We start from the raw sequence: 144,179 nt of genomic DNA, 5'->3' as shown, positions 1-144,179 counted from the left end.
CATAGCTTCATTTTGAACTCTTTCTAATTTTAAGAGGTTGCTTTGAGACGGTGTTGTTAGTCCAAGTCCGTAGTCGATCACACTGAGGACGAGTGATTGGTATAGCAGGAAGAGGTGGCGTTGTTCAATACCTTTGGTTGCCATTGCCTTTAAGGCTGAAAGGCCCTTTTTGCATTTGAGAACAGTATTTTCCGTATGTTTTCTGAAGGTCAGCATCCTGTCGAAGTGTATTCCTAGGTAGCGTAGACATTCAGTTTTCTCGATCTGAATCCCATCGAGTGACACAGAAGGTGGTGATTTGCTCGCGGTTCTGTTGTTGAGGGTGCACAGCAACGTTTGGGCTTTCGCTGGATTGATGGAAGATCCTGTGTCTTTGCACCATTGAGCAATATTGTTTAGTTGTTTCTGGACGGCTTTAGTTCTTTCCTGAGCATCTTTCGAAGTTTTGAAGACCAGGCCATCATCCGCAAGAGTAAGCACCCGAGCTATTCCATTGTTGTTTAAGTCTGCAAGGCCCTTCGTGTAGACATTGTAGAGGACAGGAGAGAGCGGAGACCCTTGTGGCAGTCCCATGGATAGTTTAGAAGGTGCAGACATCCAATCTCCAAGGCGTAGGACGACGGTTCTTTCCTGAAGCGCTGCTGCTATCCATCTTGTCAGTGTCAAACTTACTCCATACCTTAGTAGCAGCTCCATGAGGTGTGCAAACTGGACTTTATTGTAGGCATCTTCAAGATCGATTGCTACTGCTAGTGTTTCTTCTTTCCTTTGAAATCCTTCATACACCTCATATGCAAAAGCAGCTGCATTTTCCCATGTGGACTTGCCTGTTCTGTAACCACCTTGATTTGAAGGGAGAATGTGCCTGTGTTCAAGATCCCTTGCAAGTTTCCTGGCTATCATGCGTTCCATGAGCTTTCCAGCAATGTTTTGCATGGTTAGGATCCGGTAGCCGCTTACCTGATGATGGTCCTTTCCTGGTTTTTGTATGGGTTTTAAGAAGCTGTGTGTCCAGTCCTCCGGCACATGTCCATTGTGGAAACTGTTTTAATATAGATTGAAAAGTTTGCTTCTGTCTTCTTCCGATAATTCCTTGATGTCCGAGTAGCGAACTTTGTCTGGGCCAGGGGCTGATTCTTTCTTGCATTTAGCTATTGCTTCATTTAGATCATCTATTGTCAAGTCATCATCAGGTCCAGTCTGCATAAGTGTTTGGTTTAACTCCTCAACATATTTCTTTTTCTCATCTAAGTTTCTTTGATAGCTCTGTTGTATGAAACGTTTGAGCAGGGCGGATCCTTTTTCTTCGTTTGTCTTAAGCTTGGTTCCGTCAGTGTCTACCATGTCTGGGGTTGTTGTTGTGCACGTTTTCCCTTCCATGCGACGATAAAATTGCCAGAACTCTGTCAATGTTGAGTCATAACTGAGTGCCTCGCAAAACTGTTTCCACTTATCATTTGTGGCCTCTTGAGCAATGGTTTCAAACTGTTTAGTTTTTTCTTTCATTTTTGTTTCAATATCTTTGTCCAGAGATGGTTTTGTTCTTTCTTTTTGCCAAAGTTTGACAGCCGCATGTTTTTCTATCCAGGCTCTCTCTGTGTCGGTATTCCACCATGGGGGCTGAATAGTTTGCATCCTGTTCAGTGCCGTTCTTTTGTTTCTTCTGCATCTTAATTTTTCGATGACGGTTGTCTCTTTGGTTTCATACTGAAATGGATCACGCGGTTTCATACAGCGTTTATCTGACAGTTTCTGTAGACTGAAAACTACCGGGAGGTGGTCACTGCCTTGGTGTGGAAGCGTCTCTGCATTCATTTCTGCTCTGAATTTTGGAGATGTTAGAGCGATGTCAATCACACTGTCACTGTCCCCTTGTCTTGTTCCAAGGCGAGTTGGGGATGTGGTTGTTAATGGGCTAAGAAGAATTTCCCCTATCATTCCTTCAAGTGCGAGTCCTTGTGGGTTGGTGTTCCACTGGTCCCATAGCTTCGATCTTGCATTGAGGTCTCCACAGATAATGACAGAGTCTCCAAGTTCGTTCTCTATTTCCTCTAAAAAGGCCCAATCCTCTTTTGTTGTGCAGGTTCCTGGGTGAACATAGGCATAGATGAGCACGATGCTTTTGTGAATTCTGTCAGGTTTTTCGAGACGCACCCCCACTAGTTCACATGAGTTGCTACACCATTTCTCTAGATTTATGGTGGAAACTTTGTTTTTTAGGTTTCTGTTCAGTATGATTGCTACTCTCTTCCTTCATTCCTTTGAAAGACTGTGAAATTCTCAAAATGTATTGGTCTGTCTGCACTTGTCCTGGTCTTTTGGAGACATAAAATGTCAAAATCATATGTCAATTTCTCAATTGTTGAGATTCTCATTCCCGCGCTGGAACAATTCCAACTGCCGATTCTAAAGAATTTCTTTGACAGCCGCTCTGCTTTTGTCATTCTGCTACCTAAGCACAATCTTTTCCCACCTCTTTTGCCACGCCTGTTTTGGGGTTTTGGGGATCTGAATTTATGTCTCGTGCTATGCAGCTGATCCCCGAGGTGCACGCGAGACAGGGGTTTTTTTGTATCCATAGAAGGGTGTTCTATGTGGTGAGGGAAAAAATTTGGTCGCCCTGACAGAGCCTCTTATCAGGGAAGGGCAATGGATGTCCATGTGTGTGGAGTCCGTCAGCCTGGTGTCACCCTAAGGCCAGACTGCATACAGTCAGTGACTGTTTAACACAACAGCCATTCATCCCATTGGTACTGTATGAAATCCGTGGGATTGGGGATTTTGTCAGGTTGTCTCCTCTTAGCCATTGGAAGGATGCATCTGGGTATTGTTGCATAGCAGATTTTATTTTGCAGAAAAATACAGGTCCTTCTGTAATATTTTGAGTTTTGAGCCCTCTCAATAATTTACTAATAATTCAAACATTAAACAATAACGCGATGACAAATTATTAATCAACTTCACAGAAAAATCACTTATCTTTGTTCTGAAGCTTGTAGGCTGCCTGTAAGAGAACTGACCAGCGTGATCTTAACACCTGGCGGTTTCAGCCACATACACAATTTCAAATACTGCCCACACACACCTCTCTCATGATGGGTCCGCTAAGCATTGCATAACTACAACGGTCAACTCGCGCGCGATTTCGGCCGGTGCTGTACTGTTTCTGGGCCCTCTCTGTCATTCACTAATAATTCAATAATTAAACAATAACGCGATGACAAATTATCAGTCAATCACACAGAAAAATCACTCTGTCCACAACAAAGATAAGCGATTTTTCCATGCATTCGACGGACAATCCATCTTTGAGCCCTCTCAATAATTTACTAATAATTCAGTTTCAGTTTCAGTAGCTCAAGGAGGCGTCACTGCGTTCGGACAAATCCATATACGCTACACCACATCTGCCAAGCAGATGCCTGACCAGCAGCGTAACCCAACGCGCTTAGTCAGGCCTTGAGAAAAATAAATAAATAAATAAATAAATAAATAAATAAAATAAAATAAAATAAAAGGTGAATAAATAATAGATAAGCTTACATAAATAAATAAATAAATAAATAATAATTATAATATAAAAAGGTAGTAGTAATGATAATAATAATTTAAAAAAAAAAATAAATGAATAAATAAGACAACAATGATGATAAATAAGCAAATAAATGTAAAACATGAAGACACACATTCACACATACACCCATACATGCATAACAGATATGCACCAAACATGCAGTTTCACAGATATGAAAGCACAGTCAAATACATATAAACGTACATGAACTCCAACACACACACACACACACACACACACACACACACCACATTACCCTGCACCTCCTCTACCCCCATCCTCCACACACTCATTTCTAGTCTACGTATCGCTTTTTATAGACACTCGATACTTAATCTTTAAGACTCACGCACGGGGAAAAAAGTGTTGGAATAATAAACGTTCATGCTATTCTTTATAAATAGCATTAAAACCCCTTGAGTGCCATAGAACGTATCACGTACGTGCATATTTCCGTCACTTATGACGTCATCAGAAAAACGGAAATAACCGTGGAAAGTTGAAAATTCGCACAGTTTATCTAGAGTTGTACATCTCCACATCATTTTCTCAGTTTTAGGCTTATTGTTTCAGATATTGTTCATGAGTTGAAACACCACTTTGTACTGTTTTCCCCTTGCACTAAGGGCTTTCAGATTAAGGATCCCCTCAAAGACAGATACAAGCTCAAAGTAGGACTTTTATCATAATGGCAGGTTTTGAATGTTTTCTTTTTCAAGAACAAAAGAAAGCGTCCCGGCTCTAACCTGGAAAATGCGCACCAACACTATTCTAGCTAGTTTATATCACCCGCTGCCAGGTACTACATATGACACACACCTATCTTTTTTCAGTGTCATGACTAGATAATAGGCAATGCAAAGTTATGAATTGTGATTACAACAGCTGCTACCGCTTTTATAACTGCTGATGTTGCAAACTGCAATATAGAGAGAGATAGACACACACACACACACACACACACACACACACACACACATATATATATATATATATATATATATATATATAGAGAGAGAGAGAGAGAGAGAGAGAGAGAGAGAGAGAGAATTGTCAGATATTAAGGAAGACTGCAGTGGGAATAATTTAACTGCTTAACACAAAACCTTTTTCGTTAACAGTCTGTGCAGAGACAAAACATTACCCTACCCTGACAGTCTGAAATAATACCTGTTGAGAATTGCTTTGTGGAGAACTCCGGGAATAGAATTAATGCAGAACATGAAAGGTCACACAGATAATCATATCAAACTATGCAACAATGCGCAACGATGGTAGCTTATATATATATATATATATATATATATATATATATATATATATTATATATATATATATATATATATATATATATATATATATATATATGTATGTATGTATGTATGTATGTATATATGAAAAATTCATTGTGATACGAAATCAGGATACCGTCAGAAAACAATAAAACAAATGCAAATTCAAAATAGACTAAAAGTAAAATGGAACAAAATCAAACGTTGTTAAGTCTCAAAGCAGAAATACGGTAAAACATACCTGTGACCTTTTTTTTCAGACTTCAGCGATGCAACGAGTAATACACATCTTAATCCAAAAAATAGAGAGAGAACAAAACACAGGAAGTAGCTAAAAGAACGTAGGTAGATGGAAAGGGAGAAAGCTTTCAGTATTACTCTCCAACATTGTGTCGTTGGTTTTGTTGTGGTGGTCGTTGTTGTTGTTGTTTTGTCTTTCTCCAAACAAACTAGCAGGGCTGTGATGGTCAAACTCAAGTCAACTAATTTTTCTATGTGGGGTTGTTATCATTTCAAACTTCCTAGACTACCTAGACTTTAAAAAAATAGTTCAAACAACAACAACAACAACAACAACAAAAGTAAGAAAGAAATAAAAAGAAAGGACAAGTTCCATCTCACCTTGTCTTCGTCATCATTTAGCGACGCAATCTTGTCGGCTCGCCTAGGGAGATCGAAAGAAAGAAAAGCGAAATGATGTGACTGACGGGTAGCCAACGGATGTGCTGTGACGAGTTGCGAAATAATGTTGCGAACAGCAGCTAAGTGGAGCTGTCTGTTCCTACCTGCAACCTGTCCGCCTGCTTGATAAACGGGCACCTGGGACACCTGCCAGGCCAATAGCTTTTCTGTTTTTCGTTGTTGTTTTTTTGGGGGGGGTGGATGGGGGTGGCCTCCCACTCTGGACCCCATCCATGAAAATCGACACCATGAGCTGGTCGACAGCTGTCCTGTGAGCTGTGGTGGTGGTGGTGGTGGTGGTGGAGAGTGTCATCTGAGTCAACGTGGACTCCCCAACAAAAAGTCGAGGTTTCAAACTGTTGGAAAGCTGGGGAGGGGGAGGGGTGTAGGTGGGAATGCTGTCTTTTAAATTGGTTTAGTGGTTTAGGTTGACGTATTAGGGAGGGGGTGGAAGTGTGTGTGTGGGGGGGGGGGGGAGAGGGGGGGAGGAAGGCGGGGGGTGGGGGGGGGGTAATAACAAACAGGATGAACTCAAATGTGTCCTTGTGGAGGGAAGGGGTAGGAGGTGAACAGAGGAAGAGGGGGGGGGGGGGCGTGGAGACAGAGACAGAGACAGAGAGACAGAGAGAGAAACTCAGAACTCAAAACGTTTTTAATTCAAGGATTAAGATTTTAGGCATGGCCCATTCTTCAAACCTGTCCTTGCTAATCTACATCAGTTACAGTAACACATATATATTTAATTGAAAGGGGAGAAAGTGAGAAGAAAAAACAAAACAGAAAGAAGTCCTGCAGAAGGAATATTATAAAGAATACACACACACACATTGACAGATGGATAAGATAGAGAGAGGGGGGGGGGAGGGGGGGATAAATATGTCATCAGTATCCGGATGACTAATAGAGACAGAGAGACAGAGACAGACAGACAGACAGTTTCAGTTTCAGTAGCTCAAGGAGGCGTCACTGCGTTCGGACAGATCCATATACGCTACACCACATCTGCCAAGCAGATGCCTGACCAGCAGCGTAACCCAACGCGCTTAGTCAGGCCTTGAGAAAAAAAAAGGTGAATAAATAATAGATAAGCTTACAAATAATAAATAAATAAGTAAATAATAATTATAAACAAAAAACAACAACAAAAAAACAACAACAATAATAAATAAATAAATAACAATAATGATAAATAAGCAAATAGATGTAAAACATGAAGACACACATTCACATATACACCCACACATGCATAACAGATATGCACCAAACATGCAGTTTCACAGATATGAAAGCACAGTCAAATACATATAAACGTACATGAGCTCCAACACACACACACACACACCACACATTACCCTGCACCTCCTCTACCCCCCTCCTCCACACACTCATTTCTAGTCTACGTATCGCAGCTTCCATGGCACACACACAAATACACACACACACACAAACACACACACAGTTACTTGTACAAGCACACACACATATGCCCATATCTCCACACACATATATACAAAGATATATATATATATATATACGTTCCAATATCCTGTTGCTCCCACAGTGTAGGCATGCATACACTCACATACCTCATCCTCTACCCCAGCTCCCCCCCGCACCCCCACCTCCCCCTCTCGCACACACACGCACGTGCACAGAACTCTACTGACACTTGTGTACACTTACACTCTCGCGCATGCACAGACGCACTCAAAATATACAGACCCACACATACACACAAACACACACATACACACAGAGGCTGCCACTGATTGGCCGCGAGAGGGATGGGAAAAGATCTCTGATGCCAAGAACATGGCGTCTAGTGTGTTGCTCAGTGTATTGTATTTGGAAAAGCCCACAGAGACTCTGTTCCGTTTTGAAGAAATTTGCGCAATGTTGGTTTGGAACTGATGCCGATATTTGTTTGACTTGCAAAGCATCGTGCTCTACCTTTCATGTTAGACTTACGGCCACTCCCTCTCTCTGCTTTTATTTCTTTGAGGCGATCGATGGTGTGATGGCCTTGTACCTGTTCTTTTTGATATTCTTTGACTTTTCTGAGGATTTCCGATTTTCCTAGGTGTAGGCCGCTCGTTGGTGTTGCGTTACCAGCAAGTCTGTCAGCTCGCTCATTTCCCTTAACGCCTGCATGTCCCGGGCAGTATGACCATGTGAGTTTTTTTAATCTGAAAGTTGCGCATTGCCTTATGCCACTCTGGGATAAGTTTGACAGCCGCATGTTTTTCTATCCAGGCTCTCTCTGTGTCGGTATTCCACCATGGGGGCTGAATAGTTTGCATCCTGTTCGGTGCCGTTCTTGTTTCTTCTGCGTCTTAATTTTTCGATGACGGTTGTCTCTTTGGTTTCATACTGAAATGGATCACGCGGTTTCATACAGGGTTTATCTGACAGTTTCTGTAGACTGAACACTACCGGGAGGTGGTCACTGCCTTGGTGTGGAAGCGTCTCTGCATTCATTTCTGCTCTGAATTTTGGAGATGTTAGAGCGATGTTGATCACACTGTCCAAGGCGAGTTGGGGATGTGGTTGTTAATGGGCTGAGAAGAATTTCCCCTATCATTCCTTCAAGTGCGAGTCCTTGTGGGTTGGTGTTCCGCTGGTCCCATAGCTTCGATCTTGCATTGAGGTCTCCACAGATAATGACAGAGTCTCCAAGTTCGTGCTCTATTTCCTCTAAAAAGGCCCAATCCTCTTTTCTTGTGCAGGTTCCTGGGTGAACATAGGCATTGATGAGCACGATGCTTTTGTGAATTCTGTCAGGTTTTTCGAGACGCACCCCCACTAGTTCACATGAGTTGCTACACCATTTCTCTAGATTTATGGTGGAAACTTTGTATTTTAGGTTTTTGTTCAGTATGATTGCTACTCCTCTTCCTTCATTCCTTTGAAAGACTGTGAAATTCTCAAAATGTATTGGTCTGTCTGCACTTGTCCTGGTCTCTTGGAGACATAAAATGTCAAAATCATATGCCAATTTCTCAGTTGTTGAGATTCTCATTCTCTGCTTTTGTCATTCTGCTACTTAAGCACAATCTTTTCCCACCTCTTTTGCCACGCCTGTTTTGGGGTTTTGGGGATCTGAATTTATGTCTTGTGCTATGCAGCTGATCCCCGAGGTGCACGCGAGACAGGGTTTTGTTGGTATCCATAGAAGGGTGTTCTATGTGGTGAGGGAAAAAATTCGGTCGCCCTGACAGAGCCTCTTATCAGGGAAGGGCAATGGATGTCCATCTGTGTGGAGTCCGTCAGCCTGGTGTCGCCCTAAGGCCAGACTGCATACAGTTAGTGACTGTTTAACCCAACAGCCATTCATCCCATTGGTACTGTATGAAAGCCGTGGGATTGGGGATTTTTGTCAGGTTGTCTCCTCTTAGCCAGTGGAAGGGTGCATCTGGGTATTGTTGCATAGCAGATTTTATTTTGCAGAAAAATACAGGTCCTTCTCTAATTAAACAATAACGCGATGACACATTATCAGTCAATCACACAGAAAAATCACTCTGTCCAAAACAGAGATAAGCGATTTTTCCATGCATTCAACGGACAATCTATCTTTGAGCCCTCTCAATAATTTACTAATAATTCAAACACTAAACAATAACGCGATGACAAATTATTAATCAACTTCACAGAAAAATCACTTATCTTTGTTCTAAAGCTTGTAGCCTGTCTGTCACACACTGCTCAGAGTAATAACAATCACACTGCTAATAATTCAAACATTAAACAATAACACACACAGTTACATTGAAAACAACACTCACAATCTATCTCTCAGCTTACACAAAGTATCTTATACCATTCCAGGATCTTCAAAAAACCTGCTAGTGGTTTCTTTTATTTTGTGTATCTGTATGCTTTATATGTTTGCTTAATCAAGCAATTCAGCGATTCACCTTTTAAATAAGCAAGGAACGTGAGTTACAGAATGCACTCAGTGCAGTGCATGTAAAAAGTACCAACAGCAGCAATGTTGTCCCTGGCACAATTCTGTAGCCAAAAAAACAAACAAAAAAGCCCAATGTGTAGTGTTGTCTGCTTCATACAAAGCTAGGTAATGCTGTGTGGTCTACAATGGAGAGGAGTTGTGTGTTCAGTGAAACACTGAATACCAGTCATCATCACAGAGAGAGGGGAAAAAAAAGATGCGAAAACACGCGAAACTCAGATCAAAATAACTTGGCACTTTATTGCTCAGTTACGAACCCAACATTGGCATTCACACACACACACACTGTCGTCACACATCATGTAAGTGCCCATCAAACCAAACTCAAAACACAATACACATCTTCACCTCCCCACCCCCCTCTCTCTCTCCACACCTTTATACGCTTTCTTCCCAACCTACACGTTCACAGTACTCTTTCTGACACACACACACACCACACACACACATAGCAGATGAGGTTTACAGTCCTAGCAACAAAACAGTCAGTATACCCTGTCAACCCCAAACACTCTTCAGACGACAGCACTGGAACAGAATCAATCCACTCTTTACAGGGCCAGACCACTGACGATTCAGCCTTGACCAACACTTCCTGGGGGGGTTTGTGCAGCACATGGAACATTTGTTTTCCCCAGTCAGCCATCTAACTCCTTACTGTGGTGCAGCACATATGGATCAGTCCAAACACTTTTACATTTCTTTGAAACTGAAACAAACTGTTCAAAATTTAGTAGAAAGTAATTTACTATTTTCCTCATTATTTAGTAGTAATGGTCAATGATGTCAACATCAAAGTACTTGTAGTCACAGTAGTTCCTAAACAATCGAAAACCAAAAAACAAAACATTGCAGCAGTACTATCATTCTGTTAAAATAAGTTGGTGCTTTATATCACAACTGATATACAACATTTAGTTTTTCAGTTTTTTTCAAACAATAAAATTCAAGCAGCTGAGCTTGCACCCTAACAGACTGACCGCCACCCATCAAGGAACCAACCCTGTTCAGTCTGAACAAATCCAAATCCATCACATCAGTCTGAAAAAAAAATTAATAAAACCCATTCAAATGCAACAGAGGTGGGGGGGGGAAATGCTTACTTCTTCCAGAAAGCAACAGAAACTGGAGTAAAAAAACAAACCAAAAAAAAAAAAAAAAAAAAAAAAAAAAAAAAAGATTCCAAAAAAGGCAAAACACCACAAGAATCAAAAACGAAAAGCTTAGTATTTTTCTTCTCAAGTTGAAAAGAAGGTAATGAGAATTCTGAAAAGACTGAAAAAAAAAAAAAAAAAAAAAAAAAAAAAACCTGGAAAGGCAGAAAACAACAAAAACTTTTTTTCAAAAACCCAAAACATGAAATTATCAGAAAGAAAGAAAGAGTTGTGGAAAAAAGCAAGCAAGCAAGCAAGCAAGCAAAAGACCAGACAAAGCGGACAGTCCAACCTGAGGAACATCATCACTCCCTCACTCCCTGCACACACAACACCACAGCCACTCTATCTTCCAAGCCGTCCCAAAGGTCAACCCTTTTCTCCACAACACACCTTGTGGTTCCTTAACAAAACAAAACAATGCTTTTTCCATGGATGGGGGAACAAGCATCCTCCTAAAAGCTACACAAATATCATGGCGCAAAAAAAAAAAGGAAAAAAAATAAGCATGGAAAACCCAAGGCAAAATCGATGAACTCTAGATTATCAAACCATCATCATCAACCCCACAAACAAAAAAGTCGATTCACTTTCACAGAATTGGAACAGGGGGTTGTGTAACAGGCATAGAACGTTCTGTACACTGAACATACTGATACAGCAAACATCCTGACACAGGCATGCAAGATAAAACAATCAATCAATCCATCAAACATCAAAACGTGAAGGTGCCCTTCATGGAAAACACGTCAACAGAAGAGATATAAGGGAGGGTATGGGGGGGATAAAGGGAGGGAATGCACAGAAACTAAGAAAAAACCCAGGAGCCCAGCCAAGTTAACACTAACCTTTTTCCTTCTCTCTCTCTCTTTCCTTCCTTCAGTCCTTCCTTCAAGCTGCCTTTCCACTTATCTTGTGGATGGTCAAACTCACCACTGCAGACCAAGTAAACTAACCAAAGTCGTACATCAGTTTTCCAAAGAACTTTTTCACCCAACACACTGAAATATACCATGTCATGACCAAAAAAAGAGAGAGAAAAAAAAAGCAAAAAGAAAAAAGATTCTGACATTTATGGAAAAAAAAAGAATTTTTTTTTAAAAGCCAAAATTATGCAAAATATGCAAGAGGGTTTCCAACTGTGATTTCAATCAATGGTTATCTACAATACAACAATCACAAGTAATCTAAACAAGTCTCACAAATCAAAAATTACAAATTTTCTGAATGAAAAATGGTAGTAGCTGCCGGAGACCAATAAAATAAAATACAAAAATCTTAAGGGGAAAAAAAAAAAAAAAAAGGAAAGAAAACAAAAGAATTTACAACTGACTGCAAGAGAGAGAAAAAAAACAAACAAAAAAACCCACACACAAAAAACACACACACACACACAAAAAACCCACCATGCCCTGCTCTCATGGTGACCTCAGTTTCTATACCTCTTCACTTCCCTGATTGGGGCAAGTCTTGTCAAGATCTTTAGTGTCGGCAGATGCATGGGGGGCTGTTGTTGGAGTGTTATGGCGGCAGTCTCCACTCTAGGGGGAGGGACGCTCACTCGGTCTGGCTCCACAACTAAGCAATTACTGTCATCAGTAACAGGCTGAGAATAGCAGACTGCGTCCAAAGTATTCTAAATCACAAGCACTACTGCTGAACACCACCAAAGTGACTCAGCAATGCAGGGTCTCCTCTGGTGGGTGGCCTCCTGGCGACCTGACATTGATAGTTCCCTGTGGACTGCCAACACTGAGACAGAGATGGATGAACCAGTGTAGGGGTGTGTACGTGGGACATGGAATGAATAGTGTTTGAGTACTGTCAATAAAATGGTACAGATAATAATAGGGCAGCGAAGAAAAAGGAAAAGGCGAGCACTTGTGGTACACACTGCCTAGCACTTGTGGTACACACTACCTAGCACTTGTGGTACACACTGCCCAGCACTTGTGGTACACACTGCCCAGCACTCGTGGTACACACTCACTGCCCAGCACTCGTGGTACACACTCACTGCCTAGCACTCGTGGTACACACTCACTGCCTAGCACTCGTGGTACACACTCACTGCCCAGCACTCGTGGTACACACTCACTGCCTAGCACTCGTGGTACACACTCACTGCCTAGCACTCGTGGTACACACTCACTGCCCAGCACTCGTGGTACACACTCACTGCCTAGCACTCGTGGTACACACTCACTGCCTAGCACTTGTCATACACACTCACTGCCTAGCACTCGTGGTACACACTCACTGCCTAGCACTCGTGGTACACACTCACTGCCTAGCACTCGTGGTACACACTCACTGCCTCATTCTTATTGCTTGTAGTCCAGCTGACTGCACAGGGCCATATCAGGACTGTCAAACCACTGCATCAACACAAAACTCACATTTGCAAAAAAAAACACTAAGGCAAACCCACAAAACATAGTTAATGACAACAGTATCCCAACCATTTAGCTCCTTATGGCAAGTAAGACTAGGCCATGCTGAGGACACCAGCCCTTCCGCTTAATTCACCATCCCCAGATTACAAAAAATCGTAAAAAAGGAAAAAAACAATACTTCACAGCCAAACAAAAAATACACAGAAAAAGGCCATATAGGCAATAACACAGCAGAATGGGCAACTAGTGCCCATCCCAGTGTTTACATCTCACTACCTAATCGCCAGAGCAAAACAGCACAGATAGTACTCCTAGACATCACAGAAAAACGTGGCAAGGCATGCTTGAAAAAGGGAAAGGGGTGCAGGCAGGGAAGGCAGAAAAAGGAGAAACAGTGAAGAAGGAAAAAAGTCAGAAACAAAGAGATTGACAGAAAAGAGGAAGGCGGGGATGCTATTTTTACTGAAAGACCCCCGCATCCCCATGGGGGAACTCACTGCCCAGCAATCGTGGTACACACTGCCCAGCAATCGTGGTACATACTGCCGAGCAATCGTAGTACATACTGCCCAGCAATCGTGGTACATACTGCCGAGCAATCGTGGTACATACTGCCCAGCAATCGTGGTACATACTGCCCAGCAATCGTGGTACATACTGCCCAGCAATCATGGTAGCAATCACAGTACACACTGCCCAGCAATCACGGTACACACTGCCCAGCAATCACGGTACACACTGCCCAGCAATCACGGTACACACTGCCCAGCAATCACGGTACACACTGCCCAGCAATCACGGTACACACTGCCCAGCAATCACGGTACACACTGCCCAGCAATCATGGTACACACTGCCTAGCAATCATGGTACACACTGCCTAGCAATCATGGTACACACTGCCTAGCAATAGCGGTACACACTGCCTAGCAATCATGGTATACACTGCCTAGCAATCGTGGTACACACTGCCTAGCAATAGCGGTACACACTGCCTAGCAATCGTGGTACACACTGCCTAGCAATCACGGTACACACTACCTAGCAATCATGGTACACACTGCCTAGCAATCACGGTACATACTCAATGCCTAGCAATCACGGTACACACTGCCTAGCAATCACGGTACACACTGCCCAGCAATCATGGTACACACTCACTGCCTAGCAATCATGGTACACACTGCCCAGCAATCATGGTACACACTCACTGCCTAGCAAGTATGGTACACACTCACTGCCTACTAGTCAAAAGCAAGACAATGTCAAAGAATGTATATAATGAGAAAGGAAAGGGGGGAGGAGAAACAGAAAAGAAAGAAAAACAGGAAATTGGTGACCAGCCGCCATGGCAAAGTGGTTAGCCTCGCAGACTGACAGCTGGGAGGATGCAGGTTGGATTCCCTGTGGAGGCTGGTTTTGTTTTTAATTTTTTCTTACCCTTTCCGTGTTTGTTGTTGCCCAAAGCGAACTCCTGCCTGGAGCTGAAAGTGCTATGGGATTATCAACGGGAAGACAGGGACCACACAATCAACTATCATCCACTTCACAGATGAGCGTCTGGCTCAAATTTCCCGACAAACACTGCAACTGTCTCTCTCTCTCCAGCCTGGTTAATGCCGGGAAATCATCCAGAAAGGAAGCACACAGTTCAGCCTTGTAACACAGTTCCAAACCTAACATGGACCTCTACAGCAGCATCACCATGCTCCTCATCCTCAATCATCAGTATAGAAACAAAAAAACTGCCCAGCATTCTGCAGCCTTTCATGCCTTGCTCTCATGCTGACCCGTTTCAATTCCCCTCCACTTCCATGTTTAGGGCCAGTCCTGTCAAGTCTTTCACGGGAGACTGTCGTTGGAGGAATGTGGTGGTGGTCTCCACTCACTCAGTCCAGCATCACGAGTAAGCGATTATTATAGTGGATAGAGGGCTTAACTCACTCAGTACGGCCAGTCCTCTCTTCTCCTCTACACAGACCCCTCGGATGTCCAGTGGGTGTCTGAATGACCCAACCTTTAGCTTCCGTCGTCAGAATTGTGGTATTCTTTGTCAACATTCACGTCTTCAGTATAAGAGCCTTCCGTTTGCAATATTTTGATGATGGTAATTGGGGTGAAACGCTGTTAACGTCGTCTCTTTCGCCGTTCGTATGGAGAGAGTTAATCACAACAGGCACTACTGAACAACACTGGACCTCAGCAGCAATGCAGTCTCCCCGTGTGTGTGGCCTCCTGGTGATGGACCTCAGCAGCAATGCAGTCTCCCCGTGTGTGTGGCCTCCTGGTGATGAACACCAACAGTTCCCTGTGGGCTGCCCACACTGGGACTTCGACACGTGGACCAAGCTGTGGCTGGGAGACTTGGAATGAGCAGTATGGAAGAAATGCAGATGGAACGGTACTGATTGGCATTGGATCGACAAAAAGCTGTTGTAATGTTATGTTTATATCTATCTGGATGATGTATGGTCCTTTGAGCAGCATCTGTACTGGATATCGCGCCACAGAAAAGTTATCAATCATTATCATTATGATGGGACAGCACAAAAAACCAAAACAGAAGGTGAGTGTACAGGGAATGCCAAGAGAATAAAACTGTTGGAGAGAAAAGGTAAAAAAAACAAAAAAAAACAACAAAACTCAATTACGAAAAACCCCAACTCAAAACCAACTTAATTAGAAAAAAAACAAAACAAAAATTAGAAAAAAACCCCAAAAAAGCCAACTCAATTAGAAAACAACAAAAAAAACCCAAAGAGAGTGAGAGAAAGAACAAAGCACACAATTTCATGAACGCACGGGAAGCATCACTGAAAACTGACAGTCACACACAACGCAGTTCTCCAGGGAACGTGTTTCAATCTCCATAATACTGTGTCATACTAATCATACAACTTTATCAACAACACACAGCCACTTGTCTCTATATCCATCTATGCATAGGTAACAGGCCAAAACCCATCGGCCAAACTGCTACATCAAGCCTCTCCAACACCCCTGAAAACAAGAGTATGGCTGCCTAAACAGCAAGGTTAAAAAAAAAAAAAAAAATTTTAAAAAAAAGCCATTCACACAAAATACCCACTTGTAGGCATGACTGAACGTCAGACACTGCAGCCTAAGGACTGCGTGAAAAAGACAAAGCTTTTCCAACAAACTTAAATCACACGGACACACTTCATCAGCAAAACAAAGGAGAGCATGCAGAGAACGAATGAGACAACGTTCCGTTCTGTGTGAAACCACAAGACCCTAGCAGGATGCTATTTACATGTTTGTTTGTTTTTTTTAAGTTTGTTTCATCAATAATATCACAGAACAGCGGGTCTTTGTTGTTTTTTTCTGGAGAAACAAAAAGAGGAACAAGAGCTGAGGCACAAGAAGTCACATCGTCGCCATTCAGACTCAACCATTTCACCATGCTCAATTTTACACATGTAACCAGTACAAAAATAAAACAATGAAAAAGGTTCATTGGTAAATAAATCTGATATACAGACATCACCTCCCTCCCTCTCTTATTTTCATGCTTTCAAATTTCTTTCACTTTTTTTTTTTTTTTTTTCAAAAGAATGATCATCTTTATTTACTATGAACTAAATGGAATCCTATGAATTATTTGCTCTGATAAATCTTTTTAGCACCAGTACGATCAATATGAATGTGCTAAAAAAAAAAAAAATAAAAAGAGAAGAAAAAAGTCTTCATAAAAAGTCATTTTAGATGACAAAAAAAGAAGAAAAAAATGAAAATACTATCTGACAACTAAACTTGTAACACTTTCCTGAACATCTTACCTTCCTTGATACTGTTCCCTCAACCCATCCCCCCCCACCCCCCCCCCCCCCTCACGCACACCAAAGAAAGATCTTTCACATGCACGCACACCACACAAACATCAACCCCATTTTCCTAACTTCTTAAAAGTAAAACAGGTAGCTGAGTATGAGTTACCGATGCGGTCCCGTCCCTCTCAATCATATCCAGTTCTACTCCACACTTCAGGAATCCCGAGGTATCACAAAACATACCATCATACACCAGCACCCTTTCAAGTTCACTTTCATTCACACCCTCCCAAGCTGTAAACGTCACACAAACACTTAGGATCATCATCATCAGTCTTGTGACCCCAGGTGGGGCTGTGGAGGCTCCACTGATGACTGGACCCTAGGTATACAATCTACAGAATCCTAACATTTACACACCATTAGACCAGAAGGAAGGCGAGAGAAGAGATGGAAACGACACACCAAGAGTGATGCAAATCACAATGTGCTCCTGAAACCCGCAACAGTACTGTCAGAAAAATACTTCTTTTTTTTTTTAAATAAAAAAGGAAGGAAATAGGTATCTTCAATTAAATTTAGATTCTCTGTGGACTGAACAAGACGCGATGGATGAATTGATCTTGTTTCAAACAAGATGTGACAGGTGAACAGAGCTTTTTTCAATGTTGTCCTAACTTATCTTTTAATAAAAGATGCGATGGATGAATTGATCTTGTTTCAAACAAGATGTGACAGGTGAACAGAGCTTTTTTCAATGTTGTCCTAACTTATCTTTTAATAAAAGATGCGATGGATGAATTGACTTTGTTTCAAACAAGATGTGACAGGTGAACACATCTTTTTTCAATGTTGTCCTAACAGGAAGAGTTTGTATTATACTCCATGTTTGGTGATACATATACTTACCATGTCAAACTGATGCAAACTAGGCCTATCGGTTTGCTCTGCTTGGCCAAATTTTGCGCGGCTAACAGTGAAAAAACGCCCCTCTTTGCCCGGTCCGCTCTTAGCCAATCAAACGCCTCTAAAAGCTATAAGCGCTGAATCATTCCGTGGCCAATAAAGAAAATGCCCCATGAGAACCACGGCGGAGACGCAGGGACGGACGGGTGGGCATTCGAGTTTGACATGGTAAGTATATGTATCACCAAACATGGAGTATAATACAAACTCCTCCTTTTGGTGTCATATACTGTACCATGTCAAACTGATGCAGAATTTAAAGCAAATGGAGGAGGGCAACGCCTACTGGTTCATATGGGGAGCCCTTGTAACTGAGACGGCAGTGTTAGCCGCGACAAAGGAAATCCCCTTGGAACCGTCAGCCCTGGTCATACGGAAATCCCGGAGGTAGAAGTTGATGAAGCGATTCTCAGACTGCCAGAAGGCTGCCTCCAAGACATGCTGCATTGGCACCGAGTGCTGGAAAGCAGCCGAAGTAGCTATGGCCCGCACTTCGTGTGTTCTGGGATTAAGACAACTGATATCCTTGTGTGCATGAGAGTAGGCTGTACGAATGACTTGGGAAACCCAGCGGGAAATGGTGCCTGCAGCGATGTCTTTCTTGTAATTCTCATTGAGGGAGATGAGAAGACGCCTCTGAGAAGAACACCTATGGCAAGACCTATCCCAATAGTATTTGAGACACCGAACAGGGCAGAGATCCTATCCTCATCATCTTGGGCAAGAATATCAGACAAAGGTCTGATCCTCAGAGAGGGGGAAGGGACCTCAGGGTCTTGGTTCTTAGCCAGAAACTCTGGAAGAAACGAAGAGTGATGGAACCATCTCTGTGGAATGCCAGATCTTGTGGCATTCCACTAAGACCATGAATCTCGCTTCTATGACGGCCAGTGGCCAGCAACAGAAGGAAAGTGGTCTTGAGAGTGAGCAGGTCAAAAGGAATAGTCCCCAATGGCTCAAAGGGCTGTTTTCGAATGAAATCCAGCACCAGGAACAAGTCCCAGAGGGGCACTCTTCTGGGATTCCTAGCTTTCTTCAGAGAGGCGCCCCTAGCCACCTCTCTGAGCAGGAAATCCGCTTCAAAAGCGGGACCACCTAGCTGTTTGATTGTGGTACAGATGGCAGACCTGTACCCTCGCACAGAACTAGCAGACAGGTTGAGAACCGAGGAGCAGTGAGCCAGAAAGTTGGCCAGCTGCATGCTCGTAGGGTTAGTAGGAGGAATGTTCTGAGCTGCACACCAACGCAGCCATTTCTTCCAGCGAAAGTCATACAGTCTCTGTTCCCTCCCTCCTTGCTTTGGAGACTATGGATAGGAGGTCAGAGGAGGCACCCCCCTGGGTCAGCGCCGCTGACACAGAGGCCGACCGAGGGGTGGAAGACTTCAATGGTGATGCTGACAGTTCCGACCGCACAGCAGCCACACGTGCAGGTGGAGCAGTTGAGGATTGGAAGGAGGAATGCCCGAACGAGGCTGCCTCAGCAGATGAGGTTTGTTTTCCAGTTCCAGGGGTGGAACATGTGTCAGGGACTGAAGGACCGGAAACCAGGGCTGGGCTGGCCATTTCGGCACAATGAGGATCAGCTGCGGGCGTTCCAACCTGGCTTTCCGTATCACCTTGGACAGAATTGGAAAGGGAGGAAACGCGGAGGCAATCAGACTGCTCCAGTCTAGAGAGAGCGCATCCACCGCCCACGCTTCTGGGTCGGCGACCGGAGAGACACAAGTGGGAAGTCTCTTGTTTAACTTTGTAGCAAAGAGGTCCACCATTGGCCGAAACCACCGTTCCCACACCCCCTGAAGGGTGTCCTTGTCCAGGGTCCACTCTGTGTGGATGACACTCTTGGACCTGCTGAGAGCATCTGCCAAGATGTTGGTTTCTCTTGCTATGTGTCTCGCTGAAAGTGCAATGCCCTTGCTGTGGCACTAACGGAGGAGAGCCTCTGTCCACAGGGAGAGGTCTGCCGAGTGCGCTCCCCCCCCCTTTGTTCATGTAACACGCGACCGTCGTATTGTCCATAAACAAGCGGATGGTCTTGCCAGTGGCCTCCCCCATGAAGTGCAGGAGAGCCCTGCGAACTGCCTCCAGTTCCAGAACACTGATGTGGCATAGGCGCTCCTCCGGGGACCAAGTCCCTGCTGCATGGAGTGAGTCCATGTGGGCTCGCCAGCCCAGGGAGGAGGCGTCTGTGAATAGTGCCACCTGAAGAGTAGGTGGGGCTATGGGCACCCCCTGTGTCCGAAGAGGGGTGAATTAACCACTCTGATGTCACCTCGAGGAACCACTCGCCCAGACATATCCGGGTATCCCATGGCTGAGTGCTCTGGGACCACCGCAACCTCAGTGCCCTCTGAAGAGGGCGCTTGAGCACCCTGCCCAGGAGAATGAGAGGTGCCATGGACTCCATCATGCCCAGGAGGGAAGAAAGTGTCCGCTCTGTTGCTTGGGAGGAACGGCGCAAGTGGCTGAGGAGGCCTGCCAGACGGTCCCACCGATCTGGCGTCGGAGAGACTATCATAGACCACGTGTCGAATCTCATCCCTAAGAAGTCGAAGGACTGGCTTGGGGACAGATCGCATTTCTCCTGGTTCGTGATGAAGCCCAGTTGGGAGCACAGGTCTAGAAGTCTGGCTGTATGACTCTGGCACAGAGCCTGTGACTGGGCCAGAATAAGCCAGTCGTCCAGGTACACACAGAGACGAATGGACTCCGACCGGACGATGGACACCAATTCCCGCACCATCTTGGTGAACAGGAAAGGGGCAAGGGACAGACCAAATGGGAGGGCAGAGAACTGGAACACTCTGTCCCTCCACACGAACCTCAGGTACCGGCGGGATGCCGGGTGGATGAGGATATGGAAATAAGCATCTTTCAGATCGATGGACGTAGCCCAATCGCCCCGTTACATGGTCTCCCGAATCTGTGCCTGTGTGTCCATCTTGAATTTGATTTTGGGGAGGAATCTGTTGAGGGGGGACAAGTCCAAGACTGGTCTCCACCCTCCTGAGACCTTTGGAATCACGAACAACCGGCCGTAAAAACCGGGGCCCGGGTCCAAGACTTGAGATATCGCCCCTATGAGGAGTAGGTGCGATATCTCTTTCTCTAAGACCCTCTCCTGCTCCACCGAGCTGAGCACCTAAGGAGGAGGAGTGGATCTTAGAGGGGGGCGGTCCCCCACCCAAGGCAGCATGTACCCCGACTCTAGCACCGATACAATCCAGTCATTGAGTCCCAGAGCACGCCACTAATGTGCATGCCAGGACAAGTTTCCTACTTGGAAGGGCTGAACGACTGGCGGTGCTGAATCGGGGCCCAGTCATTGGGGGTGCTGCCTTCTGGCCTTGGGCATGGCCAGTCAGCTTGGACGGACATGAGGTGGTTTGTTCCTCTGCCGCCGATTCTGCGCACACCGCTTTGACTTAGGAGGCGTGGTATATGGAGGGGCCCTGGTGGCCGGTCTCTTCAATGGCATAAAACCCTGGCGCCCCTGGGAGGTGTGGGCTAAATATGAGGCCACCTCCCTGTTTGCCTCTGCCCTGTGGCTGACAAAATGCAGCGCATACTGGCCGAAGAGGGAGTGCTGCTGTGCTGGGATGGACCGCAGGGCAGCCCTCTCCTCTACTGGAATGTTAGAGACGCGGAGAACGGCATCACACCGCGCTAGCACAGTATTGAAGTGAAGGCTGGTAGCTGTGTCTGCAGCTGCCGTGAGACCAGAAGCTACCCTATTGCCAAAAGTGTTTAACCTCGGGTCGGTGAAGAGGCCAGGCGGGACAGAGGAAGGAGACTCCGTGTCCTGATGAACAGGACGTTGTTCCCACAGCTCATTGGCTCTGTGGAGGAACGCGTCAAAGAAGGTATAAGCCGTGGAAACCTCTAGGAGGCAGCGGCGGGCCAATCTGTCCCACTCTGCTAACGTTTTAAAAGATAGAGTAGCTGAAGTGGGAAAGGTGGTGCGCTGTGAGACCAACATCCTGTCCTGCGCGGAGGGCTCTGCTTCCCTGTAGGCAGGGTGGTCCTGTGTGTACCAGGACCACACCCCTCCCTTGGAGGAATCTTTAAGGAACTTGCCCGGGGAAAAAGCGCCCGGGGCAGAGAGGGACTCCCTGCCTGGAGGAGGGATGGAAGCAGCACCCCTGACGGTGCGGGCTGGCTTATTAAGCCATTCCTGAGCCATTTCTGGCACTCTGAGTCGCCTTGTGATTCTGGAGTTAGTCACCTGACCGAAGGAGGGTTAAGGGTGACAAAGTTGCCTGAGGGACTGATTCGCCATGCGTGACCCTATTGGGGAGGGTCAGTTCAAGCTCGGCAAAGTCCGAGTTTGGTTCAGGCTGGTCCCTAGGGAGGCGTCGGCTGAATCTGTCCCCCTGGGATGGGGGCGAAGAGTGCTCATCCACTTGTTCGTCCTCATCCGAAGACAGGGGCTCCCACTCTTGTTCACAGTCCATCCCCTGCTGGGTGCCATCCCAAGTGGATGTACCCACTGGGGCGTCCTGTGAGCTGTGGTCAGCCCAGCAGGATGAGCTGGGACGATCCTGAGCAGGGACCATGGCCGCAGCTGTTATGTCCTTGACGCCTGAAGCGGGTGGGGAGTGTGTGGACCGTAGGTCCAACCATGTTTGGGATGGTGGGTGCCACACCTTCTCAGAGAGGGCGTCCCTGTACGCCAGAGGGACCCACGAGTGCTGTGAGGGGACAAACACCCACTCATCTCCCTGTAGGACCGAGGGCTGGGGAGGTGGGAACAGCAGGCTCCCACGGGCTGAGCGGGGCCCCTCGGCCGCCGTCGGTCCTGAAAAGGAAGCCGTTGTGACCGTGGAGGTCACCTGTGTGTTGACAGAGGACCAAACTGAGGCTGTAGTGGCAATATTGGTCGAGGAGCTCGACCTGCCCGACAAGAAGTCAATCCAACTTGTTCGGCGCTGTGTGTGTCACCCTGTGATCTGTGCTGGGGTGGGTCCAGTGGGGAGCGGACGAGGGGTTGGTCCCTGGTACTCCCGGCAACCCAGCATGCACCATAGGTGCACCCCAGTACAGGCAGAATGGGGGATACCACCCGTGGGCACCAGCCATCCTGTGACCCCAACCCCAAGGGTCACTGGCGCCTTGACCTCGATGAAGGGAAAAACCTGGCCAAGCTGGAGGGAGGTCAGGTCCGACTTGGGTGTCAGACAGGCCGAAAGACGAGCAGTCTGACTGCCCGGAACCGCCTGACACGCGCGGGACTCCCCCAGCAGGGGAGACCGGCCGGATAGCGGGAAGACCTGCAGAGCAGGTTGCCACGCACCCCGAATCCCCTCCCATGGGGAGACTGGGGTGGCTTGGCCCGGGGTGGGCAAAGTAGAGGTCCCCCCCCCCCCCCCCCGGAACCAAATGTTTTTCTCCCCCAGAAGGTGGGGGAGGGGGGTCGACCGAGAAGGGAGGAGGGGGAACAGCACTGGGGCCCCTGAGGGCCGTCTCCGTGTGGGGACCCGGGTAACGGCGGGGGGCGGCCTCCCCTTGGGAGTTCGCACCCAGCTGCGAGTCCCCACCTCCAAGAGAGGACGTGCTACTCCCCCCTCTACCTCGGGAGGCGACGCTCGTATCCCTTTCCCCCCGGTCCCCTTCATGACCATTTTACTGGAATGAGCGTCCCCTCCGCGATCAGCGTCTAAAGATGCATCGCCGCGGTCCCTATCAGAGGAATCATGAGCTCCAGGCCTGGGAGAGTCTCTTTTAACAAGTCTTTAAAAAAAAAAAAAATCTTATCATAACTTATCTTATAATACTATTGGTCTTTTTGTAATCTGAACTTACCATCTTTTCACATTAATTCGATTTCTTTTCAACTGGTTTGAAGAACAGACAATAAATCAGCCCTGACATGGTCCCTTTGAAGCCAACTGGGCGATAAACAACATGATTTGTTTTGACTGGACAGTCAGGAAAAAAGTCATTTTCCCCAGTTTTAAAATGACAACCTGTTAAAAGAGGTGTTGGTAAAAATATCTACTACTTCTGCGGTTCCGTCGTTCAAAGCACCCATTTACATATCAATGTTCATCGTTTTCTCTGTGTACAAGAAAACAATTTGTGTTTTTCAGGGGGGGTCGAGCTTTTTTCTTTTGTTGTGGTGGGGGCCTCTGTTTATTTGTTCCAAACTTCAGTTCTTTGCTGTTTTTATTGTGTGTGTCTTTTTTCCCTAGTTATTAATTCTTGAAACTTTGCTATCTGCACTGGGTTTACCTACTTATACTGTCTCAAGTAAATTAATATTCTTATTTTCTTAATCTTATGCAGTAGCAATGCTACTGCATTTACCTACTCAACATACTATTACTGCCTTTTGTAAAATAACATTTCCTTACCCATTTCATTTTACCTGTCTATATTTCTAATTTACCAATTCACAGCGTTTGAATACCCATTTGTCTTTTTTTCTATTTCCTTCACTTTTTCTGAAAATTTCTACACCAAGTTCCCGTGTTTTTAATTTTTAGACCTACTTACTGTATTCTTTCTAATCTTTTATTTGCTTCATTTTTTCAATTTGTCATAATGGGAATATAAAGAATTTTAAAAATACAGTAAAAAAAAAAAAAAAAGACAATTAAAAAAACCAATATGAAATAAAGAATAAAATAATCAAAGGATTAACACTCTTTGCACACACACAAAAATAAAATAATACTAAAAATATTGAAGGATTAAGTCTTACACACACACACACACAGACAGAAAAAACCCCAAAAGGTGAAGAGGAGGAGGACTGGGGGGGGTCAGTGAGCAGACAATGTGGTGCCCACAAAGACACACCAACCCGATGGCGACTTCCACTCCCATCACTTTCTGAAGCACTGGACACCTCCGCATCATGTGATAACTGCCATGTTCACAAGGTGAGCCGTGTGTATGTACAATACCAACAGTTAGCAGCAAGACAGGTTTCAGCAGTCAGTCGAGGAAATGATTTGTTCACTTTCCTGTAGCAGCTCCGTTTGCTGGTTGTTTTCTTGTTTTTTGTTTCTTTGTGCGCATGTCCACATCTCTCTGTGTGAGCATATGTGCATGCTCATCTCTGTGTGTGCATGCGTGCATCAAAACTGGTGGCATTTCGACTTTGAATGCTGTGAGCTTGGTTTTTTTTTTGTTTTGTTTTTTCAGCCAAGAACTACACTGTGTCCCTGTCTTCCTTCTTTGCATCTTCAATCAATCAAAATGTGATTTCTCCAAACACACACCGTCTATACCTTCCCCCCAACCCCCCACTTCACATCCCCCCAACCCCCACCTTCCTACACCAACCAAACTCATCTTTCCTTGCCCTTTCTTTTTGGAAGAGTTCATCTTCATCCATCTATTTCTAGTTCATTTTACCTTCCTGCTATCCATTCTCTCGTCTCATTCCACATTCAGTTCAGCACGTCTCACCACAGCTCATACATACAACACACCTTACTTTTATTTCTACCATTTGATATCGAAACACAAATGTTTCCAGCATCTGATAATAAAATTAAAAAAACCCAAAAAAAACCAAAGCAACAAAATAAATGGCTGTCAAATTTCTGCAATGACAATGGTTACGTGATGGACACACGTTGACAGAATGTCTTGTAGCCTTACATCCATTCCATTTACTCCCTACCTTTGTCCCCTTGTCATCACCTGCTACAAACACACCCCCATCCCTGAACTGGCTGTAACAAGCTATTACAGCGGAATATACAACAATTCGTCCATCGCTTTCCTCTCTCTCTCTCATACACAATGTGTGTTACCTGGTTTTTCAGAGACACAACATTTCACTTACAAACTCTCATCATTTTATTATCACACATGTACAGACACATCACACCGCGTGAGCATGACAAACAGCAATCACCGACACAAATCATTTATACCTTGTCCATGAAACGGACTTCTAACCGCCCAGGTCTTCCATTCTTTCTTTCACACTAAACGTTCCTGCTCCATGCTCACCATTTCTTCTTCTATCATGCACACAGCAACACACACACTCCAAACATTCATTCCATCACACACACACAGTATGTTCTTCTAACCTCTTTAGACCATCCACTCATTTCACTCCACCCACATACCTGCCCCTTTCACCATCTCTCTCTCTCTCTTACACGCACACAGACACACCCCTACACGCACACAGACACACCCCTACACACACACCACCTCAAAACACACCCACACACAATGTCATGTTGGGAGAAAGCACCACCACCCCTCACAGCACTCAGTCGATGCTCTCAATCTCCCCGGCGTTTTTGCGGTTGGGGTCTTTGGCCACAGTGAAGCCCAGCAAGGCACTGCCGTCCAGCTTCTGCATCTTCTTCTTCTTCTTGGCGCCCTTCGACTTGCCCCCGACCTCCGTGAACCCGTGGTCTGCATTGCTCGTCTGCACCGTGTTGCCGCGGATCTCTCGGGGGTTGACTGCCGGGGCCGGGCCCCAGATGCTCTCCTGCACAGGGGAGGTCACACAGTGTTCAGACTGTCAAAAAGATAACTTAAAAAAAATTTTTTTTTTTAATTTCTTTTTGACTCACTTGTGTAAACAAAGTGAGTCCATGTTTTAACCAGGTGTTCGGTTGTCTGTGTGTGTGTGTGTGTCTGTGATAAACTTTAACATTGCCATTTTCTCTGCAAATACTTTGTCAGTTGACACCAACTTTGGCATAAAAATAGGAAAAATTCAGTTCTTTCCAGTCATCTTGTTTAAAACAATATTGCACGTCTGGGATGGGCACAAAAAAATAAAGAATGAAGCCAAATTATATGCAAACTGAGTTTACTGTTATTTTTTTTTTTTTTTAATTCTCTAAACTTGGCACTTTGGTCTGATATTCTGACACAATAGCAGTCATTTTTATCTTTTTTTTTTGTTGTTCAAACAGGATCTTCTTTTGCTAAGCATGGAAGTTTTATTTATTTTCCATGTCTTTGGTGCAGATAGTAAAAAAGGGAAATTAATCTGTAATTAATGCTAACGGGCTTAATTTGCTTTAAACTGATCTTTCTCATCTTACATTTTGAAATTATACTGAATACATAAAAAGCTTGTGTGTTTTACTCTCAGTGTACAGGGCTTTCACTATGTTCATTCGCCCATGTGGTCTTTTTCGGAAAATATTAAAATCAATATGACGAGTGGACATTTTTTATCTATTGGCTGAGCCCTTAAGGTCATGGGCAAAAATCAATTGCGTACACATATTTATACATATTCAAAGCGCGTGCTCATATTCTTCGCGAATGCGAACGACGCCATTTTGTTTCAAGTTGTTGACCTGCCCGTTCAATCCTATATTCAATCGACAATACACGATAACATGTGATGGCAAGCTGGAGAAGGAGACTGTTAAATATTTATTCAGAGAAAGATTTGTGAACGCCTCATCACATACTGGATTATGCCCCAAACTGCCATAAAAATATCCACAGAATCAGTCGGAATTCACAGTTAAAAATAATAAACCATGAGAGTTAATACCCTTGAGCTGATGAAACATAAAAATTACCAGTCTTGACTTTTTGCAAAATGAAGTCCTTTTCACTTCATACAACGTTTAGAAGTACTTGTACTTGGCTCTACATGTTATTAGTTTAACAAAATACTCAATTTTCATATCAAATTTAAAACTATAAAACCAGAATGAACATAAAAGAGAAACTGAATCGACCATGTCGACCGGGTGTAACTAAACTTGTACATCTATCTAGATCAAGAGAAAACGGCAAAATGTTGCAGTGTGATTGCGGCGATAGCCACGTCTCCTTTATGCGGACTTAAGAATTTTTAATTGCCCTTAAAGATTTTTTGAATGCCCAAGATACACCAGAATAATATGATTGAAACAGCGTTCTCACTGTGAATACTGCAACTGATTTATCGCCCTTTAAAAAAGCATGTTTAAATATCACATTTTTGAACATCAGCTAAGGAACCATGATAATGTAATGGGTAAGACAGTTTCTTCTCACCCGAACACGTGGGGTTTGAATCTGCCATTAGGACTTTTTTTTTCTTCTTCTTCTTTTTCTTTCAACCCGAAGCTTTATAATAACCAATACTGAACACATTTTAACTTTTTTTTAATTTTTTTTTTTAAGTGTATCGCAAGTGAGTCTTGAAGGCCTTGCCTCTCTTGTTTTTTTTTAGGAGGAAGCTGGCAGAATGATGAACACACTTGTCGGCCAATACAGAAGCTGGCAGAATGATGAACACACTTGTCAGCCAATACAGAAGCTGGCAGAATGATGAACACACTTGTCGGCCAATACAGAAGCTGGCAGAATGATGAACACACTTGTCGGCCAATACAGAAGCTGGCAGAATGATTAACACACTTGTCGGCCAATACAGAAGCTGGCAGAATGATGAACACACTTGTCGGCCAATACAGAAGCTGGCAGAATGATGAACACACTTGTCGGCCAATACAGAAGCTGGCAGAATGATTAACACACTTGTCGGCCAATACAGAAGCTGGCAGAATGATGAACACACTTGTCAGCCAATACAGAAGCTGGCAGAATGATGAACACACTTGTCGGCCAATACAGAAGCTGGCAGAATGATGAACACACTTGTCAGCCAATACAGAAGCTGGCAGAATGATGAACACACTTGTCGGCCAATACAGAAGCTGGCAGAATGATGAACACACTTGTCGGCCAATACAGAAGCTGGCAGAATGATGAACACACTTGTCGGCCAATACAGAAGCTGGCAGAATGATGAACACACTTGTCGGCCAATACAGAAGCTGGCAGAATGATGAACACACTTGTCGGCCAATACAGAAGCTGGCAGAATGATGAACACACTTGTCGGCCAATACAGAAGCTGGCAGAATGATGAACACACTTGTCGGCCAATACAGAAGCTGGCAGAATGATGAACACACTTGTCGGCCAATACAGAAGCTGGCAGAATGATGAACACACTTGTCGGCCAATACAGAAGCTGGCAGAATGATGAACACACTTGTCAGCCAATACAGAAGCTGGCAGAATGAACACACTTGTCGGCCAATACAGAAGCTGGCAGAATGATGAAAACAATTGTCGGCCAATACAGAAGCTGGCAGAATGATGAACACACTTGTCGGCCAATACAGAAGCTGGCAGAATGATGAACACACTTGTCGGCCAATACAGAAGCTGGCAGAATGATGAACACACTTGTCGGCCAATACAGAAGCTGGCAGAATGATGAACACACTTGTAGGCCAATACAGAGTCCATGAGGGCCTGGGCTCAGATCCTGGTCTTTCTACCACCCACCATGGTGAGGTGGTTAGTTTAAATAATCTTCAACTGTTCAACGGTACACATGATCACAATGCAAACAAAGGCAAAAGAGCATCAACAAGCTTAAAGCTTACACTGTGCTCACACTTTGCACTTAATACTGTGCTCACACTTTGCACTTAATACTGTGCTCACACTTTGCACTTCAACTTGAACAGGGCAGCTGATGCGCCATGTTATATTAAGTATCAAATAACTTGTTTATAAACAGCAAATGAAGAAATAAAACAAATGAACACACAAATAAGATAAATGCTACTATCAATATTAACAGGAAATTGAATCCATCGTCACCAGAGGTATCACTTGATGAAGAGAAACATGAACAAAAAAAGGGGAAAAAAAAAAGAAAGAGAGAGAGAGAGAGAGAGAAATCAAATTAAAAAAATATGCTTGTTGGGTGTGTGTGTGTGGGGGGGTGGGGGTGGGCAGGGGGGTGGGGGTGGGGGAGAAGAAACGGGGGAGGAGATATTCTTGCAAATCACTGGCCAATCCATCAAACTTTGAACATCTGGTCAGTCAAGAATATCATACGATCAGGACATCCAGCACAGAGTTAAGAAACAATATATCATACGATCAGGACATCCAACACAGAGTTAAGAAACAATATATAATACGATCAGGACATCCAACACAGAGTTAAGAAACAATATATAATACGATCAGGACATCCAGCACAGAGTTAAGAAACAATATATAACACAATCAGGACATCCAGCACAGAGTTAAGAAACAACCATGTTGTACCCGTTCACAGTGATTAACGTTGCAGACTGACGACTGTGAGTGTAATGGAGCCCCATCAGGTGGGGTTTCTTTTTGTTTTTTCCTCAGCCCCTGGCCAGCTCCTACCCACAGCTCAGTGAGCTATGGGCTCAAATGAGATGACTGGGACCACATAGCCGATGGCTGCGTCTTTGGGAGTATTGCTCAAATTTCCCGACCGACACTGCATGTGACTGTATATCTCAGCCTGTTTGTCACTGTGATACGCCAGCATTCAGCCTCGTCATGTCTGTATATCTCAGCTTATATCTCAGCCTGTTTGTCACTGTGATATGCCAGCATTCAGCCTCGTCATGCCTGTATATCTCAGCCTGTTTGTCACTGTGATACACCAGCATTCAGCCTCGTCACATCTGTATATCTCAGCCCATATCTCGGCCTGTTTGTCACTGTGATACACCAGCATTCAGCCTCGTCATGCCTGTATATCTCAGCCTTTTTGTCACTGTGATACGCCAGCATTCAGCCTCGTCATGCCTGTATATCTCAGCTTATATCTCAGCGTGTTTGTCACTGTGATACACCAGCATTCAGCCTCGTCACATCTGTATATCTCAGCCTGTTTGTCACTGTGATACGCCAGCATTCAGCCTCGTCATGTCTGTATATCTCAGCCTGTTTGTCACTATATGCCATGCCAGCATTCAGCCTCGTCAAGTAGTCCCAAATCTAAATGTATCCCCGCAACAGCCTTTTCATCAACCCCATCATCATTCATCACAATTGGAATACAGAAAACAAAATGTCAGCAATTCCGAGACAACAAGGACAAACATAGAAAAGAAGTAAAAAAAAAAATTTTTTTTTAAAGTGACGTCCCTACACACATACACACACAGCTGTTGTGTGCGTTACCTCTTCCTGGCGTTTCTCCTTTCGTGCCTTGTTGTTGAAGTGGCTTCGCTTCTCCAGGAACTGTTTGCCAAACTCCCGAGCCTTCTTGCTCTCCCCAAGGTAGCTCTTTACGTAGTCGTGCACCTGGTGGGGGAACAACGCTCATCGTCATCGTCTGTTGTCTACAACACTGTATAATTCATAGTCGTGCACCTGGTGGGGGAACAACGCTCATCGTCATCGTCTGTTGTCTACAACACTGTATAATTCATAGTCGTGCACCTGGTGGGGGAACAACGCTAACAGTCATCGTCTGTTGTCTACAACACTGTATAATTCATAGTGGTTCACCTGGTGGGGACACGCTCATCGTCATCATCTGTTGTCTACAACACTGTATAATTCATAGTCATGCACCTGGTGGGGGAACAACGCTCATCGTCATCGTCTGTTGTCTACAACACTGTGTAATTCATAGTGGTGCACCTGGTGGGGGAACAACGCTCATCGTCATCGTCTGTTGTCTACAACACTGTATAATTCATAGTCGTGCACCTGGTGGGGGAACAACGCTCATCGTCATCGTCTGTTGTCTACAACACTGTGTAATTCATAGTCGTGCACCTGGTGGGGGAACAACGCTCATCGTCATCGTCTGTTGTCTACAACACTGTATAATTCATAGTCGTGCACCTGGTGGGGGAACAACGCTAACAGTCATCATCTGTTGTCTACAACACTGTATAATTCATAGTCGTGCACCTGGTGGGGGAACAACGCTCATCGTCATCGTCTGTTGTCTACAACACTGTATAATTCATAGTGGTGCACCTGGTGGGGGAACAACGCTCATCGTCATCGTCTGTTGTCTACAACACTGTATAATTCATAGTCGTTCACCTGGTGGGGGAACAACGCTCATCGTCATCGTCTGTTGTCTACAACACTGTATAATTCATAGTCGTGCACCTGGTGGGGGAACAACGCTCATCATCATCGTCTGTTGTCTACAACACTGTGTAATTCATAGTGGTGCACCTGGTGGGGGAACAACACTGACAGTCATCGTCTGTTGTCTACAACACTGTGCATAATTGTAAAGCTATCTTTTTTTCTTCGGTTTTTTTTGGTTTTGTTTTTTTAACAACAGTTACTGAAACAGACTATCTTTTTCCCAACTTTCACAATATTTCCAACAATGTATTCAAAATAATAACTAAAAAGATTTATTCCTAGTACATCCTGACTAATCAATTGGGCAAGATGAAATGATTATAAAAAAAAATTTAAAAAAAGCTTCCAGCACAGTTTACAAAGATTTTTGGTCAACTCAATGTGGAAGAAAAAAAAAAAAAGCTTCTGCTTACTCACACACATTCAAACACACACAAGTGTACACTATTTCAGCTTAGAAAACAACAAAGACAGTTGAGTTGCAGCAAAGAACCTACTCAGTGCTCAAAGGAGGAGCAGGCCCAATGCACACAACATTCAACATATTATTAACAAGTCTGACAATATTTTGTTCATCTGTTCTTTCAACAACAACAAAAAAAAAGAAAAAAAAAAGGCATAAATACTTGGATTTTTTTCTTAACTTACTTCCACTGACAAAGAAAATCATGTTAAAAATGAAGGCAAAAATACTTTGATAACTTTTTCCTAGCAACAAATTTCTTCCACTTACACACATAGAGTTAACTACACTCCTTAAGAAGACACAAATACTTCAACTTTTTTGTATAAGAACTGACTTCCACACACACACACAGAGGACAAAAGACAACAGCCTGTACCTCTCAACCACAGTACTTACCTCATATGGAGAATCCACTTCTTTCAGGAACGACACAAACGTCTCAACTGCAACAATCAAGGAAATCACTGGTCATCTCCAAATCAACAAGTATCTTTTAGTTCTGTTTTTCTTCAAACGGAACACACAGTTCCATCAACGTGACCCTGCTTTTTCTGTCTGACGGGGAAAGCAATCCACACACACCACCATCAACTACACCAGCAGCAGAACCTACCTGTCAAATGAAACGGCTTTAAGCAAGCAACAAAACCAGACATTTCAACGAATCAAAAATCCTGACTCAGTCTAGAGAATCTTTTCTTCTTCTTCTTCTGCGTTCGTGGGCTGCAACTCCCACGTTCACTCGGAAATACACGAGTGGGCTTTTACGTGTATGACCGTTTTTACCCCACCATGTAGGAAGCCATACTCCGCTTTCGGGGGGTGTGCATGCTGGGTATTTACTTGTTTCCATAACCCACCGAACGCTGACATGGATTACAGGATCTTTAACGTGCGTATTTGATCTTTTGCTTGCGTGTACACACGAAGGGGGTTCAGGCACTACCAGGTCTGCACACATGCTGACCTGGGAGATCGGAAAAATCTCCACCCTTTACCCACCAGGTGCCATCACCGAGATTCGAACCCGGGAACCTCAGATTGAAAGTCCAACGCTTTAACCATTCGGCTACTGCACCCGTCCGTCTAGAGAATCTGTACCAACAAAAAATATTTGCCATCTAAAGGTCCACCCTCACTGTCTCTTCTTGCCTTGCCACAACAGAGATGTGTGTGTGAAAATCAGGCTGCTCTCCCTAGTGTCACACACATTTCTTTTCTTCTTGTTGTTTCTGCCTGCAAGTGTGTATGATTTGTCTGATCATCACGACTGATTTTCCTGCAGAGTTTTGCCAGAGACATCCCTTTTGCTGCCATGTTGCTGTTGTTGTTTTTTATGTGCACAAAGTGCAAGCTGCAAATGGGATGTTGGCTAATCGTCTCATCTGAATAACAAGCACCCAGACCACCACTCCTGGTCTTGTGGGGGGACAAGTCGGGTAGCAAAACTCCCAGTACATATACAAGGGATTCAAACCTGTCCAAATCTTTTCCAGTCAGGCACATTACAAAATGGCCACTGCTCCAGGAACCTATCTGTGTGCATGGCAGCACAATCTATGCTCATTAAACATCGTGACCAGGCTTCCCTTCTCAAAAAAGAAGAAGAAAAGAAGAAGAAATATACATAAACGTGTCAGTGGTCACCTTGGGCAACTGCAAGTAACAGGGATAAACACACCACACACCCGGTCTGTCGGCAAAGCAGAGACAACAACAAGGCCAAAAATACCCACCATGTGTCTTTGTCCACAACAACTAAACCCTCTGGCGGACAAGCTCTTTCCACTTGTCTGTTGGGCAAGTGGGGTTTTTTTTCTCTCTCTTCCCGCCCCCCCCCAGTACTCTAACAGTGAAAGGGTGACTACACAGTCAATTTCAGTGCAGACTTCCCTCCACCCTTTTTCACTTTAACACCTACACTCCAAACTTCCACCTAGTTTTTTTCCTTTCCTGTGAAATACACCTCTCACATAAATTGTGCCTGCTGGTTCGTCATCACTGTACTGCCAACACTTGCGTTTACTGCAAAACTTTGGGCAGACCAGTAAGAGTTGTTTTATCTCCATGTTCCCTGGGCAACTAAAACTTAACGGGGAATTTCTATCTCTGCTACCACACCCAACAAGTTTGTCGGTCATGTCACCCTGTGGACTGCTGACTGTAGAAGCAGTATATCATAATGGAACGTGGTGGTCTATCCAGACAGGTGACAGGGCATGTGTAAGAGCAATCACTCCCTGTGTGTGGTAACAGGCAAGGTTTTCAACGAACGTCTCCTATCTGTGGTCAGTTGGATAGCAAAAAGTACCAACTCAGAGATGTGACACGACATGACAGTCATCACAACCTGTAGTCTGGCTGTACGACATGACAGTCACCACAACCTGTAGTCTGGCTGTATGACATGACATGACAGTCACCACAACCTGTAGTCTGGCTGTATGACATGACATGACAGTCACCACAACCTGTAGTCTGGCTGTATGACATGACATGACATGACACCCACAACCTGTAGTCTGGCTGTATGACATGACATGACACCCACAACCTGTAGTCTGGCTGTATGACATGACAGTCACCACAACCTGTAGTCTGGCTGTATGACATGACATGACAGTCACCACAACCTGTAGTCTGGCTGTATGACATGACAGTCACCACAACCTGTAGTCTGGCTGTATGACATGACATGACAGTCATCACAACCTGTAGTCTGGCTGTATGACATGACATGACAGTCACCACAACCTGTAGTCTGGCTGTATGACATGACATGACAGTCATCACAACCTGTAGTCTGGCTGTATGACATGACAGTCACCACAACCTGTAGTCTGGCTGTATGACATGACAGTCACCACAACCTGTAGTCTGGCTGTATGACATGACAGTCACCACAACCTGTAGTCTGGCTGTATGACATGACATGACAGTCACCACAACCTGTAGTCTGGCTGTATGACATGACAGTCACCACAACCTGTAGTCTGGCTGTATGACATGACATGACACCCACAACCTGTAGTCTGGCTGTATGACATGACAGTCACCACAACCTGTAGTCTGGCTGTATGACACAACATGACAGTCACCACAACCTGTAGTCTGGCTGTATGACACGACAGTCACCACAACCTGTAGTCTGGCTGTATGACATGACATGACACCCACAACCTGTAGTCTGGCTGTACGACATGACAGTCACCACAACCTGTAGTCTGGCTGTATGACACGACATGACAGTCACCACAACCTGTAGTCTGGCTGTATGACATGACACCCACAACCTGTAGTCTGGCTGTATGACATGACATGACACCCACAACCTGTAGTCTGGCTTATGACATGACATGACAGTCATCACAACCTGTAGTCTGGCTGTATGACATGACAGTCATCACAACCTGTAGTCTGGCTGTATGACATGACAGTCACCACAACCTGTAGTCTGGCTGTATGACATGACAGTCACCACAACCTGTAGTCTGGCTGTATGACATGACATGACAGTCACCACAACCTGTAGTCTGGCTGTATGACATGACATGACAGTCATCACAACCTGTAGTCTGGCTGTATGACATGACAGTCACCACAACCTGTAGTCTGGCTGTATGACATGACAGTCACCACAACCTGTAGTCTGGCTGTATGACATGACATGACAGTCACCACAACCTGTAGTCTGGCTGTATGACATGACAGTCACCACAACCTGTAGTCTGGCTGTATGACATGACATGACACCCACAACCTGTAGTCTGGCTGTATGACATGACATGACACCCACAACCTGTAGTCTGGCTGTATGACATGACATGACAGTCACCACAACCTGTAGTCTGGCTGTATGACATGACAGTCACCACAACCTGTAGTCTGGCTGTATGACATGACATGACACCCACAACCTGTAGTCTGGCTGTATGACATGACATGACACCCACAACCTTGAGTGTGTGTAGGTCACCTGGGGAGGAAGGTGGGTGGCTAAGACAGGTATCTGCCAATACATGTATCTGAGGCTGTGGGTTTGGTTCCCAGTCTCGCCCTCTCCCTCACGTCTGACTGGAATATCAAAACCAGCGTCCAGTCTTTTGGGCCAGACCATAAACTGAAATCCAATGAGCAGCACTCATATGGTGCACTGAAAACGAACCCACAGCAACTAAAATGTTGGAGAATCCCACTGATAGGTACACAAAATATACATGCAAGCAATCAAGGCTGACGAAGCATGTTGGGGTCATGCTTGCTGTTGGGTGTAGCATATAGAGATGTGTCCTAAGGCAGTGACAGCTCCTTGAGGACTGAGGGTGAAGGACAAAGTGCTGACTTACTGTCCACCTGCACCTCCATGCCCTCCAGGAAGGCCTCGCACCACATGGTGAACTCGTCCTTGCTGCTCTCAGACGTCTCCCGGAATAGCCTCTGCACCCGCTCCTGCACACACACACACACACACACTGCGTGCTGGTCAATCCGTTCTACAGTGCTTCCCTAATATCACTGACTTGTGTCACTCACACAGACACAAACACACACTGCATGCTGGTCAGTCTGTTCTACAGCATTTCACTCACATCACCAACTTGTGTCTCTCACACAAACATGCATGCATACACACCACACACTGCTTGCCGGTCAATCCATTCTACACTGCTTCCCTTACGTCACCAACTTGTGTGTGTCAGACACAAAGTACACAAGAACACAAACACACACAACTACACACAACTACACACACTCAACTACGCACACTCAAGACACACATAAGCACTTACATGCACACACAATCAGACACACATAAGCACATGCACACGCACACACAAATTGTGATTGAGTCTGAAAGGTGGGGGCCTGGAGGGGGGGGGGGGGGGGGTCTGGGGGCGAAGTCCCCTGAAGCTGAAGGTTTTTCTCAATTTCAAACCATAAAATCTGCACTTGCGGGCCACTAATGCTGCTGAGGTATTCCAACCCACAGAAGACAAAAAATCAGTCCAATTCTTCCTAAACTGGGGTGTTTTTGATTCCAAACCTGTAAAGTCAGCCTTGGGGGCAAGATTTTCAAAATCGTGTCTCATGCGTGTGTGTGTGTGTGTGTGTGTGTGTGTGTGTTGTTTCAGTGCAACTCTGTGTATGTGAGAAAGAGAGACAGACAGACAGACGAAGAGATTGAGAGTAGGGGTCGGGCTGGACATGGGAGGCAAAAGTTAAAGTTCATGTATGTACACTGCTTTAAATACAACTCTGTGTGTTAAACTCTTTGTGTGAGAGTGAGTGAGTGAGTGAGTGTGTGTGTGTGTGTGTGTGTGTGTTTACAAGGAAAATGTTCTTAGCACACAAGTTTGCACTGTACCAATATAACTAACTGACCATCTGGTCTCTTCAGCTGTAGTCTCTGTTCCACTGACAGCCATGTGTTGGCTGAGGAAAGAAAGGGGGAAGGGGAATGACTGGGGGGAGGAGGGGGTGGGTCTGTGACTGGTTGTATCACTTCCAAGCAGTCAAGGATTCTCAGCTGGAGCTAGTGGGTCAGCGTCTTGGCTCAATGCCAAAATTGCCAGTCACTGACAGTGGTTTCATACCCCTCCCCCCCCCCCCTCCCTTCCCTCAGCACTGGTAGGAGACTCAAAGAGAGAGGGGAGGGGTACCTCAGCAAATCATGAAAGTGAAGTCTGCAGGAGGGGGGGGGGATCGGGCAGTGACTTTTTTCTCTCTGAAATCAACTGCTCTTCCACTGAAAATAGCGGATCCACTGAGTTCCCCAGCATGGACTCTGTGTGTGTGTGTGTGTGTGTGTGTGTGTGTTCAGGGGAGAAAGTAAGAGAGAGTGAGAGACAGCAAGCCAGCGTGAGTGTGCATACCTGTGTGTGTGTGTGGTTTCAATTCAACTGTGTATAAACAAGAGAGAGACAGAGAGGCAGAAAGAGAGGGGAGATGATAGGAGGTAAGAATGCAAGTTGTATTTGTGCATGTGTGTGCACTGCTTTCAAATTCAATAGATTCCCCCCCCCCCCCCTGTGTGTGTGTGTGTGTGTGTGTGTGTGTTTTCAATGCAACTCTGTGTGTATATGCAAGAGAGAGAGAGAGAGAGAGAGATAGAGAGACAGAAAGAGGGAGAGATGGACAAAGAGAGAGGGGAGAAGGTGGGAGGAAAAAGTGCAAGTTTGTATGTGTGCTTTGCTTTAAATACAATTCTGTGTGTGTGTGTGTGTGTGTGTTCAATCTCCGTGTGTGTGTGCTTGAAAGAGAGAGTGTGTGTGAGTGTGCACGCACATGTGCATATTATTAAGCTCTGTGTGACTGTGTGAGTGCTCATAATATTATGTGTGCACATGTGCAAGTGTGAAGGAGAGAGATAAAATAAGAAACAGAGTATGTGTATATGTGAATGCAGTCATCGTGGGTTTTTTTCAAAGTGTGTGTGTGCGCACGCACGCGCATTCAATTCAACTCTGTGTCTGTGTGTGCATGTGTAATTTCGGTAATCTGGCCGGCTATAGGTCTCAAATCTAAATACACTGACTCTTGCCATGAACTGTCTGTACTACAGAAGCGTCAGCTGTGTCAGAAAAGGCACTGACGTCAATAAGTTGCTACAAAGTTTCGGTTTCAATCTGAATGTTATTGAATGTTATTTGTGCATACACTGATACAGTGGCAAACATTGGCAGCTTCTGCCAAATGAACAGAGGGTCAAGCAGATGTATTCACGGCCCTTGTGGCTTGACAGGGATGGAGATCGCACGCACTGGTGTATCTGTGCGTGCACGCAAGTTTTTGTGTGTGTGTGTGTGCGCGCGCTCAAATGTCTGTGCCGCATGTGTGTGTGTGTGTGATCGACAGCATGTGTGTGCATGTGCGCGCGTGCGTGCTTTTCACAGTGCATTAAGAAACTTTCGGACTTCGATTTTGGTGCTCTGACAAGTCACTGGATCGCCTGTCAAGGGGTCAACAAATGACGCTTTCGAAAGAGCATTCCGTTTTCATTTTTAGCAGATCATTGGTAAACGATATAGAACGGCCCATTGGCTTTTTCTTTCTTTCTTTTTTCTTCTAGAAAACGGACAATCTGTTTTTAATGCAAATGTGAAAACAGATTTCCGTGCCTAGACTGAAGAGTTGCACCCATACAATCTGACACCAATGGCACCTGGCCTACCTGTAAAGTTATTTTGTTACTCTTCACTTCTGTTTTCAAAATCTCATCTTGCCAGACCCACTTCCACTTAATTCACTCCTTTATCCATCTCTGCTGCAAAAATCCTCTAATCCTTTGTGATTTTTCTCATGTTGTCAATGACTGAAGACGATCGACGAACTCGGGCATCTTTGCAAGTTGTGAAGCCCGCGAGCGAGTTTTGTAATTCCGACCGAATACGGATAAGCTGAATGATGACAGAGGAGCAACGGAACACTTATCCTCAATTGGTTCGCTTTTCCAAACATGGGGTATTTTAGCAGACGCTGTGGGTCTGCCTTGTCGATCGGTCGGACAACGTTCGTGCAACCTTCGTGGGTCGGGAAAAAAACTCACCCCCCCCCCACCCCTCCGATTTTCTCAATGGATTTACGCGAATCTCAAAAATGGCCTCTGGAGCCAAATTTCGGTCGGAAATTCGACTACAGTTGGAAAAATCTCATGCCTGCACTCTCCCACACACACTCAAGGCACACACACACACTCCCCCCCTCCCCCCACTCTCCCACACACACTCAAGGCACACACACACACTCCCCCCCCCCACTCTCCCACACACACTCAAGACACACACAAGCACATGCACACACACACACTCAGACAAACACACTGAAGACACACACAAGCACACACACACACTCAAGACACAAACACACACACTCAAGACAGACAGACAGACACACACACACACACACACACACACACACACACACACACACACCTCCTCCTTCTTGGACTTGGAAGGCTGTGCAGAGTTGGTGGAAGCAGTTGTTTTGGCAGCGGACTGTTTGGATTTGTTGGACTTCTGGCTGTGGAGTGAGGGGAACTCGGACGAGATCTGGCTATTACTGCTGCTGCTGGGAGAGAGAAAGGCACAACACAGTGTGAACACGAAGGAAACTTTAGACATGATGGTCATCATCATATGAATAATAATGAAGAGTTAGTAAGGCACAAACTCCCTACAGAAATAATATCAATAATAACAATAGCAATAATAATACATAGTACTTACATGATGCAAACTGCTGTTTATTTATTTACTAATTAACCAAAACTACAGAAAATGCCCAAAAGCAGTTCCCAAACAGAATCTCTGGCATACACAAAATGTAGAGTTATATATATATGTATCTAAATTCTTTATCAATTTTTAATGATAAAAATGGTTTTCCAGACCAAAGTCTGGCGATAATTATCATGCAAATTGTGTCTCTATCTACCCCCTATTCTATTTCACACGTTCAGACACACACACACTCGCAATGCATCTAAGGAAATGCCTGACAAGGTGCAAGAGGGATTATTTTCCTTGTATCCAACCATGGAACTCTGTTTATAATTGTCAACAGTTATTCACAATTTCCAAGCCACAATTCTACCACCCTATAAAATCCACCCTACTGATGATCAATAACAACAAGAATAATAATAAATAAGTAATAAAATAACAGTGACGAGATCATAAACTTAACAAGCCAAAACAGACCATTTTCACCACAGGACATACAAACAACAGCACACACCACAAACACACACACCACACACACACACACCCATACACCATACACATACACCACAAACATACACACTGCATGCTTGTTAATCCGTTCTGTACTGTATCCCTCACATCATTAACTCTCTCCATACGAATGGCGAAAGAGACGACGTTAACAGTGTTTCACCCCAATTACCATCATCAAAATACTGCAAGCGGAAGGCTCTTATACTGAAGAGGTGAATGTTGACAAAGAATACCACAATTCTGACGACGGAAGCTAAACGTTGGGTCATTCAGACACCCACTGGACATCCGAGGGGTCTGTGTAGAGGAGAAGAGAGGACTGGCCGTACTGAGTGAGTTAACTTGTGTCTGTCAGATACAAAGCACACAAGAACACAACACACACACACACACACGAACACACAAAAGAACACACACACCATCATCACTCACTTTTCTCTGGCAGCCTTTTTGCCCGGGGACTTGATGGAGGAGGGGGCGGAGGTGCCGTTGCCCCACAGGGAGGAGGCTGGGGTGGGGGCCCCCCAGATGGAGTTGGGCGCACTCCACGGTGCTGATGACGACGACGATGATGACAATGACGGCTGTGTGGCGGTGAGCCCTGGGCCTGACCCCCACACTGCCGCCTGAGAAAGGCTCATTGACTGCACACCACACAGAATACTTCATCCACTGCCGCCTGAGAAAGGCTCATTGACTGCACAACACCACACAGAATACTTCATCCACTGCCGCCTGAGAAAGGCTCATTGACTGCACAACACCACACAGAATACTTCATCCACTGCCGCCTGAGAAAGGTTCACTGACTGCACAACACACAGAATACTTCACTGCCGCCTGAGAAAGGTTCACTGACTGCACAACACACAGAATACTTCATCCACTGCCGCCTGAGAAAGGTTCACTGACTGCACAACACCACACAGAATACTTCATCCACTGCCGCCTGAGAAAGGCTCATTGACTGCACAACACCATACAGAATAATACTTCATCCACTGCCGCCTGAGAAAGGTTCACTGACTGCACAACACCACACAGAATACTTCATCCACTGCCGCCTGAGAAAGGTTCACTGACTGCACAACACACAGAATACTTCATCCACTGCCGCCTGAGAAAGGCTCATTGACTGCACACCACACAGAATACTTCATCCACTGCCGCCTGAGAAAGGTTCACTGACTGCACAACACCACACAGAATACTTCATCCACTGCCGCCTGAGAAAGGTTCATTGACTGCACAACACACAGAATACTTCAACCACTGCCGCCTGAGAAAGGTTCATTGACTGCACAACACACAGAATACTTCATCCACTGCCGCCTGAGAAAGGTTCATTGACTGCACAACACACAGAATACTTCATCCACTGCCGCCTGAGAAAGGCTCATTGACTGCACAACACACAGAATACTTCATCCACTGCCGCCTGAGAAAGGTTCACTGACTGCACAACACACAGAATACTTCACTGCCGCCTGAGAAAGGTTCACTGACTGCACAACACACAGAATACTTCATCCACTGCCGCCTGAGAAAGGTTCATTGACTGCACAACACCACACAGAATACTTCATCCACTGCCGCCTGAGAAAGGTTCACTGACTGCACAACACACAGAATACTTCATCCACTGCCGCCTGAGAAAGGTTCACTGACTGCACAACACCACACAGAATACTTCATCCACTGCCGCCTGAGAAAGGTTCACTGACTGCACAACACCACACAGAATACTTCACTGCCGCCTGAGAAAGGTTCACTGACTGCACAACACACAGAATACTTCATCCACTGCCGCCTGAGAAAGGTTCATTGACTGCACAACACCACACAGAATACTTCACTGCCGCCTGAGAAAGGTTCATTGACTGCACAACACACAGAATACTTCATCCACTGCCACCTGAGAAAGGCTCATTGACTGCACAACACCATACAGAATACTTCACTGCCGCCTGAGAAAGGTTCATTGACTGCACAACACACAGAATACTTCATCCACTGCCGCCTGAGAAAGGCTCATTGACTGCACAACACACAGAATACTTCACTGCCGCCTGAGAAAGGCTCATTGACTGCACAACACCACACAGAATACTTCATCCACTGCCGCCTGAGAAAGGCTCATTGACTGCACAACACACAGAATACTTCATCCACTGCCGCCTGAGAAAGGTTCATTGACTGCACAACACCATACAGAATAATACTTCATCCACTGCCGCCTGAGAAAGGTTCACTGACTGCACAACACCACACAGAATACTTCATCCACTGCCGCCTGAGAAAGGTTCATTGACTGCACAACACACAGAATACTTCATCCACTGCCGCCTGAGAAAGGTTCATTGACTGCACAACACCACACAGAATAATACTTCATCCACTGCCGCCTGAGAAAGGTTCATTGACTGCACACCACACAGAATACTTCATCCACTGCCGCCTGAGAAAGGTTCACTGACTGCACAACACACAGAATACTTCATCCACTGCCGCCTGAGAAAGGTTCACTGACTGCACAACACACAGAATACTTCACTGCCGCCTGAGAAAGGTTCACTGACTGCACAACACACAGAATACTTCATCCACTGCCGCCTGAGAAAGGTTCATTGACTGCACAACACCACACAGAATACTTCATCCACTGCCGCCTGAGAAAGGTTCATTGACTGCACAACACCACACAGAATACTTCATCCACTGCCGCCTGAGAAAGGTTCACTGACTGCACAACACACAGAATACTTCATCCACTGCCGCCTGAGAAAGGTTCACTGACTGCACAACACACAGAATACTTCATCCACTGCCGCCTGAGAAAGGTTCACTGACTGCACAACACACAGAATACTTCATCCACTGCCACCTGAGAAAGGCTCATTGACTGCACAACACCATGCAGAATACTTCACTGCTGCCTGAGAAAGGTTCACTGACTGCACAACACACAGAATACTTCATCCACTGCCGCCTGAGAAAGGCTCATTGACTGCACAACACACAGAATACTTCATCCACTGCCGCCTGAGAAAGGCTCATTGACTGCACAACACCATACAGAATACTTCATCCACTGCCGCCTGAGAAAGGTTCATTGACTGCACAACACCACACAGAATACTTCATCCACTGCCGCCTGAGAAAGGTTCACTGACTGCACAACACCATACACCACAACACCATAGGAAGTATTTCTCCAAGAAAAGACACACTAATAAACAAAAATTCATGTGTGGTGTAGTGGTGTATGCTACGCACACAATACACGAGCATCACAGTCACTCAACATGAATAGATAAATTGCTGAAATGCTAGAGAATACTTTGTTTTAATATCTCAGTAAGAGAAATTCATGTATGGTGTATGCTACGCTAACAATACACCTGAATCACAGTCACGAAACATGAATATGTAAGTCATAAAATGCTACAGAATACTTTACCATCTCAATAAGAGAAATGCATGCATGGTGTATGCTGTGCAAACTATACACGTGAATCAGTCACTCAATATGAATACATAAAAGACATTAAATGCTGAAATGCTGGGCTGATGTGAACCTTTCGTACAATGAGCACAGTCATACACATGTAATGATCACATACTTTCACATACAATGATCACAGTCATACACATGTAATGACCACATACTTTCACACACAATGATTCCAGTCATACACATGTAATGATCACATACTTTCACACACAATGATCACAGTCATATACATGTAATGATCACATACTTTCACACACAATGATCACAGTCATACACATGTAATGATCACATACTTTCACAGACAATGATCACAGTCATACACATGTAAATATCATATACTTTCACACACAATGATTCCAGTCATACACATGTAGTGATCACATATTTTCATTCATTCTACACAAATACATAAAACAATGAAATTCTCCAATACAAAGTTAATGTTAATTAAACTCACACACTAATCACAAATCAACAATGTGATGCTTATACTACAGTAAGAGAACAGAAGTAAATATCATATGATAATCAAAACAAAGATGTACATGATTAAAACCAGGCTACTCAACAGTGTCTAAAATTAATACAAGTTTTATAAATAACTGTTGTTGGCCCAACTGTAAGCTTATGTCAAACTCTAATTAAGTGTGTAAATGCCAAACGACCAAGCAATGTCCACATAGGGAAAGATTTGTGTGTTTTTTCATTGACACACATTGTCGACCAACAAAAGCGACAACATTATAACTCCCTACCTTTGCCTGATACTGCTGTTGCTGCTGCGCTTTCTGTTTCTCCTGCTTGAGTTGCCTCTCCTGCTCCTCCTGGATTTCTGCCAGCGTTTTGACCCGGGGTGGCTGCTGAGCCGCCCTGAAAAGTGCAGACATGACGTGTAGGAGATGACACACCTACCTGCAGGACTGCTCTCTCACTACAACCCCCTCATGTGTACACGCACGCAGGTCAAATATGCACGATAAAGATCCTGTAATCCAAGTCAGCATTCGGTGGGAAATGGAAACAAGAACAAACCCAGCATGCACATCCCCGAAAACAGAGTATGGCTGTCTAAATGGCGGGGTAAATAAACTTAACGGTCATACACATAAAATATTACGTCTTTCTGACTGTGTGTGTGTGTGCATGTGTGTGCATGTGTGTGTGTGTGTGTGTGTGTGTGCGTGCGTGCGTGCGTGCGTGCGTGCGTGCGTGCATGCGTGTGTGTGTGTGTGTGCCTTAAATGTGACTGAATGACACAGGAAACCAATGAAAAGCACCCAGTGGCAGCTGTCAGTCGGCTCTACCCAGGTAGTCAGCCTGTTGTGCAAATTACTCCATGTTTGTAAAGCGCTTATCATCATCAATGCTCAACTTTTTTATTTTTTTGGGAGGGGGGGTGGGGCTTTTTTTCTTTCTTTCTTTCCATTTCTGATCACAGCTGACGTGATACATATCTGATTACAGCTGACGGGATACATTTCTGATGACAGCTGACGTGATACATATATCTATCCAGATTATTCAGCAGTGACTGAAACTGGGTTTGTTTAGAGTTGTTGTTTTTATTTTCTCTCTTTTTTTCCTCTTTGTTTCAAATTCCAGTTCAGGCAAGAAAAATTGCAACCCCCTTCCCACAAAAGCTGAACTTTTTCACAAAGTTTAATAATAATTATGTAACTGTTCCAGCTGGCCTCTCCAACCTACAAGTCCAGATCCCATAAAAAAAAAACATAACAAAAAAACAGCCTTATTCAAATTCTAGCATTCATAATTCTTCCAAAGCATGGATCTGGAATCCATTGTAAACCCAACTACCAACGCTCTGCCAGCAAAAGGAGTTTGTATTATACTCCATGTTTGGTGATAGGAGGAGTTTGTATTATACTCCATGTTTGGTGATAGGAGGAGATTGTATTATACTCCATGTTTGGTGATACATATACTGTACCATGTCAAACTGATGCAAACTAGGCCTATCGGTTTGCTCTGCTTGGCCAAATTTTGCGCAGCTAATAGTGAAAAGACGAGCCGTCTTGCCCGGTCTGCTCTTAGCCAATCAAACGCCTCTAAAAGCTATAAGTGATGAACCATTCCATGGCCATCAAAAAAAATGTCCCATGAGAACCACGGTGGAGACGCGGGGACGGACGGGTGGGCATTCGAGTTTGACATGGTAAGTATATGTATCACCAAACATGGAGTATAATACAAACTCCTCCTTTTGGTGTCATATACTGTACCATGTCAAACTGATGCAGAATTTAAAGCAAATGGAGGAGGGCAATGCCTACTGGTTCGTATGGGGAGCCCTTGTAACCGAGACGGCAGTGTTAGCCACGACAAAGTTCCATCACTCTTCGTTTCCTTCCAGAGTTTCTGGCTAAGAACCAAGACCCCGAGGTCCCTTCCCCCTCTCTGAGGGTCAGACCTTTGTCTGATATTCTTGCCCAAGATGATGAAGATAGGATCTCTGCCCTGTTCGGTGTCTCAAATACTATTGGGATAGGTCTCACTATGGGCGTTCTTCTCAGAGGCGTCTTCTCATCTCCCTCAATGAGAATTAAAAGGACATCGCTGCAGGCACCATTTCCCGCTGGGTTTCCCAAGTCTTTCATAGAGCCTACTCTCATGCACACTGGGATATCAGCTGTCTTAATCCCAGAACACACGAAGTGCGGGCCATAGCTACTTCGGCTGCTTTCCACCACTCAGTGCCACTGCAGCATATCTTGAAGGCAGCCTTCTGGCGGTCTGAGAATCCCTTCATCAACTTCTACCTCAGGGATTTCTGTATGACCAGGGCTGACGGTTTCCACCCAAGGCAGCATGTACCCCAACTCTAGCAATGATACAATCCAGTCGTCGAGTCCCAGAGCACGCCACTGATGTGCATGCCGGGACAAGTTTCCTACTTGGAGGGGTGAACAACTGGCAGTGCTGAATCGGGGCCCAGTCATTGGGGGTGCTGCCTTCTGGCCTTGGGCATGGCCGATCAGCTTGAACAGACATGAGGTGGTTTATTCTTCTGCCGCCGATTCTGCGCACGCCGCTTTGATTTAGGTGGCGTGGCATATGGAGGGGCCCTGGTGGCCGGTCTCTTCAATGGCATAGAACCCTGGCGCCCCTGGGAGGTGTGGGCTAAATATGAGGCCACCTCCCTGTTTGCCTCTGCCCTGTGGCTGACAAAATGCGGCGCATACTGGCTGAAGAGGGAGTGCTGCTGTGCTGGGATGGACCACAGGGCAGCCCTCTCCTCTACAGGAATGTTAGAGAGGCGGAGAACAGCATCACGCCGCGCTAGCACAGTATTGAAGTGAAGGCTGGTAGCTGTGTCTGCAGCTGCCGTGAGACCAGATGTTACCCTACTGCCAAAAGTGTTTAACCTCTGGTCGATGAAGAGGCCCGGCGGGACAGAGGAAGGAGACCCCGTGTCCCGATTAACCAGACACTGTTCCCACAGCTCATTGGCCCTGTGGAGGAACACATCGAAGAAGGTATAAGCCGTGGAAACCTCGAGGAGGCAGCAGCGGGCCAATCTGTCCCACTCTGCTAACGTTTTAAAAGATAGAGTAGCTGAAGTGGGGAAGGTGGTGCGCTGTGAGGCCAACATCCTGTCCTGCGCAGAGGGCTCTTCTTCTCTGTAGGCAGGGTGGTCCTGTGTGTACCAGGACCACACTCCTCCCTTGGAGGAGTCTTTAAGGAACTTGCCCGGGGAAAAAACGCCCAGGGCAGAGAGGCACTCCCTGCCTGCAGGAGGGATGGAAGCAGCACCCCTGACAGTGCAGGCTGGCTTATTAAGCCATTCCTGAGCCATTTCTGGCACTCTGAGTCGCCTTGTGATTCTGGAGTTAGAGTCACATGGCCTAAGGAGGGTCAAGGGTAACAAAGTAGCCTGAGGGACTGATTCGGCATGCGTGACCCTATTGTGGAGGGTCAGTTCAAGCTCGGCAAAGTCCGAGTTTGGTTCAGGCTGGTCCCTAGGGAGGCGTCGGCTGAATCTGTCCCCCTGGGATGGGGGCGAAGAGTGCTCATCCGCTTGTTCGTCCTCATCTGAAGACAGGGGCTCCCACTCTTGTTCGCAGTCCATCCCCTGCTGGGTGCCATCCCAAGTGGATGTACCCACTGGGGCGTCCTGTGAGCTGTGGTCAGCCCAGCGGGATGAGCTGGGACGATCCTGAGCAGGGACCATGGCTGCCGCTGTTATGTCCTTGACACCTGAAGCGGGTGGGGAGCGTGTGGACCGTAGGTCCAACCATGCTTGGGATGGTGGGTGCCACACCTTCTCAGAGAGGGCATCCCTGGATGCAAGAGGGACCCACGAGTGCTGTGAGGGGACAAACACCCACTCATCTCCCTGTAGGACCGAGGGCTGGGGAGGTGGGAACTGCAGGCTCCCCCGGACTGAGCGGGGGCCCCTCAGCAGCCGTCGGTCCTGACAAGGAGGCCATTGTGACCGTGGAGGTCACCTGTGGGTTGACAGAGGACCGATTTGTGGACTGAGTGGCAATATTGGTCGAGGAGCTCCACCTGACTGACAAGAAGTCAATCCCACTTGTTGGGGCTGTGTGTGTCACCCTGTGAGATGTGCTGGGTTGGGTCCGGTGGGGAGCGGACAAGGGGTTGGCCCTTGGTACTCCCGGCAACCCAGCGTGCACCATAGGTGCGCCCCAGTACGGGTAGAATGGGGGTAACCACCCGTGGGCACCAACCATCCTGTGACCCCAACCCCAAGGGTCACTGGCGCCTTGACCTCCATGAAGGGAAAAACCTCGCCAAGTCGGAGGAAGGTCAGGTCCGACTTGGGTGTCAGACCCGCCCGAAGACGAGCGGGCTGACTGCCCGGAACTGCCTGACGCGCGGGCCTCCCCCACGCGCCTCAAATCCCCTCCTGTGGGGAGACTGGGGTGGCTTGGACCGGGGTGGGCAAAGTAGAGGTCCCCACCCGGAACCAAAATCCCCCCCCCCCCCGCCCCCCCCCAAAAAAAGGAGGTGGGGGTTGACAGAGAAGGGAGGAGGGGGAACAGCCATGGGGCCCCTGAGGGCCGTCTCCGAGTGGGGACCCGGGTAACGACCGGGCGCGGCCTCCCCTTGGGAGTTCGCGCCTAGCCGCGAGTCCCCACCGCCAAGAGAGGACTTGCCACTCCCCCTTCTCCCTGCCTCACACTGGGACACCTCGTGAGGTGATGCTCACACCCCTTTTCCCCCGGTCCCCTTCATGACCGTTTTACTGGTACAAGAGTCGCCTCTGTGATCAGCGTCTAAAGACGCATCGCCGCGGTCCGTATCGGGAGGAATCATGAGCTCCGGGCCTGGGAGTCTCTTGGCGAGTCTCAATCCCAGCCTCATGATTCCTGTCTTCGTGGGATGGCATACAAGGCATGGTACCTGCGCTTAGACACCCAGCGAAAATCCGATCCTCAACAGAGAAAGGAAAGACAGGATTGACTTAGAAGAGAAAAACAAACGAATCAAGGGGGACGAGTCGAATCGAGCACACAGAATGTAAGAATACAATAAACACAAGCCGCATGCAGCAAAATAAGGCCAAACGAATACGCTTAATAGCCAAAAAAAGTGTAAGACGAGACAGAGCGTAAACCTGACAAGATGGCGTGGAGAGCCTTGGCCAAGGGAATGATTCAGGGCTTATAGCTTTTAGAGGCGTTTGATTGGCTAAGAGCGGACTGGGCAAGACGGCTCATCTTTTCATTGTTAGCCGCGCAAAATTTGGCCAAGCAGAGCAAACCGATAGGCCTAGTTTACATCAGTTTGACATGGTACAGTATATAACACCAAACTGTGCTTTGCCTCCACCAGTAAAAGCAGAAAGAAGAAAACGACAAAAAGACAACAACAAAAACACTTACAAGTTGCTGGCCCATGTTTTCTGTGGTTGCTGTTGTTGTAACTGCTGTTCTTCCAGTTGCCGTTGAATTTGTTGTTGTCTCTGCAACATGTCAATCTACAACATAAGCGTTCATAGGGGATGACCCATATGCCCACGCATGAGGTCTGAACAGATTGATGGGAACTGACATGTCTGTTATGCACACTATGCCCATGAAGATGAAATTCACTGAGATTTGAAACACAATGACTGGGAGATCAAAATGAAATGTAGTACCAAAACGTTTTAGACAGAATAACTAAGACATATGAAAGATGCTGAACACATAGATTTGAAGTGTGTGTGTGTGTGTGTGTGTGTGTGTGTGTGTGTGTGTGTGTGTGACAAAGTCTATGCATGTGTGCATGCCCCCACAAACACACAGTAACAGCGGGTAACCAACAACACAAAGAGACACGGTGAAACAGGAGAGAACAACAGAACCCTGCCAACAGAGAGTTTATCTCTCTCTCACTCACCTCTCTCCCTCACTCACCTCTCTCTCTTTCCCCCTCACTCACCTCTCTCTCTTTCCCTCACTCACCTCTCTCCCCCTCACTCACCTCTCTCTGTCACTCACCTCTCTCTCTCTTCCTCACTCACCTCTCTCTCCCTCACTCACCTCTCTCCCTCACTCACCTCTCTCTCTCCCCCTCACTCACCTCACTCTCTCACTCACCTCTCTCTCTCTCTCTCCCCTCTCTCTCTCTCCCCCTCACTCACCTCTCTCCCTCACTCACCTCTCTCCCTCCCCCTCACTCACCTCTCTCCCTCACTCACCTCTTTCTCTCCCTCACTCACCTCTCTCTCCCCCTCACTCACCTCTCTCCCTCACTCACCTCTCTCTCTCTCCCCCTCACTCACCTCTCTCTCTCCCTCTCTCACCTCTCTCTCCCCCTCACTCTCTCTCCGCCTCACTCACCTCTCTCTCTCCCCTCACTCACCTCTCTCTCTCCCCCTCCCTCACCTCTCTCCCTCACTCACCTCTCTCTCCCCCTCACTCACCTCTCTCTCTCCCCCTCACTCTCTCTCCCCCTTACTCTCTCTCCCCCTCACTCACCTCTCTCTCTCCCCCTCACTCACCTCTCTCCCTCACTCACCTCTCTCTCTCCCCCCCTCACTCACCTCTCTCTCTCCCCCTCACTCACCTCTCTCCCTCCCTCACTCACCTCTCTCTCTCCCCCTCACTCACCTCTCCCCCTCACTCACCTCCCTCTCTCCCCTCTCCCCCTCACTCACCTCTCTCCCTCACTCACCTCTCACTCACCTCTCTCTCTCCCCCCTCACTCACCTCTCTCCCTCACCTCTCTCTCCCCCCTCACTCACCTCCCTCTCTCCCCCTCACTCACCTCTCCCCCTCACTCACCTCTCTCTCTCCCCCTCACTCACCTCTCTCCCTCACTCACCTCTCTCCCTCACTCACCTCTCTCTCTCCCCCTCACTCACCTCTCTCCCTCACTCACCTCTCTCTCTCCCCCTCACTCACCTCTCCCCCTCACTCACCTCTCTCTCTCCCCCCTCACTCACCTCTCTCCCTCACTCACCTCTCTCTCTCCCCCTCACTCACCTCTCTCCCTCACTCACCTCTCTCTCTCCCCCTCACTCACCTCTCTCCCTCACTCACCTCTCCCCCTCACTCACCTCTCCCCCTCCCCCTCACTCACCTCTCTCTCTCTCCCTCACTCACCTCTCTCTCTCTCCCTCACTCACCTCTCTCTCCCCCTCACTCACCTCTCTCTCTCTCCCTCACTCACCTCTCTCCCTCACTCACCTCTCTCTCTCTCCCCCTCACTCACCTCTCTCTCCCCCTCACTCACCTCCCTCTCTCTCCCCCTCACTCACCTCTCTCTCTCTCCCCCTCACTCACCTCTCTCTCTCCCCTCTCTCCCCCTCACCTCTCTCTCTCCCCCTCACCTCTCTCTCTCTCCCTCACTCACCTCTCTCTCTCACTCACCTCTCTCTCTCTCCCCCTCACTCACCTCTCTCTCCCCCCTCACTCACCTCTCTCCCTCACTCACCTCTCTCCCCCTCACTCACCTCTCTCCCCCTCACTCACCTCTCTCTCTCACTCACCTCTCTCCCTCACTCACCTCCCTCTCTCCCTCACTCACCTCTCTCCCCCCTCACTCACCTCTCTCTCTCCCCCTCCCTCACCTCCCTCTCTCCCCCTCACTCACCTCCCTCTCTCCCCCTCACTCACCTCTCTCTCTCCCCTCTCTCCCCCTCACTCACCTCCCTCTCTCCCCCTCACCTCCCCTCTCTCCCCCTCACTCACGCTCTCTCCCCCTCACTCACCTCCCTCTCTCCCCCTCACCTCCCTCTCTCCCCCTCACTCACCTCTCCCCCTCACACACCTCCCTCTCTCCCCTCTCTCTCCCTCACTCACCTCTCTCTCCCTCACTCACCTCTCTCCCTCACTCTCTCCCCTCTCTCTTCCTCACTCACCTCTCTCTCTCCCCCTCACTCACCTCCCCCTCACTCACCTCTCTCTCTCTCCCCCTCACTCACCTCCCCCTCCCCCTCACTCTCTCTCCCCCTCCCCCTCACTCACCTCCCCCTCACTCACCTCCCCCTCCCCCTCACTCTCCCCCTACCCCTCTCTCTCCCTCTCCCCCTCACCTCTCTCCCCCTCACCTCTCTCTCCCCCTCCCCCTCACTCACCTCCCCCTCACTCACCTCCCCCTCCCCCTCACTCTCTCTCCCCCTCACTCACTCTCTCCCCCTCACTCACCTCTCTCCCCCTCACCTCTCTCCCCCTCACTCTCTCTCCCCCTCCCCCTCACTCACTCTCTCCCCCTCACTCTCCCCCTCCCCCTCACTCACTCTCTCCCCCTCACTCTCTCTCCCCCCCTCACTCACCTCCCCCTCACTCACCTCTCTCTCCCCCTCACTCACCTCCCCCTCGCTCACCTCCCCCTCCCCCTCACTCTCTCCCTCCCCCTCGCTCACCTCCCCCTCACTCACCTCCCCCTCACTCTCTCTCCCCCTCACCTCTCTCTCTCCCCCTCACTCACCTCTCCTTCACTCACCTCTCTCCCTCACCTCTCCCTCACTCACTCTCTCTCCCCCTCACTCACCTCTCCCTCACTCACCTCTCTCTCCCCCTCACTCACCTCTCTCTCTCCCCCTCACTCACCTCTCTCCCTCACTCACCTCTCCCTCACTCACTCTCTCTCCCCCTCACTCACCTCTCCCTCACTCACTCTCTCTCCCCCTCACTCACCTCTCTCTCTTGTTGCAGCTGTCTCAGCTCCTCTTCGTGCTGTATTTCTGCCAACGACCGTGACTGCACTGACTGGGGCGTCTGCTGCTGTCTCGCCCAGTTGGCAGTGGATGGTAACTGCACGTCATATCATTTCTGTATGTAGGTGTATATATATATATTTATTGCCTGAATTGCTGAAGTGTATGTTCTATCTTCTTTCTTTTTTTAACATTAAAAGAAAAAAAAGATAAAGCAACATCATATGATTCATATTAGTCAAAAACATTCAAGTGTGAACATGAAGAAAAATAACTTAAAATCATATGATTCAAATCAGTCAAAACATTCAAGTGTGAACATGAAGAAAAATAAATTAAAATCATATGATTCAAATCAGTCAAAACATTCAAGTGTAAACATGAAGAAATTAAGTTCAATAAGGAAAAAATCTGTATCAATACTGGCTTTTTGTACACATCTTACTTTCTCTCATCGCACTCTCACAACCTTCTGTATGCATTAGACATTCTAGAACAAAATTCTATCTCTCTGTGACTGCAGTCAAAAAGAAAGTATACATAAATTAATCAGTCAATAAGCAATTTTACCATTAGCTATTCCACTTGATGTGAGTGTTACTGAGAGAGAGAGAGAAAGTGTGTGTGTGTGTGTGTGTGTGTGTGTGTGTGTGTGTGTGTGTGGTGTGTGTGTGGTGTGTGGTGTGTGTGTGTGTGTGTGTGTGTGTGTGTGTGTCCATGACACTTGTTCATGTGTTTGTGTGTACACATTGATTACAACTTCTTCTTTCTCCATATGAATTTTTTTCCAGCAGGTTTGGTAACAGTATCCTGGCATGAAGAATGATGAAACACATCAACACAGTTTTTCAGAAACACCCCGAAAATGAATACTTCAAAGGAAGGGGAGTCTGCCCAGGTACTCAAAGCAGACTGAAAGCCACACAAAGACAATCACTTGACAGGTTGTACTGTCAGACCCATGGAGCTGAAGGGCATGGTCACCAGAGGATCAAAAGCACTGCTCGTCCTGCCACAGCTTCCATCAGCCCTGTGGCTCAAAACCCACCAGTATCTGACTGGTTAGGGTGGATATTTTTCACTCTGTGTGTGTGTGTGTGAGTGTGTGTGTGTGTGTGTGAGTGTGTGTGTGTGAGTGTGTGTGTGTTTCCAGATCTCCTGGCGTCTTCAAGCCCTTCAAACGTGTGCTAAAGATCCTGTGACATGACTTAAATGCACATGCAGGACATCAAACAATATCCAAGTTAACACATCCTCTGATCCAGGTCAGCTATCAGCAGGCCAAGGGAACACAGCCCCCATCCCTAAAAATGGACGACAGTTGCCCGAACAGGGGGGTAGAAAAGGTCACGTACACGAAAACCCATACGAAAAAAACCACCACCATCGATGCGACACCTAACCTAACCCCCATACACAAAACAAGAAGACACTTCTTCCTGTAATGTCTATCGTCCTTGCCAACCTTAACTGACATCTTATGGGACTGCACAGCACTTGTTGAGTGGTGGGGCAAAAAAAAAAAAAGACAAAAAAAAAAGGACAAAAAAAAAAGACAGACAGACAGAGAGTGAAAGCCTAAAATTCAAAAAAGGGGTGCAACCGTAAATCCCACCCATTTCAGCCTGGGGTGGCCAGGCCCAACTGCACAGAAAAAACAAACTGAAAGCGCAAAGGGAAAAAAATGACATTAGGGTCTCCACCAGTATGTGACCTCATGGCAACCAGAAACTAACAGTTTCCTGCTGACCACTGGTACAGACAGCGGCAGATGAACCTGGGTGTGGCTACCTGTCAGGACTGCACAATGAGTAATGCCAGTGAAATGGTACAGACACAGCATCAGATGAACCTGGGTGTGGCTACCTGTCAGGACTGCACAATGAGTAATGCCAGTGAAATGGTACAGACACAGCATCAGATGAACCTGGGTGTGGCTGCCTGTCAGGACTGCAGAATGAGTAATGCCAGTGAAATGGTACAGACACAGCATCAGATGAACCTGGGTGTGGCCACCTGTCAGGACTGCACAATGAGTAATGCCAGTGAAATGGTACAGACACAGCATCAGATGAACCTGGGTGTGGCTACCTGTCAGGACTGCACAATGAGTAATGCCAGTGAAATGGTACAGACACAGCATCAGATGAACCTGGGTGTGGCTACCTGTCAGGACTGCAGAATGAGTAATGCCAGTGAAATGGTACAGACACAGCATCAGATGAACCTGGGTGTGGCTGCCTGTCAGGACTGCACAATGAGTAATGCCAGTGAAATGGTACAGACACAGCAGCAGATGAACGTGGGTGTGGCTACCTGTCAGGACTGCAGAATGAGTAATGCCAGTGAAATGGTACAGACACAGCAGCAGATGAACCTGGGTGTGGCTACCTGTCAGGACTGCAGAATGAGTAATGCCAGTGAAATGGTACAGACACAGCATCAGATGAACCTGGGTGTGGCTGCCTGTCAGGACTGCAGAATGAGTAATGCCAGTGAAATGGTACAGACACAGCATCAGATGAACCTGGGTGTGGCCACCTGTCAGGACTGCACAATGAGTAATGCCAGTGAAATGGTACAGACACAGCATCAGATGAACCTGGGTGTGGCTACCTGTCAGGACTGCAGAATGAGTAATGCCAGTGAAATGGTACAGACACAGCATCAGATGAACCTGGGTGTGGCTGCCTGTCAGGACTGCAGAATGAGTAATGCCAGTGAAATGGTACAGACACAGCATCAGATGAACCTGGGTGTGGCTACCTGTCAGGACTGCAGAATGAGTAATGCCAGTGAAATGGTACAGACAGCATCAGATGAACCTGGGTGTGGCTACCTGTCAGGACTGCAGAATGAGTAATGCCAGTGAAATGGTACAGACACAGCAGCAGATGAACCTGGGTGTGGCTGCCTGTCAGGACTGCAGAATGAGTAATGCCAGTGAAATGGTACAGACACAGCATCAGATGAACCTGGGTGTGACTGCCTGTCAGGACTGCAGAATGAGTAATGCCAGTGAAATGGTACAGACAGCATCAGATGAACCTGGGTGTGGCTACCTGTCAGGACTGCAGAATGAGTAATGCCAGTGAAATGGTACAGACACAGCATCAGATGAACCTGGGTGTGGCTACCTGTCAGGACTGCAGAATGAGTAATGCCAGTGAAATGGTACAGACACAGCATCAGATGAACCTGGGTGTGGCCACCTGTCAGGACTGCAGAATGAGTAATGCCAGTGAAATGGTACAGAGACAGTGGCAGATGAACCTGGGTGTGGCTGCCTGTCAGGACTGCAGAATGAGTAATGCCAGTGAAATGGTACAGACACAGCAGCAGATGAACGTGGGTGTGGCTGCCTGTCAGAGACTCCGGAATGAGCGGAGTGTGAGTAATGCCAGTGAAATGGTGCACATGACAAGGCAGCAAAAACCAAAAACCAAAAAACCCAATAACTGCCTGCAGATGTATCCACTGAACTATTTACCTGAATGTTCTGCAGGGCCTGTTGCTGCTGCATTCGCCTCAAAGCTTCCTGCTGTTGTCTCTCCAACTCCTGCACACACCCACACCACACACACTGACACTCTGAGCAGGGTACTACACACAACTGCTCTCATTTTTTTCTAAAAAGACTGCAGGTTGTTCAGGCAGTATGTGTGCAGAGGGTGGGTTGTTTTTTTTTGTTTTGTTTTTTTGGGGGGTGGGGGGGTGTTTTTCTTGTCTGTTTTGTTTTGGTGTGTGTGTGTGTGTGTGTGTATGTGTGTGCACACTCGCACGCGCCTATGTGTGTGAGCAAGTGCATGCACACAATGTGAGCTAATGCATCAAGCCATTTGGATGAGGCAATAAACCAAGGTACCATGTGCAGAACACGCTTGGCACACAGTAAAAACAACCCATGGCTCTCCTCTGGCAGGATTCTGTAGAATATAACAACTCTGGTAGGTACACAACTCTAGCAAAACTCTGTAAAAGACAACCACTCTGATAGGTACACAACTCCTCTAGCAAAACTCTGTAAAAGACAACCACTCACAACTCTAGCAAAACTCTGTAAAAGACAACCACTCACAACTCTAGCAAAACTCTGTAAAAGACAACCACTCACAACTCTAGCAAAACTCTGTAAAAGACAACCACTCTGATAGCTACACAACTCTAGCAAAACTCTGTCAAAGACAACCACTCTGATAGCTACACAACTCTAGCAAAACTCTGTAAAAGACAACCACTCACAACTCTAGCAAAACTCTGTAAAAGACAACCACTCTGATAGCTACACAACTCCTCTAGCAAAACTCTGTAAAAGACAACCACTCTGATAGCTACACAACTCCTCTAGCAAAACTCTGTAAAAGACAACCACTCTGATAGCTACACAACTCCTCTAGCAAAACTCTGTAAAAGACAACCACTCTGATAGCTACACAACTCCTCTAGCAAAACTCTGTAAAAGACAACCACTCTGATAGCTACACAACTCCTCTAGCAAAACTCTGTAAAAGACAACCACTCTGATAGCTACACAACTCCTCTAGCAAAACTCTGTAAAAGACAACCACATCTGATAGCTACACAACTCCTCTAGCAAAACTCTGTAAAAGACAACCACTCTGATAGCTACACAACTCCTCTAGCAAAACTCTGTAAAAGACAACCACTCTGATAGCTACACAACTCTAGCAAAACTCTGTAAAAGACAACCACTCACAACTCTAGCAAAACTCTGTAAAAGACAACCACTCTGATAGGTACACAACTCCTCTAGCAAAACTCTGTAAAAGACAACCACTCTGATAGGTACACAACTCCTCTAGCAAAACTCTGTAAAAGACAACCACTCTGATAGGTACACAACTCAAGCAAAACTCTGTAAAAGACAACCACTCTGATAGCTACACAACTCCTCTAGCAAAACTCTGTAAAAGACAACCACTCTGATAGGTACACAACTCTAGCAAAACTCTGTAAAAGACAACCACTCTGATAGGTACACAACTCCTCTAGCAAAACTCTGTAAAAGACAACCACTCTGATAGGTACACAACTCTAGCAAAACTCTGTAAAAGACAACCACTCTAATAGGTACACAACTCTAGCAAAACTCTGTAAAAGACAACCACTCTGATAGGTACACAACTCCTCTAGCAAAACTCTGTAAAAGACAACCACTCTGATAGGTACACAACTCCTCTAGCAAAACTCTGTAAAAGACAACCACTCTGATAGGTACACAACTCCTCTAGCAAAACTCTGTAAAAGACAACCACTCTGATAGGTACACAACTCCTCTAGCAAAACTCTGTAAAAGACAACCACTCTGATAGGTACACAACTCAAGCAAAACTCTGTAAAAGACAACCACTCTGATAGATACACAACTCCTCTAGCAAAACTCTGTAAAAGACAACCACTCTGATAGGTACACAACTCCTCTAGCAAAACTCTGTAAAAGACAACCACTCTGATAGGTACACAACTCCTCTAGCAAAACTCTGTAAAAGACAACCACTCTGATAGCTACACAACTCTAGCAAAACTCTGTAAAAGACAACCACTCTGATAGCTACACAACTCCTCTAGCAAAACTCTGTAAAAGACAACCACTCTGATAGCTACACAACTCTAGCAAAACTCTGTAAAAGACAACCACTCTGATAGGTACACAACTCTAGCAAAACTCTGTAAAAGACAACCACTCTGATAGGTACACAACTCCTCTAGCAAAACTCTGTAAAAGACAACCACTCTGATAGGTACACAACTCTAGCAAAACTCTGTAAAAGACAACCACTCTGATAGCTACACAACTCGAGCAAAACTCTGTAAAAGACAACCACTCTGATAGCTACACAACTCCTCTAGCAAAACTCTGTAAAAGACAACTACTCTGATAGCTACACAACTCTAGCAAAACTCTGTAAAAGACAACCACTCTGATAGCTACACAACTCCTCTAGCAAAACTCTGTAAAAGACAACCACTCTGATAGGTACACAACTCCTCTAGCAAAACTCTGTAAAAGACAACCACTCTGATAGGTACACAACTCTAGCAAAACTCTGATAGGTACACAACTCTATATGAACGCAGTCAGGGCCTGACTACGGGCAATGGGTTCTGCCCAGCAGGTGTACGGCAATATACATGTATTTTTCCCTGAGAACGTGACAATGGAACTGACCCTCTTCCTGGCAGCAGCCTCTGCTTCCTGCTGTTTCTCCAGCTCTCTCTGTCTCTGTGTCTCTATCTCCTGCTGCTGCCGTGCCTCCTCCATCCGCTTCATCTCCTGCAGTGCTGCTTCCTCCTCCTCCCTCTTACGTCTGGGGAAAAAAAATATATATCATCCACACATAATTCCTCTTAACGTAACCTTCACCCACCCACCCCATCTCCCTCCACCTACACCAATCATACCATCAAATACACATAACCTCCACCCACACCAATCATACCATCAAATACACATAACCTCCACCCACCCCAATCATACCATCAATCACACATAACCTCCACCCACACCAATCATACCATCAAATACACATAACCTCCACCCACCCCAATCATACCATCAAATACACATAACCTCCACCCACCCCAATCATACCATCAAATACACATAACCTCCACCCACACCAATCATACCATCAAATACACATAACCTCCACCCACCCCAATCATACCATCAAATACACATAACCTCCACCCACCCCAATCATACCATCAAATACACATAACCACCACCCACACCAATCACAACTTCAAATACACATAACCTCCACCCATCCCAATCACACCATCAAATACACATAACCACCACCCACCCCAAACACACCATCAATCACACATAACCACCACCTACACCAAACACACCATCAAACACACATAACCTGTACTCACCACAAACACACCATCAAACACACATAACCTGTACTCACCACAAACACACCATCAAACACACATAACCTGTACTCACCACAAACACACCATCAAACACACATAACCTGTACTCAACCTAAACACACTATCAAACACACATAACCTGTACTCACCACAAACACACCATCAAACACACATAACCTGTACTCACCACAAACACACTATCAAACACACATAACCTGTACTCACCCCAAACACACCATCAAACACACATAACCTGTACTCACCACACACCACAAACACACCATCAAACACATAACCTGTACTCACCACAAACACACCATCAAACACACATAACCTGTACTCACCACAAACACACTATCAAACACACATAACCTGTACTCACCCCAAACACACCACACTCACCCCAACATATGGGACTTGAACATTTTGTCCTGTCATTCAAGACCCGCAAAAAACCCAATGAAAAGGAGGTGTGTCTTCAGCTTTTCTGTTTCGGGTTCCGATTGGAAACTGACAGCTCCACATCGATTTTTCATCACAGAAATAAATACGTGACCCTCCACCATGAAATGAGTCGCTTTGCACCTGACCACCTTTTTAGGCGGATGGGGGTCAGGTTGTATCTAGGCATAATTGTGTCTTCTTTTGCCTTAAAAGTGTGCTTAAAATACCTAACCCATCATTCTGATCGCCTATGACTTTGTAAAATCGATCAAACTTGACAAGCTTGTCCTCCCTAATCTCTTGGAATCAACCGGTCGAATCATACATCGTTTTAAAGGTCAAGTCTGTATCTTTCAGTCAATGTTCTTCTCACCAGAAAATAATTCTGCGTTGGTCTACTTCCAAAATTGAAATTTGTGCTGGAGGCAGACCAATCCAGTCCATATACACTTCACGTAGGTTCTAAGTTTGGCAGCCATCGTCAGTCTGAAGTAAACACACTGACAACGAAAACCCTGCCGGCCATGTCACGGGACATTCATGGCTGCTGATATCTAGAATTTCAGTATGTGCAAAAAAGAACGAGAGAGACTGAGTGAATGAGTGAGCGTGTGTGCACGACAGCTGGGGACAGACAAACAAAGACCATGTATTTCAGTTATTAAGATTAATAACAAAATGTGGCATTTATCATTTGAAACAGAGAAATCCGCTCATGATCTATCAGTCAAAAAAACAAGTAAACAAAAGGACTGTCTCTCAGAAAAAAACAAAAACAACCTAAACACTCACACAAAAAAAACAAAAATATCTTGCGGTATTCAGCTTTTCATTTGAAGTAATCCACTAATATTTCATAATCGGACAAATGAAAATTAAAAAAAGGAGATAAAAAAAAATATTAAAAAAATTAAAAACGTATATTCGCCTAAAAAAAGTTTCATTTACAGGTATTGCAGAATCAACGTGATTGTTTTTTTCTCAAACCAGCACACAGAGAGAGTGAGGGAGGGAGGGAGCTTGGGCTTTGAATGTTGTTTGAACTGGTATGAGGCGTAGCACGTGTGGGTGAGAGTAAACAGTGGTACTGGGACACTTCCGCTAAGTGTTAACAACATCAAGAGACCAGACTCCTTTCTCATGACTTGCAGGCAGAAATGGTTCCCCTGACTCACGACAGCCTGTCAGTGAAGCGAAAGCAGGAGTGGCCAGGCAAAAAAAACTGTCCAATCGTGAGCCTGCATTTTAACCTCTAGACTGCGCTGTTGACATACGGCACACGTCACTGAACTGTCGCTCACCAATGCTGCTTTGACGTGCGCCGTACGTCATGATACAACATTCTTTCTTTCTAAATCTGCACTGCAAAAAATACAGTCTGCTAACCATCAAATTAGCTCCCTTTCCCCCCGAGTACCAAAAGCTAAAAAAAAAAAAAAAAAAAAATTCAGCTCACTATTATATTTATGGCGAAAGTTTTGCAAGTTTGTACGAAGCACAAGTTGTGTTTGCAAAGCTATGGCTGCATGCAGACAAACCCCAACACTTGAACAAGCATCAGAAGAAATCTTTCAATGCGTGTGTGTGTGCGTGTGTGTGAGAGAGAGGGAGGGAGGGGGGAAGGAGATGACGTTTACAAAACTGAAAGCAGATAATGATAAACAGAATTGTATGCCTAAATTATTTTGTAAATACAATACCTGTAGAAGTGTGTGTAATGTCATTTTGTTTTGTATGAGAAAAGAGAGAATGAAGGGGGCGTGGCATCCCATGAACCAGTTTCAGGGGGGCGGGGGGGGTTGTATTTCAGCTTCAGAAAACAATCAGAAGTAAAATTGTACAATTTCATAAACTTTATACATGTAAAAAAACAAAAAAAACAACAAAAAACCCAACAAACTTGGTCTTTTATGCAATGTCTTTCAGGTATGCAGCATGGCGATGGTAATGTTCGTCCTGGACCATCTGGAGTTGACAACTTGCCACAAACCTACAGCTGACGACCAGCAGCAGCAAGACCAAAGGGCAGGAAACACGCCTCCAGCAATTCTGGATTACAACAAAAACATGGGTGCCATGGACCATCATGACCAACAGCTGCAGCCCTACAGTGCCACAAGGAAAACCCTGAAGTGGTACAAATAGCTATGTGTGCGTTTTCTACAAATTGCCATGCTGAATGCACTCATCCTCTACAAAAGAGCAGGCAACAATACATTCCTGGACTTTCAGAAGGACGTAATTAGTGCCATGACCAAGAACCAGACACTGCTGAAGATGACCACACTGTTTGTCTGTGTGGACGACACTTCACTGATGTCTTCACTGATGTCATCAAACCTACCCCACAGAAGGGGCGGCCACAAAGGAGGTGCACAGTCTGCTGGAAGAAAGGGCAAAGAAAGGATGTGAGGTTCTACTGCCCAGACTGCCCCAGCAAACCAGCACTGTGTCTTGAAGACTGTTTCCACAAGTACCACACACAGCGTTTTTACTGGCGATAGTGGGTGAGTCAGATTGACTCATTATTTGAACCTGTGAGTGTTAAAAACAAAATCTTGGTTCATTTTCCTTAATTTGATATATACTTTTACGCACTTCTCTTCAGTACTTTTTGAAATATAAACAAATTAAAATCATTGGCATGTTTTTTCTTGTTTTTCTGAAAATTTTCTCAGCATAAGCTATAGCAAAACATACTAGCAGTTAAGGGGTTAATCAATATCCTTGGGGTTTTTTCACGAGCGCTTTGCGGGCCTTTAAAGCGTCTGTATTCCATTTTCTAACTGGTGAAATATTTTATACATATCCACCATGCTTGTGTTTCAGTAACCAATCAAAAGCTAAAATGGCGTCTCTTAAAAAAAAAAACCCCCAAAAAAAACAAAAGCACTTAACCCTTTCCTGGGCACAAAATGGCTGTTTGTTTACTTCCTACAGGGCGGGAAAACTGCAGAAAATGGGCGTGTCTGTGGGTGCGTGTATTCAACATGCAATATCTCTGGAATCAATTATCAAACCATGCTTTCCATCCAAACAAAAAATAAAACATGCACAACTGAATAAAGAATGATTATTTATTCCTGGTGTTGTTTTCTCCTCTGTTCTTGTTTGAATGTGACGGAAAAACACAGCACAACCACAGTTCACTTTTTACACCACACTTTGCAGCAACACACGTCGTCTTCTCCTCTGTTCTTGTTTGAATGTGACGGAAAAACACAGCACAACCACAGTTCACTTTTTACACCACATGTGTGTACCATCAGCTCTCCTACCACAATACACATCAAACTGAAGTAGATATCCAGAAGTGGAGTCAGCAGCGCACCACACTGTCATGCCCCACTTGATGGGGATGGGCATATACTGACGTAGACAAATCCTGCCCTTGAATGGCACCACAGCTTCATCAATGCTAATTTCACATGATGGCTTGAAACTGGCAAAGAAAGTTTTGTTGGCCATTTCAATCAGATCCCTAACTTTGAAGAGGCGATCTCTGTGTGGGTCAGCTGGATCTGGCACGTTGTCACTGTCACACACATGAAGACATTCCTGGAGGGTTTTTTATCTTTTGAGGGGCATCACCTTACTCACACCAGGAACACCAAGCCTATCATCAGCACTCCAGTACATTTCATCCCCTGGCAAATTATGTATGCCCATCAATATCAAAGTGCCAAAGAAAGCCTTCATCTCAGGAACTGTTGTTTCTGTCCAGAGAGGATCGCCATTTTCTCCCTGGCATACTTGTTCGTGTCGGTTATGATTTTTGTCAACATTTGTTGTTCGAAAAGTTGAAGAAAGAAATCTGCCTTGTTGGACTGTCTCCTAAATTAATGTTTGGGCCAGTATCTTCATCAAATCTTTCTACAACAACGGGTGAAACATCATCCGTCCAACCGTTTCTGTCCCATGGCCGAAGATCGCCACGATCGTCAAAATCCAATTCAAACTCTTCATCACGATCATCCCAGTCACTGAGATCAGAAGTGTGCACACTGCTAACACTACTCACTTCAATATATGACAATGCTCGCACCTCTCAAAGCTCAACATCTTCCATACGAAAGCCTAGAAATGGCTCTTCATTTCCTGAATTGTCAAACAACTCCATGATGAAAATTCACAAATCAATCACTTCGGAAAAACTTCGATAAATTCACACATGGAGATGAGTCTTGATGCCAGCACATTGAACATTACAGATATTCAGTTACTCACAAAGTCAGTTGAAAAAAAAAAAAAAAGAAACGAAAACACACACCAGGTGTCTTGATGCCTGCAATTAATTAGCAGAAAAAATACACACACACACACACAAGATGTCTTGATGCCTGCATACTAAGCATCACTGGAAATGTTGTCACTTGCAATTGGGGGGGAAAAAATCAGGCTCTGTTCATCAAATTAACACTTCATTTCTCCGTCCACTCTGTTGATGTCCTGCTGAACTTTCTCTGTTTCATCTTTTTGGTCTTTGGCCAACAAACGCATGGTGTCAGACCTTTCAATGAGACTGAAGCTTCTCTGCTCCTGAGCCTGGACACTCAGTCGGTCAGCATGTTCCAGGAGATGTCGTGCCTCATCACTGCTGGTCTTCAGTTTTTTCTTCAGTGTGGTCAGTTCTTCTCCCAACCTCTTCCTCTGCTCAACTTTCCCATCTGCCTCCTCCTGCCTTCTCTATTCAGTGAGGTATGTCATCCCTGAAGCTGATACAAGTAATTTCTTGTCAATGACAACCTCCTCCACTCCTCCCACACTGGATGTGATCTAAGACAACTCTGGGGGCCTTCAGAGCAGCTTTGCTGAGTGTCTGCCACCACCTGTTTGTTGAAGGAGAAACCTCTTTCCACAACTGTCTGTCAGTGGGACAACAGAAGGAGCATCCTCACAACAGACCACAGAGTCTGGAATTCATCTCTGTCTGCGATGGCACTTTGGAACCAGGAATCCAGCCTCTGTGATGCTGGATCAAAATCACCTGCTGCACATTTCACAGTAGTCATGTCAAGAAAAAAGAAAAACTCCAGATGCCTGGTCACACATCTCATCCGTCAGTCTTCTGGCTGCCTGACACTGTGACAGCACTGAAGCACCCGCTTCATCCTGCTCATGCAGACGTCTTTTTCACCATCATCTTGGGATTCAGGCGGCTCAAATTCCTGACCAAAGTGTATCTGAGAGGTGATTTCTCTTGCAGTTTCTGTGCAACAGCCTTCAGAAAGTCTCTACATTCTCCTCTGAATTCTGTCACCAGTCCCTCCATCATTGATCCAGAGGAGCGCTTGCAGATTGTTGGTGGAACTGCCCACATCAATGTGCACCAGCCTGTGAGCTGAACAGTCCTGCAGGAGTTCTTTCATGAGTCGCTTCATCAGAGATTTTAGCATATCCTGCAGGTCTCCACACATGAATGGAAGAAGGGGTTGATCCGCCTGGTACTTGGTCAGAAAAGGTTCCAGTATACTGGGCACTGAAGAAAAGGTTCCAGTATACTGGCCACAGAGCAGAAGAATGCCAAACGGTGAGCCAGGAGGGGTGTAGATACAACGCCAGTCTTGACAATACCAAAACTCTTGTTTCTGGGCAGTGTGACATGCTTGTCCATCGCTGCTTGAACAAATTTCTTGAGGTCCACAATCATTTCAATAGCTCTTGTGGCCACCAACTTGTTTTCCAGCCAGCGATGTGTGCAGAACTTGGCAGGTAAAACTGTTGAGCCTGTGACTGTCACAAAATCCTCTCTTCTTGCTAGACTGTCTTTGAACAAGGTGTAGGCAGATGCGAGGAAGGACTCAATGTCCCACTTTACAGGCATTTTGAACAACTCATGCCAACTTGAACAAGCACCGGTGACAATGGTGGACACAGATCGCGCGCTTTCTCGCGAAACGTGGTGAAGAAAAATTAGGACGAGATCTCGCGAAAAATCACAACTTTCAAGCTGGAGTGTCGTCTGCTGAGCAGGAGAAAATGAACTTCGAAGTTCGGGAGAGTGTCGTCTGCTGAGCAGGAGAAAATGAACTTCGAAGTTCGGGAGAAGGAAACGGGGAGGACTGAGCGCTGCTTCTGCGATTTGTCAAATGGGGGTTCGACTTTGACTTTTTCACTGCCGTAAGGACCTTGGCACGTGCACACACAAACACGCACACTGATGGCTTGATATAAAAAAAAGGAAATTTTTTTTATCTAAAATTACGTTTAAATAACATACTTACCGTGACCCAACTAGTGCAGACTCCGGCAGGGGTCTGACATTCCTGTCCTGTGCAAACTACTATCCACCTATGCGGAGAAAACGAAAGCAACTACGGCCGATAACCTCCCGGAAGTAGGTAACCTCCCCTTTGTCCCGCTAGCTTGATGTAAAAAAGCAATTGTTGCTTATTCAATTTACCATCATGAAATAAAATCTTGACTTGACTTGACACAAAGTAGTAGTCAAACCCTTTTCTGTAACTGATGTTTGTTTTGTTGGGTTTCACCAAAGATAACTGTGGTTTTAAACAGCCAAAACAAGCTTTATCTCAGTCTCACTTGACAAAACACAGCCTTTGGCATAATTTTGCAGTTGACTGTCAGCCACAGAAATTATTTCTTTTTTTAACCTCCACTGCAAACAGCAACATGCAGAGTTAAAAAGAAAAGCCAGCATTTGCACTGTGAGACAAACAATGTCAGGATTTGACAGATCCAAGTATGATTCTGTTAGATGGGGTCAACAGTTATTGTTTCTGCCTTGCCTGGTAGGCAACTCTGTTGAAAATTCACTTTCCAGGATGGCCACACCAGGATAGTTCTCTGTTGTTCTCACCCGGCGTCAGAGACAGAGAGAGAGAGAGAGAGAGAGTGTGTGTGTGTGTGTTGGAGTGAGAGTGTGTGTGTGAGTGAAAGGGGATGGCGAAGGGTCACAGTTCCAGAGAGGGAAGGTGGTACAGCTGTTTATCTATATGGAGGTTGCTTAGCAACAGAGCTTTCCACAATGTCCTTTGATATGTGTCATCCCCTCAGCAAAAAGGAAATTTTCTTTTTCCATCTAAAATGACGTTTAAATAACATACTTACCGTCACCCAACGAGTGCACACTCCCCTGTGTAATCAAAATGAACTTTCTCCATCTAAAATGACGTTTAAATAATATACTTACCGTCACCCAACTAGTGCACACTCCCCTGTGTAATTAAAATGAACTTTCTCCATCTAAAATGACGTTTAAATAATATACTTACCGTCACCCAACTAGTGCACACTCCCCTGTGTAATTAAACAGCACTTTGACCCCTACCCTGCCTCCATCCTTTCTGCTATTCCCAGTCTGACCATGTAAAAAAAAAAAAAAGGGGGGGGGGGTGGGGGGGGGTAAGGGTAAGCAAGTCTGCGATATGGGATGTGGTCTCAGGAGGGGACAAAGAGAAAGTTAGGGGGGACGGGGGTGAAGGAATAAGAAGGGGGAAGGATTGTGGAGGTCACTGTTAACTTGGTTTAAGTTACGATTCTACAGAATGGCCGTTTCCTTTTTGAGTGACCAACTTGACCTTCACACTGAGATGCGAGGGAGAGAGAGAGAGACAAGAGAGACAGAAAGGCAGACAGATCATGGTCAAAGAAATGGAGGGGAGGGTGATGAAGGGATAGCGCGGTAGTGATTTTGACAAACTTGCCAGTGGAGGGGTGAGGTGTAGGTGGAGAAAGAGTGGGAGGCGGGGGGGAGATGGGCACGGCTGTCCATGTAGGTTGCCCCCTTGGACTGACCAACAGGCCTGGCTGGCTATCATGTAACACCAATGGGCTGGTGCCGACAGTGAACGTTTCACCTTCCTCCACGCGAGCAGGGTCAAAACTCCCCACCCAGAACTCTGGTTGGCCAAAACATTTTTTTCTTTCCTCATAAGTTGTACTGAAATCTATTTTCACGTACTGGTGTATTCTAAGTCAAAATGATGTACAAATTACCCCCAAAATGGTACTGGTACACAGGTCTGTCATGGAAACAAACTCTGTTGTTGTTGTTTTTTTGTTTGTTTGCAGTTGGACAACCGTTAATGTCGAGCCCTGCCCCCTCCTCCCCCCCACCTGAATCCCAACCTACAGCACAGTGATTGATTCCAGAACCCACCGGATTTCCTCCTGCTTCCTCCACTCTGCCTCCTGCACCCTCCTCTCTTCCTCTATCCTCCTCTCCTCCTCCCTCCTCCTCTGCGCCTCCTCCTCCCTCCTCCTCTGCTGCGCCTCCTCTTCCCTCCTCCGCTGCTCTTCCTCTCTTCTCAACTGTTCCTCCGCCTGCCTCCGCCTGGCCGCCTCCTCTTCCTGCTTCCGTCGCTGTGCTTCTTCCACCTCTCGCCTCCGCTGATCCTCTTCCTGCCTCCGCCGTTCTTCCGCCCTCTGCAGTGGAGAAAAGTTCAAAGACGCCCCATTGAATTGTTTTGTTGTTGAACATCAAGGACAAAAACTATCACCCTTTTCCATAAAAGAAGACACACACAAGTTCAAGCCACTGTTGCTCCACACTTTCCTTAAGCATGCATTACGGTTAAAAACTCACTTTGGTCCATACACAGCTTACTAATCACACTTTCCTTAAGCATGCATTACCGTTAAAAACTCACCTTGGTCCATACACAGCTTACTAAACTTTGTCCACACTTTCCTTAAGCATGCATTACCGTTAAAAACTCACCTTGGTCCATACACAGCTTACTAAACTTTGTCCACACTTTCCTTTAGCATGCATTACCGTTAAAAACTCACCTTGGTCCATACACAGCTTACTAAACTTTGTCCACACTTTCCTTGAGCATGCATTACGGTTAAAAACTCACTTTGGTCCATACACAGCTTACTAAACTTTGTCCACACTTTCCTTAAGTATGCATTACCATTAAAAACTCACCTTGGTCCATACACAGCTTACTTAACTTTGTCCACACTTTCCTTAAGCATGCATTACGGTTAAAAATTCACCTTGGTCCATACACAGCTTACTTATCTTTGTCCACACTTTCCTTAAGCATGCATTACGGTTAAAAACTCACCTTGGTCCATACACAGCTTACTAAACTTTGTCCACACTTTCCTTAAGCATGCATTAAGGTTAAAAACTCACTTTGGTCCATACACAGCTTACTAAACTTTGTCCACACTTTCCTTAAGCATGCATTACGGTTAAAAAACTCACTCTGGTCCATACACAGCTTACTAAACTTTGTCCTCACTTTCCTTAAGCATGCATTACGGTTAAAAACTCACTTTGGTCCATACACAGCTTACTTAACTTTGTCCACACTTTCCTTAAGCATGCATTACGGTTAAAAACTCACTTTGGTCCATACACAGCTTACTAAACTTTGTCCACACTTTCCTTAAGCATGCATTACGGTTAAAAACTCACCTTGGTCCATACACAGGTTACTAAACTTTGTCCTCACTTTCCTTAACACTATTCATACCAAGTAATTTAGCACAAATTAACACTCCCGGCCCAAGTAATTTTCAGTTTTAATCATGAAAAGTTGGGTTACGTAATAAAAAAAATTGGCAAAAAAAAAACTATGAGTTTGTTTGCTTTGAAATTTTGCATGTGTGTGGCTGTGTGTTTGTTCTATATATTACAACATAAAACATGACACAAAAATAAAAACTTCTGCAATTATTGTTATTTTAATTAGTTTTTAAAAAAAAACTGAAATGGGTGACGCACAATACAAACATAGCCACTGACCTGTTTTTTGTTGTTGAAATCCATGGTAATCCAAGAATATAAGTGTCACAAGAAGTGTAAAGCATTTACGAAAAGAATACCATTCAAAATACACACAGTTTTTTTTCTGAACTACTTGTTTTCCAGCTGAGGTCAAAGTCTCAGTTTTCTCTGACTTGAGTAAAAATCCACTTAGCAAGAAGAATGTTCACACACACACACACACAAAAAGAAAGAAAGAAAAAAAATATATACAATTATCAACAGCTTTCCTGAACTACTGGTCACCTCCCTCATCCACTCTGGGTCTTTTGTAGGCCACACTGGTGTGGTAGCGCTCAAAACACTCCCCCATGCAGAGTCCCTTGTTGCACTCGCGACACTCGTACCTGGACTCCTTCCTCACCTTGTATCCCTTCCCACTATCTTTTCTGACTGAACACACAACACACACCCTTGTTGGGTACTGCTTGGTGGCTGTTGCGGGCACTTTGGTCAGGAAGTGCTTCTCCTTCAGTCTTGCTGGAGGGTCAGAAGGCCGGGTTGTACTGGGTTGCATACAGGTTTGTCTGCCCCACCATCTCCTTCAGCAGGTCATCATCAACAAACAAGTTGAAGTAATCCCAAGGAGAGGCATCAGGACTGATATCTACCATGATACCAGGATTCCCTGTAACACACAAACATAATTTTTTATTCTGGAAGAAAAAAAGAAAGTGAGACTGGAATCCTTTTTTTTTTTTTTTTACACACATCATATAATTTACCTTTATGTTCTCCTAATTTGTTCACACCACATCTGAACTCCAACACAATCTGATCTTACTGCTGACAGAACAGATCTGCTGTAAAAAATGAATTATTGTAGGTAACAATCTGGGTACAGTAAAACCATTTTCAACTGACACACCCACCTCTAACACCAACACTCACACAAGCACACACTCACTCATACACAAGCTTAGGCTAACCTGTGAACTGTGGCGTATGAGGTGGGTCATCAGTCCCTTCTTCTGTCCATAGAAGGTTCGTCTGCTCCTTTTCTCGCTGACGTGCACCCCTCTGGTCGTTCTTGGTCGACCTCTAGCACCACGCCCCCTCCGACTTGTTCCACTGACACTCGCAGTCGATCGCGATGTTGACGGTTGTGGATCAGTCATCGGCTCAGTATGTTCTTTGCTCACTTCACTGTCACTTTCCGATGAATCGCTGGGCTGAAACTCGCCTGAACTATCATCAGACAGTTCTTCTTCCGATTCACTGTCTGAATCAAGAACAAGTTCGTTCTCGCAAACTTTGGGAGCAAAAGATCGTCGCTTCGACATTTTTCAACGCACTCGAAAACGTTCTACCGACGTTTGTGCATACTAGAGTAATGTCCCTTGAAGTGGAATCCCCTCGCAACGAGCCAGGGCAGGTTATTCACACGGGAGAAGTGCAAAAACGAAAGTACTGTTCAGGAACGAGAGTCTCTCGTTTGCGGTCTGCTGTGACGTCACAGTGAAAACGAGAAACTCTTGTTTGCGGTAGGAAATATGTTAAGCATGCATTACGGTTAAAAACTCACCTTGGTCCATACACAGCTTACTAAACTTTGTCCTCACTTTCCTTAAGCATGCATTACCGTTAAAAACTCACCTTGGTCCATACACAGCTTACTAAACTTTGTCCACACTTTCCTTAAGCATGCATTACGGTTAAAAACTCACCTTGGTCCATACACAGCTTACTAAACTTTGTCCACACTTTCCTTAAGCATGCATTACCGTTAAAAACTCACTTTGGTCCATACACAGCTTACTAAACTTTGTCCTCACTTTCCTTAAGCATGCATTACGGTTAAAAACGTAATGTTCATAGAACAGTTTCCGGACTTCTTAGAATACGCTAACAGTTTACCAGGCTCTCTACTTATTGTTGGTGACTTTAATTTTCATTTTGATTCACCCACACAGTTTTATACCTCTAAATTACTTGAAATTGTCAGTTTGTTCGATCTTAACCAGTCTGTAACCGAGCCTACACACAATCGTGGTCACATCGTCGATTGGGTGTTGCACAGAAATGAGGACTGCCTCCTGAAGTCTACCACCGTCGATCACACCCTGTCCTCCGACCATCACAGTGTGACGTGTCAACTGAACCTCACCAAACCTCCCACGCCCCGTGTGTATAGGGAGGTGCGCACACTGACCTCAATTGACTTAGACTTACTTAAAGCTGACCTGCTGACTAATATCCCTTTTGAGCCGACTGCTGACCAGCTATCCACTGTCCTACGCGCTGCACTCGACAGGCACGCCCCGTCGACTCGGCGCCTGATCTCCAATCGTCCCCCGTCGCCTTGGTACAACACCGTGGGACCAGAGCTGTTGGAGGCCAAGCGGGAGAGAAGAAGAGCTGAGAGGCACTGGCGCGCCACTAGTTTGACCATCAGTAGGGACATTTTTCAGACAGCCAGGAATAATGTAACAAACATTGTTGACAGGGCAAAGTCAAAGTTCTACTCTTCTAAAATACTTGCATGCACCACAGCCAAACAGCTTTTCAACGCTACGAACAATCTACTAGGTAAAATGAAAAACACTCCTCTCCCTACAACATTTTCGGCGCAGGAACTCCCTCAAAAGTTTTCTGACTTCTTCACCGGCAAAATATCATGCATTCGTGAGAAGCTTGACTCTGTTGTGTCTCCTTCTTCACCCGTTCAAGAACGCGTGTACAGTGGTCCTGTTTTACATTGTTTCCAACCGGTAACTGAAGATTTTGTGAAGAAAGTGTGTCTGAGCGCTTGTCCGAAATCCTGTGAGCTTGACCCTGTCCCGTCTTCTTTGTTGGTTGAATGTATTGATGTTCTACTGCCACATATTACTCATGTCATCAATTCTTCCTTGCTGTCTGGTTGTTTCCCTGAAAGCTTCAAGTCTGCTATTGTACGTCCACTCATCAAGAAACCATCTTTGGATCATAATTGCTTGAAAAATTATCGACCTGTCTCTAATCTGTCATTTTTATCAAAACTGCTAGAAAAGATCATATTGTCTCAGCTCTTAGCTCATCTGGAGCAGAATGGCTTACTTAATTCCCACCAGTCAGCTTATAGACGTGGTCATAGTTGCGAAACAGCCCTTCTTAGAATAGTGAATGATTTGCTTTCGGGATTTGATGAGGATAAGATATCTGTTCTCGCTCTCTTAGATTTGTCAGCAGCTTTTGACACTATCGACCACTCTATCCTCTTGAACAGACTTAAAACTTCCTTTGGTATTCGTGACACTGCACTAGCATGGATCACGTCTTACCTGTCAGATCGTACACAGAAAGTGTGTGTAAATGGTACATACTCTAGAATATCTGCCTTGAAATATGGTGTCCCACAAGGGTCCGTCCTAGGTCCTGTTCTTTTCGTGCTGTATGCGGCTCCTGTGTCGGATGTCATCAGTCATCATGCGATGTCGCATGAGAGCTTTGCTGATGACACACAACTTTATCAGTCGGCTTCCATAGCTGAATTTGATGCACTGGTGACTCAAACACAGGAGTGCATTGCTGGCCTAAAGGACTGGATGACTCTCAACAAGCTGCAATTAAATGATGATAAGACTGAATTGATGATAACCTGTCCAAAGAAGTTTCGTCAACATCCTTCCTTTCCTGACTCTGTTCTGATCAATAGCACACCTGTTTCACTTTCTCCCTCTGTTCGCAGTCTTGGTGTAATCCTGGACCAGTCTCTTTCCTTCCAACAGCACATTTCGAATATCTGTAAAGTTGCCTATTTGGAACTGCGTAGAATCAGCTCTATCCGCCACTATCTCTCAACCGATGCAACCAAGACACTTGTATGCTCTCTGGTTCTCTCAAGATTGGATTACTGCAACTCTCTTTTGGCCGGCCTTCCCAAATACCTGTTAGACAGACTCCAACGAATTCAGAATAACGCTGCCAGACTCATTTGCAGAGCTTCTAAATTTGACCATGTTTCTCCTCTCCTTCAGTCTCTCCACTGGTTGCCTGTTTCTGATCGAATAGACTATAAGCTATCCACTCTGACCTTTTCTGCAGTCAACAGATCTGGCCCCAAGTATCTTTCTGAACTCATCCATATCTATACCCCATCTCGCCAGCTCCGTTCTTCCTCTGATACTCGACTTCTCAGGATACCTCACGTCAGAAGTAAGACCTATGGACACAGATCGTTTTCTTTTCAATCGCCAAAGACGTGGAACAAGCTCCCTGATAACCTCCGTCACTCTGATTCCCTCGCATCTTTTAAATCTCGTCTCAAAACTCACCTTTTCCCTCAGCAATAAGTTCAATTGTGGCAGGTCCACAACTACATGCATGTATATGAATGTGTATTGTGTGTGCGTGTGTTTATGTAAGTTTGTGCCTGCCTATGTGTGCGTATTTGTTAGGGTAGCTGTTAGATACACATGTATGTTAAAATGTATGTATGCAGTGTGTGTGTGTGTGTGCGTGCGTGCGTGTGTGTGTGCGCGTACGTGCGTGCGTGCGTGTGTGTGTGTGTGTGGTCACATTTTGGTGTGTGTATGTAACATAGATATAATGTTTTATGTTATCAAAAGCGTTTTTGTAAAGCACCTAGAGCAGATTTCTGGATAGTGTGCTATATAAGTATCCATTATTATTATTATTATTATTAAAAACTCACTTTGGTCCATACACAGCTTACTAAACTTTGTCCTCACTTTCCTTAAGCATGCATTACCGTTAAAAACTCACTTTGGTCCATACACAGCTTACTAAACTTTGTCCTCACTTTCCTTAACCCTTTCGCTGCCAGGAAAATAAAATTTAAGTGAAATCTATTTGCCAGGGTTTTTTCACAAAAAACGGGTATAAATTTTCAAAAAATTCTGTGCTCTTTGTTATTGGAGAAAGACCCATAAAAGTATATATTTTCTGAAAGGTAAATGAATAAAGAATACAAAACACATGATGTTTTCCCATTTTATGCATTTTAAGTGACATGCTGTTGTTTTGAAATCTGTGTTTTGTTTTTTTGTCACATTTTCAACTTGTTCATTACAAACATTAGTCTGGTAATTTGCACAAAAATATCACTTTCTGGACAAATGGATATCTGCACACACAAAATCATACTAGAACAACCACAATATAAAAAAACTGAAAAAGAAACAGATGCATTGTGACTTCTGCAAGTGATAATATGGATGTGAGGCCACGCCCCCTCAGTCTCCACCCCCCCTCCTCTTCACCCCTCTCACACCGTCACTTCATCAGACCGCGTTGGCTGAGTGCCAAGAAAACAGCTCATACGGTGCCCTGCTAAAAATTCGTCTGCTAGAGTTGAACAGCCTGCATCACTCACTGATAGTTGTATCTTGGCCACTCTCTTGATTGCTCCCTTTATTTTCTATCAAATCGTCCTATAAATGTTCACCACTGTCTTCTCCTTCGAATTTATGCTCCAATTCTTTCTGAGCATTAGCTAAAGAAAGTAATCTTGGTTGATTTAGTTCGCCACGAGCGCATGTCTTGAGCACGGAGTCAGTCCGACATTTTGTTGAGCGAGCGAGGAGAGGAGCCAGGCAAAGACTGCGGCCAGTAACCCAACCAAAACGTTCAAATAAAGGACTGCCTTATGACGCAGATGGTGTTTCTAGCTATGAATAGAATCCAGAAAGATTCCCCAAGCTAAAGCTACCAGCATTTTTGTCAACGAACTGAATGCAAAGCAGGGAAAAGTCAGAATATTTCGATGACGAGTTATCTCGTCATGCAGGCAGCGAAGCATACATGCTTGCCATGACGAGTTATCTCGTCATGCAGGCAGCCTAGGGGTTAAGCATGCATTACCGTTAAAAACTCACTTTGGTCCATACACAGCTTACTAAACTTTGTCCTCACTTTCCTTAAGCATGCATTATGGTTAAAAACTCACCTTGGTCCATACACAGCTTACTAAACTTTGTCCACACTTTCCTTAAGCATGCATTACCGTTAAAAACTCACCTTGGTCCATAAACAGCTTACTAAACTTTGTCCACACTTTCCTTAAGCATGCATTACGGTTAAAAACTCACTTTGGTCCATACACAGCTTACTAAACTTTGCCCACACTTTCTTTAAGCATGCATTACGGTTAAAAACTCACTTTGGTCCATACACAGCTTACTTAACTTTGTCCACACTTTCCTTAAGCATGCATTACGGTTAAAAGCTCACTTTGGTCCATACACAGCTTACTAAAGTTTTTTCAATATGGAGAAAAAACTCACTTTGTTCATACACAGCTTACTGAACTTTGTTCAGTATGAGAAAGCAAGTAAACTTACCACACACATTTTCACACAGATGCACAAACATAAACATACCACCATCACAAGAAGTTAGCACACACACACACCAGACGTGTTCAATAAACATTCACATGCATGCAGAAGCACACACACACATACAGACACACACAAACACCAGACAATAAATACTTATGTGAGCATATAATTCATATGTACATACCATACACACACATACACACACACACACACACACAAACACCAGACAATAAATACTCATGTGAGCATATAATTCGTATGTACATACCGTGCACACACGTACACACACGCACATACACAAACACCAGACAATAAATACTCATGTGAGCATATAATTCGTATGTACATACCATGCACACATGTACACACACACACACACACACAAACACCAGACAATAAATACTCATGTGAGCATATAATTCGTATGTACATACACACACACAAACACACACACACACAAACACACCAGACAATAAATACTCATGTGAGCGTATAATTCGTATGTACACACACACACACACACACACCAGACACGCAAGCAACATCCATACGTGCAAAATACCCCCGCACACACACACACACATAAAGAGCCTCCAACCTGCAAGTCCAGTATCCTCTGTCTCTCCATCTCCTCCTTCTCTCGCTCCATCTGTTCCTTCTCTCTCTGCAGGGCCTCCGCCTGCCGCCTCAGCTCCTCCTTCTGTTTGTGGATCTCCTCCTGCTGCTTGCGCTCCGCCTCCATCATACGTGCCACTTCCTCTTTTTCCTGGGGGGGACAGGACACACATTCACAGCTGACCGTCTGAAGTGTACGACTCACAGGCAGTCGGAAATTCGGAAGTTACTCATAGACACCCTTGTAAAAAATAAAAAATAAAAAAAATAAAAAAAGGTGTTGTTTAATAAAGATCGATCTGGGTTCATTTTTCAAAGGTTTTCAGACTTCAACATAGCTCAGGAAATACTGAAAGATATGGACAGTGGGGAAGAAAGGTTATGTGGAGTGATGGCCTAGAGGTAACACGTCCGCTTAGGAAGCGAGAGAATCTGAGCGCGCTGGTTCGAATTATGGCTCAACCACCGATATTTTCTCCCCCTCCACTAGACCTTGAGTGGTGGTCTGGACGCTAGTCTTTCGGATGAGACGATAAACCGAGGTCCCGTGTGCAGCATGCACTTAGCGCACGTAAAAGAACCCACGGCAACAAAAGGGTTGTTCCTGGCAAAATTCTGTAGAAAAAATCCACTGCGATAGGAAAAAATAAAACTGCACGCAGGAAAAAATACAAAAAAAATGGGTGGCGCTGTAGTGTAGCGACGTGCTCTCCCTGGGGAGAGCAGCCCGAATTTCACACAGAGAAATCTGTTGTGATAAAAAGAGAAATACAACTACAAATACAAATGTAGTGGTGAGGGTTCATGATTCAGGTACGTATCTTGATTATGATTAGGAGTCATCACCCACCTGATGACACAGAGTAAAAGTAACAGCCATGTAAGTTTTGTATCCAAGACTGTTCAGTCTGCAATTTCTAGGGTAGGTATGGGTAATTTCGAACGATCCAGTAGAAGTGACCAGCTCAACGTGTGTACTGAAACGATCTGTTGTATGACAGTCAAACAGAGTTCTTTCGTTTTTGAAGGCTTTCTCCGACTGGCTGCACCAGGGAAAGTCTGTCTGAGTGCCTGAGTGTGCACCAGTAGGTGACAGTACAGTGAGTGCAGTGTAATCAAAATATGGGAGTGCGTAATCAAACCATGTATTACAATTAACAGAACAATACAGCAGTGAGGGAGGAAAAGAATGGAAGAGACAGCGAGAGAGACAGAGGTGACAGGTGACCCACCTTTCTGATCTTGTCCAGGTCAGGTTTCACTGGCACAGAGGGCAAGTTGTTCTCCACTTCCCACACACTGGTTGGCTGTCCTAGTGGCCACCCACCTGAAAAACACACCTGGCCCTCTTCAGCATTCATGGCTAGTGGCCACCCACCTGAAAAACACACCTGGCCCTCTTCAGCATTCATGGCTAGTGGCCACCCACCTGAAAAACACACCTGGCCCTCTTCAGCATTCATGGCTAGTGGCCACCCACCTGAAAAACACACCTGGCCCTCTTCAGCATTCATGGCTAGTGGCCACCCACCTGAAAAACACACCTGGCCCTCTTCAGCATTCATGGCTAGTGGCCACCCACCTGAAAAACACACCTGGCCCTCTTCAGCATTCATAGCTAGTGGCCACCCACCTGAAAAACACACCTAGCCCTCTTCAGCCTTTATGCAGACTGGCGAGTGGCCACCCACCTGAAAAACACACCTGGCCCTCTTCAGCATTCATGCAGACTGGCTAGTGGCTGCCCACCTGAAGAACACACCTGGCCCTCTTCAGCATTCATGGCTAGTGGCCACCCACCTGAAAAACACACCTGGCCCTCTTCAGCATTCATGGCTAGTGGCCACCCACCTGAAAAACACACCTGGCCCTCTTCAGCATTCATGGCTAGTGGCCACCCACCTGAAAAACACACCTGGCCCTCTTCAGCATTCATGGCTAGTGGCCACCCACCTGAAAAACACACCTGGCCCTCTTCAGCATTCATAGCTAGTGGCCACCCACCTGAAAAACACACCTAGCCCTCTTCAGCCTTTATGCAGACTGGCGAGTGGCCACCCACCTGAAAAACACACCTGGCCCTCTTCAGCATTCATGCAGACTGGCTAGTGGCTGCCCACCTGAAGAACACACCTGGCCCTCTTCAGCATTCATGGCTAGTGGCCACCCACCTGAAAAACACACCTGGCCCTCTTCACATTCATGCAGACTGCCTAGTGGCCGCCCACCTGAAAAACACACCTGGCCCTCTTCAGCATTCATGCAGACTGGCTAGTGGCCGCCCACCTGAAAAACACACCTGGCCCTCTTCAGCATTCATGGCTAGTGGCCACCCACCTGAAAAACACACCTGGCCCTCTTCAGCATTCATGCAGACTGCCTAGTGGCCGCCCACCTGAAAAACACACCTGGCCCTCTTCAGCATTATGCAGACTGGCAAGTGGCCACCCACCTGAAAAACACACCCAGTCCTCTTCAGCCTTTATGCAGACTGGCGAGTGGCCGCCCACCTGAAAAACACACCTGGCCCTCTTCAGCATTCATGCAGACTGCCAACACCTGTATGCAAAGCCAGTGTGCAGGGGCACATATGCACGTGCATTACTCATGCATGCGCACTTTCTCATTCACGGGCATACACTAACTCTCCAACTCCCCACAGAAAAATGTCCACACATGCATACACATATTCAGATGAACATACACACATAACCACCGCCCACCCCAACACAAACACACCATCCAACACACCCATATAATCTCCAACCATCAACCGAATACACACACATAACCTCCACCCACCCCCAACACAACCACCGCAATACACGTACATGAACTCCACACAAGCACATCAAGACACACATATAATGACCATCCACCCCACACACATATAATGACCATCCACCCCAAACACACCATCAAATGCACACATATCCTCTATCTGCCTCAAGTACACCACTCCAACACACATAACCACCACCCACCCCAAACACACACATAACCACCACCCACCCCAAACACACAGAACCACTACCCACCCCAAACACACACAGAACCACTACTCACCCCAAAAACACACACAAAAACCACTACTCACCCCAAACACACATACAAAAACCACTACTAACCCCAAACACACACAGAACCACAACTCACCCCAAACACACACTCACACACAAAAACCACTACTCACCCCAAACACACACTCACACACAAAAACCACTACTCACCCCAAACACACACACAAAAACCACTACTCACCCCAAACACACACACAAAAACCACTACTCACCCCAAACACACACACAAAAACCACTACTCACCCCAAACACACACACAAAAACCACTACTCACCCCAAACACACCAAACACACACACAAAAACCACCACTCACCCCAAACACACACACAAAAACCACTACTCACCCCAAACACACACACAAAAACCACTACTCACCCCAAACACACACACAAAAACCACTACACAAAAACCACTACTCACCCCAAACACACACACAAAAACCACTACTCACCCCAAACACACCAAACACACACACAAAAACCACTACTCACCCCAAACACACCAAACACACACACAAAAACCACTACTCACCCAAACACACACACAAAAACCACTACTCACCCCAAACACACACACAAAAACCACTACTCACCCCAAACACACCAAACACACACACAAAAACCACTACTCACCCCAAACACACACACAAAAACCACTACTCACCCCAAACACACCAAACACACACACAAAAACCACTACTCACCCCAAACACACACACAAAAACCACTACTCACCCCAAACACACACACAAAAACCACTACTCACCCCAAACACACCAAACACACACACAAAAACCACTACTCACCCCAAACACACCAAACACACACACAAAAACCACTACTCACCCCAAACACACATAACCTCCACCACCACCCAACCCGCCTCCCAACACACACACACACCTATAACCTCCACCCCAAAACACACACATAACCTCCACACCAACACACACACATAACCTCCACACCAACACACACACATAACCTCCACACCAACACACACACATAACCTCCACCCACCCCAACACACCTCCCCCACCCTCCAACGCACACACACACACACACCTGCAGGAGGCGTCGACCCCCAGATGGACGGTATGTCCCCCTGGCCTTGACCTTGACCTTGGCCATCCCCGGCAGCCGGAGGGGGGGGCTGTGAGACAGGCAAGGGGAGGGAGGAGGGTGACGACGAAGGGGCCAAGTCCCCCTCGGACGACGATGACCTGTCAATAACACACCTGTCAAAGGCGCCAACCCTCCACACACTGTCAGAGAACAGTCTGGTGGCCGAGGAGGGTTCAGGGCAAACAGCTGTGGGGGTTAGTTACAGGTAAGGAACACAGTCATGGACACTACTTCATGCTTTTCTTTTGTCTCACACAACAGGTACAATTAACTGAGAGAACAAGGTTTTAACAGTACTATTTTTCTCTTTCTTGACAGAACAGGCAGAATTCAGAGAAGGTGGTTTCAACAGTACTATCAGAAAGTTCTTCCATTTGACAGAACAGGCAGAATTCAGAGAACTATGATTGACATTAAAAAAGCCAAAAAACTCTGTCACACACACACACACACACACACACACACACACACACACACACACACACACACACACATCTCTCTCTTTCCTTCACTCAAATCAACTTTGAACAGGGCATTCTCATGTGGACAATTCACAAGTACCACACATAACCACACACACAGTTACAAACATGCACACACAGTCATAAACACACCATCATAAACACACACACACAAAAACACACACAAACAGCACACATACAGTCACAAACACACACATAAACACAGTCACACACACACACATAAACACAGTCACACACACACACATAAACACAGTCACACACACACACATAAACACAGTCACACACACACACACATAAACACAGTCACACACACACATAAACACAGTCACAAACACACACACATAAACACAGTCACACACACACACACACACACATAAACACAGTCACAAACACACACATAAACAAAGTCACACACACACACATAAACACAGTCACACACACACACATAAACACAGTCACACACACACACATAAACAGTCACAAACACACACACATAAACACAGTCACACACACACACATAAACACAGTCACACACACACACATAAACACAGTCACACACACACACATAAAGTCACAAACACACACATAAACACAGTCACACACACACACACAGAAGAGTCACATAGACACTCACTACAACATATGTCTTCACCTCTCACTCAAACCAACCCAAATTATATTAAATTAAATTATGGTGCTTACAGCCTCGCCAACCAGTAAGGCCATCTCAAGGCTATCGCCACGTTAATACCTACTTCAGTCAAGGGTAAAAAAAAAAAAAAACATTAACAAGTCAACGCTTTAAGCTTTCCACTCAAAGTTTAAAAAAACCTCCATAGTTTGAAACCTTCAAATCTGGTTAAAAGGAAAGGAATCCGACTCCCTGCCGGAGTCTGCACTAGTGGGTCACAGGAAAGTATGTGTAGTGAAAAATGTTCACTTCTTTCAAGAAGTCCATCAGCGTCCACGGAGGGACATCACGAAACAAAGTCTTCAGAGAAACCGCCGTGTAATGTCTGTGTCTGACACCATGCAGATCCCAACAGTCAAGGAGCACGTGTTTCACTGTGAGAGGCTCATCACAGGGAATACATCGAGGGGCCTCTTCCCCCTTCAACAAGAACGAGTAAAAAAAAAAAAAAGTGTGCCCTGCATGCAGTCTGCACAGCACAGACTCCTCCTTTCTGTTCTTCACCCCCGAAGGGAGGGTCTCTTTTAGGTCTGGACGGATTTGGAACAGCTTGTTGTCCATCTGGGTGTTCCACTCCTCTTGCCAAAGATCCTTAACCTAAGTGTTCACCTTCTGCTTCGTGTCTGTGTATGGTATGAAAGATCTCGATAATTCTTCCTTTACAGTGTTCTTGGCCAGCTGGTCTGCCCTTTGTTACCACGAATGCCAACATGGCCGGGAACCCAGGCCAACACAACACCATATCCTTTCTTTGTCACATGAGTAAAAGCATCACAGAATTCCAGCAGTTTGGGATGAGCGAGATTCCTGCAGGCGATTGCCTCCAGGGCTGACAAGGAGTTGGAAAAGATCATGAATCTCTTTTGTTTCGAAGAGAGAACCATTTTAACCGCCAGAGCCAGTGCGGTCAGTTCCGCAGTGTACACTGAGCTGTCAGATAGGATGCGTTCTGTTGAGGGCTGGTCAGGAAAGGCGGGACAGAACGCTGATGCAGCGACTCCGTCCTCCTACTTGGAACCATCAGTAACGATTTTTTGGAAAGCGAGTTCTGAAAAGTAAGTTCTGTAGGCCAGAGAACAGGTGGAGTTCAAACCAACTTATGGCGGAGCGTACATCAACCCCCCCAAGACCCCCCCACCCCCCTCCCCAACACACATACATCAACTTACGGTAATGGCTGCGAATGATGTTGCTGCTGTGGCTGTTGCTGTGGCTGCTGTTGCTGTGAGAGTGAAGGCAGGGACGACACGGCCAGAGAGGCCACAGGAGCCGAGGCCGCGGCCACCGGCATGCTGGCCGCCTGGGAAAGGAGCTGTAGCCTTTGCTGGGTCTGCTGCGACTGCTGCTGCATGTGCTGGAGCTGCTGCAACTGCTGGAGTCGCTGCTGCAGGAGAGGGTTGGACTGTATGTAGTGCAGGCTGACCTGTTGCTGCTGTGCGGGGTCCAGCGCCTTGAAGCTGTCCTGCTCCTGCAGCTGGGTCAGCAACTGCATCTGTAGCTGTCTGCACACACACAGGTTCATGGAGCCCTCAGAGACTGTTTACAGCAGGCATCTGTAGCTCCCTTAGAGAGTGTTTATAGCAGGCATCTGTAGCTGTCTACACACACACACAGAGACGTTCATGGAACCCTTAGAGACTGTTTATAGCAGACATCTGTAGCTGTCTACACACACACACAGAGACGTTCATGGAACCCTTAGAGACTGTTTATAGCAGACATCTGTAGCTGTCTACACACACACAGAGAGACGTTCATGGAACCCTTAGAGACTGTTTATAGCAGACATCTGTAGCTGTCTACACACACACACAGAGAGACGTTCATGGAACCCTTAGAGACTGTTTATAGCAGACATCTGTAGCTGTCTACACACACACAGAGGAGGGGACAGTGTGTTTACAACACCAGGATTCATTGAGCCCTTAGAGACTGTTTATAGCAGACATCTGTAGCTGTCTACACACACACAGAGGAGGGGACAGTGTGTTTACAACACCAGGATTCAATGAGCCCTTAGAGACTGTTTATAGCAGACATCTGTAGCTGTCTACACACACACACACACACAGAGGAAGGGACAGTGTGTTTACAACACCAGGATTCAATGAGCCCTTAGAGACTGTTTATAGCAGACATCTGTAGCTGTCTACACACACACAGAGGAGGGGACAGTGTGTTTACAACACCAGGATTCATTGAGCCCTTAGAGACTGTTTATAGCAGACATCTGTAGCTGTCTACACACACACAGAGGAGGGGACAGTGTGTTTACAACACCAGGATTCATTGAGCCCTTAGAGACTGTTTATAGCAGACATCTGTAGCTGTCTACACACACACAGAGGAGGGGACAGTGTGTTTACAACACCAGGATTCATTGAGCCCTTAGAGACTGTTTATAGCAGACATCTGTAGCTGTCTACACACACACACAGAGGAGGGGACAGTGTGTTTACAACACCAGGATTCAATGAGCCCTCAGAGACTGTTTATAGCAGACATCTGTAGCTGTCTACACACACACAGAGGAGGGGACAGTGTGTTTACAACACCAGGATTCAATGAGCCCTTAGAGACTGTTTATAGCAGACATCTGTAGCTGTCTACACACACACAGAGGAGGGGACAGTGTGTTTACAACACCAGGATTCAATGAGCCCTTAGAGACTGTTTATAGCAGACATCTGTAGCTGTCTACACACACAGGGGGGGGAGGGGGGGGGGACAGTGTGCTTACAACAACACACTTCTTTTAATACAAGATTCACTGAGCCCTCAGAGACTGTTTACAGCTGGCATCTGTAGCTGTCTACACATACAGGAGGGGAGGGGGGGAGACAGTGTGTTTACAACACCAGGATTCAATGAGCCTTTAGAGACTGTTTACAGCTGGCATCTGTAACTGTCTACACACATACAGGAGGGACAGTGTGTTTACAGCACCACCCTTCTTTAAAATACTAGGTTCGTAAAGCCCGGTTAAGTATGTGTAGCTAAAATTACGTTTAAGTAACATACTTACCGTGACCCACAACTGCAGACTCCGGCAGGGGTCCGATTCCTGTCTTGTGTAAACTACTACCCGCCTATGCGGAGAAAACGAAAGTAGCTACAGCCGATAGCCTCCCAAAGTAGGTTACCTCCCCTTTGCATCCCTGACTTGCGCCCTCTTCTGACAGCAATTCGCCGCAACCAGCGCAGCGTGCAGAGAGAACAGAAAGCGGGGAGGAACAGGAGGGTCTTAAATGTGGGTCACGGTAAGTATGTTACTTAAACGTAATTTTAGGAAGAAAATTTCCTTTTAATTACACATACTTAACCGTGACCCACCAGTGCAGGGCTCATCTGTTCTATTGTCAGTGCACTGCAATGGCCTGTTGTGCGACCACCGCAGAGGCAATGCTTCTCGAGCCATCATCCCTTAGGCCTGTTGTGCGACCACCGCAGAGGCAATGCCTCTTGAGCCATCATCCCTTAGGCCTGTTGTGCGACCACCGCAGAGGCAATGCTTCTCGAGCCATCATCCCTTAGGCCTGTTGTGCGACCACCGCAGAGGCAATGCTTCTCGAGCCATCATCCCTTAGGCCTGTTGTGCGACCACCGCAGAGGCAATGCCTCTTGAGCCATCATCCCTTAGGCCTGTTGTGCGACCACCGCAGAGGCAATGCCTCTTGAGCCATCATCCCTTAGGCCTGTTGTGTGACCACCGCAGAGGCAATGCTTCTCGAGCCATCATCCCTTAGGCCTGTTGTGCGACCACCGCAGAGGCAATGCCTCTTGAGCCATCATCCCTTAACCCACTCCATGCCAAGAGTTTTTGCCCTTCCCAATCCCTGAAAACCCAGGGTTTGTATTGGATGGGAAAAAAAATCTCAAAAAAAAACAACCAACAAATAAACACCCAGACAATTGAAATTTAGTATGTGTATTCAGTGAATGTTGTTCCATTGTTGTGCAAAAAATTAAATTATTTACTTACCATCCTGTTGTTGATCGCGGTATCCATTTTTTGTATATTTTGTAGCATTTTTGCGCCCATCAGAAAGGTATACCAAGCGTCCTTGAACAGCTTACAAATGTTCCACATCACATCCTAACACTATTTGAGGAACTGAAGACCTAGTACATGCAATAAAGTATGAACAGGTGGTGGAGAAAATTGAAATTCACACACACACACAAAATATTGTCTCTACATAAAAAAAGGAGTTCACGGTACACAAAAACCTGATGTATTATAACTGACAGTAGTCTTGTCTGGAGTGAAAAAGCTCATGGCAGGTGATGTTGAGTCCTGGGCACAGCTTCACACACAGTGGAACTCCACATTTTGGACACCAGTTGGCAGTTTGGTGTTTTGGTGTGTTGTGGCGCTTGAACAGGTCTTCACAGACCTTGCACTTGCAGCAGCTGGTCACTCATATCCACTCCAACCATGTTGGTGATGTAGTCTTGTACTGCAGCTGGCTTCTGTTTTTCAGGACGGTGTCGTGTTGTCACACTGACCATGGTAGTTGGCAGCATGACTGTTGTCAGCACATGAACTGGCTTTTTGTCTGCCACTTCAGCACAGCAACATGACCTGCAACCACACACACACACACAAATGATCATGCAGGTTTAACTCTTTCTTCTTATTGTTGTTTAAATTATTTGTTTGCTTATTCCCTTGTTTATTCTAAATATTTATGTGAATGGAAGCATAATGTGAAAAGTTTTTACATGTAGTCAAAGAAAACCATAGATTTTTTTTATTTACAATATTACAAACAATACTGACAGTTTCATCAGTATTAGTACTATTACTGTCATTTCTATAGCACCTTGTTCTACGAATAATGTTATTGTAAAATAGAAAATAAGTAAACATATGCATGCAATCACACACACACACACACACACTCTTCACACAGTTGTACACCTGAGCATGTGGCATTGTTTTCTTTCTTACACACACACACACACACACACACACACACACACACACACATATATATATATATATATATAATACATACACTCATCATTTTCAGTCCAATCACTGGTAAAAACACCAGCAAAGTCGTCCGTTTCCTCAGTGATTTTGTTGTCAGTGTCGGTCAGCTGGCACATGGTCAGGACTCGCTTTCCTCTCCACTGTCAACATCCTCTTCAGCGGCAGAATCTATTTCTAGTTCATCGGGATATGGTTCAAACTCACTGTCCAAACGAATCAACATTATCTCCTTCAACATCAGAGCCTTCAGTCTGGATCATTTCCAAAGCAGCTTCAACGCTGTGTTGCGATTGACCTCTCCTACCGTGTCGAACACTTACACGCGACGCCATCTTGTCAAACAACTTGCAGAGCTGACGGAGGGTATGCTTCATTGTCGACTGCTAATGAGCGTGTCACTACACACACGCAGTGTGTGTGAATGAAAAGCTGGCCGGAGATAACTTACGAATCAGCTCTGCTTTTGTGTTTTGTATCCGACACGTCACTCCATCAGCGTGAATTTACAAAATCCAAATCCGCATATGCAGACAATGGCATCTTCCGCTTTGTCCGACGGCATCTGCATATACCGACAATGGCAGCGAGCGCGTTAAGCGATAGACGTCCCTCAAGTAGAATTCAATGAAGGTAGCAGGGTTTTTCCAGTAAGCAGCCTCCATGTCGTCTTGTAGCTGTGCTAAGTGGGCAAAGGCAAGGGAAGAGGACCATGCTTTGACTTGGTGAGCTCTGCCTGAGGAGGCATGCGCTAAGGGGTCTGAGTGTGAGTGGGTGATTTGGCGAGTTGGCGACACCACTCGCCAGGGGCAATGGGGCTGGGAGATAGGGTGTACTGTGTCACCTAAGGATGTTGGTGCGGGCAAAGGCCTGAGGCCCACAGCTGTATTTGTGAGGAGAGGTCTGTGGACCAAAGCTGTGCTGATAAATGTAGCACATAGAGAATCAGGTCAGTGTGTTGAATCCACACTTTACTGAGAGCCCTTCCAATCAAAGGAAGGGAAGGAAACACGTACCCTATGGGGTTGTCTCACTTGAGTGGAGTTGAGCCTCAATGCAAGGAGGTGCACATGTGGCTTGATCTGATGATTCCACATCGGTTTTGGGCCGACTGGGAAAGTGATATATGTGTCTGAAGGAAACTGTGGCATGAGACACAGATAGCCCTCCATGTTGGGCTTGCCTCAGGCATGACAGCCAGATCTGCAGAGCTCCTCCATGCGAGCTGACAAGTAATGGGCACGCCCCACCCCCCCACTTTTTAGTCGCTGCAAAAAAACAGAACTGGCATGTTGCCTATCCATAGAATGACGGGCATTTGGCAACAAGAGACTTGAGGTCCCTGATGTCTCTGGGACAGGGCTGTGTAATTGCCCAGGCAGGTACCATCACAAAGGGGCAGACAGAAGGCTTGGTGTTTTCTCTGCTTGAGTGTGGCATGCTGGAGCAACCTGCAGAATGTTAACGGCAGTCAATGGCTGGGTTGGATCAGGCTGTGGGAGTGCACTTCATGTGCCTCCAGGCCATTGAGTCTCTTTCCGTGGTGGAATTCCTAATGGAAGAGGGTTTCCATGGGGAAAATTTTCACTGAAGGTACTTAAGTGAGAAAGGGGACCAGATCCATGACAGGCCTCTGGCTCTGTGTGGTGCACACTAAGTCTGGGATGGAGCGGGGCGGGGGCAGGGAGAAAAGTGGCTTTAGATGTGTTGTACTGGCCATTTACATCAAATCAATGATCTGACATATGTTTACAGTATGGCCAACAGCAAAGTGAGAGCTGTATTATCAGTGGTTTCTTAATTGCAATGGGAAATCGTTTGCAGCTTAGTCTTTCATGAAGGACTATGTCTCTTACACTAGAAGTCAAATTGCACTGGGACTTAGTGCTGTAGCCTTGGGGGCTAACTGGCCTTTGGGATCCGTCCCAATGCTGACAGTCCGAAGGCCCTCTACATCGAGAGAGTGGGGATGCAACTTGGGCAAAACTCTCTCTACAGCCCGGACAGTCGGGTCAGCACTGTTATAACACACACACGCCCACACCCCTCACCTGAGCTCAACCTGAAGCTGCAGAATCTGGTTCTGGATCAGCAGCTGCTGTTGCATCAACAGGCTCTCTGTGCCCCCCGCCCCCTGACCCAGGGGGAAGGAGGGGGTGGGGGTGGCCGGGGAGGGGGAGGGGAGGGTCAGTGACGCCGCGGGGAGGGGGGTGGTGCTGGTGGCGGCAGAAGAGGAGGAGGAGGGGGCTGCCTCTTGGGGCCCAACTGTTGTCTGCTGCTGCTGAAAAGAGAGCAAGAAAGAGAGAAAGGGGGGGGCGGTTGGGGGGGGACATGTTTTAGTACACATCATGTTCAACAATGTACAATAAGTACTGAAATAGTTATCTGGCTTCCAGCATAAAACTGCTATTTGCCTTCCAGCAAAAAACTAAGTACCATAGATTAAACAAACAAACAAAAAAGATAATTAAATAATACCACTCATAACAATAAAATAATGTAATTTATAAATTTGGGAGTTCTCATGATTAGGGTTAGGGTTAGGCGAGTTCTGAATAGGAAATTTTTTCCCCTAAAATTACGTTTATCTAACATACTAACCATGACCCACTAGTGCAGACTCCGGCAGGGAGTCCGATTCCTGTCCTGTGCAAACTACTACCCACCTATGCGGAGAAAACCAAAGTAGCTACAGCCAATAACCTCCCGGGCTGATAACCTCCCGGAAGTAGGATACCTCCCCTCTGTATCCCTGACTAGCTTCCTCTTTTTCCGGCAGTCATCTTGACTCCTGATCCTGTGCTCTTTTTTTTTCGTATTTCTGTCTATCGATTCTTTGACACTGTGACGAAGAATCATGTAATTTGTAAATTTCTCTCTTTACTGAAAGAAAAGAAACGCTACAAAGGGTTGAAAATATATAAATTAAAAGTATAATATACATTTGCACATTTTGCACCCTCTCTCTGTAGGAGTTCAGACTGCTTTACATTGAAGAGAAAGTTACAAATTACACGAACCACTCATGACCACTCTCTCTCTCTCTCCCCACATCCCCCTCTCTTACACCTTATACATACAAACTGAACTGGCAGGCAATGGGTGGCGATGTAGAGGAAAGAAACCAAAAGTGCTCACAGTAACGTTGTGAAAAGATGAGCAGGAAGTGAACTCAAGGCAGAGACCAAGTCAGATGAAGGGATATGATGTGGAAGGAGCAGGAAAGAGTGCACATGACACACTGTTGGTGCACTAACGCTGACACACACACGACTTACAGGCTTGACGATGGGGGGATGGATGGGTCCTGGTAAAAATGGAACATGGCCCCACTGCTTCATCAGTTCACCTGTAACAGCATGCCTTCACCGTCAGTCTGATTAACAATGCCTTCACCGTCAGTCTGATTAACAATGCCTTCACCGTCAGTCTGATCAACAGCATGCCTTCACCGTCAGTCTGATCAACGGCATGCCTTCACCGTCAGTCTGATTAACAATGCCTTCACCGTCAGTCTGATCAACAATGCCTTCACCGTCAGTCTGATTAACAGTGCCTTCACCGTCAGTCTGATTAACAGTGCCTTCACCGTCAGTCTGATTAAAAATGCCTTCACCGTCAGTCTGATTAACAGTGCCTTCACCGTCAGTCTGATTAACAGTGCCTTCACCGTCAGTCTGATCAACAGCATGCTTTCACCGTCAGTCTGATTAACAATGCCTTCACCGTCAGTCTGATTAACAATGCCTTCACCGTCAGTCTGATTAACAGTGCCTTCACCGTCAGTCTGATTAACAGTGCCTTCACCGTCAGTCTGATCAACAGCATGCCTTCACCGTCAGTCTGATTAACAATGCCTTCACCGTCAGTCTGATTAACAGTGCCTTCACCGTCAGTCTGATTAACAGCATGCCTTCACCGTCAGTCTGATTAACAGTGCCTTCACCGTCAGTCTGATTAACAGTGCCTTCACTGTCAGTCTGATTAACAATGCCTTCACCGTCAGTCTGATTAACAATGCCTTCACCATCAGTCTGATCAACAGCATGCCTTCACCGTCAGTCTGATTAACAATGCCTTCACCGTCAGTCTGATTAACAATGCCTTCACCGTCAGTCTGATCAACAGCATGCCTTCACCGTCAGTCTGATCAACAATGCCTTCACCGTCAGTCTGATTAACAATGCCTTCACCGTCAGTCTGATTAACAGCATGCCTTCACCGTCAGCCTGATTAACAGCATGCCTTCACCGTCAGTCTGATTAACAGTGCCTTCACCGTCAGTCTGATTAACAGCATGCCCTCACCGTCAGTCTGATTAACAGCATGCCCTCACCGTCAGTCTGATTAACAATGCCTTCACCGTCAGTCTGATTAACAGCATGCCCTCACCGTCAGTCTGATTAACAATGCCTTCACCGTCAGTCTGATCAACAGCATGCCTTCACCGTCAGTCTGATTAACAGCATGCCTTCACCGTCAGTCTGATTAACAATGCCTTCACCGTCAGTCTCATTAACAATGCCTTCACCGTCAGTCTGATTAACAGCATGCCTTCACCATCAGTCTGATTAACAGCATGCCTTCACCGTCAGTCTGATTAACAATACCTTCACCGTCAGTCTCATTAACAATGCCTTCACCGTCAGTCTGATCAACAGCATGCCTTCACCGTCAGTCTGATTAACAATGCCTTCACCGTCAGTCTCATTAACAATGCCTTCACCGTCAGTCTCATTAACAGCATGCCTTCACCGTCAGTCTGATTAACAATGCCTTCACCGTCAGTCTGATTAACAGCATGCCTTCACCGTCAGTCTGATTAACAATGCCTTCACCATCAGTCTGATTAACAGCATACCTTCACCGTCAGTCTTATTATTCACATCACCATTATGACTACTATCAGTCCTGATACTTTAATATCAACTTCACTTTGATCTGAGATCAAGCTGTATCATCATTATTACTATCATCACTGATACTTACAAAGCACCTATCTTCAATTAACAGGAGCGCCAGCTAAAAATTTGCGGTCTCAAACCCTGAAGCAACCACTAGCCGCGTGTTGACAATAGGCGCAGCCATTGCTGTTAACATAAACGAGATTCTTGCAGAAGTCACTGCCTCGTTTTCACCACCACCTGCTAACATATTTTTTCCAGGCGCTGGCAGGCACTCAGCAGTAACAAGGGTTAAACATCCCATAACCAAAGTAACGTCCTTACCCAGTGGCTGGAAGTCATGGTCACAGCCACGTTTGACCTTCAGACACATGGTGAAGTAGCCGGCATTGAACCACTGAACCATGTCCTCCGACGAAAAGGGACCTGCCAAACACACACACACACATCACAAATCAGGGCTCCTAAACATGTCACCCAAACAAATCCTTATTTTTTCCAGACCTCTTCCACACTGGACTGAAAATTTTCTGTACCAAAAATAAATTTAAAAATTTGTCCACTACACCACTGACAAAAGAGTGACAGGTATTCCAGAGTCCATGTTTCATTTTCACCATTTTATTCTAATCCTACTTTTTTGTTTGTTTGTTCTTTGTTGTTGTTTAACCCTCGTTCAACATTTAAGTCCGGTAGTGGCTTGCAGTGTAACACCAGAGCGTGCCCAGTACCTCTAGCTAAACACATGCTTAATATGGGAACATCCATTGTTCATTTGTTGTTTACATAAACGAGACTCTCGCGAGATTCACCACCTCTTCTTCGGCACTCCCTGTCGTGCATTTGGCACTTTTCAGAGTCTGATTCACTTGAATTTTGACAAAGTTGTAAATTTCTATAGTTGCAAGACGAGTTTGACGATTGCCAAGAACTTTAGCATAATCTGAATGATGATTCTGAAGATCATTTCGAACCGTTTTAATGATTTTTGCATAAGAATCTTGTAAAAATTGATTGAACTGAGTGACCTAGATATCGACTGACCAAGTTTTGCCAACAATGAGAGTGAAGTTGGTATTTGAATGTGAATCGATCGCCGGACCTCCAAAATCGTGAATTAAACGCTAGACCTCCGAAATCGATACTGTCAGTGAGACAGTCTTTATTTCACTGATATTTATTGGCGTTCTGCACTATCTTCCTGATTGTGGTAGTTCAATGGAATATATTACTGATCTGGTTAAGTTTTGCCACAGTTTTGAAGTTTCAAAGTTGCAAGATGAGTGTGATGACTGTCGAGAGTCACAGCATAATCCAAACGACTATTCTGAAGATGATTTCTGCTTAAGAATTTTATAAAAGTCAATCATACTGAGTGACCTAGACATCCATTGGGTTTCAAAGATATTGAGAGTGTAGTTGGTACTTAAGTGTGAATCAATCGCTGGACCTCCGAAATCATGAATCAATCACCAGACCTCCTAAATCGTGAATCAACTGCCACACGTCCGAAATCGTGAATCAATCACCAGACCATCGGAATCGATATTGTCAGTCGCTGATTGCACTGATTCTTATTGATGTTCTGCAGGGTCTTCCTGATTTTGCTAGTTCAATGGATTATATTTTTCTTTTCATTATGGAGAAATTACATGTGAGGTAGGTTTGTTGTTTGTTTTTGTTTGTTTGCTGTTGTTTTTCTCCCCACCATCGTAAGAAAACACACCATCCCTCAAAATGAAATGAACATAAAAATCAGCATGTTCACCGTTGCAATTCAAGCTGAGTAAGAAAAAGAATAAAAAGAAGATGTGTTAGAAGACACTGCAGACCAGACAAATTTATTCCAAAGAAAATAATACTGTAATTAAAAATTTTTTTTCAAAGCTGACCATCAAATTTGACACTTTTATTTTTTGGTGAAAACACAAAGCAACATGAGCCTGGAAACGAAAATTCTTTTTCAACTTTATTGTGTGTAGAATACAGGAAAAACAAACATGTGCAACAAACGAAGGTAATTATACATTTAATCAATGTTAATAATTACCCACTATCGAAAATCCCAAGAGTTATTCCCCTTGGCATGGGATTTCATGGGTGATTAGTGCTGATCGACCTGGAGATAAGGTTAATGCAAGCTCTTTGTTGATTTAGTTTTATCATAATTACAAGAACTTTTCTAGACCCTAATGGGCAAAACACGTCTTTACAAAACATTTCCAGCCCTGGGAACGGTTCTCTCAAATTTCCAAGACTTTCTCAGCCCTGGGAATGGTTCTCTCATATTTCCAAGACTTTCTCAGCCCTAGGAATGATTCTTTCATATTTCTAAGAATTTCTCAGCCCTGGGAATGATTCTCCCATATTTCCAAGACTTTCTCAGCCCTGGGAATGATTCTCTCCTATTTCCCAGACTTTCTCAGCCCTGGAAATGATTCTCTCATATTTCCCAGACTTTCTCAGGCCTGGGAACGGTTCTCCCATATTTCCAAGACTTTCCCAACCCTTGGAACGGCTCTCCCATATTTCCAAGACTTTCTCAGCCATGGGAATGGTTCTCTCATATTTCCAAGACTTTCTCAGCCCTGGGAATGATTCTCTCATATTTCCAAGACTTTCTCAGCCCTGGGAATGATTCTCTCATATTTCCAAGACTTTCTCAGCCCTGGGAACGGTTCTCTCATATTTCCAAGACTTTCCCAAACCTGGGAACGGTTCTCCCATATTTCCAAGACTTTCTCAGCCCTGGGAATGATTCTTTCATATTTCCAAGAATTTCTCAGCCCTGGGAACGGTTCTCTCATATTTCCAAGACTTTCTCAGCCCTGGGAATGATTCTCTCATATTTCCAAGACTTTCTCAGCCCTGGGAATGGTTCTCTCATATTTCCAAGACTTTCTCAGCCCTGGGAATGGTTCTCTCATATTTCCAAGACTTTCTCAGCCCTGGGAACAGTTCTCATATTTCCAAGACTTTCTCAGATATTTCCAAGATTTTCTCAACCCTGGGAAAGGTTCTCCCATATTTCCAAGACTTTCTCAGCCCTGGGAACAGTTCTCTCATATTTCCAAGACTTTTCCAGCCCAGGAAACAGTTCTCTCATTTTTCCAACACTTTTCCAGACTTCCATGTCTGTGTTCGAGCCCTGCATCATTACCACACTGAAAATCACTGACCACACAATCATGGACCCCATCAAAATCAACTGGCTGGTTGACCAACAACACTAAGCAGCTGACTGACGGATGTAAATGAGTGCAGAACTGATGGAACTATCTACTGACGGACTGATCAAATAATCAATGGACTGATCAGCAAGTGACTGATCCATCATATGATGGATTGATTAAACACAGTAACCGTTACTTTGGGGTGGAAAATGAAACTGAACCAATGAAGTAAATGTGTAGTTAAAATAAGATTTGGGGAAAATGTGACAGTAAATCAACCAATAATATGAGAGATGTACAGTCCACACACATACAAAAACATTTAACAATAACAAAATAATAATAACAAACAAACAAAAACACACAAACCCCCCCCCCCCAAATAAATCAAATAAAAAATAAAATGAATCAAAACAAAAACATGAAGCTGTACCTTGCAGGTTTTCTTGGGGATCAACGTAATACCATTTCAACCCGTTTTCATGTGTAATCGGCACGACCGGCGCGCTGATTTTTGGCGTTTCCTGTGCACAAAACAAATCTAAAGACGATATAGATTCTCCTTTCTTCTTCATCCCTAAGATGGTGCCACCAGTGTCCTTGTCATTTCAATGTTGTGCCACAGCCTTGGATGGATTAAACCATTTAGACAATCAAAACTCACAAAAATAATCTGAAGCAGTTAAAAAAAAAACCCACAAAAAAACCACATCAAATCATCACTAATAATGCAAACTAGAATAATCTGTGTAAAATATCTTGACAGTTCTTTGTCAATACAATGTGTTCAGTCCTACATTGTTACTTTCGTTGTTTCTCTAACAAACTTCTTCCATATGCAGCAGATTGAAAGTCATACTATTATTACTTCAGTCAGTACTGTCACATTACTACTGAGCACTTATCAAATATTCAAATATGCCCGCATCAAATCACACACACACACACACACACACACACACACACACACAAACTCACTCCAATACATCCACACACACACACTCTCCTATACATCCACACTCCCACACACATATTTATGCACACATGCATCTACATACACAGAGACATTTCTAAACACACACAAGCACACATTCATATCCACATACAAACACATCCACACAAACATATATATCTAAACACACAGACACACATCCACACAAAGATATATCTACACATATCCAAACACACACAATCTACACACAGACACATATCCAGACACTCTCATAAAAATTACTGAAAACTCATACATCCAAACACACACACACACGTATCCCCCCCACAAACACACATGATCTACACAAACGTATTCAAACACACGTCCCCCCCCCCCCCCACACACAACACTTTTCCAAACCCTAAACCATACCTCCTCAACAGCAGCAACAGCTGAAGAAGCAGCATCCTGCATGGTCTCCAGCGACAAAGGCAACGACGTTGCCCCGACGACAGGCACCGGAGCTGACATCCCATTGGAAACCTCGCTGTCATCCTCCTTCACCGGCCCACCATCCCCCTTGCTGTTGTCGTGGCTACTAGGGCTGCCTGGGTCGTTGGACGTGTGGTTGATATCCTGACTGCTGTCACTGGACTCCCAGTCCTCCTGCTCTCGTCGCTGTGAGGGGCCCATCTCCACCGCTTCAGGGTCCTGAAAACAATGGGATTCTGTAAGAGGGATCCACTCTGCTGCTCTCGTCGCTGTGAGGGGCCCATCTCCACCGCTTCAGGGTCCTGAAAACAATGGGATTCTGTAAGAGGGATCAACTCTGCTGCTCTCGTCGCTGTGAGGGGCCCATCTCCACCGCTTCAGGGTCCTGAAAACAATGGGATTCTGTAAGAGGGATCAACTCTGCTGCTCTCGTCGCTGTGAGGGGCCCATCTCCACCGCTTCAGGGTCCTGAAAACAATGGGATCTGTAAGAGGGATCCACTCTGCTGCTCTCGTCGCTGTGAGGGGCCCATCTCCACCGCTTCAGGGTCCTGAAAACAATGGGATTCTGTAAGAGGGATCCACTCTGCTGCTCTCGTCGCTGTGAGGGGCCCATCTCCACCACTTCAGGGTTCTGAAAACAATGGGATTCTGTAAGAGGGATCCACTCTGCATCAGCCACTCAGTCCATCCTGATGTATGATCAACAGTGTGCTTGTTCCCCCAGTCAAGAACTGCCCATACCCCCAAACTAATGCATCAGCAACAAGTCAGTCCATTCTGATGCATGGTGTTCATGACTTAAAGTGAGCCTGTTCTCCAAAGGCTTCAAAATAATACCCCACCGCCCCCCACCCTTAATTACCAGTGAAGGAAAGTAAAAATATTAAAGGACACACAAGAGCAACTGAGAGTCATAGAAAAGGTACGATTTGAGGGGGCAGAGTCGAATCAAGTACAGAGAAGTTACAAAGACAATAAAATCAAGCCGCATGCAACAAAATAAGGCCAAATGAACACGCTTAGTAGCCAAAAAAACTTAAGACAAGACAGCATAAACCTGATGAGGTGGTGCCGACAACTTTGGCCGAAGGAAAGATTCAGTGCTTGTAGCTTTTAGAGGTGTCTGATTGGCAAAGAGCAGACTGGGCAAGACTGGGCATGGCAAAGAGCAGACTGGGCAAGACTGGGCATCTTTTCACTGTTAGCCGCGCGAAATTTGGCCAAGCAGAGCAAACCGATATGCAAAGTCTGCATCAGTTTGACATGGTACAGTATGACACCAAACAACAAATATATAAATGCAACAGAATATAAACAGAGTAACAGAAAAGAGGAAATTCCTAGCACAGACTTACCACAAGGGAACACCATTCACCATGGACAGGCAAGAACACAAGCCCACAAGGAACAAGACAACCTGCATGTCACAGAACCCAAAAGAGCACACAGCCCCAACTCCCCACACCCTCTGAAGAAATGAAAATGGTACTAACCACCTGTGAAGGATCCCCAGATCCCTGTAAGCCATCTTCTTTCAGTTCCTTCTTGTCTCTTAGGTAGGGCTGCTCCTGCAAGAAACAAAGAGTAAAAACATAAAATAACTATGGGGATTTGTATGGTTAACCCCCCCCCCCGGCCCCCCATACCTTTCCCATTACCAAAAACAATATATAAATCTACAGTCTTCACTTTCCGTTGTCTATCAGGAGCAACATTTGCACAGCTGGAGCTGAAGTGAAAAAAGTGCCTGAAAGAGTGCATTTACAGCCTTTTTTTGTTGTTAAAAAAACACTGCCGGGTTCCCCAGCAATGAGCAGCTAAGTCACACATCAACAGCCAACACAGCTCTGTCCAAATCTGCACCTCATAATGCTGCAAGCTACAGCGATGGATGAGGGGACAGGTTGAACTGGTCATGCCCTGCCTACACCTTGCATTTTGTTCATGAAAGGGAGAGGTGGGGGTGCTGGGGAGGATGACTGCAGTTGTCATGTTTGTAGTCATTCCTGTCACTAATGGTTACACTGATCAATTCCAGTCTGTCATAGTCGATAATTTCCTGTCTGAACCTGTTAAAATCAAACACAGAGTCCCACAGGGAACTGTTTTAGGCCCAGTTCTCTTCACACTGTACACTGGTCCTCTTGCTGAAATTATCAATCACCACAATGTTTGTCATCATTCCTATGCTGATGACACTCAACTTCAAAAGAGTGATACGCCTGAAAAATTGTCCTCGCTCTTGCAACATCTGAATGCTTCCTGGACATTCAAAACTGGATGACTCTAAGTAAGTTACAATTGAACGCAGACAAAACTGAAGCAATGATCATAGGCACTAAACATAAACTCTCTTCCATCACAGCTGACAAAATCAAACTTGGCAATACATCCATCCCTCTTTCCAGCTCAGTCAGGAACCTCAGCGTTGTCCTTGACAACACACTGTCCATGCAAAAATTTATCAGTCAGACATGTCAATCCTGCTACTGTCAATTGCGACGAATCAGTTCCATTCGGAAATATCTGTCCACCGACGCAACATCTAGACTTGTCGTTTCTCTCATTCTCTCTCACCTTGACTACTGTAACTCCCTATTGTCTGGTTTGCCTGCTTCATCCATTCAGTCCCTTCAGCGCATACAAAACTCTGCTGCCTGACTCGTCCTCAGAAAGAAAAGATCTGAGCACATCACTCCTATTTTGCAACATCTCCATTGGCTCCGTCTCACACAGAATAAAGTATAAGATCAGCACTCTATGTTATAAATGTATTCACAAATCTGCCCCTTCCTATCTTTGTGGCTGCCTTCACCTCTACACTCTATCTTGCTCTATACAATCGGCTTCGGATCCACTGTGTTTACGCATACCCAGATTCAAACACTCCACTGTTGGACACTGCTCATTCTGTCTCTGGACCTTGCATTTGGAATGAACTTCCTCTTTCGCTTTGTCAGGTCTCCACACTCACCTCTTTCAAGTCTGGCCTTAAAACCCACCTCTTCACAAGATAGCCTCCCTCCCCTACCTCTTCCTTGTCTTCAGTTTCTTCAGTTTTAGAGTTATGCATGCGTGTGAATGACTGGTGTGAAAGCGCTTTGATTTGACTCTGCACAAGATTCAGCGCTATATAAATACCATCATTATTATTATTATTTAAGTTAATGTGGACACTCCTCCATGTTTGCCTTTATTTACACTGCAAGCCATTTTTGTGTGTTGAATTACTTTGTGTCTTGTCAGCGTTTTCTCTCAACTTGATCCACATTCTTGGCATACAAAAGCACACACATGCAGTGTCAATCTTTCTACGTCATTTAATTTCGTTTTCATAATCAGCTATTCCCATCTCCAATTGTTTCTCACACTATTTTCCACATTTTTCGTCCAATGTTTTCTGTCACACTTAGAAACTTCATGATGCTGGATGTAACTGTCACAATTACTGACTTGGTGAATGCACTTTTAGTATCAAGATCAGCAGACAATAAGCACATATATTACAAAACATTTGGTTAAACAAAACTGAATGAGAGTACTTGTCTTACTTTTTTTTTCATGTGAAGTTTCGCCGCAGACAAAATAATACCACTAAATAATCTGACAGAGGAACCAAAGACAGGGAACAGGCTACAAAAATAAATGCATGCTGGAAAATATCCAAATTTTTACATGCCAGAAACTGCCCAAAGTTAAGATTATCTGCGCCATGATTTTCATCACATACCGGACAACCTGCGCCCCAACACTCATACACTAATATGCAGATGAACACACACAAGCATGCAACATTACTCACACACACACACACACGGTTCGAATTTAGTCGGTGCCCAGGTGCAAATGCTATGAAAAGTTGGCTCGGGCACGCAAATTTTCTGTCAAGAGTGCCCAGTTGGCTCTAAAAAATTGATTGAGGCGAAAGAAAATTCATTAAAAGACACACCAAGAAAGCAAGTTTGAACAGTCGATCGAAACGTAAAGTGCCGTCTGCTGCAATCTTTGCGCATGCACGATCAAATGTCGACGTTCATGGCACATTAACGAGGAACAATGTTTCCCATCTTCTATTTTTGAAAAAAGGCTCCCAAAACAGAGACGAACGTTCAGGATGACAAAAAGAATAAACAGCAAGAGTACAAATCAAAACAGGAGTACAAGCACCAGCACGTGTACAATCAAGCCTGGCAGAAAGACTTTCCTTGGCCCTCCACTGAAACGAAGGAAGATGGCACCTAAGTGCTCATGTATGTACTGTGTGGGAAGGAGACCGAACACACAGGAGGTGGGCTTGGAAAAGCAAAAAATAAGCTTGCTGAGGGATCAAAAGTGACCAAAAGGTTCACACTGGTGAAGCACTCCCAATCTCAAGTGCACAAGTTGTTGGTGGACAGACAAGAAGAAAAAAGGTGGTGTCAGCGACAGCAGCAGGGAGACCTCTGCTCTCTCTTGAGCAAGATGTGTCAAAACCAGGAAAGAAGCTAATAAGAATCAGTCATGCGCTTGTGACATTTTGAATGTGGTTTTCCAAACATCAATACAAATGCAAATTATAACTCAAAGATTTTATTTCATTTTATTACACTGGCACCCAAAACCACAATTGGGCACTCAAATGTTTTGTCCAGAGTGCCCGACTGGCACTCAAAACAAAGAGTTAAATTCAAACCCTGCACATAACTATGCTCATGCAGAGACACACACACACAACACACACACACTTACTCTGTTCGAGACAAAAGCCCCACTGGCGTCAAAAGACCCCACATCTTCCGTGCCATCGTCTATCCATTCTGGCACATCTGCAAAGACATGTACACCTGCATCCAGAGGTGTCAACCACTACGACCGTTAAACAGTACTCTCAGCAACATATAATGCTAACAATAATATCACTAACAGTCATTAAACAGATCCCTCAACTGTGTATAATACTAACAATAACACTAATAACAGTCATTAAACAGCACTCTCAACAACATATAATGCTAACAATAATATCACGAACAACAGTCATTAAACAGATCCCTCAATTGTATATACTAACAATAACACTAATAACAGTCATTAAACAGCACTCTCAACAACATATAATGCTAACAATAACACTAAAAACAGTCATGAAACAGTATTCTCACCTCTATAAAATACTAACAATAATAACACTAATAATAATCATCAAACAGTACCTTCAACTAAAAATAATAAAAACAATAATAACCCAAACAACAGTAATAAAACAGTACCCTTGACAACAAGTAATGCAAACAATAACACTAATAATAACCATGAAAAAGTACTCACAACAATGTTCAATATCAACAATAACAACAATATCAATAGTCATTAGCCAGTACTCTAAACAATATGTAATACTAACAATAACATGAATAGTAATAATGAATATATTATTTCATATTATGCAATATATTGCCCTAGTATGCCCTATTTCTGCTCCTGACACACACTGCAAGCACAGAAACACCAACACAACATGCACAATAAGACACAAACCTATGACAGAGCAAAGAAAATGCTTGACACATCTCAACGTCTTTCATATAATTCTGAACTCACTCTGAGCTGGAGTGGCAAGATGTGGAAGTTTTGGTGCCAAGCAACTATAACCACCCATATGCATGAGTATTTTGCAACCCTTCTCTGTAATTTTCACAAAGCACATGATTTTTTTTTCAAAGCGTTACATCGACAGGCATCCACAGACATGGAAAGCAATACTATATCAGAATATTTGCATCATCTTGTATGTAACACTGAATATTCAACTTCCTGCATTTAGCTGTTGCATGTATCATCTTCAGATAAACTGATGGGAGCTGTGAAATAATGAATGGTAAAAAAAATGGGGGGTTTGGGGGGGTGGGGAGGGGGAGTTACTTAGCCAAAAGATACCCAAGTCAGTATGACCATAATCACAGAAAGTGAACATGAAAATTTTAAGTGATTCTGCTGATGTACTCGAACGGTGCTTTTGATGTGATAATGCAAATAAACTTCCATTCATGAAACACTTACCTAACAAACCCTTCTTGGTACTGAACCCATGCCCTTTTCATTATTTTCAGGATGATGAAAACAGTGATTAACTAAACAACTTCGTCAAAATGCTCAGCACAATACCATTTCCCCCAAAAGAGAATGGAACAGGTGCAGACAAGGGGTTGCAGCAGTCTGAGACAGTACAGCGTTAGACAACACAGTGGTTAACAAAAGAATGCCATCAAAATGCTCACCACAATATATCCCCCCCAAAATGAATGGAACAGATGCAGACAGAATAGACAGACGAAAGAAAGACAAAAATGTAAGACTAGAAGGTGGGTGGGAAAGAGCTCCCCTACCTTCCGAGTCTCGAGGCTCACCCAAACGACGCCCTCGATCCTCAGCGTCAAATCCTCTGCTCCGAAGAAAGCCGCCGTCACGACGCTCCAGGTCGTGACCCCCCCGGCCCGGCTCTCGCCAGTTTGTACGCGTAGCTGCCAGCAACAGAAATCTCCTTTCACAACCTGTTATCTGGTCCTAATGGAGACATTCAACAAAAAGGAGAGGGGGGGGAGGAGTTTCACGCAACCTTATGTTCTGAATGACATGGTTATCATACCTGGCATGAAAACCAATGTCGTCAGAATGTCAACCTGAGATTCCTGATGTCAGCATTTGGTGGGTTTATGTAGACAGAATTTTTCCAAGTTAACACTAAGTATTTTTCCTGTCTCCCAAATCAATGAACGCAGATCACCAAGTACCCAAAACCCCTTCGTGTGTGTATCTGAATGCATCATTGTAGGGGGAAAAATTGTTTTTTGGGGCGGGGTGGGGAGATAACAATTAAAACAAAAGGGTTCCCACAAGTCTAAGCAAAGAAAATCCCTTGCTTCAAAAACCCTGAGATACAAGACCCAAAAACAAAGTCAGAAACAAACATACTAGCATAGTCAAACACATAGACAAATTACCACAAACAGAGGTTGTGATGAAAGAGTGGGAATATGAAGTGTTTGAACAGCTGCACAAAAAATCTCATAGTTCTTGACATTTATTTAATTTTAATCACATCAATTGCCTTTGTTTCTTTTCTTCTGCGAAAGCTATACCTTTTCCAATACCGTAGATGTGGTGAAAGCAATCACGAAAATGCCAAGATTTTTCCAGACTTCTCAGAGTATAAAACATTTAATTCTGTGACTTTTCCAGCCCTAAGAATGGCCTTAGTATTTTTCCCGAAAGACTTTTCCCAACTTGCATCACCTCTTGACATGAAAATATGACTCTGAAAAGACCTCTCAGGGTATAAAACATTTAATTCCACCACCTTTCCAGCCCTGGAAATGGGTCTTCCTATTTTTACCCCCCCACCCCCACCCCCCACCCCGACTTTTCCCATGACTTGCAGGACAGTGTGAGAAACCTGAAACCACATACACACACACACACACACACACACACACACACAGCCTTGACACTCACTCCACCGTTCTCTCCCCACAGGCTTCCTCCAGTCGCTGTCATCATCATCGTCCGCTGGGCCCTTGTCGCGCCAGTTGTCGCTCATTGAGCGGCTGAAGCGTGGGTGACCTTCTCTACCGCCGACTTCGTCAAAAGGTCGCGAAAACCCACGCTCCAGTTTTCGATTCCCCCTATTCACAACACAGACAGGTAGCAGTCACTTTATGTACAAACCAGCAAAAAAGTTAGTGATAAAATATGTGTAGTTTTTTTGTTTGTTTTTTTTAAATTACTCTTTTTGACTCATTAGAGTAAACAATGTGAGTATGTTTTTTTCATTCTACCACTCTTCCACACACACACACAACAATACACATACAAAACACTCAAACACACACACAACGTAACACAAACAACACATAAATACAGAGACATAACACACGCCCATGTATGTAAATCTGCCACACACTAATTCTCCTCAACACACACACTAATTCTCGGTTATTCACTTGAAAAAAAACAATTCCTTTGAATAAGTAACTTCTCTCCAACATGTATCCAAAACTATTATTGCACACATCACACCGACGACATGCTTTTTTTTCTGGATTGCTCTATTAATTTTTTGAGTGAAAAAAAAAGAAAGACTTGGTGGTAACTCACACTTCCTCCCAGCCATCTTTGTTAGGACCGCGGGGCCGGCCAAACCCCCCGCCTATGTCTCCGTTTTCCAGGCCTCCTCTGCTGTACACTTCCCCCCGGCCACGACCTCCTGACACACACACACATTCATTCATTCTCTCTCAAACCATCAGTTTCTCACTCAACTTCAAGTCATTTTCTCTTCTCACTAAAACAAGCCACTTACACTCACTCTCTCACTTGTGATTTTCTCACTCAACTGTATACCATTAACAAGCACACAAAAGGTTAAAAAAATAATAATTAAAAAAAAAAAAAGGTTTAAGGTTCCATAGTCTTTTATGGCCATCAGGGCAGCGACTTCTTATACACTGTGTCTGGGGATCTGCATAGGAAGGCAGCGACTTCTTATCCACTGTGTCTGGGGATCTGCATAGGAAGGCAGCGACTTCTTATCCACTGTGTCTGGGGATCTGCATAGGAAGGCAGCGACTTCTTATCCACTGTGTCTGGGGATCTGCATAGGAAGGCAGCAACTTCTTATCCACTGTGTCTGGGGATCTGCATAGGAAGGCAGCGACTTCTTATCCACTGTGTCTGGGGATATGCACAGAAAGGCAGTGACTTCTTATACACTGTGTCTGGGGATCTGCATAGGAAGGCAGTGACTTCTTATCCACTGTGTCTGGGGATCTGCATAGGAAGGCAGAGACTTCTTATCCACTGTGTCTGGGAATCTGCATAAGAAGGCAGTGACTTCTTATCCACTGTGTCTGGGGATCTGCACAGAAAGGCAGGGCCCAGTCCTTTCCTCCTGCCGTTTTAACCTTCCCCAACTAGAGTCAGTTACCATTCTCACAAACCCATACACTTTCACTCAAATCTGTGTTTCTCATTAAACTATGTGTCATTTATCTTCTTAACCCCTAGGCTGCCTGTATGACGAGATAACGCATGGCAAGCATGTACGCTTTGCTGCCACAATGATGAAATAACTCGTCATCGAAATATTCTGACTTTTCCCTGGTTTGCCTTCAGTTTGTTGACAATAGTACTGGTCGCTTTAGCTTGGGGAATCTTTCTAGATTCTATTCATAGCTAGAAACACCATCTACGTCATCAGGCAGTCTTTTATTTGAACGTTTTGGTTGGGTTTCTGGCCGCAGTGTTTGCCTGACTCCTCTCCTCGCTTGCTCAACAAAATGTCGGACAGACGCCGTGCTCAAGACATGCAATCAACAAAGACTGCTTTCTTTAGCTGATGCTCTGAAAGAATTGAAGCGTAAATTCGAAGGAGAAGGCAGTGATGAACATTCATAGGACAATTTGATAGAAAATAAAGGGAGCAATCAAGAGAGTGGCCAAGATATCAGTATCAGTGAGTGATGCCGGCTGTTCAGTTTAGCAGACGACACAAAGTGACTGAATTATTAGCAGGACACAGTGTGAGAGATTTTCTTGGCACTCAGCGAACGCGGTCTGATGAGAACTGGATAAAGTGACCATGTGAGAGGGGTGAAGGGGAGGGAGGTGGAGACTGAGAGGGTGTGGCCTCACATCCATATCATCACTTGGAGAAGTCACAATGCACTGTGTATCTCTCTCTCTTTTTTTTTCTTTTTAAATTATTGTGGTTGTTCTAGTATGATTTTATGCATACATGCTTGCCATTACGAGTTATAGGCAGCCAAGGGGTTAACAAGCAGGGCTGCCGGAACCTGTACTCTGTCTTCATAGTTCTATCCTGGTGCTCTTATCCACCCTCCCACTGTCTGTCTGTTTATCTGTCTGTCTGTGTCTCTCTTCTCTCTCTCTCATCCTCACTGTCTCCTGTCTCTATTCACTCGTATCTCTTATATCAATTTGTCTTGGGTTTTTTTTCTAAAATAGAAAAAAAAAGTGTATGCAGAAGAATGAAATCATGTTGTGATGGATGTATACATTTGCGATTCTAAAATGTAAAGAAGAAAAAAGAGAAACAAAAGAAGTGAACAATCACAGCACATACTGACATAGAAACAAAGCAATACAACGTTATCACACACACACATATACATGCACACACACGAGCATGTACTCACACACACACACACTAAACACACAAAAGCTTTTTCTCACACATATAAAAACATGCTTTTTTTCTCACAAACATTCTCACACATGCATCCTCACTCTCCATCTCTCACACACAAACTCTTTCTCTCACACATTCTCTGCAACACATAACATATGATAATGCTTCTCTTACCCACATTCTCTTACACACACACATTCTCTCCAAAACGTAAGACCCCCTCTCTCTCTCACAAGCTCACACTCCCACAAACATATATACACTTCCTCTTTCACAGACACTATCACAAATAACAAAAGGTACTTTCACAAACACACATTCCCTCTCTTTCTTTCACACACACACACACACACACACTCACAAATAACAAAAGGTACTTTCACAAACACACATTCCCTCTCTTTCTTTCACACACACACACACACACACACACACAGGGACACACACAAACACGCTGACGAACAGAACGTCACCTCTCGCTCTTCCCCGGTCCACCATGAGCCCCCCCCTGCCGCCTCGTGCTGAAGTTGGTCCACCCCTGCCTGGCCGCATCACTATCTGACTGTTCACCCCCTGGGCTATCAGTCTCTGCAACACACCACCACCAATGACAATGAATAACAATCATGATTTATAGTAACCACAACTGGCAAAAGCCGCATTTGTATAGCACAATTGCATCCATAAAAAGCCAAGAAAATTCCCACCATGGGCAAAACATATCATACATCATCTGTTCTTCATTTTCGTTCATTTCTACCGGTAATCATTTTTGACAGGAGATTATGGCTGGAACTTATATTCATTTTCTTGTAGAGAGGTGAATCAATCGACAGGCATGATCAAATGTTATAGAGCAAATTGATCATTATCATCAGGATACAAGATGCCAGTAATTCATATCCACTTTATAACAAATAAAATAAAAAAAAATTTAAAAAATCCCAGCAAACATACAAGCCCACACAAACATACACACAATCAAGCATACACACATAACAGCCACTGCCACCAAACATTGATCCATAATTACTATTATTGTGTATTAACATAAAAACATCTCACACAGAGACGGACATGCAACCATACCCGAATACACATCCACAACTGTAGTTGTGAACTACACAGTGACACACACACACATGTACGTACACTCCTCACTCAACCCCCACCTCTTCGTCCTCGGACAGGGGCATCAAGGCAATAGGCTTCTGTGTCTCTTCCACAAAAATGTGAGGGAAATTCTTCAGTTCCGGCGGTGCTTCATACCGGTGCTGAAACAGTGTGAGCATCTCTTCCCGCCCATACCGATAGTCAGCCAGCTTAAACTTGGTGCTGGGGGCTGCCGACGTCCCAGATGACTGAGGGCCATCGCCTGACAGGGCTCGAAGCCTGGGAGTATTATCAGAAACCACTGTTAAAACTCCTCACTTAATCAGTGAATGAGAATGTACACATATCAGTTTCAATTTGTTCAAATCTGTCAGTGAATCATGCACCATTGTCAGAATTTGTCAGTGAATGTGTGTGCAGATACTATTGTTAAAATTCAGCAGTGAATGCCTGCATAGGTATACCACTATTATAATTCATAAGTGTGTGTGTGTGTGTTTGTGTGTGTGTAAACCATTGTTAGGATTCATCAGTAAATGTGCGATTCTAACACACATTCAGCGACAATTCTAACACTGGTATAATGTGTGTCAGAATTGATCAGATAATGCGTGTGTGGATATACTACCGTTAAATTTCAATGTGTGTAGACATGCCATTGTTAGAATTAATCAGTGAATAGGTGTTAGAATTCATCTGTGAATGTGTGTGTAGACAAACTACTGTAGTGTTAGAACTCACCAGTGACTGTGTGTAGGCAAACCAATGTTAGAATCTACCAGTGAACGTGTGTAGAAAAACTAATGTTAGACTTCAGTGAATGTGAGTGAGTAAGTGGGAGGGAGGGGGAGGTTGTGTGTGTGCATTCGTGCGTGTATGAAGCGCGCGTGCACACGTGTGCATGTGTGTGTGTGTGTGTATGTGTGTGTGTGTGTGTGTGTGTGTGTGATCAGACAGGAAGGGGTGTAGAGAGAGAGACAGACAATGAGACAGAGATAAAAATCAGAGTAAAACTAAAACAGTAGAAAAGTCTAAAAGAGTGTGTGTGTGTGTGTGTGCGCGCGTGCGCGAGTGTGTCTGTGTTGGAGGGGAGGGGGGGGGGGGGAGAGAAACAGTGCCTGTGTGAGCACTTGCGCGTCAGCATAAAGGGGGGAAATCCTTATTTTACACAGCTCAATCTATAAAAAAAAGAAAAAAATAGTAATCTTCAGTATATTGCAATAAACAAAAAAAGCATTGTGGATGTTTAGAATTACACAAAACAAAAACAAATAAAAACAATGAATTCAATACAAACTAAAATTCAAAGACAAAAGAAAAAAATACAGTATTTCCAACCTGAAGTTTTCGTATATAAATTTTTTTTTTTTTTTAAGTGACAAACTTTCCACATACACACACAGTCTCTCTCTCTCTCACACACACACACACACACACACACACGCACACACACGTACACACACACACAGAGGTGTAATAAGGCCTGGGATGCGCTTCAATACTGCGTCAGTCACAAGTAAATCAGCCAACACAGCACAGCAATTGGCTAGCGCTTGCACCAATTTAACATAGTCAATATATATAAAACCAAACGTTTATTTTTTTCTTGATACCTTGTTGTGACAATGACCTTCAACATCTTACATTCCAACAAGGATCATACTGTCACTTGGGCCCGTCACTTTGCCAAGTTAGACGAAAACTGGACTCAAGACAGAAGCTGTGTTCAGCTTTTCTATTTTACCATCTATGACCTTTTGATCTTTCATTAAGCAGGCAATGACAGAAATTTGAAAAAAAAATATGTATACCTACCATCCAAACAAGATTGGTTCCTGAAGTGAAATGCGAGTATACAACCTATGTTTGCCAAGAAAATTCAAATATGTTTATCCAACACACAGAGACCTACACATTCACACACATACAACCAAGACCAGGGGATTACATAAACTTACTTTGTTTTGACACTTGCATCAAAATAGTACAATGAAGCTGGATAAATTGAAACTCATCAAATTAATCTGCAATAAGCAGTAAAATATTCATAGAACCAGCTTTTGAAATCAGAAAAGGAAGATAAAAATTCTTACCACTCAGGACCGAAATTCATAGTATCTGCCATTTTGCTGCTATTAAGATCAGTATCGATATTCCTGAAAAAATAAAAAGATAAGTTATGGAGCTTAAAAAGAAAAAAATCACTTTAAATTACACCCCACCTTAAAAAATAAAAATAAAAAAAATAAAAAAAGAGACTAAAACAGCAAAGTAAACTAAAAAAAATTGCCACTCCAGATAATACAAACTAAATCTGTCAGAAATGTTGACATACTATTTTTGATCATTTATTTTAAGACGGGCACAATAGCCAAGAGGTTTAAGCATTGGACTTTCAATCTGAGAGCCCCAGGTTTGAATCTCAATAACAGCACCTGGTGGGTAAAGGGTGGAGATTCAACATGTGCAGATCTGCTAGTGCCTGAACCCCCTTCGTGTGTATATGCAAGCAGAAGATCAAATACGCATGTTAAAGATCCTGTAATCCATGTCAGCGTTTGGTGGGTTATGGAAACAAGACCATACCAAGCATGCACACCCCCAAACACAGAGTATGGCTGCCTACATGGCAGGGTAAAAACAGTCATACACATGTATAAAAAGCCCACTCGTGTACAAACGAGCAAACATGGGAGTTGCAGCCCCACGAATGAAGAAGATGGAAGAAAATTTAAAGGAAATTTATCTGTGCATGTGGATGCATGCTTAAAGTACAAAGTACATGTACATATGTGGGCATGTTTTCTTTCTTCTGTTGTCTTCTTAAGTCAGAAAAGATAACAGAAAATGTAAATGTGTGAATGAAAAAGCATTATAAAGTGTGTTTACTAATCTAAAAATTATTAAAGTCACAAAGAACTTAACAATTCACACTCAAGTTTCACTGAATATTCTGAATTACCCCACTTTAAATTTTGAGCACAGTATGAGTATCATAGAATCACTTTAGTCCAACACCATTACCACCACTTTTTATTTCAGATTTCAAACTCTTAGTCATGTTCAAAACTTGGGCAGTATTTGTCTCCATACTGCTATACATTTTCATTTTGGTTCCAATTCAACATTCCAAAACTATCACCTCAATATGACAGTCATTTTGCTCTGACATTTTACATTTCATTGTCATTTTACAATACACAGCTTCAATAATGCTGAATAAGAAGTGCCTAGTGGGGTTTGCTATACTACTTGTGAACGAAAAACTACAATGCTTCACTGTGATTGAGCAGATGTACTTAACATCTTAAGTCTTGATCAGTCACTTATTTTTTGCTGTTTGTGTAGTCCAGCTTAGACATCACTGACAGCTGACATGCTATACCGCAGCCTTCAACAAAAAATTTGTTGCTGTGTTTATTACATTCAGAGTGCCCCTCACAAGACTGCTAATCATGCTTCGGTTATAACAAGCAGCTATCACAATACCACAAACACCAGTGTAATACTAATAGTACTAATACAGTGTTTCATCTGATGTCACACATTTGTTGTCAACCTCAAAGAACTGGAAGGGCATATATTTGTCATAGATCACAACTGAATCAGTTTTTCCAACCAAATAAAGAACATAAAAACTTCCCTTGAACAAAGAAAAACCTCTTTCCATGCTGCCTGCTGTTACTAAGTTTGAACTGGCAAGTTGATACTACTGTTAAATCAAAGCATCAAGTAGGTCCATATGAATATTTGTCTGTTGACATGTCAAAACAGAGTCAGTGTGTGTTCATGTTTCCGTTAATGATGTCTGCATGTGTGTCTGTGTGCCATCTGATCATTCTCCACGAACGTTTATGAACACATACGAATGGCCAAACATCTGTGCAACTTAATCACACACTTGACTTTTTTTTTAAGTGCAGGCAATGTGTGCGCGCATAACATGCACATGTGCAATGTACTCTACATTGCATCTGTTACATTTTAAGACTTTATAACTTATAATCCTCATCCTATACATCAGTACTAAGTCGTAAACATCAGACATGTCGTAACTTTCCTGAAGTTAATTGCCTATCTTTTCTTCATTGGTTTTCAACAGAATATGAAATTCCAGATTGTGACACGCGACATGTCTGCCATTCTTGAAGCATAAAAACAACATATGACGAAAACTACCAAAACAGCTCGCAAAACATTTCCAAGACTTCTACCCTGTCCAGATGTGGCACTACGTATCAAGTTCGAAAAACGTGGTTTTGCAGTTGACTTTGGAATGCAAAAACCTACACCGATTCTTCGCCAGATGTCTACACTATAAACCTTCATCCTCCATCACAAACAATTCGACAATCACCATACAACATAGTATATTTTACTAACTTTCCTTACTTTCAGATAAATGAGTAATGAGAGCACACTGCTGATAATTATCGTCGCTTTTCTCACTCGTTCTCGAGAGTACCCCCACCAAGATGGCCGTAACACAACACAAGTCACGTGATTGACGCTCATGATCCCCGGATGAAGCACAGGAAGTTGAAGGCCACATGGGCGACAGTGTACACAAAGGTACGAGTGGATGAATGTCTTTCCACAGTCCGATACATTTTAATTCGTTTGTTTGTTTGTTTTTAAGTATGCACACGGAAAGAATGTGATCAACTACCGTGCTGTAATATTTATAATATCCAATGATTGCAATTTTCCAGTGTGCATTATCGCACACGATGTGTTGTCGGAAGTGTTTTATCATGATCGCCTCTTCGCAGACGACACTGCTGTGTACCGTCTCATCACTGCCCCAAGCGACAACGACACCCTGCTAGATTACCTGAGGAAACTAGAGGCCTGGGAAGATGAACAGGAGATGAAATTCCATCCCGGAAAATGTAGTGTCCTCACGCGCCCCTCGAGGAGAAACAGCAGTCCTCGGGTCGGGAGTACCATCTGCCCTGTCACCGGCTGGAGTCTGTGACAGCCACCAAATATCTTGGGGTCATACTCCAGTCCAATCTCCGTTTCACGAACGATATCAACAGCAAGGTGACAAAGGCAAACAAGACACTCGGCTTTCTATGAAGGAACCTGAGGAAGGCGTCAATCAAAATAGGTCACTCACCTACAAATCCCAGATACACATCCTCGAATATGCCAGTACAGCATGAGACCCCACCGCCAGGAAAGAGATAAACAAAATAGAAGCCGTCCAACGAAGAGCAGCACGATTTGCCCTCAGTAAACACCAGAGGACAGTCAGTGTCACCGAACTGCTGCAGACACTGGGGTGGGAAACCCTGGAACGGCGTAGGTGAGCCAGACTGGTCATGCTATATGAGATCAGCAGGGGCATGACCAAAGTCAAGTGCCCACACCTCCACCAGCAACAACAATGGCCCAGAAGAGCTCACACCACAACATTTGACAGAATCCCCTGTAGTGCAGACATCAGGCTGAATGCCTTCTTTCCAAAAACAATCCGTGATTGGAACACCCTGCCCCAGGAGACTGTTGATGCCTCAACTCTTGTCACCTTCGTTAAGAAGGTGGCACTCTGCTGATTCACTGCCACTTAATTTTTTTTTTTTTTTTTCAAACCAGAACCCACCACCACAAAATGCTGATAATGGTCAATGGGTTGACCCTGGGCATTTTCTGGAAGAAGAAGATCATATCATATCAAGTGTGTCATGGCTTTTAGGCTATATCAGCCTTGGCTAATCAGTTAGGACTTGATTTATACCTTCTTTTAAAAAAATTTTAAAACTCTAAATAAGAGTGCACAATCACTATGTCATGGTTAGCTTCCTATGGAGAAATTAGCATGGAATCCATAATCCCTCCAGTGTTTATCTAATATAAATTCTAAAACTGTAAAGTGTTCCTGTGGTGACAATGTTACTGGACAGATTATTCCAGAAGTTAACAACTCTGTTTGACGGGCGCAATAGCTGAATGGTTAAAGCGTTGGACTTTCAATCTGAGGGTCCCGGGTTCGAATCACGGTGACGGCGCCTGGCGGGTAAAGGGTGGATATTTTTACGATCTCCCAGGTCAACATATGTGCAGACCTGCTAGTGCCTGAACCCCCTTCGTGTGTATACGCAAGCAGAAGATCAAATACACACGATAAAGATCCTGTAATCCATGTCAGCGTTCGGTGGGTTATGGAAACAAGAACATACCCAGCATGCACATCCCGAAAGCGGAGTATGGCTGCCTACATGGCGGGTTAAAAACAGTCATACACGTAAAAGCCCACTCGCGAATATACGAGTGAACGTGGGAGATGCAGCCCACGAACGCAAAAGAAAGAAAGAAAGAACAACCCTGTTTGTAAAAAAAATGTGAAAAAAGGTTTGATTTGGTGAATGTAGCCAAAGCCTTTTGTTGACTAAATCGAAATGGGCTATCATCTTTATCACATGTCAAAATGTACATGTGTACATCAATACTGCATGTGTCAAAATGTAGCAACTACCTATTATGGATAAGATCGTATGATTTTCCATTTCAGTTTAATCTACAAAAGGCTTTGGGTACAGGTTCATCAAGTTGCTTGAAGGTGGGACACATTCCCGTTCATAAGTTTTTCTTGTTGATGTTGTTTTTGTTGTTGTTAAGAAGTGGTCTGGGAGTGTTGTTCTGCTGTTTGTTACGTTAGTGTAATGTATGTGATACAGAATGTTGTGCGTGCACATGTGTACATGTGTGTGTAGTAAAGAGTTGCAGCTATTTTGGTCAGCTATGAGACAGATTTCACAAAGTTTGTACTAATCCAACTCCAAGTAGGGGTGGAAGTTTAGGTCACATTGCATTTGTATCTTTCTTCTTCCTCAAACAGTTTTGGGTTCAGTCATCAAATAGGAAAAAGTAAGATATTTCTTTATCCGTTGATACAGTTTCTACTTCTAAAGTTTTATCTGTATTTCTTGTGATAGTTGCAGTCACCAAGCAGTTAAAGCGACTTCAGACTGAGTAGTTTCAAACCTGGCAGCGTCTGATACAATGATAGGTTAATGATGGAGATTTTTCCAATTTTTCCAGTCACCTGCATGTACAGATATATGGGCCTGTTAGTACCTGAACCCACTTTGTGTGTATGTGTATGTATGCTTTTTTTGTTGTTGTTGTTGTTGTTGATCCACACATGTATGTGTGTGTGGATCAAATATACACAATCAGAATTATATTTATGTATAATCCATCATTCCAATAGTTTGGTATGATTTTGGAACACAGCGTGACCCTACTTTGAGAAGAATCATGAGCAAATGGATGTTGGTCGTGTAATAGGGAGAAGGGGTCCCAGATTGTAATGAAGCAAATTAGTTACTGAACTTAACATAGTCAATTTCTTTATAAGATATGTGCTTCTCTTTGTCATATTCATGTATAGTTTATAAGCACTAAGTATTTTTTCTTTAATTTAAAAAATAATAATAATAGTGCTCTTTCTCATACTAATGTATATTTTATAAGCCCTTAATGATTTTTCTGTAATTTGAAAAAAAAAAAAAAGAAGATAATGGAGCGTTTGTTCCAGGTTGCTCCAGCTGAATCATGATCCCCTAAGTGTGTGAGGTACAGGGCTTAGTCAGGACAACCTGTAACTGTGGTGCAGCTATCGTCTAGAAATGTGTTACTGTGAGTCCTGAATGAATTTTCTTTCTTGACTCATTTTACTCCAGGTACAAGTTAACTCATAACATGATTGCTTCTCCTGTGGGCCAGGTATGAGTATTTTTGTACCACAAACTATTCTAATTTTGTTTATTCTTGCTTGGTATAGTTGGAATTCTAAACTGAACCCTTTGCGGATTCTGGAAGCATAAGAACGAAGCTTTGTCCAACTGATGGAGTCAACAATTTTGCTAGACAAAGGGGAGGTTACCTACTTCCGGGAGGTTATCGGCCGTAGTTTCGTTTTCTCCGCATAGGCGGATAGTAGTTTGCACAGGCAGGAATGTCAGATCCCTGCCGGAGTCTGCACTAGTTGGGTCATGGTGAGGCGTTTGATTGGCTAAGAGCGGACCGGGCAAAGAGGGGCGTCTTTTCACTGTTAGCCGCGCGAAATTTGGCCAAGCAGAGCAAACCGATAGGCCTAGTTTGCATCAGTTTGACATGGTAAATATATGTATCACCAAACATGGAGTATAATACAAACTCCTCCTTTTAAACGTAATTTTAGATAGAAAATTTCCTTTTTCAATCATTTTTTCCTGTTTTTTCTGCAGTGGTGTCATGTAGTGCTGGTGTAGCAGGCATGGTGCGACAAAGTCTATTGTGTGACTCCTGTTTCATGTAGTGCTGGTCCAGGGGAGGTGTAGCAGGCATGGTGTGACAGTCTATTGTGTGACTCATGTTTCATGTAGTGCTGGTCCAGGGGAGGTGTAGCAGGCATGGTGTGACAGTCTATTGTGTGACTCATGTTTCATGTAGTGCTGGTCCAGGGGAGGTGTAGCAGACATGGTGTGACAGTCTATTGTGTGACTCCTGTTTCATGTAGTGCTGGTCCAGGGGAGGTGTAGCAGACATGGTGTGATAAAGTCTATTGTGTGACTCCTGTTTCATGTAGTGCTGGTCCAGGGGAGGTGTAGCAGGCATGGTGTGACAGTCTATTGTGTGACTCCTGTTTCATGCAGTGCTGGTCCAGGGGAGGTGTAGCAGGCATGGTGTGACAGTCTATTGTGTGACTCCTGTTTCATGTAGTGCTGGTCCAGGGGAGGTGTAGCAGGCATGGTGTGACAGTCTATTGTGTGACTCCTGTTTCATGTAGTGCTGGTCCAGGGGAGGTGTAGCAGGCATGGTGCGACAGTCTATTGTGTGACTCATGTTTCATGTAGTGCTGGTCCAGGGGAGGTGTAGCAGACATGGTGTGACAGTCTATTGTGTGACTCCTGTTTCATGTAGTGCTGGTCCAGGGGAGGTGTAGCAGGCATGGTGTGATAAAGTCTATTGTGTGACTCCTGTTTCATGCAGTGCTGGTCCAGGGGAGGTGTAGCAGACATGGTGTGACAGTCTATTGTGTGACTCCTGTTTCATGTAGTGCTGGTCCAGGGGAGGTGTAGCAGACATGGTGTGACAAAGTCTATTGTGTGACTCATGTTTCATGTAGTGCTGGTCCAGGGGAGGTGTAGCAGGCATGGTGTGACAGTCTATTGTGTGACTCATGTTTCATGTAGTGCTGGTCCAGGGGAGGTGTAGCAGGCATGGTGTGATAAAGTCTATTGTGTGACTCATGTTTCATGTAGTGCTGGTCCAGGGGAGGTGTAGCAGGCATGGTGTGACAGTCTATTGTGTGACTCATGTTTCATGTAGTGCTGGTCCAGGGGAGGTGTAGCAGGCATGGTGTGATAAAGTCTATTGTGTGACTCCTGTTTCATGTAGTGCTGGTCCAGGGGAGGTGTAGCAGGCATGGTGTGACAGTCTATTGTGTGACTCCTGTTTCATGTAGTGCTGGTCCAGGGGAGGTGTAGCAGACATGGTGTGACAAAGTCTATTGTGTGACTCCTGTTTCATGTAGTGCTGGTCCAGGGGAGGTGTAGCAGACATGGTGTGACAGTCTATTGTGTGACTCATGTTTCATGTAGTGCTGGTCCAGGGGAGGTGTAGCAGGCATGGTGTGATAAAGTCTATTGTGTGACTCATGTTTCATGTAGTGCTGGTCCAGGGGAGGTGTAGCAGGCATGGTGTGACAAAGTCTATTGTGTGACTCCTGTTTCATGTAGTGCTGGTCCAGGGGAGGTGTAGCAGGCATGGTGTGACAAAGTCTATTGTGTGACTCATGTTTCATGTAGTGCTGGTCCAGGGGAGGTGTAGCAGGCATGGTGTGATAAAGTCTATTGTGTGACTCGTGTTTCATGTAGTGCTGGTCCAGGGGAGGTGTAGCAGGCATGGTGTGACAAAGTCTATTGTGTGACTCCTGTTTCATGTAGTGCTGGTCCAGGGGAGGTGTAGCAGGCATGGTGTGACAAAGTCTATTGTGTGACTCCTGTTTCATGTAGTGCTGGTCCAGGGGAGGTGTAGCAGGCATGGTGTGACAAAGTCTATTGTGTGACTCCTGTTTCATGTAGTGCTGGTCCAGGGGAGGTGTAGCAGACATGGTGTGACAGTCTATTGTGTGACTCCTGTTTCATGTAGTGCTGGTTCAGGGGAGGTGTAGCAGGCATGGTGTGATAAAGTCTATTGTGTGACTCCTGTTTCATGTAGTGCTGGTCCAGGGGAGGTGTAGCAGACATGGTGTGATAAAGTCTATTGTGTGACTCGTGTTTCATGTAGTGCTGGTCCAGGGGAGGTGTAGCAGACATGGTGTGACAGTCTATTGTGTGACTCGTGTTTCATGTAGTGCTGGTCCAGGGGAGGTGTAGCAGGCATGGTGTGATAAAGTCTATTGTGTGACTCCTGTTTCATGTAGTGCTGGTCCAGGGGAGGTGTAGCAGACATGGTGTGACAGTCTATTGTGTGACTCGTGTTTCATGTAGTGCTGGTCCAGGGGAGGTGTAGCAGGCATGGTGTGATAAAGTCTATTGCGTGACTCCTGTTTCATGTAGTGCTGGTCCAGGGGAGGTGTAGCAGGCATGGTGTGACAAAGTCTATTGTGTGACTCCTGTTTCATGTAGTGCTGGTCCAGGGGAGGTGTAGCAGGCATGGTGTGACAGTCTATTGTGTGACTCCTGTTTCATGTAGTGCTGGTTCAGGGGAGGTGTAGCAGGCATGGTGTGACAAAGTCTATTGTGTGACTCCTGTTTCATGTAGTGCTGGTCCAGGGGAGGTGTAGCAGGCATGGTGTGACAAAGTCTATTGTGTGACTCCTGTTTCATGTAGTGCTGGTTCAGGGGAGGTGTAGCAGGCATGGTGTGACAGTCTATTGTGTGACTCATGTTTCATGCAGTGCTGGTCCAGCGGAGGTGTAGCAGACATTGTGTGACAGTCTATTGTGTGACTCATGTTTCATGCAGTGCTGGTCCAGCGGAGGTGTAGCAGGCATGGTGTGACAGTCTATTGTGTGACTCATGTTTCATGTAGTGCTGGTCCAGGGGAGGTGTAGCAGGCATTGTGTGACAGTCTATTGTGTGACTCCTGTTTCATGTAGTGCTGGCTCCAGGGGAGGTGTAGCAGACATGGTGTGACAGTCTATTGTGTGACTCATGTTTCATGTAGTGCTGGTCCAGGGGAGGTGTAGCAGACATGGTGTGATAAAGTCTATTGTGTGACTCATGTTTCATGTAGTGCTGGTCCAGGGGAGGTGTAGCAGGCATGGTGTGACAGTCTATTGTGTGACTCCTGTTTCATGTAGTGCTGGTCCAGGGGAGGTGTAGCAGACATGGTGTGACAGTCTATTGTGTGACTCATGTTTCATGTAGTGCTGGTCCAGGGGAGGTGTAGCAGGCATGGTGTGACAGTCTATTGTGTGACTCATGTTTCATGTAGTGCTGGTCCAGGGGAGGTGTAGCAGGCATGGTGTGATAAAGTCTATTGTGTGACTCATGTTTCATGTAGTGCTGGTCCAGGGGAGGTGTAGCAGGCATGGTGTGATAAAGTCTATTGTGTGACTCCTGTTTCATGTAGTGCTGGTCCAGGGGAGGTGTAGCAGGCATGGTGTGATAAAGTCTATTGTGTGACTCATGTTTCATGTAGTGCTGGTCCAGGGGAGGTGTAGCAGGCATGGTGTGATAAAGTCTATTGTGTGACTCGTGTTTCATGTAGTGCTGGTCCAGGGGAGGTGTAGCAGGCATGGTGTGACAGTCTATTGTGTGACTCCTGTTTCATGTAGTGCTGGTCCAGGGGAGGTGTAGCAGACATGGTGTGACAGTCTATTGTGTGACTCCTGTTTCATGTAGTGCTGGTCCAGGGGAGGTGTAGCAGGCATGGTGTGACAAAGTCTATTGTGTGACTCCTGTTTCATGTAGTGCTGGTCCAGGGGAGGTGTAGCAGGCATGGTGTGACAAAGTCTATTGTGTGACTCCTGTTTCATGTAGTGCTGGTCCAGGGGAGGTGTAGCAGACATGGTGTGACAGTCTATTGTGTGACTCCTGTTTCATGTAGTGCTGGTCCAGGGGAGGTGTAGCAGACATGGTGCGACAAAGTCTATTGTGTGACTCATGTTTCATGTAGTGCTGGTCCAGGGGAGGTGTAGCAGACATGGTGCGACAAAGTCTATTGTGTGACTCCTGTTTCATGTAGTGCTGGTCCAGGGGAGGTGTAGCAGGCATGGTGTGACAGTCTATTGTGTGACTCCTGTTTCATGTAGTGCTGGTCCAGGGGAGGTGTAGCAGGCATGGTGCGACAAAGTCTATTGTGTGACTCCTGTTTCATGTAGTGCTGGTCCAGGGGAGGTGTAGCAGACATGGTGCGACAAAGTCTATTGTGTGACTCCTGTTTCATGTAGTGCTGGTCCAGGGGAGGTGTAGCAGACATGGTGTGATAAAGTCTATTGTGTGACTCATGTTTCATGTAGTGCTGGTCCAGGGGAGGTGTAGCAGGCATGGTGCGACAAAGTCTATTGTGTGACTCATGTTTCATGTAGTGCTGGTCCAGGGGAGGTGTAGCAGGCATGGTGTGATAAAGTCTATTGTGTGACTCATGTTTCATGTAGTGCTGGTCCAGGGGAGGTGTAGCAGGCATGGTGTGACAGTCTATTGTGTGACTCATGTTTCATGCAGTGCTGGCTCCAGGGGAGGTGTAGCAGGCATGCAGCTGTGGGGTGGAATGAGTTAATTTGAAGAAAAACAAGAAAAGGCAAGGCCTTCAAGACTCACTTGTGATAAATTAAGTCCCCTAGCATTAATTACAGAGTAATTTCCCTTTTTTACTGTCTGCACCAAAACGTTTGCAAAATAAATAAAAATTCCATGCTTAGCCAAAGAAGTTCCTGTTTGAACAAAAAATGATAATAATGACTCCTCTTGTTGTTGTGTCAGAATAAGAGGTCAAAGTGCCAAGTTTAGAGAATACAAAAAACAGAAATATAACAGTAAATGCAGTTTGCATATAATTAGGCTTCTTTTTTTTCTTTTTTTTTGTGCCCATCCCAGAGGTACAATATTGTTTTAAACAAGATGACTGGAAAGAACTGAATTTTTCCTATTTTTATGCCAAATTTGGTGTCAACTGACAAAGTATTTGCAGAGAAAATGTCAATGTTAAAGTTTACCACAGACACACGGACACACACACACACACACACACAAACACACACACAGACAACCGAACACCAGGTTAAAACATAGACTCACTTTGTTTACACAAGTGAGTCAAAAAGGGGAAAAAATGCATAAAAATGTGTATGTTCCAGGGTGCTGTAGGAGAAGTGTGATCCCCCCCAGTGTGTGAGCTGCGCTACAGGGCTCAGTCAGGACAGTCAGTCAACCATGGGGCAGCTGTCGTCCAGACAAGAGCTGATCAACCAGGAGCTATCCAGCCCTGCAGCACGGGACTGGCTGTGCGTCAGCCTGGCACTTCGCGATGCCACCAAAGCCCTGGCCGCCAGCATGCACATGTGGATCGCACGCCTCCAGCGCCGCGTCAAACGCGCCGTCCCACCCCTCGAAGCCTGCCGCCACAACTGCAGTCAGACCTGCCCGGACCTCCGCACCTGGTGTCCCACCTGCCTGGCGTGGCAGCGAGAGATTCTCTCCCTTTGCGAACCTCGCTACAAAGGGAAAATAGTCTGGTCGCGGTTTCGCTCCTCAGACTGGCCAGAGAACCCGTACGAGGTGGCTCGCGTGTTCATCTCGCGAGCTCACCGTTTCTACTACAAGTCTAACGAGTTTCACGAGGACATACGCTTCACGCTGTGCTTCCTGGAGAACTGCACGGCCATCGACGTGCCCCCCGCCCTTATCCAGAAGGCGTGGGTGCTGCGGAACAGCTTCAGGCGCCGGGGTCGCATGCGGACAAAGAAGCGGGACATGCAGCAGGCCCTGACGGTGCTGATCTCGCTGCTGCAGGTGCCGCAGATTGCGGAGCATGAAGCCGTGGGTCCGGTGCTGCAGAAGCTGACGGCCCTGCAGAGCACTGTGGACACCCGGAATGGCTGCACCATTTTGTAGGGAGAGAGGATGGGTTTTATTTTGTTTCGTTTTGTTTAGAGGTTTGCAGAGCACTGTGGACACCCGGAATGGCTGCACCATTTTGTAGGGAGAGAGGATGGGTTTTATTTTGTTTCGTTTTGTTTAGAGGTTTGCAGAACACTGTGGACACCGAGAATGGCTGCACCATTTTGTAGGGGGAGAGGATGGGTTTTATTTTGTTTGTTTTGTTTCGTTTTGTTTAGAGGTTTGCAGAACACTGTCCACCAAGAATGGCTGCACCATTTTTTAGGAAGAGATTTTTGGGGGGGTTTGGGGGTTTTTTTAGGTGGGAAAAAAAGAAGAAAAAGAATGAGGTATATGTAGAACGCAGACACCAAGAATGACTGCACTGTTTCCTAGGAAGAGATTTGTTTGGTTGGGTTTTTTTATTTGAAGGTGGAAAAAATGGAAAAGTATGCTATATATGCCGAACACTGTTGACAGCAAGAATGGCTGCACCGTTTTGCTGGAAGATAGGGGTTGGTTTTTTTGTTTGTTTGTTTGTTTTGTTTTGTTTTTTTCTCCAAATCGGGATGGGGGTAGTGTGCAAAATATGACAATGTGTTTCTCTATGAAGACAGAACAGTATTCATCACCAATGGACTGAAATGAATTTTTTTTTTTTTTTTTTTTAGCTTAGAAATGTTTGGTTGTTATTTTTTCAAACATTTTCTTTAAAAAGATTGTTGTAGCATTTTGTAATGTGATTGTGTAAAGTGTTTTACCTGCCTTTTTAATGTTTGACAAACAAAAAATGTCCCCCACAGTCAAAGGTCCAGTGTGTACCTTGACAAAATTTAGACAAATTGGTGGGGGATGGTTTTGGTTTTTGGTGTTTTTTGACAAACTGTTGTTTTCTATGTTTGTTTAAGTTGAACATGCAATTTCCAAGTGGTCTTTCTTCAGCTAGTGGAGCACATTCAGGCAGCAAGTAGCTTTCTCTGTGTGTTGTATCATTGGAGACTGAATGGATGAGGGCCTGTGAATGTGGATTAGATTACTGGAGCTTAGATAATGACTGAAATCATTTTTATCATTGCATACAGAGTTCTTTTGAACTTGGGGTTAAGTGTAATTCAGTGTTCCATCCATTCTGTTGTTTTCTGTTGACTGAAGCAGAAAAATGTATCACCCAGTTCCCATACATGTATATATGTATATGCTTCAAGTGGTTGTTGAAGAACAGTAGAGCAAGTGTTGTTGACTGAAGCAGTAAAAATTTATCTGTGTCAATACAAAGATATCTGTCAGAAAATATACCATTCTTCAGATGAAGGCTAAAACCATCCGGTTCCTTACATGTATACATGTATGCTTCAAGTGGTTGTTGAAGAACAGTCGAGCAAGTGTTGTTGACTGAATCAGAAAAATGTATCATGTCAGTATATATATATATATATATATGTATATGTATATGTATATAGATATCTTCAGATGAAAGCCAGAATCACCCGGTCCGAGTATACATGTACATGTAAGCTTCAAGTGGTTGTTGAAGAACAGTAGAGCAAGTGTGGAGGATGGATAGTGATCCATAGTTGTGGTATAGATCTCACTGCCGTGTGAAAGGCTTGGCTGTGTCTGTCATCACTGGAGATGCTTTCTCAGTTTCTGTGTAGGCTTAGTGCACGTAAAAGAACCCACGTCAACAAAAGGGTTGTCCCTGGCAAAATTCTTTAGAAAAATCCAGTCAGATTGGAAAACAAATTTAATTTCAGGCAGGAAAAATTACCCCCCAAAATGGGTGGCGCTCTCAGTGTAGCGACGCACTCTTCTTGGGGAGAGCAGCCCGAATTTCACACAGAGAAATCTGTTGTGACAAAAATGAGTAACACAATGCATTGATACAATACAATAGGCTCTCTCCTCCATGAGTCAGTTTCTTTTATATTTCTTATTGTTAATTCTTGTATTAATTGGTAATGTCGCTTTTTTCTGTTGCTGTTTCTGTAACAAAGACTTTGTTACGGGATTGGGTTGTTAGCCCTGTGCCCGACCCCCAACCTGAAGGACTGATGGATCACACTTTGTCCATCCTGTACCCTTCGACCTGTTCAGCTTGGGTGGCCCTACCAGGTGCATAAGCTCCTGCTGGCATAGCTTTAGGGGTCTCTAACACAGACACAGGCCTCCCCCCCCCCCCCAAGGACAAGGTGGTAAACAGGGAATGTGTGTGAGTGGCTTTGGTTTTTGTGTCGTCGGAGGAAGGTAGTAGTTACCCTATCTGTGCTATTCTGGTGGTATTTCCCCCAAAGCTGTTGGTCCCAAATTCTCCGTACACACACCATTACCCAGGTGTGCTCTGTCATAGTACCAGTCGTCCACAGGCAATTATCTGTCTCACAAGTGGCCATCCGGCCACACACTGGAGAAGATCCTGTTCTGCTCTGTGTTGGTGGAGTTCAGTGACATTAATGTTTAATTTGGATCCTTTAATTTTCTGTTTGAATAAAAGAGTCGATTGTACCTTGGTCCACTTCAGGATGCTTCCTTTTGGCAGAAATGTTGCCAGTATCATTGTACTTATGCCACTTGAAAATGAAGATTGATTCAAGAATTTAGCCAGTGTGTCAGATTTACTACTTAAATGTAAAAAAAAAAAAATGATGGCCTGTGTGTGTGTGTTTATCTTACAGAACTCAGGCATTTTAGATGCTTTGGGTTTTCTTATTCATAAAATTGCTCAGTGTTTACACACATGATATAGCAAATGCTTACAGGCCATGTACATGTACAGTAATGATCACGTTGTGAAGAAGCAGATATTTGTGTCTTGCTTTTAGTTGTTGTTGTTGTTTGTTTCGTTTTTGGGTGTGTTTCTTTGCTGCCGTGTTATCCATGTCACATGCCACTCAACCCACCCCCACCCCCACCCCACCCCCACACACAGCCACACCCAGGTTCATCTGCCACAGTTCCCAGCGACATGGCATCTACAAGGAACCATCAGAGTTAGGTCGCCATGAGGCCACACATCAGAGGAGACCCTGCACTGCTGCCAAGTCACTTGGGTTGTGGCCACAAACGTGTAAATGGGGTGAGGTCAAAACTGAGGTTACCATGAGAGCGGGGAATGAATTTGGGGCAAATGATGATGAAGATAATAATAATAACGATAATGGACATTAATGTGGAATTTGATTGCATGATTTTTCTTTTCTTGACAAATATATAACCTTCATTGCAAGGAGTGGGGTTTGGGGGGGGTGCAGGGGAGGGGGGGGGGGGACATTTGTATAGCGTGCTTCTCCAGAAGTACTGTTCAAAGCACTGCACATTTCCTTCCCCAGTCCCCTCCCCTTCTATCAATACCCTCCACCCGCACACCTCCCACACACACACACACACACATGGTACCATGCACCAGAATACACTCATGCATCTGAACATTGGAAACCACCCATTATGCCCTCCAGAAAACACATCCCTGCAACATGCACTCAGACGTGTACATACACACGAATGCACAGATAGTAGCTATAGCACCCCGCCACACACACACATGGCAAAACAGCTTCTCCACAAGAAAGCATGTGTTTAAAACCAGATCATACCAAGACCAGGACTTTAAAAAAAATAAAAAAATTGATAACAGTACTGCTGTGCAGGTCCATTTACGTTAGGGATGATGATGTAGCAGGGCTGCACTCTGTGCTTCCTTTCGCAGTACAAGCCAGGATCAGCCAACCCTGAGACATACAAACACCTTCAGTGTTGGCCTGCAAATATGAGCAACACTTCCAAAGAGGTGTTTATGAAGTGGGTCACCCTGGACTGTGCAGTGCCAGTCTTCCCATTTAATAATGTATTTATAAGGCACAAAATCTTGATGAAATCAACTCTAAGCGCACAAACAAACAAAAAAGCACATGCATACACACCTGCTGTGGGCCATAAGCTTTGCATGGTACACTCAAATCACTAGAGTGTTAGGCAGGGACAGGGAAATAAACAAATTGCTGCCGAGGATGGAACCTGCATCCTCCCAATCATCACTACACAATGCTAGCCACTTCGCCACAGTAGCTGAAGTGATTTGCCCACAAAAATGTTGCTACTTTAATGACAGAATGAGTGACTGTGTGTGTGTGTGTGTGTGTGTGTGCACCTTACAGTTACAGAAAAACAAATTTTCATATGATCAAAATGCTTCAGGTTTTCCTGTAAATGAATGTCAACAATATCATGTTTATTCAAAATAATCTGTACAATAATGAAAACTTTGTGAAGAAGCAAATATTTTTGTAATTTCATAAATCTTGTGTCAGTGTTGGATATGTTTGGGGTTGTTTTTTTTTGTTTGTTTGTTTTGTTTGTTATTTTGCTTTTTAGTTATTGGTATTGGCTTGAGCAAGTTGACATTGTACTCCAATATTCCCATTTTGGATTTCCTGACTAACAACATAGGAGAGTCCGATCAGCCAGCTGCTACATTTTGAGCAGAATTTGCTACAATCAAGTGCAGTTTGCTACACTGTTATGCTTACGTAGAGAAATGCTATGGTGAGTTGTAATATATATATGTGTGTGTGTATATATATATGTATATATATATATATATATTGTAAAGGAATCTTCTTCTTCTGCATTCACTCGTATGCACACGAGTGGGATTTTACGTGTATGACCGTTTTCACCCCGCCATGTAGGCAGCCATACTCCGTTTTCGGGGGGGTGCATGCTGGGTATGTTCTTGTTTCCATAACCCACCGAACGCTGACATGGATTACAGGATCTTTAACATGCGTATTTGATCTTCTCCTTGCATATACACACGAAGGGGGTTCAGGCACTAGCAGGTCTGCACATATGTTGACCTGGGAGATCGTAAAAATCTCCACCCTTTACCCACCAGGCGCCGTCACCGTGATTCGAACCCGGGACCCTCAGATTGACAGTCCAATGCTTTAACCACTCGGCTATTGCGCCCGTCGTAAAGGAATTAAATTCTGTGCAAGCTTTCAAGAAGCACAGAGCAGTGCTGGCATAAGTTGTGTCCCTTTGTCTTATTTTGAGAGACGAACGATTTCTGAACTTGTTTATTGTTTGATGATAATACACAGTAATTGTGCCTCTGATGACGTTGTTAATGATCAAGACTTTTTAGAGAAACTTTCAGTTTGTGCTTTGTCATGTTGCTGCGCACTGTCAAATCCTGTGGACTTCCACTGGGGTGGGATTCAGCGTTCCCATTCCACCATGTTTGTGCTTTGTCATGTTGCTGCGCACTGTAAAATCCTGTGGACTTCCACTGGGGTGGGATTCAGCGTTCCCATTCCACCATGTTTGTGCTTTGTCATGTTGCTGTGCACTGTAAAATCCTGTGGACTTCCACTGGGGCGGGATTCAGCGTTCCCATTCCACCATGTTTGTGCTTTGTCATGTTGCTGCGCACTGTAAAATCCTGTGGACTTCCACTGGGGTGGGATTCAGCGTTCCCATTCCACCATGTTTGTGCTTTATCATGTTGCTGCGCACTGTAAAATCCTGTGGACTTCCACTGGGGTGGGATTCAGCGTTCCCATTCCACCATGTTTGTGCTTTTAAAAAAATGTATTCAAATTTGTTTATGTGTTTTCTTTTTATATTCCAACAAATGGTGGAAATATATATATGTGGGTTTTTTTTTTTTAATGCTAAATTTGTGAAGTAGTGGCTCAAATTGTAACAGCATTCCACTGGAGTTCTTGAATTGCATGAATGCATTACTCTTCTGCGCATCTGCATGCACGCTGCGTCTTTGAATGAAAATCACAGCGGGCGTTTTTGCTTGTGAAAGTTTTGATTTATGTAGAATAGTTGAAAATATGTGAGGTCTTAATTGTCTTTAATTTTATGTGTGCCAATTACTTCTTGGAAGTGTTGATTGAGCTCTTTTTTTTTTTCCAACTGAAGAGAGTAATAGAATTCATCTGTGCTATATCTGCATATCTGATAATGAGAATGCGACACCTTCAGCTCTGCTATCAGTGGATACAGAGTTTTCTTTTGCCTTGTGTCTCTTACATACATGGGAAAAACCTAACACTGAAAGTATCTTTAAAATTGACACCCAGTGGGTACGTTTTTTTTCCATTTAATGTCAGGTTTCTTGTGTGCGTGTGTGTGTGTGTGTGTGTGTGCGCGCATGCATGTTTCCTTTATACATGACTGTCTTCTGATGATTTTTTTAATGATGTGTAATATTTTGCTATGTTTGTGTGTGTGTGCGTGCGCGCGCATGCATGTTTCCTTTATACATGACTGTCTTCTGATGATTTTTTTTAATGATGTGTAATATTTTGCTATGTGTGTGTGTGAAAATTCCAGATAAATGAGCCAAAATGAATATTCACTCACCATGACTGTACATATGTTGTATGTCAACGTGTTCGTGAATGAATGTAAATGAATTACCTGGTACACTTGTATTCATGTTTCCTTACCCCAACCAAACATTGACATGGGTTACAGGATCTTTTATGTGTGTGTGTGTGTGTGATTTTCTGTGTGTGTATATACACACAGGCGATTAAGGTGCACATGTGTTTACCTGGCTTGGGAGAAGGGAAAAAAATGACTTCCACCCTCAACATACCAGGCACTGCTATCAGACTTGAACCCAACACCCTCAGATGTCAAGTCCAACACTTCTTCTGTGTTCATGGGCTGCAACTCCCACCTTCACTGGTGTGTACATGAGTGTATGCCCATTTTTACCCGCCATATAGGCAGCCATACTCCATTTTCTGGGGTGTGAATGCTGGGTATGTTCTTGTTTCCATAACCCACCGAACGCTGACATGGTTTACAGGATCTTTAACGTGTGTATTTGATGTTCTGCTTGACGTATTCACACAGAGGAGGGTTCAAACACTAGCAGGTCTGCACATATGTTGACCTGGGAGATCGGGAAAATCTCCACCCTGCACCCACCAGGTGCCGTTACCCAGATTCAAATCCGGGACCCTCAGATTGAAAGTCCAACACTCCAGTGGCTACCACGTCTGTCATTTCATTGTGACAGCCTCAAGACATTACAGTTTAATCAAGGAAAACAAATGTCCCAACTATTGTTCTGTCAAGAGATCCCATGTTGAAGTGCCTTATTAAAAGTTTTAGAAATGTTGTGATGAGTGTTACGGCTGAATCAAGGCAGCTAATTATGCATACACTGTTCACAAAATCTTGAGGACTACTGGGTAACTTGCACACTTTTTATCTTGGGCGTACAGTGAAATGATGCAGAATTTTGGCCAACAGTGGTGTATGCAGCCAAAGCAGAGATGCCAACTGTTAAGATTTTGCCATATTTTGTTACGCCTGATTGCAGTTTGTTCCGACATTACGCCAATGTTAGAATTGTTCCGACAAGTTCATTTTTGACATGATAGCATGATCACAGGGTTTCCTGTCATAACATTACCCAGACGCTCTAGACCTTTCACTTCCATCTTTAACAATGAAAAACCACAGCTGTTGTGTTGTTTAAAAATGGAAAGTGTTTCCCTTCACGCCCACTTCCATCTCTTACAGTGAAAAACCACAGCTGTTGATGTGTTGTTTAAAAATGGAAAGTGTTTCCTTTCACACCCACTTCCATCTCTTACAGTGAAAAACCACAGCTGTTGACGTGTTGTTTAAAAATGGAAAGTGTTTCCTTTCACACCCACTTCCATCTCTTACAGTGAAAAACGACAGCTGTTGATGTGTTGTTTAAAAATGGAAAGTGTTTCCTTTCACACCAACTTCCATCTTTAACAATGAAAAACCACAGCTGTTGATGTGTTGTTTAAAAATGGAAAGTGTTTCCTTTCACACCCACTTCCATCTCTTACAGTGAAAAACGACAGCTGTTGATGTGTTGTTTAAAAATGGAAAGTGTTTCCTTTCACACCAACTTCCATCTTTAACAATGAAAAACCACAGCTGTTGACGTGTTGTTTAAAAATGGAAAGTGTTTCCTTTCACACCCAACTTCCATCTTTAACAATGAAAAACCACAGCTGTTGACGTGTTGTTTAAAAATGGAAAGTGTTTCCTTTCACACCCACTTCCATCTCTTACAATGAAAAACCACAGCTGTTGATGTGTTGTTTAAAAATGGAAAGTGTTTCCTTTCACACCCACTTCCATCTTTAACAATGAAAAACCACAGCTGTTGACGTGTTGTTTAAAAATGGAAAGTGTTTCCTTTCACACCAACTTCCATCTCTTACAATGAAAAACCACAGCTGTTGGTGTGTTGTTTAAAAATGGAAAGTGTTTCCTTTCACACCCAACTTCCATCTCTTACAATGAAAAACCACAGCTGTTGACGTGTTGTTTAAAAATGGAAAGTGTTTCCTTTCACACCAACTTCCATCTTTAACAATGAAAAACCACAGCTGTTGATGTGTTGTTTAAAAATGGAAAGTGTTTACTTTCACACCCAACTTCCATCTTTAACAATGAAAAACCACAGCTGTTGACGTGTTGTTTAAAAATGGAAAGTGTTTCCTTTCACACCCAACTTCCATCTCTTACAATGAAAAACCACAGCTGTTGATGTGTTGTTTAAAAATGGAAAGTGTTTCCTTTCACACCCAACTTCCATCTCTTACAATGAAAAACCACAGCTGTTGACGTGTTGTTTAAAAATGGAAAGTGTTTCCTTTCACACCCACTTCCATCTCTTACAGTGAAAAACGACAGCTGTTGATGTGTTGTTTAAAAATGGAAAGTGTTTCCTTTCACACCAACTTCCATCTTTAACAATGAAAAACCACAGCTGTTGGTGTGTTGTTTAAAAATGGAAAGTGTTTCCTTTCACACCCACTTCCATCTTTAACAATGAAAAACCACAGCTGTTGACGTGTTGTTTAAAAATGGAAAGTGTTTCCTTTCACACCCAACTTCCATCTCTTACAATGAAAAACCACAGCTGTTGATGTGTTGTTTAAAAATGGAAAGTGTTTCCTTTCACACCAACTTCCATCTTTAACAATGAAAAACCACAGCTGTTGATGTGTTGTTTAAAAATGGAAAGTGTTTACTTTCACACCCAACTTCCATCTTTAACAATGAAAAACCACAGCTGTTGACGTGTTGTTTAAAAATGGAAAGTGTTTCCTTTCACACCAACTTCCATCTCTTACAATGAAAAACCACAGCTGTTGATGTGTTGTTTAAAAATGGAAAGTGTTTCCTTTCACACCCAACTTCCATCTCTTACAATGAAAAACCACAGCTGTTGACGTGTTGTTTAAAAATGGAAAGTGTTTCCTTTCACACCCACTTCCATCTCTTACAGTGAAAAACCACAGCTGTTGATGTGTTGTTTAAAAATGGAAAGTGTTTCCTTTCACACCAACTTCCATCTCTTACAATGAAAAACCACAGCTGTTGACGTGTTGTTTAAAAATGGAAAGTGTTTCCTTTCACACCAACTTCCATCTCTTACAATGAAAAACGACAGCTAACATTTATAAACCACTGAGTAACTGTGAATTGTAAATTTTGGATGATACACAGATTTCACAAGCACATTCTTCAAACTGTTTATTGTGTGAGAGAGAGAGAGAGAGATGAAGGTGGCACAGTGGTTAAGACGCTTATCTGCCAATACAGAGAGTCCATGAGGGTGTGAGTTCAAATCCCGCTCCTGCCCTGTCTTCCAAGTTTGGAAAATCAAAGTCAGTGTCTAGTCATTGGAATGAGACGATAAACCCAGGTCCCGTGTACAGCACTCGCTTGGCGCAAGGAAATAGAACCCATGGCAATTAGAGTGTTGTCTTCTGGCAAAGTTCTAACTGAAAAGAAATACACACTGTCAGGTACACAAATGTATGTGCATGCACTCAAGGCCTGACTAGAATGCGCTGGGTTATGCTGCTGGTCAGGCATCTGTCTAGCAGATGTGGGTGCTGTGTATATGGATTTGTCCGAACGCAGTGACGCCTCCTTGAGAAACTGAAACTGAAACAGATGTTTCTGTGTTTCAGCGAGAGGCCAGTGGTCGACCATATGTAGTATTTACACTTTAAATCACCTCTTTTTTTGTCTTTCTTTTTTTTAACCTTTCACGAAAAGATCCCTCCATTTATGAAGTGGTCCTCAACTTTTAGTGAACACTGTAGAAGTGGAGTGGTGGCCTAGAGGTAACGCATCCGCCTAGGAAGCGAGAGAATATGAGCGCGCTGGTTCAAATCACGGCTCAGCCACCGATATTTTCTCCTCCTCCACTAGACCTTGAGTGGTGGTCTGGACGCTAGTCATTCAGGTGAGACAATAAACCAAGGTCCCGTGTGCAGCATACACTTAGCGCACGTAAAAGAACCCACAGCAACAAAGGGGTTGTTCCTGGCAAAATTCTGTAGAAAAATCCACTTTGATAGGAAAAACAAATAAAACTGCATGCAGGAAAAAATACAAAAAAGATGGGTGGCGCTGTAGTGTAGCAACGCGCTCTCCCTGGGGAGAATAGCCCGAATTTCACACAGAGAAATCTGTTGTGATAAAAAGAAATACAAAAATAGTGACTGTTTGGTGAGCTGATTGCGAAAAATTATCCAACCTTTCTGTTCTTTGAAACCTTTGCATTGTGTTTCTTGGTATTGTGGTGTCAAACCCGAATGACCATCATTATAATGGGATTTTGCATGTCCATCCCACGCAGTTGTGTAGTGAATTATTTTCCCCTCCGTCATACTTGGGGGAAGAAAGTGTGCCGAAGTTCATGTTTTCATTCAAACGACATGTCACTGTGTGAAGTGACAAATTAAAGCAGTGTTTGATTGAAATTTGTTGATGGTGTTTGAGATGAGTGTTTGTGTGGGTGTGGGTGGGTGGCTGTCCATGTGCATGTATGCGTGTGTGTATGTGTGTGTTTGTGTATATGTGTGTGTGTGTGTGTGTGTGTGTGCAATTTTGTTCCTTCTTTGAATGAATCCCTCACTCTGTATTACTATTAGTATTACACCATAGTGAATTGAAAACGACTTCTTTTTTTTCATCAGTAACTGCAAAAGAACAACTCTTATAAATACTTGCATAATGCAGTAGAAATCTGTGACAAAATTGCAGAAAAGATACATCACACACACACACACACACACACACACACACACACACACACACACACACATTAAATATGACATATAAACAACAATGTTGTGAAGATATTGGCCACAGAAGCCAGCAGATGAGTCACTCTGTGTAAATGGAAAATTGATAGGACAGTGGAAAGAAACAAAAGAAAAAGGAAAAACAACAACAAAAGGGGCATTTCATCTCTTCCGTTGAAGTAAAAAGTAAGTCCTTGTCCCTCAAACACATGCACTGGGTTTTGTTTTTTTTACTCACTTGTGTAAACAAAGTGAGTCTATGTTTTAATCCGGTGTTCGGTTGTCTGTGTGTGTGTGTCTGTGTGTCCTTGGTAAACTTTAACATTGCCATTTTCTCTGCAAATACTTTGTCAGTTGACACCAAATTAGGCATAAAAATAGGAAAAATTCAGTTCTTTCCAGTCATCTTGTTTAAAACAATATTGCACCTCTGGGATGGGCACAAAAAAAAAAAAAAAAAAAAATGAAGCCTAATTATATGCAAACTGCATTTACTGTTATATTTATATTTTTTATATTCTCTAAACTTGGCACTTTGACCTCTTATTCTGACACAACAACAAGAGGAGTCATTATTATCATTTTTTGTTCAAACAGGAACTTCTTTTGCTAAGCATGGAAGTTTTATTTATTTTGCAAACGTTTTGGTGCAGATAGTAATACAGGGAAATTACTCTGTAATTAATGCTAGGGGACTTAATTCGCTTTAAACTGATCTTTCTCATCTTAAACATTACATTTTGAAATTATACTCAATACATAAAAAGCTTGGATTTTTTTTTTTTTTTAAAGTGTATCACAAGTGAGTCTTGAAGGCCTTGCCTCTCTTGTTTTCTCTTCAACATCATCACCGTGACTATTTCCCTGTGACAAGTTGCATATTACACAAGCATGGTAATAGTAAGCAAGGGTGTTTTCACAGAGGAAAAACAAAGCACAAACAACAACAATTTTCACTTGTAATGTGACACCTTACTTCCCAACTGGCTGCACACATTTGACAGTCAGATGACGTAGTTCACAGGAGACATCACAGAGGTACAACAGCCCCATTGCTACCAAGCTGACATATGGTGAAGGTTTTCTAATAACTGTAACCAGGAACCATCTGTTAGCAAACTGTGTCAAGTTATCATGAAACAATAGTGCAAATACATATTATTTGTCGAGCACTGATTCTTTTTGTTAAATGAAAACAAGAATACAAAAAGGAAAGAAAATGGAGTCAGGGGTTTTCAATTGAGCAGGTTTTTGTAATAACACCAGTTAGTCTCAAATTTATACTTGCTATGTGCTTTTCTATTTTGTATCTATAGGTAAGTGGTGTTCTGAATATAATCAAATCAGGCTGACTCTTATCCTGTTTCATCCTGTTTACAGACACACTCAAACACACATACAGTCACTTGTGCTCATTCACACACTCCAACACATGCACATTCACTCATACTCATTCACATACTCAAACACATGTACATGTACTCATCCTCACTCACACACTCAAACACATGCACATTCACTCATACTCATTCACATACTCAAACACATGTACATGTATTCATCCTCACTCACACACTCAAACACATGCACATTTACTCATTCACATACTCAAACACATGCACACTTACTCATGCTCATTCACACACTCAAACACATGCTCACTTACTCATGCTCATTCACACACTCAAACACATGCACACTTACTCATGCTCATTCACACACTCAAACACATGCACACTTACTCATGCTCATTCACACACTCAAACACTTGTACACTTACTCATGCTCATTCACACACTCAAACACTTGTACACTTACTCATGCTCATTCACACACTCAAACACTTGTACACTTACTCATGCTCATTCACACACTCAAACACATGCTCACTTACTCATGCTCATTCACACACTCAAACACATGCACACTTACTCATGCTCATTCACACACTCAAACACATGCTCACTTACTCATGCTCATTCACACACTCAAACACATGCACACTTACTCATGCTCATTCACACACTCAAACACTTGTACACTTACTCATGCTCATTCACACACTCAAACACTTGTACACTTACTCATTCACACACTCAAACACTTGTACACTTACTCATTCACACACTCAAACACTTGTACACTTACTCATTCACACACTCAAACACATGCACACTTACTCATGCTCATTCACACACTCAAACACATGCACACTTACTCATGCTCATTCACACACTCAAACACATGCTCACTTACTCATGCTCATTCACACACTCAAACACATGCACACTTACTCATGCTCATTCACACACTCAAACACTTGTACACTTACTCATGCTCATTCACACACTCAAACACTTGTACACTTACTCATGCTCATTCAAACACTCAAACACTTGTACACTTACTCATGCTCATTCACACACTCAAACACATGCTCACTTACTCATGCTCATTCACACACTCAAACACTTGTACACTTACTCATGCTCATTCACACACTCAAACACTTGTACACTTACTCATGCTCATTCACACACTCAAACACTTGTACACTTACTCATGCTCATTCACACACTCAAACACATGCTCACTTACTCATGCTCATTCACACACTCAAACACATGCTCACTTACTCATGCTCATTCACACACTCAAACACATGCACACTTACTCATGCTCATTCACACACTCAAACACTTGTACACTTACTCATGCTCATTCACACACTCAAACACTTGTACACTTACTCATGCTCATTCACACACTCAAACACTTGTACACTTACTCATGCTCATTCACACACTCAAACACATGCTCACTTACTCATGCTCATTCACACACTCAAACACATGCACACTTACTCATGCTCATTCACACACTCAAACACTTGTACACTTACTCATGCTCATTCACACACTCAAACACTTGCACACTTACTCATGCTCATTCACACACTCAAACACTTGTACACTTACTCATGCTCATTCACACACTCAAACACATGTACACTTACTCATGCTCATTCACACACTCAAACACATGTACACTTACTCATGCTCATTCACACACTCAAACACTTGTACACTTACTCATGCTCATTCACACACTCAAACACTTGTACACTTACTCATGCTCATTCACACACTCAAACACTTGCACATTTACTCATTCACACACTCAAACACTTGCACACTTACTCATGCTCATTCACACACTCAAACACTTGTACACTTACTCATGCTCATTCACACACTCAAACACTTGTACACTTACTCATGCTCATTCACACACTCAAACACCTGCATACAAGAAGACCTCCGCTCAGTTTTCAGTAGTTTCAAATTTGTGGAGTGTGACCACTTGGGAGATTACTGGGAAAGGCAAAGTGTGCATGTTTACTAACAAATGGCACACTCACTAGCACCCCCCAAAAATGGTGAAATCACAAAATCAGTAGCTAATATATATAATGGCCTCTCTTGTTCAGGTTGTAAAGTTCTTGTATCATGACTGATAAAAGGCTATAATACTAACACTGAACTTAACAGGAGAAGGTAGGGGCAGCCTCCCCCTCCCCCGCCCTCCCCACACGTTATACAACAAACCAACCAAAAAATGATCAATGAGTAGTTGATGGATTGGAAAACGAAAGGGAATGCCTTAGCTTTGACATATAACCACTGGATCTGGAGGAGTGAAGGAGAGAAGAAGGGGAAAGATTATATATATTAAAAATTTTAAAAATCATTTAAAAAATAAAAATTAAAAAAAAAAGTCATCCCCGGCGGGATTCGAACCCGCGACCTCTGGATTAGAAGTCCAGCGCGCTATCCACTGCGCTACGGGGACTGCCGAGAAATGAGGCAATCAATATAAATATAAAACAAGGCATGTGCGACATTATCGCATGGCAGGCATAGGAAGCTAGATATCTGCATGTGTATATAACTGTTTTATACAATGAGTGTAACAAGGGTCACTGACTTTATGCGCTCGGTCTCTCGTCTCACCGACATTTACTTTCCCCCTCCCTCTCTCTCTCTCTGTCTCTCTCTCTTCTTCTTCTTCTTCCTTTTTCAGCCAGCATCATTTTACTGATGATTCAGTCGTTGTTTGGGTAGATTGCCGAAGATTGCGCTGTTGTGAGGATCTAAAAAAAAATTTTCTTCTTCTTCTTCTTCCGTTGAGCGACCACAATCAACCCTCTGATTCTTATGTCGCTGCTATGAAAGGGGGTCTACCAGTCGGCGCTAAAAAAAATATAAAATAATTTTTTTTTTTTAATTTGCATTGCCAGTCTTGCTGCCACCAAGACACCCCACAGTCTTTCTGGGTCTCCTCTCACAAGATCCCTCCACATACATTGCCAGTCTTGCTGCCACCAAGACACACCATTCGGTCAAAACTCAGTGAAGTCCCCTCTCACAGGATCCACTCATTTTTATCTTTCTTCCTTTCTTTTTTTTATCTAATGAATTATGAGAACATTTAAAGGTTTTCTCCGCCATTTCATCTCCCCTGGCCCCCCCAGAGCTAATCCCCAGAGCGACCCAGTTGAGCCAGGCCGAGCTTTTTGGACTCAGTTTCAGTTCTAATTTACCATCCCCACCCTTTCCTTCCCCCACCCTCCCCTCCCTCCATCTGCTCATGGATCTGTATCGTGTCTGCTGGAGACCCCTTGCAAGCACACCCACCACAGTGTTTTTCAGGTGGTGGTTTGTTCTGGTCCTGAATGTGTCCACAGTCTCAGCATCCACAATGAACTGTGGGAGCTGATCCCATTCCCGAATGGTGCGAGGCAGGAAGGAAAAGTGCCTGTATCTGTTGGCGCCCTGGGTTGAGATACGTTGGAACTGCTGGTTGTGGCCTCTGCGACTACGCTCTGGAAGGGAATTCAGCTTAGTTTTGTCGACTCGAGCCACTGAGGTCATGGTGTATTTTGTACAGCATGGCGAGTCGTGATGCCTGTCTTCGTTGCTGCAGAGATGACCATCCCAGCCTTTCCAGCATCTGTGTCACACTGGCTGTTCTATGGTATCGATTTGTGACAAACCTGGCTGCTCTTCTTTGGATGGCTTCCATCTGAACTATGTCACTCTCAAGATAGGGGTCCCAGACTGAGCTACCATACTCCAGGAGTGGTCGCACAAATACCAGGTAGGCTTTCTCTCTTAGCCTAGAAGAGGCTATCTTGAGATTTCGACGGAGAAATCCTTGGGTACATCCTGCTTTTGCCACTATGTTGTTCACGTGTTTGTCCCATTCCATGTTCGCCTGGAGGGTGACTCCTAGGTACTTTGCTGTTTGTACAGTCGCTAGGGTGTGGCCATGGAGTTTATAATCACTTAGAATGGGGTTTTCGTTTCTTGTGACTGGGAGTGTGGTGCATTTGTCAGGGTGGAAGACCATGTCCCATTTCTTTTCCCATATCTCGAGGTTTTGCAGGTCTTGCTGAAGCTGTTGCATGTCGACAGCTGCTGTTATGGTGGAGTAGATCGCTGTATTGTCAGCAAAGATTCTTACTTTTGAGCTCAGATTTTGGGCAGGTCGTATATGTACACTAAGAATACTACAGGGTCCTAAGACTGAGCCCTGTGGTACTCCAGACTTGACGTTAGAAAACTCTGCTTTCTCTCTGTCAACAACAACTGCTTAGCGTCTCTTAGTAAGAAACTCCTGATCCATCTGTGGACACTGCCCTTGATGCCGTAGTCGTAGATTTTTTGGAGTAGGAGGCTGTGATTCACCTTATCGAATGCTTTCGCAAAGTCAAGGATAAGCATGTCGGTCTGAAGCCCATCTGCCAAGTTTGAGGTTAACTCTTTGACTAGCTCTAGCAGCTGTGTTTCGCAGGATCTGTTTTTTTTCTGAAGCCGTGCTGCTGGTGACAGAGTATTTCGTTGTTCTCCAGGTGTTCCATCAAGGAGTGGACGACAATGTGTTCCAGGAGTTTGCATGCGATGCAGGTTAGGGACACTGGTCTGTAGTTTGCTGGGTTGTAGTGCTCTCCCTTTTTGAAAATTGGTGAAACTAGTGCTTTTCTCCAGTCTGAAGGTACTTGACCAGTGTGAAGGTACTTGACCAGTGTGAAGGTACTTGACCAGTGTGAAGGTACTTGACCAGTCTGAAGGTACTTGACCAGTCTGAAGGTACTTGACCAGTGTGAAGATACTTGACCAGTCTGAAGATACTTGACCAGGGTGAAGGTACTTGACCAGTGTGAAGGTACTTGAAGGTACTTGACCAGTGTGAGGGTACTTGACCAGTGTGAAGATACTTGACCAGTGTGAAGGTACTTGACCAGTCTGAAGGTACTTGACCAGTCTGAAGGTACTTGACCAGTGTGAAGATACTTGACCAGTCTGAAGGTACTTGACCAGTCTGAAGGTACTTGACCAGTCTGAAGGTACTTGACCAGTGTGAAGGGAGGACCTGAAGATGATGGCGAGGGCAGGCGCTAGTTCTGTGGAGAGCTCTTTGAGTATTCTTGAGCTAATCTCATCTGGACTGCGCTGGCTTTGTCTGATTTGAGGTTCTTCAGCAGTCTACACACTCCTTCTGTGACATTGATTTCCTCTAGCACAGTGAAGTTTCCCTCCCGAGTGTTGCACTTCTGTTTGTATTCGTCTCGGGAGTACTGTTTACCATCACTGAAGGCTGTCTGGAATTGATGGTCTAATAGCTCTGCTTTTCCTTTGGCATCTGTAACTAGACGGGTGGGGGGCGGGGGTTCCAGTTCTAGGGATGGGAGGCCAGCCTGGACTTGAAGCAGTCCAGTGACTCAGCTGTCACAACCTCCTGAGGCAACTTGTTCCATTCTGGTATGGTCCTCGGGAAAACGTCATCTGCCTGTACCGTGTGGTGCAGGTGGGTATGTCGTAGCTCAGGCCGTTGTTTGTCCTTACGTGGAGTTAATGGAGATGAGACCATGGTGGAACTTGTAAAACATCTCCAAGCGGGCTTTCTTACGACGCTGTTGCAGGGAAGGCCAGTTGAGAGAGTCAAGGATGGAGTCCATGCATGACGTTCAATTGGCGGTCAGATGGCGATTTGAGACCCATCCTGCTGCTCTTCGTTGGATCTTCTCCAGGGCCTCAATCTCGTTTGCAGTGTAGGGATCCCGAACGGTGGCTGCGTACTCAAGAAGCGGGAGAACAAAGGCTTTCATGCACTCTCTCATTTCCCGCATGCACTTTTCCTCCCGCCCCTCCACTCGGCCTCTTTGTGACTGGCGCAGTGAACTGACGTCCACGCCTTGTGAACACTGCTCATTCCGTCTTGAGGCGAAATTTTGTGGGATCTTACCGCACGTACTCCCACCCCCCTTCCTCCCCACTCCCCACCCCGCACAACCTCTCTGCACGTGCACCTCTCTCACTCTCTTTCTCCCGTTGTGTCTCTCCTGTTCGCAAACAGCACAGCATTTTCATACCTTCATTGTTTTCACTGGCACACACACACACACACACACACACACACACACACACACACACACACACACACACACATATATTATATATATATATACAGATAGCGAGACAGAGATAGAGAGACAGAGACAGAACTCGAACTGTTTGTTTATTCAGAGCAGGCTTTTGCCCTTCTCTGAAGTGAGTACATTAAAATACCGTCAAGATATGGCAATGATTATGCACATGAACCTCGTGGCCAATCAGTGTGCATTGCACCAATTTAATCCGAATTTTACTCAGCAAAATCCGAAGACATGTTTTGCACATTCTGGTACCCATGCGGAGTGTGTGCAAAGGCATGCAAATACCCATGCGGAGTGTGTGCAAAGGCATGCAAGTTTGACCCCAAGGCCCCTAGCGTCTGCTGTGACTCCTGTGACACCTGGTATCATCAGCATTGTATGCGTATGCCGGATGCAGTCTTTGGAGCCCTGAATAACGTGAGCTGGGAGTGCTGTAAATGCGGCCTACCAAACTTTGCATCCACCCTCTTTGACACATCAACGTTTGAAATATCAAATCACTTCGACCACCTCTCACCATCAAGTGATTCTAGTCTCAGCTTTACGACACCAAATGCAACGTCCTCCCCAAGAAATACTGCTCGTCAAAGACCCTCGAGCTCCTCATCTCAGAAATCCTCTGCTACCACCCACACTACCATGAGGAAAGATTTACCAGTGAGAGTAGTGGTTGCTAACTTTCAATCGGCCCGTGGGAAGAAACATCTAATAGAAGGGCTAGTAGACTGGTATTCCCCTGACATCATCATAGGCACAGAGTCCTGGCTTGACAGTTCCATCAAATCAAGCGAAATGTTTCCAACTGACTTTGTAGCCTATAGACGAGATAGACCAGAAAATCCTCATGGAGGCGTATTTATATTAGTCTCATCTAAACTTCAAAGCTGCCAACCTGAAAAACTCCAAATCAAAACCACCAAAGAGATGATCTGGGTAGAAATCTCCATCAAAGGAGCAAAAAAACTGTATGTCTGTGCATATTATAGACCTCAATCTGACAACAAATCTGGCCTCTTCACTGACTTGGAAACTTGTCTCCAGAAACTGCCTGCCGATGGACACATCTGGATTGGAGGAGACTTTAATCTAGATGACATCAACTGGAAAGCTGGATTGGTACCCAAGTACGCACAAGATGGCAAAATATGCAAAGAACTCCTCCAAGTAGCGGCTGACGCGCATCTAGAACAGATGATCCATGAACCAACTAGAATAACTCAGGACACTGCTACCACCCCTGACATTTTCTTAACAAACAACAGTACCCTAATCAACAATGCAAGAGTCGTGCCAGGAGTGTCGGATCATGAAGCAATCTTCATCGAGTCATCTCTCCGACCATACTACACGAAACATCCCTCTAGAATAGTACCAAATTTCCAAAAAGCAGACTTCAACATAATAAAAGAAAAATTGTCTGACGCCCAAGACTCCTTCATCGAGACATCAGCCACGCTTAGCGTTTGCGAACTTTGGGAAAGGTTTAAAACCATAATCCACTCCCTCGTGAAGGAACACATCCCCTCAAAAACTGTCCGAAACAAATCCAGCCATAAACCCTGGATTACCCCCCACATCAAGTCAATGAAAAGAAAACTCGCTCGGAAATTTAGAAAGAGCAAAACCTCATCTGACCCCTCAGTAAGACGACAGTACCTACAGATGAAGGGCAAAGTACAGCGGGAACAACGTCATGCATACTGGACTTACATCAACAACATCATTGATCCTCCCAAAAGCGATGATGAGCAGTTGAAAGGGAGCAACCAAAAGCGATTCTGGAATTACATCAAATCTCTCAGACGTGACAGTACAGGGGTATCTCCACTTCGAGACCAAGGAAGATTATTTGCATCCCCAAAAGAAAAGGCCAACATTCTAAACCACCAGTACAAGTCAGTCTTCACGAGAGAAAAAAGCAGCAAAATCCCAACACCATCGGGAGTGTCCTACCCTGCAATGGCCGAGATCACGATCGACAAGGAAGGGGTACGCAAATTGCTGAAGAACATCAACCCATATAAAGCAGCAGGACCTGATGAGATTCCAGCAAAAGTGTTGAAAGAGTGCGCAGATGAGATCGCGCCCCTGCTCTCTATTATCTTCACCAAATCACTGGCAGATGGATGTGTACCAGACGACTGGAAAATGGCGAACGTGACAGCAGTTTTCAAAAAGGGCAATCGTAACTCTGCTGCTAACTACAGACCGGTCTCCCTCACCAGCATATGCTGTAAGATGCAAGAACACATCCTAGCAAGCAACATCATGCGCCATCTGACCCAACATGAAATACTTGACAACGCACAACATGGGTTTAGAGCCAGAAGGAGTTGCGAAACTCAACTGCTAACATTGTTCCAAGACATCGCCAAAAACCAGGACAACAGACAGCAGACCGACATGGTAATCCTGGACTTCTCCAAAGCCTTTGACAAGGTCCCCCACAAACGCCTCCTCCGTAAGCTAGACCATTATGGTATACGAGGATCGACGTTAGACTGGATCAAGGCATACCTTTCTGACCGCACCCAAATCGTCGTAGTTGACGGTGAAAAATCTGAGCCAGCACCTGTCATCAGCGGAGTCCCACAGGGGACAGTTCTAGGCCCCATCCTATTTCTGATTTACATCAACGATCTGCCTCAGAACATCAAGGCCAATATTAGATTGTTCGCTGATGACTGTATAGTCTACTCCACCATCAAGACAATCCAAGACTGTAAAATGCTCCAACGAGACCTCAACACCCTGTCTGACTGGGAACAGCGTTGGGGAATGGAATT

The 144,179-nt window shown here is 44.7% G+C and overlaps 2 protein-coding genes and 1 non-coding gene across 9 annotated transcripts; 1 reads left to right on the top strand and 2 right to left on the bottom strand.

The window, feature by feature from the left end:
* Positions 1–25,622: 25,622 nt before the first annotated feature.
* Positions 25,623–113,229, bottom strand: LOC143301883 (uncharacterized). Of its 6 annotated transcripts, none has more exons than XM_076616306.1 (30): positions 113,129–113,229; positions 110,830–110,892; positions 108,796–109,015; positions 108,097–108,211; positions 105,571–105,679; positions 104,929–105,098; positions 103,803–103,937; positions 102,166–102,242; positions 98,931–99,005; positions 97,376–97,654; positions 96,443–96,533; positions 93,161–93,262; positions 91,211–91,281; positions 89,984–90,213; positions 84,106–84,438; positions 81,704–81,861; positions 78,791–78,885; positions 77,542–77,709; positions 69,040–69,305; positions 59,755–59,893; positions 57,055–57,123; positions 53,545–53,661; positions 50,302–50,396; positions 45,190–45,304; positions 41,353–41,564; positions 40,117–40,252; positions 36,532–36,634; positions 32,582–32,628; positions 30,787–30,909; positions 25,623–26,290 (listed from the first exon to the last, which is right to left on the bottom strand). In XM_076616306.1, exons 2-30 carry the CDS (start codon positions 110,859–110,861, stop codon positions 26,066–26,068), a joined length of 4,107 nt encoding a protein of 1,368 aa, XP_076472421.1. In that variant the 5' UTR covers positions 110,862–110,892; positions 113,129–113,229; the 3' UTR covers positions 25,623–26,065. The 6 variants fall into 6 exon arrangements, with proteins under 6 accessions (XP_076472421.1, XP_076472424.1, XP_076472425.1 ...); XM_076616309.1 differs by having other exon boundaries at positions 40,117–40,249; XM_076616310.1 differs by having other exon boundaries at positions 50,302–50,381.
* Positions 113,230–113,267: 38 nt separating this feature from the next.
* Positions 113,268–126,377, top strand: LOC143301801 (uncharacterized). 2 transcript variants are annotated; one of them, XM_076616194.1, is made up of 2 exons: positions 113,268–113,308; positions 122,034–126,377. In XM_076616194.1, exon 2 carries the CDS (start codon positions 122,110–122,112, stop codon positions 122,788–122,790), a length of 681 nt encoding a protein of 226 aa, XP_076472309.1. In that variant the 5' UTR covers positions 113,268–113,308; positions 122,034–122,109; the 3' UTR covers positions 122,791–126,377. The 2 variants fall into 2 exon arrangements, with proteins under 2 accessions (XP_076472309.1, XP_076472310.1); XM_076616195.1 differs by lacking the exon at positions 113,268–113,308 and adding an exon at positions 116,283–116,383.
* Positions 126,378–137,674: 11,297 nt separating this feature from the next.
* Trnar-ucu (transfer RNA arginine (anticodon UCU)) lies at positions 137,675–137,747 on the bottom strand. The gene has a single exon. It is a non-coding gene; the product is annotated as a tRNA-Arg (tRNA).
* Positions 137,748–144,179: the final 6,432 nt, after the last annotated feature.

Source organism: Babylonia areolata, chromosome 28 (genome assembly GCF_041734735.1).
Source record: "Babylonia areolata isolate BAREFJ2019XMU chromosome 28, ASM4173473v1, whole genome shotgun sequence".
Classification (NCBI taxonomy): Eukaryota; Metazoa; Mollusca; class Gastropoda; order Neogastropoda; family Buccinidae; genus Babylonia; species Babylonia areolata.
This window is presented reverse-complemented; position numbering and strand designations above follow the sequence as displayed.

Excerpts from the sequence above, each read along its gene's own strand:
- LOC143301801 (XM_076616194.1), top strand. The coding sequence starts at position 122,110 with ATGGGGCAGCTGTCGTCCAGACAAGAGCTGATCAACCAGGAGCTATCC.
- LOC143301883 (XM_076616306.1), bottom strand. The coding sequence starts at position 110,861 with ATGGCAGATACTATGAATTTCGGTCCTGAGTG. Across the intron at positions 93,263-96,442 it reads TCCCCAAGAAAACCTGCAAG|GTCCCTTTTCGTCGGAGGAC; the intron begins GTACAGCTTCAT and ends TGTGTTTGGCAG. Across the intron at positions 57,124-59,754 it reads AGGCTGCTGCCAGGAAGAGG|GAGTTGGAGAGACAACAGCA; the intron begins GTCAGTTCCATT and ends GGGTGTGTGCAG.